This window comes from Scomber scombrus, chromosome 19, assembly GCF_963691925.1.
Source record: "Scomber scombrus chromosome 19, fScoSco1.1, whole genome shotgun sequence".
NCBI lineage: Eukaryota > Metazoa > Chordata > Actinopteri > Scombriformes > Scombridae > Scomber > Scomber scombrus.
In genome coordinates this window covers 27,988,584-28,132,762 of record NC_084988.1, presented here as the reverse complement: position 1 = coordinate 28,132,762, position 144,179 = coordinate 27,988,584, and the positions used below count along the sequence as shown (strand labels likewise).

Genomic DNA, 144,179 nt, shown 5'->3' with positions numbered 1-144,179 from the left:
AGACAATTTTAAAACGCGCGGATTTCATTTTTTAAACCTCAATCTGCTAAATGTTATAGCTTTTGTAAAATGCAGGAATAGTCTCTACCAATTCTATTCATGTGGAAATGTGTACATAAACAGCAACCAGCAGCTGGAATTTGGAATCTAGATATAGAGAGGAAGAGGGGTAAAGGAGGAATGTGAGGGTTATTGCATGCTGATGAAGAGCAGCCTGCTGGTGTGTGCTGTTCATCTCCGTTAACAGAAGGTCATGTCTAAAATTGTCATATTGTGTGATAGAATTACATTAAAATATGTACCTATATAATTATAAAAGACTATTGCTGTGGGCAGAGGGGTGTGTGCTGCATGTCGAGCTGTATGCTATTTCTTTGACAGTTTAACATGAACCTGCAGATGAGAACAATGCTTGGACACTGGACACCGGCGTTCACGTTATTTATAATTAATCATTCTAAAAACGAGAAGGAAATCCTGCAGGTCATGGTTTTGTCTTAATTCGTGTTTGATGCTGCTCATATTAGACACACAAGCATGGCTTAAATGTTCTATGACCATATTTGCAAAACATTATAAAAACCAAAATTGATCGCTCATACAGTAGCTAAACATCGCCTCGGGGAAACGGAGAAGACGTGTGTAGGTCTATACCCGCCTGGAATCTCGAGGCCAACATGGCAAAAAAAATCCCGTTTTAAATTCTCACAAACGTCGCTGTTCCTTCAGTGAGGCTTACCTACTCCGACTCTCCACATTCACGGCACAAACTGAAAAGGTGGCAAGTTCCGTGATACCTGTGCGTCAGGGGTGTAAACTCGAGACTTTTCTGTCTCCTTTTTTTCCTACAGAATCTGCTCCTTGATCTCTCCAATAAATTAAATGTGGGTCTTTCTTACGCCACATGAAAATGTTGGAGTAAAACCTAAGACAGTGCTACTGACCTTAGTTAAACAGACTACCAACAGTATCCACAGGGTAAATCCAGCTGTAAATTCCCCAGAGAGCCGTAGTTTTTAATATCCAGGTTTCCGCTAAAATCAGCTGTGTTTCTGCTGCTGTCGGTGCTGGTGCTGAGCGGCGGGGCGGGGGGCACTAGACGGTACCGGGATGGATTTGTCGTCCCTCACAGGTGCGGCGAATACGGTGCATCATATGCACAAAAGCCGCTGTCGGCTTGATACGACTTGCAGCGGCTGCAGGCAAGACACACACACACACACACACACACACACACACACACACACACACACACACACACACACACACACACACACACACACACACACACACACACACACACACACAGAGAGCACTCGGGTCCGCCCCCTACTCAGCACCAGCACACGCCATTTAAAGGCATACAGGCTCGTAAGTGGGGCCGACGCACGCAACCACGCACGCACACACACGCACACACACACACACACACACACACACACACACGCACACACACACACACACACACACACACACACACACACAATCATATATGTAAATATATAGTTCCCTTGATCCACTTGCTTAAGAGTCAGTATTCACTTTTACTATGATGTGGGAGCACTCAAGCTTCAAGCTCAGCTTCAGTCACTATGGCCCATTTGAATCTACAGATTCACAGTATGACAATATTTTCAGTCAATAGTGAACTCTGAAACAAAGATGAAATGAGGTATACAGAAATGACAGCATGCAGAATAAAATCACTCGATTTCAGAGTGCAGTATTGATGATCATTGTTGTTTCAAGTTACTCAAAGCTCAAAAAGATTAATACTTGTCCCAATTCCATCTTTTATACAAATGATATAGGCTAAAATAGATTAATTAATTGTGTTAATTAATTAATATTGAATTGACAGTTTGCAAAGAATTGTGTCTGTTTAATATTTGTCAGACATTGATTGTTCGTTGTTGGTTTTATTTTGAGTTATTAGTAATTTAGGGTTTCCTGAAAATTATTTGTTTCCTAAATATATTTTATGTAGGCTATTTGAGCATAGTTATTGTTGTTGGAATTAGAATCCAGGACAAGATTTCCAAGTCAGAATTTTCAAGCTGAAAACAATGTTTTGTTCTCCTGTAAATGTAACTATCAAAAAGCTGAGGTGAGAAGAATGTTTTTGATTTTACCAACTAACTACAAAGGCACTTTCCAGTTAACATTGCATGTATTTAACCTGGTACAGTATGAATGCAGCATGTGTAGCTGTCCGAGGTGTTGAAAATGTCTGGAGATTCCACATGTGGTCAAAATATAATTATTGTTTTGTTTTGTTTGTTTGTTTCTGGTGCACTGTGCATTTCCTAAAGTTAAATCAACACCTATCCTGGCTGTGTTGTGTGTTGTATGAGAATATACCATTTCCCTCACCTGTCTACTTTTACACCCACCCTTCTTCATAGGACCCTTCATTTCAATAGCACACATGTCACCATCTGGGATAGTGTTACTTGGATATCTAATTCTGTTCGGAGAACACATGCTGCTTGTATTGTGTTGAAACCAAAGCTATATTACACCAGACACAGTATTACACATAGTAATACACTGTATTCTGCATTTGACTAACTGTAAGCTACTATTATCAACTCACATAATTAAAGATAATTGTATCTGATCACAATAACAATCTAAAGTTCAGTCTCTAGGTCGTGCAGCTTTCAGATCTATGAAAAATATGCAAAATAAAAATACTGAAGGTTCCTTGTCAGCATCTTCAAATACAACTCACACAATCTGTCACCACTATGTTGTTAAGTTTAGGCAACTAAAACTTTGTGGTTGTAGTTAGGCAAAGATATTGGTTAAAAGGACAGAGACATCCTCCCCATCCTCTGACTAAGTCACATGCTTTATTGACCTATCCATGCACCCTGACCTACTCTATAAAATATTTTGCAACAGCAGAAAGTCACGCTTTAGTAATCATTTTTATAGCTACAATAGGTTGCTCCAGAACACATAACAGTATGTTTAGTGTGCTGTCGTTTTTATTTGAACACTTTCACTGACTTGAATTCTGCTTTATCTAGTTGAGTCCCTCCAACTCTCACAAAGCTAAACAAAAGTGACTAATTATGACATACAAACCTCTAATAAAGTCAAAGGAGTTATTTGGCCCCCCAGCAGTCTCAAATACCTTTAAAAAAAATAAATAAATAATTGACATCATGCATGTTTTTTCATACTGTATATATGTATGTTTTGTCTCTACTTATGTCACTCCTGCACTCCATATTCAATACAAACATGGATACTGCCCTGTAGGTGAAACAGGGAAGATACAATTAGCCCTGCTATGTTTTAAATCAGTATAAGGAAATGTTTATGTTAAACCTATGTGCAAAATGTGCTGTATCAATATTTTCATTTGTTTTCCTACAGTATACATTTCTGACAAGTAAAGCATGAGTATGCCAATCAATTTTCATGTTTGAAGTCAGTGTGGATTTCTTCAATATTTAAACAAAACTGCTATCATGTCTGAATCTCAAACGATTATTTAAGCAGCCTATATGTTAACAGCAGGTGGTATGCAGGATGTCACGTAAAAGTCCTGTATTTTGTATAGCCAACAACCCAACTTATGACTCATGTACCTTAAATATCATTCGTGACCCAACACTTCCTGGCCACCACCACTTCCAACTACTTCCCTCTGGCAGATGATACAGGACAATTCAGTCACACACGACAAGACTGAAAAACAGCTTCTTCCTCCAAGCTGTTAAACTAATGAACACGTCCTGATCCCCTCATCCCACTCACTCACCCACACACATTCACTGATTGTGGCCTACTGTTACAATGAGAATTGCTACTGTTTGCACCTTTTATATTGCATATTGCACTTTGTTGCTCTTATAGATTGTTAATGTTTTATTTTATGTCTTAAGTTGTTTTAATTGTCTTAAATGTTCTTATGGCTCAGGGAGTGCTATCTAAATGTTGTTATATTGTTGTCTGACCCTCAATATAATGACAATAAAGTTACTAAACTAAACTTTGCGGAGATACTTCCTCAAAAATGTATTCACAAATCAAATTAATTGTTTATAAGTGTATTTTTTAGGACATAGCAGGATTGACTTAACTGTTATGATTTACTGTTTTTGTGTGTGCTTTTTTACCTTTGCAGTTCAGATGTTAAAACATATGTAGCATAACATCCACTATTAATATAAATATTAAATTACATTGAAAAATATCTAATAAACAATTGGTTGGTTGATAGAATCCTTGCCTAATATCTGAATGGCTGGTTAGAGACGAAGGGTAAATTATTCTGTTCTTTGGGATGAACCCATTTATTCTCACCACCACACAAGAACAGGCAGTCTACATTAAGCTTAACTTTTGGGAATTTTCCATTGCTATCAGCAGTGACACAAAGAATAAAAGAGAATGTTTCCATCATATCAGACTTCTCCTGGAAGAACAACCCCTCCTTGGATTCCTTTGGAAGTATCTGGAAAAAAATGCAATTTGTTTCTCCTCTCTTATCTTCTGTTCAGAGACAGGTGACTGAGCCTTATGCCCATTCAGAGGCATCACAGAAGATGTGTACTTCCCTCTTGTGCTGGAGATCTGAAAGCTCTCTCTCCTATTCCTTCCAAGTGAACACCAGGCCTCTGGGAGTTGGGGGTCATACCAGTCAATCTCATTGTCCCACAAGTGCTTCATTATCAAACTTAGTTGTTTGGGGAACAAGGTACCTCAAAAGGTCCTACTGACTTGCCACTATATTGCACGTGCCACTCATACCACGTGCATGGGACAGACCTGCACGCAGTCAAAAAGCCTGATAACAAAGAAAGGCCCCAAGTCAAACAAAAGGACTCCAAATTGACTTCAACTACAATCATGCTCTGCTCACATCATCATTACTGCTGATGACCAAACTTACTCCTATTGAGTCCCAACAGTGACAGTGACATGTGACAACATCTAAGGCAGACTCTTGAGCATCGGCTTTCCCATCTACGATCTCCAAACTACACACTGTTAAATATAGCCTCAGCTGGGAGGTGACTGATAACTGAGGGAACATTGCTGGCCCATTGTCAACTCAAAGCCACCCTCAGCCAGTGAGGCTGGCTTCCTCTTCTGAACTCAGACTTTGCAAACAATTGTCATTTCAGTTCAGTTCAACATCAAGACCCAAAGGAAAAACTTGGTAAATCCAACTTGTAATTTTGGTAGGGCAAAAGCTTGGCAATAGTCTGTTATCCAAACAGCAGAGGGTGCTGCTCTGCAATCCCATATGGAGTACTACTGTGAGTATTATATTTATTAAGGCCATTTAAACAGCTAAGATCCATCCATTTCTTTGCCAAAAGTAATAGATGTACTTTTAACATAGTGTACTGCAGGAGTGGAGCTAGGGTGGCTTTTTTTTTTTTTTTTTTTTTTTTTTTTGGCTGAATGTTTTCTCAAATCTATTTAAAAAAAAAAAAAAAGAAATCTGGTGAAAGTCACTTTTTCTGAACAGTGACTTGAACCAGCTGCTGACTGAATCAAAGTGAGTTTATAACAATTGTAATAAAAGTGAAACTTCTGACAACATTTCAGTTGAGTGTTACTAAGTGAAATGTAATTCAAAATAAAAACAGTGTAATATTTTGTGTTTTTCTTTTGATTTGTGCATAATTGTTAATTGTATAATTTATTTCTCTGTGCGTTGTTTTTGGGAAATGAATGACAAAATAGTTAATAAGGACTACTACTATTAATGTTTGCAGTGGTCATACAATGCAGTAAAATTAGATTCTGCACATCTGAACCATCCAAAAAAATTGTCCCTGGCTCTGGGTGCTCTGGGCTTAACCCCGGATCTTGTCAACTCCTATATCTTCCACTGGTGTACTGGTGCCCTGCATGGGCCTAAAAGTCTGAATCTGACCTGTCACCAAGTTCTTGAATCAGTGCAACTCTAGACCATAGGCTGGTCTTTTTTGTTTTGGTTTGTCAAAATAAAACATTAAAAAATACATTTACTGACTCACAAGTTCTGTCAGGCTCAAATCAGGTTTGAGACTGCATGGTGCACATACTCCTGTCATCTCTAAAGCCAACCAGATTCACAGATGCTGATTGGACTTTTTTTACTTTAAATTTACAGCAACTTTTAACTAATGATGCAGATTGAGTACAGAATTTAAAATGAATACCTGGCAAAGCACAACACTGTTTTTTACAGGATACCTTTTACAGGTAATTGTGGAATATATTGCAGCATTATTGTGTAGTTTTTTTGTTTTTTACAGAATAATAACAATTCATTTTAACCTAGTTTACAACATTGTCTTGTAACCTATTGAAATTACAGAAGTTACTTGGCAACTAGTGTTTCCATTAATTAGCTGTAAACACTTCAAAATACAATATGTTGCTGTAGAATGTTTTCACAAAACCTGTCAAAGCTGCACCAAAACACAACTTTAACATTAACAGGAAAGATTACATCAACTAGAATATTTCAGGATAATTTTCACATCTGTTAGCCTCTTAATAGAGTTGAATCAGACTGGAAACAAAGTCAAACTGTATTCAAACTGACCATATGCTAGCCTTAAAGGCCCAATCTGAAATCAGGACCTGAGGGTCTGTGCATGAAGTATTATTCATCCACAGTTGGCCACATTGTATAATTTTAAAAAATCCCATTTTGGGGGGTATTTCCTCATTTCATTGTCCTAACCTGGAATTGACCTGGCAATTCAGTGTGACAGTGTCAACCTATTCTATGATCCAATATGTACAATGAAAATTGAAAGAAGACGTTGAGAGCAAGAAACAGAGACAGTTCACCTTCAAAGTAAACAAATAGCATAAATATTGAACATAATTAATAATTTCCTTTACACACTTTGGAGATGAAACTATGTAAAAGGAAACAGAGGCAGCAGAATTTTCCAAGTAAATGCACTGCTTGTGACAGAGAAGCACTGAGGCGAGTCCAACTTTTATGTGCTGTTGTGTTCATGACATTATAGAGTTGACCTCTCCATCCAAACACCATTTAAATTGTTTACTTGCTCAGCGTAGCTAACAATTAGCTTCAGAAGATTACCAATCCTAAAAATGCAAGCTGTAATAAAAAATAAATGTCATGTGTCCCTATTTGACAGGTGGACCCCTGCTGGTAGGCTGATGGATAACATTCATCCTATTACTGCACCAGGACAACCTAGAAAAAGCCAGAGAGAAACTAGCAGCTGGAGAGTAGAGTCCATCATTTAGACAGTGACACATTCAGGTTTTTATATGTGATTTGACATTTTTTTAAAAGACATGAAAGTGCTGACTTGTTTTTAAGGAGTTTTATTGTGTTGACATTTATACTGGGTGAACAGGATAGCAACTTTAGTCCCCCTTTTTAGGTAGTTGGCCAATTTTAGGGTGATGCAGGAGGAGGATGGTGCTAAATATACAGCAAATGCAATGTCTTATGGTAAAAAATGTTTGGGTCATAATACTGTTCCCTCGTTAAAACTTTGCTGTTACACAGCTTGGCATTAGATATGTGGTTCTACTGGAGTAGACAGTATGCTGGGACTTCTTTGAGAACAAAAGTCATAGCAGTGTCACCTGCTCCACTGTACAGCTGTCCATCTTACCAAGGAGGTATATAGGCAAGGTAGGTGGGTAAAGAGAGTATCATTGGTCGTTCATATGGTCTAGCACTGGACTCCATCTCCTAGAGAACTTCAGAGTGTTACCAGAAAGTTCGTATCTCAGTCTTTCCACATGTAGAATGCTTATGAGTTCCCTCAGCCAGGTCTCAAACTTGGGAGCTAAATCAGACTTCCACAGTTTCAGGATACATCTCTTAGCAATCATCATACCGTGAATCAAAGCAGTACGTATGCTACAATCCAAGTTTTTCAAAATATTGGAGTTTCCTAACAGAGCAGTTTCAGGGTCAGGTGTTACAATGATGTTAAAGACAGAAGAAAACCATTGGAAAATGAGAGACCAAAAGTTGTGTAATTTCAGGCAAGTCCAGAAGAGACAGTTACATCTATTGCATAGTGGAGAGAGATTAGGAAACATTTTGTTAATCTAGTTTTAGAATAATGTAATCTATAAACTACCTTGTACTGGATCAATTGGAGCCTAGCGTTAATCGAGCAAGACTTAATGTTAATTAATACTTCATCCCATGTTTCATCCTCGATCTCAATACCAAGCTCACCTTCCCAGGCTTGTTTTATTTTAATAGTAGACGAATCTAGAGTACTTAAGAGGTAACAAACCAGCTCTGAGATCAGGTGTTTTGCTTCGGGGGGGGGGGGACGACAATGCATTATTTTCAGGTGGTAATTGATATGACTTAGTAGCCTGTCGGACATAGTGTCTCAATTGTAAATATCTAAAAAACTGAGATTTTGAAAGAGAAAATTTGGACTGTAATTATACAAAGGAGCCTAAGTGTCCGTCAACATAAAGGTATTTTAAACTAACAATACCCATAAAGTTCCACTCTCTAAAGGCTGTGTCTGTAAGAGATCGTAAAAAGGCATGGTTCTGCCAGATTGGAGCGTGTACTGAGGTATTTGGGAGTACAAAATATTTTTTAATTTGATTCCAAATCCTCTGAGTATTTAACAGAACAAAATGATCCTTCCTATGGACTACGGGGGGCCTTGGGGACGAGAAGAGGAGAGCAGGGAGAGAAGTCTTGCGGGTTAGGCTTTTTTCAATGGCCAGGCAAGGAGGCGGGATGAACCCGTCCCCCCTCTCAAAGCCATACTGCCAGTACACCATAACTCTGACATTGGCAGCCCAGTAGTAATGCCAAAAAACACAGCAGACCCAGGCCCCCACAGTCTCTTGATTTTTGAAGGTGGCTTTTAGAAATCCTATGTGTTTTATACCACCAAATAAACGGCATGATAATGGAGTCGAGAAGCTTAAAAAAAGATTTAGGAATGAAAACAAGGGCGTTCTGAACTAAATACAAAAATCTCGGTAGCGAGACAATCTTGACAGCGTTTACATGTCCGATCAAGGATAAAGGCAGCGTTCTCCATCTTCTATGTTCTCCTTTAGTTTGTTAAATTTTTCCGTGAAATTCAGTTTGAAAAGGGCACTTGGTTTTTTTGATATTTTAATGCCCAGGTATTTCCCATAATCAGAGGTTATTTTAAAATGTGTAGACGACAGGAATAGTGGGTCCAGGTCATTAGCTATTGATATGAGCTCGCTCTTCTGGCAGTTAATAGTTTAACCGGAGACCTCTCCAAAAGAGTTGATAAGCTGGAATAAATGTGGTATTGATTGTTCAGGGTCGGATAAAAAAAGGGTCATGTCGTCCGTGTATAGAGAAATCTTATGATCAACTCTGCCTAGCATTATAGGTTTAATGAGGACATGCTCCCTCACGTTAATTGCCAGGGGTTCAATGGCCGATGCAAAGAGGAGCGGCGAGAGGGGGCACCCCTGCCGCGTCCCCCTCTGCAAAGGAAAGGAGGGTGACCTATCCAGGTTAGTGAGAACGGATGCCGTAGGTTGGGCATACATCATGCGCACCCAGGAAATAAGAGACGGGCCGAGACCAAACTTCTCCATAACCCCCAAGAGATACCGCCATTCCACCTGGACGAAAGCTTTCTCCGCATCTAGACACAGGATGGCTTGCTTAGAAGATTTGTCAAAATAATAATACATGATGTCCATAATACGTCTAACATTAAAGGAGAATCGATTTGGGATGAAACTCGTCTGATCAGTGTGAATGATGGATTGTATACACTGATTTAACCTTTTTGCAAGTATTTTAGTGAATATCTTAAAGTCTAGGTTAAGCATGGAAATTGGACGATATGATGAAGGCTCGGTTTCATCCCTGTCCTGGTTCAGCAAGAGCGAGATATTAGCATCATACAAGGCTGGAGAGAGTCTTTCAGATTCCATTGAGTGGGAAAACATCCTGTGTAGAATTGGAGTTATCTGATTTGCAAATTTCTTATAAAATTCAATGCCAAAACCATCCGGTCCCAGATTTTTCCCATTTTGCATTGAACTGATAGAGTCTAGTGTTTGTGTCGCGGATAGTTCCGCATTAAGTGCCTCGCGTAAGGTATCGTCTAGTCTCTGTATATTTAGGTTTTTTAACCAATTATCCACATCACCTGTGGCTTTAGAACTGTAAAGCTCCTCATAATATTCTCTGAAGCGAGAGTTTATCAGTTTAGGGTCTGTTAAGATTAGTCCAGAGCGAGATTTTATTTTGTGGATAGCCCTGCTGGCTTGTTGCCCCCTGAGCTGGCGAGCTAAAAAGTGTGTGAAGTTTGTCCCCAAGCTCGAAATATTGCCTCCTAAGTCGCAGGAGCTGGTCGCATACCTATCGTGATAAGATCGTATTATATTCATATTTAAGATTGACAATGTCCTGCAATGTTTGAAAGTTTCCTGTGCTTCTATATAATGATTCTAATTGTGAGCTCTCCGAGTCAATTTAATCCAAACGTGTCTTATTTGACTTCTTCAAAGCCGCCTCATATGCAATAATATGGCCTCTCATAACAGCTTTGAACGTTCCCACAAAGTGGAATCCGAAACGTCTGAGGTGTCATTATTCTCAAGGTATTCAGTAATTTTTATTAACATATGTTTAAAAACATTTTCATCTGTTAACAAAGATGGGCGGAAACGCCATGAGGAGCACTGTCCAGGTTTTAAAAAAAATTGAGAGTAATGGAGGTTGGGGCGCGGTTGGAGTGCGATTTGTGTTTATTAGAAAAAAAAAGAATATTCTCTATCTGTCGGATGTTGGAGCCGCCATATGTCGACTAAATTAGTGGAACTGATGAGATTATTCAGGACCGTGAAAGCATTAGAGGGGTTACATATTTTGCTAGCTGACCTGTCAAGATGGAAGTCAAGTATTACGTTGTGGTCCCCAGCGACTATTAAATGTGTGTTTGAATGGTCAGGTAGCTTCTCAAAGGTTTTTCTGAAAAATGCTGCGTCATCAATGTTTGGCTCGTAAATGTTCAACAGCGTTACAGGAATAGAGTAAAGATGGCCTGTTACAATGATGTATCGACCGTTCGGGTCACATAGTGTTGAAATGTGTTTAAAAGGTATGTTTCTCCGAATAATGATTGCAACACCGCAAGCTTTGCTTGAGAATGTGGATTGAAATATTTGGTCAGCCCAGCTGTCACGCAAACGCTTCTGTTCAGATGGTCTAATATGAGTCTCTTGAAGGAACAACACATCAGCAGCCAGATAGTTAAGGTGTGCAAAAACCATAGCATGCTTAATTGAATGACCTAGGCCGCGAACATTCCAGCTGACCAAGTTGATACCCTCATCCTTACCTCTAGGTGTCATGATGAAGTGAAAATGATGTTATATGGACAGTGACTCGATGAATTGCCCCAAATAAAAAAAAACGGTGTGGGGAAGTGAGCAGGACCCAGCAAATCACACAAAAAAATCGGCAAAAAGTCTACAGGGTTTTTAACCTTAAGCTCTTTCTGGCAGGCCCACCACTTTTATATTCTGGCGCCTGGAGCGAGCCTCGAGGTCGATGATCTTCTCTTGGAGCAATTTGTGACTCGCCTCTAACTGCAGCCATTGTTGCTTTAGCTGGGTTAGCCGAATGTCATGGTCACTGCTAGCCGCCTCCACAGTAGAAATCTGAGCGTCGTGTTCGGTCAAGGTGGCCTGAGTAGCTTGCAAGGGCGCCTCCCGGTTGTTGAAACAGTCCTCCATCCTTTTACTCATGTTGTTTATAGCCACAAGGATGACGGATGTCTCAGCATTTGCCTTAGCCGCCAGCAGAGTTAGCTCTGGAGCATCATCATTACCCACGATGCTAACGCTAGCATTAGCCTCTCGCGCTTGGTTTGCAGAGGGTGCTTTTTTGGCATTAGACTGCTCTTTCTACTCCCTTGTGGTAGCCATAAGTGCACAAACCAAAAATGAGCGTAATGCCCGACCTTCTAGCGGGTACAAGCAGCTGAGAAATGTTATATTGCTATATAACCTCAACCCCCACCTCTTCAGGTGGGGGTTGAGGTAGCTCTCTTTCAAGGTTTCTTCAGCGTTTTATGATGTCTTCTTCTTGTTTTGTTTCCTCCTGTCTCTGGTCCCAGAAAAAGTTGGAATTGTCAATTAAGTATAGTGGATAGATGGTACATGCAGTTGAAAGCCATGTGTTCAGTGCCAACAGTCTACTGAATCTCCCTCTTCTGACTGACGGTAGAGGGCCACTGATAAATACTGCAGCTTTCAGAAAACTGACTGTGTTCAGCAGACCAATAAAGTTTCATTTCAATACTTAGTTGTTTTACAACATCATAAGATAAAGATTGTTGGATTCTGAGCTATCTTTACTTGCTAATCTTACACTATGTGTCCGCGTGTTTGTTTAATGAAGAAATAGGAGAAGATATTCGGTCTCAACACACTATTTTATTTAGCAGTAAATGAATAAAGCATACAGAGCTCTGGGTCGAGATCTTCCTATCCCTGACGAACAACAGAGTGTGTGTCAGTTCACGAAGTCTGACTGACTATGCTTTCCCTGACCCACTCTTATATACAATACAGAATGTTAATGGAATGTGTGAGGCGTCGTCTCCTCCTGATTGGCTGTTGATCTGACTCCATCTTCTCACACTCCGGGATATATGACCTCCCTGTGAAATCCTTAAACAGGTGTAATAGTGGGTGACGTCCATGTGATACCCTTTCTCTGAAACTACACAATCACAAGACATCCTGTGGGGTTTTTTAAGGGTTAGTTCTGTCTAACAAAGGTTAAAAGTTAGCCATAAAGGACAGGTCATAAAGGACAGGCCAGAGGCTGTATCTCCAGACTGACCCTTTGTTACAAGCTAATCATAAATGAGGGGTCAGGGCTATGCTAATTCAGACCGAATGTTTGACCCCGATCTCCTGTTAATAATAAACCTTTAAATTACACTTCAGGGTAAACTGTCTTCAATACTTTTCTACTGTCCTTTAGGGTGCATTCATATTATAATGCTTTCAAACTGTCATATATTGTAACACATTATCATATGAAACAAACAATAAAGTAATTAATCCCATTATCTGATACTTTAGCATTTGCCAATTCATAGCATATATCTACAAGTCCCCCTTTTGGTCTCATGAAAACGAGACCAACTAAAAATATTCACACTTCATCCTCATCCTCGGACAGGTATCCTTCTCACCCTTATACCAGAATATTGTCCGCAGGCTGATGTAAAGCAAAATTTGTTAACAATTCTCCATTATGCTTCTCCTCGTCTTATCTGTTCTAAAGTCCTTCTTGGTGGGTCTGTGGCTGCACACTGGTTCCAATGATACCAGCTGTCTCTCTTTCCTTGCAGCCTGACCGCTTGAGATGTTCTTTCCACCACCTTGAATGGACCTGTCCACCTTGGCTCCGACCACTTCCGCTTGATGACTTTCAGCAGGACCCAGTCTGTGGTGGATGGGACCTGACTCTGGGGGTCCCCCTTTACAGCTCCAACCTGTTTCGAAAAAGCTGAAACCAGAGCTGTTAGTTGATCATAGTATGGCTTATACCTTACATGAGCCCTTTCTCTGTCTATCATCTGTATCCCTGCTCCCGGTCTCGGGAACTGTTGCCCTGTTCTTAGCTCATAAGGAGTGAACCCTGTGATTGAATTTACTGAGCTTCTGATGGACATTAAGGCTAGGGGCAGAGCATCCACCCAGCTTAATTTAGTTTGAGCACACACTTTTCCTATTTTACCTTTCCACCTTTCCCTGTGATTGCGGATGGTATACTGCTCCAAACGCATGTTTCAGAACTTATTTGCATCGCACGCCAGTAACAAGTCATAGACCGTTTTCTCGGTTTGTAACATCATGTGCTGGGCCGTATACCCTGCTGCTTTTTTTAGCTGCTAAGTCTGCTTCCTGATTTCCTTTTGCTACTGTGGTCTCTGCTTTATCATGACCTCTGCACTTAATGACTGCTATTTCTGCAGGTTTCATTAAGGCCTCTGCTAACCTTTTAATGTCGTTTTCATGTTTGATCTGTGTTTTGGCTGCAGTAAAAAATCCTGCATTGACTCAATTCTACCTGTACTGCTCCTACCACATATGCTGAATCTGTATAAATGTTCACTCTTTACCTTTCTGCCCATTCTAATGCTGCTACCATTGCTTATAGTTCTGCTAACTGAGCTGATTCTTTCCCTTCCACTGTGCCTGTCAATACTTCCTCAAACCCTTCTTCTTTTTTCCTTACTACTGCATAGGCTCTTCATGTGTAAATGTTATGTGTGATGCGTTTAGAATTTTTTTTTAATCTGGTCTGTCTTAATGATATCATTGTGAAGGCTGTTGAATTCACAAACGCCACTCTACTATGTGTTGTTAATACTGTGAGTGGATATCCCATGACTATGTGTGCTATTTTTTGGAGAATTTTTTGTACCCCTGCTGCGTGTCGTGTGCATGGCGGGTGTCTGTCTTCTGTTGGATTGAGAGTACACTTACATACATCAGTACCTGCCTTTTTCTGAAAAAGAACACCATTTACTGTGTGCGATTTTTCAGAAACATCCAGGAAGAATGGTTCTTTGTAGTCAGGAACGACCAGATCTATGCAGGAGGACCATTTATGGTCCGGGGTCAATACAGACATAGCGGTATATGGATTTGGAACTGAAACTGTCGGGGTGGAGACAATGATGTATCTAAGGTCATGTGCCATCCTATACTTGCCTGTGTTTTGTTTCTCTACTGTTAAGATTGTAGTGTTCCAGGCTGACTGGGAGGGTTCTAACACCCCCGCTGCTAACAATCCTTCGATTGTATCAGCAATACCGGTTTCAGCCTCTGGTTTGTGTGGATACTGTTTTTGCCAAATAGGAGTGTAATCAGTTATCTCAAATGTGATTGGTACCTATGCTTCAATAACACCTTATCAGTGGTATTGTGCACAATTTGATAAGCCTCTTCAGATGGTGAATATTGTAGACTGGGGAGTTGAGTCCACTCCCAGTCCGTTAGCGCCATCAGGCGTTTGATCATCGGGCCTAAGTCTTTGGCCTGATGTTTAGCATGCACAGCCAATGTAATATGAGGCACTGCTTCACTGTTCATCTCATACCATTCCATTTGTTCTTTTGTAAGTTCAACAACAACAACCATGCCTTCTTTCCCCACAAGAATACCGCTAGAGGAAATGCTCCAGTGTGTTCCTTCTAACTCTTGATAAAATGCATGTTGATAAAGCTCGTTACCTTCTCTATCATAATACAGGGTTGCGTGGAGGGGGTCTGCAGGGGGAGCGTAGGGGTGTAGCATCTGAACCCAGGGCTTCCATTAATTGAATAATGACTGTATGCCGGCTCCTTGTCTTCCCTCAGGTTCCAGGAGTCCCCAGTATATGTCTGCCCACTGTCCTTCTGCTGATGGAGATGTGTCTGCTGACAACATCATCTGTGTTCCAGACTGAATCATTCATGGAACAGTTCACAGAGTACCCATTTAAAATGTAGGGATCTGCCAACCCGACAGGGCCCGAGTCCTCGGGCCCTGTCAGTAGTCATACCCCTGTTCTCCCATCATAGTCTGGGGCTACTGACCCTGTGCGGGGGCTACTGCTGCATACGGGGCCTGGAAGGGTGGTCCTGCTCGCTGGTGTGGGGGTATGCCTGGTCGGGGATACCGGTTGCCTGCAGGCATTTGTCCCCCTTGGGGTCCCCACAGCAGGCACTGCCCGGGTTGGCAAAATACAAAACAGTTGTTGGATGGTGGCCCTCTGGGTCCTCTGCGACCCCTGCCTCTCCTGCGTATTCCTCCCGCTACCCCTGCAAATCTCCCCCCCTGGTATGGATAAGGTATCCAACCGGGCGTTGGATATAAATCTGGGGAACCGGCCTGTGGCTGGGGCTGTTTAACCATTTGGTTCTTTACCTTGTGTCTTTTCATTTGGTGTGTCAAGTGTTTTTCCCACTGTTCTGTAGAACAGCCTGAGATGTCAGGGTTGCCTTCCATGGCTTTTATAACGGCCTTTGGCATTCCTGTCATGCTACATCTGTGTTTGTGCTGTCGGATATGGGAAGGTGCTATGCAATTTAGGGTATAATGGAGCTTTACTGGGGCCGCTTGGTTTCTTTTGTGACATTTCTACGGCCGCGCAGGCTAATGTCATATTATGTATGTGGACTATTCCCTCCTATATGATCACATAAAGGCGTCATAATAACTTAATCTCATCAATAAAAGCCCTAAGTATCATCTGTGCAATTTTATCATGTGCATCATCTAGACACAAGGAAACACTTACTCATCCACTTTCTCTATCGTCTGCTTCTTTCTCCCTCAGCTTCAACCTTTCAAGTTGCTTTGACCACTTACTATTACCCTTCTTATAAACACGTACGTTAACTTTCTTAATGTTATCTTCCAACCTTTCTCTCATATTATATCTCACAGCTTGGAGTGAGACATAATCAATTTTCCCCCTTTGAATAACCTCAAATTGCATCGCTATGCTGCCATATTTCCATACATAACTTTTACTGTGACCTGAACTTTATTCTGACAACTATTATTAGCACCCATGGCAAACCTCTCACAGTCAACTATAATAATAATCCTGCAATGTCCCCAAAATAATTGTTCTTCAATGAAAGTCTTCTATTAAAAACTAAAAAGAATAACCGGAAACCAAAGTAAAATTAAAATGTATCAATCAGGATTAAATACACTACTACTAGTGATAGATTAAAATTAAACCAGAAAATCTTCAACATTTTTTTAATTTTTGTTTTACTCTGAATGATTTTAAGAAATCCTAAATCCATATAATTTGAACACAATGGCAAAAAGTATCTACTTAAAGTTAACTATTGGGCTTGCATTACCCTGAGCCTGCCAGATGGTAGTCTGGTGAACAGAGAGTGACCTGGGTGAGTGGGATCATTCTGTATCTTTTTGGTCCGTCGGAGGAGAAGTCTCGAGTAGATCTCATCTAGGCGTGGGAGTGGGGAGCCAACGATCCACTGAGCTGTCTTGCTGACTCTATTCAGCTGTCTCCTCTCTGCTGCAGTGCAGCTGGTGTACCACACTGTGCATCTGAAAGTAAGGACACTCTCTATTGTGCAGTGGTATGGCGACACAGTCGTGGGTGTACAGTGTGAACAGGACTGGACTCAGGACGCAGCCCTGAGGAACACCAGTGTTGAGGACGATGGTGGAGGATGTGGAGGTGCCCATACTGACGTGCTGGGGTCTGTTCGTCAGAAAGTCCTTGATCCACAGACAGAGGGGGGTTCCGAGTTGCAATATCTGCAGTTTGTTGATCAGTTGGCTGGGGCTGATGGAGTTTAATGCCGAGCTGAAGTCAACAAACAGCACCCTGATGTATGTGTTAGGGCTTTCCAGGTGGCTGAGGGCAGTGTGGGGACTGTGGCTTGCTGCAGCGAGGGGTTGAAGATGTTAGTGAATACTGCAGCAAGCTGATAAGCGCATGATTTCAGCACCCTCCCTGGTACTCCATCCGGTCCTGGTGCTTTGCTGATGTCGGTGGGGGGGCTGGTCATGCTCTGATGGTGTCAGCAGTGTGTCCTCTGCCTGTCTGCTGTTGTCTTCCTCAAAGCGTGACAAAAAAGGTGTTGAGCTGGTCCAGTAGAGAGGTGTCAGCAGGGGAGGGGGTCTTGTGGCGTTGCTTGTAGTCTGTGATGTTCTGGATGCTTTGCCACATGGAGTGGGGGTTGTTTTCTCTGAAGTTGACTTTGTTTTAGCAGCATTGATGCTTCTGTTCAGGTCTGCTCTAGCCTTCCTGTAGGCCTCCCTGTCTCCTGACCTCAGTGCTGAATCCCTGGCCTGGAGCAGTGCTCTGACAGTGGCGTTGAACCAGGGTTTTCGGTTGGGGAATGTTTTGACCTGTTTCCTTATTGTTACATTGTCCATGCAGAAGCTGATGTGCGACAGTACAGAGGAAGTGTGGAGCTCAATGTCTGGTTGTTCAAAGAGCTCCCACATGGTGTCCTCAAAACAGTCCTGTAAGGATAGTGTTTCCTCTTCAGTCCAGCACTGCACTGACTTGCGCTGTGGCTTAGATCTGCAGATGAGAGGCCTGTAAGCTGGTGTCAGGAACAGGGAAAGATGGTCTGAGTGTCTGAGGTGGGGAGAGGGATGGGCTTTGTAGGCTCCAGGAATGCTGGTGTAGACCTGGTCTAGTGTTCTGCCCTTCCTCGTTTTAATGTTCACGTTTTTATGAAATGTGGGGAGCACAGTCTTTAAATTGGTGTGGTTGAAATCACCAGCTGCGATGAGGAAGCCCTCTGGGTGTTTGTTCTGCTGTCTGCGGATGCTGTAATGCAGCCCTCTCATAGCTGTGTTCGCATTAGCTTGCTGGTGGATATACACAGCAGCTACAAAGTAACACAGCAGGGATTTCCCTGGGCAAGTAGAAGGGTCTACATTTTAACAATAAAATCTCCAGGTCTGGGCAAAAGTGTCTCTCAATAACGGCTGTGCACCAGCTGTTGTTAAAATAGACGCACCAGTGTTTCCCACAGACCAGGTAGCAATGTGTGGTGCAGGGTCGTATGGAGACCTTTTGAGGGGCAGGGGGCGTTGTCGTTGTAGCAGCGGTGCTGTCTGTCGTTGACCTAGCAACACTAGGGGGGTGAGTCAGTCGATTATTTTTTCGATTAATCGATGAATCGGATAAAAAAATATTTTTTAAATTTCCACCCCTTCATTCAAAAACAAAACATTATTTCAAATTGACAATGCAAAAAAGTGCTCAAACAACATGTTGCTGCTTGGACGTCCCTGAGCTGTTAAAGTAATATTAAATTATAAATAATAATTTAAACAAAACAACTAAATGTTAATGTCTGATAGCTTTAACAAAATAACACACACATGTATGCTACACAAAAAGAGGTATTTTCTGTTGTTCAATCAACCTGAGCTGTTGGAACAATAAATAAAAGATAAATAATAATAATGGTTTATTTCTGTAGTTACCAGTTTTACTTTTACCATCATTAGGCTTCCATACTTAGCTACTAGCTGCTGCTCTCCTCATCTCCTGCTGCTGACTGTGAGATCTGAGCAGGTAGAAGCTGTTAGTTCACTAACTATAATGAGGGAGCACACTGCAACAAGGTTAATGATCCACACGGTGACATTATATCATTGATATGATGCGCAAAAGCGATAGAAAACCGATCGTTTTTTGTGCATGCGCATACGTGCGCACGCACACTTCGTGCCGCCCTCGGCACGGTGGCAGCACACACTTTCGTTGCGTGTGTGTGTGTGTGTGTACGAGAATAACAGGGAGAAAGTGCTATGCAGAGATGAATAAATGGAACGATATTTATATTTCAAAAACGCGTTTAACCAAAAAAAACAAAAAAAAAAACAGAATCAATTCGTGGCGCTCAGTGTTGATTCTGTGGCGCCGCGCCACACATTGGTCTATGTATGGGAAACACTGAGCACACCCCCCCTCCTCTCGTCTAACCGGTGTCCGATGTGCGGTCTGACTGGAAGATTGTGCAGCCTGCTAGCTCAACGGCTAGGTCCGGCATGTTTTCGTGCAGCCAGGTCTCCGTTTTCACTGTGACACAGCTGTCCATCCGATTGTTAACTATCCATAGTTTAATCTCATCCATCTTGTTTACCAGGGAGCGGGCGTTGGCGAGAAAAACGCTGGGAATCGTTGGTTTGTGCGGAGTCGCGGTAAGCCTAGCTCTGATACCGTCTTGCTTGCCCCGCTTCTGCCGTCTTTCGCAATGCCGTTGCCGCTTCCTCTCGGTTTGTTCTTGCCGGCGTATCGTCTCCGGGAACGAATCGAGCCCTTCCAGGGTACCAGTCGGTCCAGTGTTGTTTCAGGCTGATAAGTTTGGTTTGGGTGTAAGTTATTCTCATTAAATAGCTGCTAACTGAAGAAGAGCACCAGGTTGCTGCGCCTTGACGCGCCGCCATAGCAACATTGGTCCCTATGTGCACTATGATGTGTTTCACAGTTATATGTGCAGCTACAATCTACAGGATTCTCTCAATCATATCAGAGACACCAAAAACCACATGTTTCTTGCATCTTTTACAGCATAATCTCACCCAAAATCAGATTTTGAGGTCTAATTGCTAGCTTTACCTGTAGCTTTTTATATTCTGATTTCCTCTCAGTCCTTAATCTCATGTGTGAAGACAAGAGTTTATTCAGGTCATCAGACAGAGATCCAGGGTCCTGCAACAGTGGGGAAAATCTATTCTCTAGTTTCACACTCTTTTGTTAGTGAGGCTTCTTGTTAGGTATATGAATGTGTGTGAATGTTAGCTCCTTCTGATGGTTGGCACCCTGTATAGCCCCTGTCATCAGTATGTGAATGGGTGAATGTGACATGTAGTGTAAAAGCGCTTTGAGTGGTCAAAGTGATTAGTAAAGTGTTATACAAGTACAGTCCATTTACCATTTACCATAGTACATTCACTGCCACATTTACTTCTAACTGGTGAATTTTCGTTTCCAACACTGAAATCTTTTGTAGAAGTTTGTGATAGTTTTCAGTGGAGAAGGGTGGCATCTTGCTGCTGATTAGCTTAAACTAATGGAGCATTTCAAGTCAATGCAGTAAAGTTCTATGTTGTTGGAAAGCCTCACTCACATAGTACTGTGTAGGTCATGACATGTTGAAATATAGCAATAGCTTAATATATCTACACAAAAAAATAGTGATTTATAAGTATCTAGGAGCCACTGCTCATAGTTTATCTGAGATCCTCAGGCAAGAGTCTTCTAATTGTTCTTTCTACCCGTCTTCTTACCAAGGGGGACCAAGCCCTCTCTGTCTGGGCTCCTCAGCTATGGAACTTGCTGAGTATCTGAGCCAAGCATAATCAATTTCATCTTTTAAATCACTTCTTAAAACGCACTTCTATGAAAAGGCCTTCTTACTGTTTTACTGACTGTATTCCTCATCATGTTATTAAAACGATATTTTTTTATCTCTATTTTATGGTTTTGACTATTGTTGGTTTTACTGTTATATGATTTGATGTTTTATAATCTTGATAGCCTGTTCTTTTAACAGGACTAACTATTTTGCTCTTTCCATGTTTTACTTGATTTTATGTAAAAGCACTTTGTGACATTGTTTTGAAACGTGCTACATAAATGAAGTAAAGCATATACACAGTAAGAGAGCAGAGGGCTGTTGCACAAAACCTAGATAGTGGATTAAGCCGGGATTTCCAGTTATCCTTGCTTAATTTAGCCGGGACTTGGTTGCACGAAAGCAGAGGAGCACAAGTTACCATGGAGATTTATTCTGTGCGGATAGCCTGCTCCAGACCAGGCTTACCAGGAGACAGCATACATACAGAATGACATCAGCTCATCTCAACGAGTAAAGAGCAAAGCTAAACTATTATACTTTCTAAGAATAATCTGTGATTGGTCAAACATATCAGTCTATATGATCTTACCCAATAGAAGATGACCACGGAGCAGAACATACATGCATATGTACATCCTACACTGGACATACAACCCCAAAACAAGAACAGAAAGTCGTAAATACTTTCTTGACACCTTGCAATGTATCCTCTGCACTTTCTACCTTATTTGGACATGAGCCAAGTTATCACTGATAACAAAACACATTCCATAAGACACACAGTTTATGAAGCAAAATAGGTGATCTTACATCCACATTTTATATTAAAATGATCAATCCAATTGTTAATTCTTCTTCACTTTTACAGAGGTTTTAACCAACTATAGGCCCATATCTAACCTCCCCTTTCTCTCCAAGATCCTTGAGAAAGCAGTTGCCAATCAGCTGTGTAACTTTCTACATAGTAATAGTTTATTTGAGGATTTTCAGTCTGGATTTAGAGCTCATCATAGTACAGAAACTGCACTGGTAAAAGTTACAAATGACCTCTTAACTTCATCAGACAATGGACTTCTCTCTGTCCTCGTCCTGTTAGATCTTAGTGCTGCCTTCGATACTATTGATCATCAAATCCTGTTAAAGAGACTTGAACATTTAATTGACATTAAAGGAACAGCATTAAACTGGTTTAAATCCTATTTATCTGATAGATTTCAGTTTGTACATGTCAATGATAAATCCTCCATGCAAACAAAAGTTAGACACAGTGTTCCTCAGGGTTCAGTGCTTGGACCAATACTATTCTCCTTATATATGCTTCCTTTAGGAAATATTATTCGGAAACACTCAATACATTTTCACTGTTATGCAGACGATACTCAATTATATCTATCAATAAAGCCTAATGAAATCAACCAGTTAACTAAACTACAAACATGCATTATGGACATAAAGACCTGGATGACCTGTAACTTCCTGCTGTTAAACTCAGAAAAAACTGAAGTTATTGTGCTTGGCCCCAAACACCTTAGAAACACATTATCCAATGATATAACTACTCTGGATGGCATTACTTTGGCCTCTAGCACCACTGTAAGGATGTGTCCTTCAATTCCCACATAAAACAAATTTCAAGGATTGCCTTTTTTCATCTGCTTAATATTACAAAAATCAGACACATTCTGTCTCAAAACGATGCTGAAAAACTATTCCACATATTTCTTACTTCTAGGCTGGATTATTGTAATTCATTATTATCAGGCTGCCCTAACAAGTCTCTAAAGACTCTCCAGCTGGTCCAGAATGCAGCTGCACATGTACTGATGAAAACTAGAAAGAGAGATCAAATTTTTCTATTTTACCTTCACTGCATTGGCTTCCTGTATATAGCCAACACAGCATCAGTACGGCTCAGAACATCTTCTGGCACCTTTGACCCTGAGATGAGTAAGTATTGGACCAGGTTTGATATAGAGACTGACATGGTCTCTCTCTTGGACAAACAAAGACCCATTAACATTCCATGGAGGAACCAAAAGTGACAAGAACTACATAAAAGTAACATAAGACAGATTTTGTTGTCTCCTTCGGACGTCTTAACTTATCGGAGAGACGCAGAGACTTCTTCTACCATCAGATTGGAGTCACACAGACCGCCATCATAAATTAAAAGGTACATTCCTAAGTTCCACCTCTCTCTCAACACAGAGCATGAAAGTGAGAATTTGTGTTAAAACTCATACAAAACTTCTTGGTCAATAGTATGGTTTAAACACAATACCAATTACTTATATCAGTATCTATTACCTAAAGAAAACCTCCATTGTAACATCTATTACAGCGATCACAGATAAATGAATATTTGAAGAACTGTCATTATACTTTCTCCTTTCATAAACACAAATGTTGGAATGACATATTAATGCCAGAATGATACATCTTGTGTTCTGTGTTACTATGTTATAGTATGCATTTTATAATCAGGATTAAATACTGAATGAATGATGATGATGAAAAGTTCTGCGGTAAAAAGCTGGAAATTAGATCCTCAAAATAGCTGTGATGAATCTGATTGGCTGATCCCTCCCCAGGAGAAAAACCAGCTGCACCCCTCCGAAACCGGCTTTGCTTTGCTTCAGGTTTTGCTCTGCTCATCTTCTTCTTTTCACCTCACACACTCTTCCTTTTGTCACTTATTCTTATTCTTTTAATCTTTAGTTATCTTAGTTTGCACGCCAATCTTCATTCTTAAGTTTTTGTAATTTTGTTCTTTTCGTCAGCAAACGTACAGAGAAATTACATTTATTTATAAATCATTTATTAGTAGTGTGTAGTTAATAAAATCCATAAAATTCACTCAATTGTGTGTGTCTATTCTTTGAAGTTTAACAGGGGATCTATTGATTTATTAAACTTAATTGATTAACCAATTAACTAAGTAAATAAATATTTCCTCCTAAACATGGAGGTGGTGCCCCTGATAACGAGAGCTTATAAATTTAAACATCCAAAATTGCTACATGTAATAGAATCCAGAATAGAATTTAAAATTCCTCTCCTCACTTTTAAAGCTCTTACTGGTCAGGCTCCATCATATCTTAAAGAGCTTATAGTACCTTATGTACCTACCAGAACACTGCGCTCCCAGAACGCAGGCCTACTTGTGGTTCCTAGTATCTCTAAAAGTAGAATGGGAGGCAGAGCCTTCAGTTATCAGGCTCCACTCCTGTGGAACTATGTCCCAGATTCGGTCCGGAGGGCAGACACCCTCTCTACATTTAAGAGTAGGCTTAAAACTTTCCTTTTTAATAAGGCTTATAGTTAGCCAGCTCCTAGTTTATGCTGCTATAGGCTTAGACTGCCCGGGGACTTCCCATTATGCACTGAGCTTCTCTCTCCTCCTCTCTCTCTCTCTCTCTCTCTCTCTCTCTCTCTCTCTCTCTCTCTCTCTCTCTCTCTCTCTCTCTCTCTCTCTCTATCAATCCATATATATCCATTAACATTCATGTACTATTAATGCATTCACTAACTCAAACTTCTTCCCCGGAGTTGTCTGTGCTTTCTCATCTCACAGGTAATCTGGGCCTGTAGACGACGGGATGACAGATTCCAGTCCCGGACCTTCTAGCGTCAATATTGATTTTCAATGTGCTTCTCTCGCCTATCCTTTCTCTCTTTCCTCTCTACACCCCCCCCCCCCCCCAAAAAAAAAAAAAAAATGTGGGTCTATTTTTTTACTTGATTGAACACTCATCATCTGATTTACATGGAATTTACACTGTGTGGTCTACAAATGATATACTCTCTGTCTTTCTCTCTTTCTGTGTGTGTATACGTGTCGGAGTCTGACTGTCTGTCTGTCTTTGTGTGTGTGTTACAGGAAGATCATCCATCTCTATCACACAGACCCACCCAGGCTTGCCATGGCTAATAAGAGTAGCTCTCTCTTTCTGCCCCTCTCTCCTTTTCTCAAAGAAAGAGGAAGAAACAACACTTTGATAAACCCTCCCCCTCTCCCTTCACCTTCATTCTGTCAGTGGAAGCGGTCGGATGAAATGAAAGGTCACCCACCCACATGTTAAAGTCAAAGTATAAGAAGAGTTTGGACAAACATTAGCACATTTTGTTACAGTTACAGTTCCCAAAGGTCAAGAATGAATATCTATGGGCAGACATTTGAGGCTGACTTTTGAGGAATTATTTTGTATTCACATTTACATTTTGTCATTTGGCAGGTGTTTTTATCCAAAGCAAGCTTTGAACGTGATGAAGTAGTCCAAAATGAACAAAACAAGTATTTTAAACACTGTAATAACATCACAGCAGCCCCTAATGCCCAATAACATGACTATTATTTCTAGCCATAGACAGGCACTTTGTAACCTATGCCTACAACAGATTATACATTATAAATACAATCACCTCAGTATAGCCTTACTAAAATCAATCAGAAAAGAATATTAAATCCACACTAGTGGATAAAAAGTAGCATAGAGACTATAGTGGGTGCAACAAGGAAATATTAAGCTTCATAGGTCACAGGGCCTTTCATTTGTTTTACAATCACTCCATGAATCCACCACAATCTGCCCTGCATATAACTTCTCCTTGCTCGTTCATTTTAAGTGCATAATCTGAGCAAAACAATCTCATAATAGCAGAAAACTGTAGAGGTCCATGCTGGAAAATCCACCATGAGCATTTTAGCATTTAGCTGCAATTGCAACATTATGTCTATGTTCAATTTGGGTGCTGTGGTCTTTGGGTGCTCAGTGAATAACTTTTTTTTTTTTTTTTTTTAACAATGTTATTATTTATTTTCATCACAGTGCAGAACATGGTACAGCTGCTAGTGTTCTTATACAATGTATGACACTATTATAAACAAACAAATCACATTCCTCACCAAACATACATTTATGCTCCCTCTTGAGTTTAAAGCATAAAGTTTTACTAATCATATGACAATGTTTATACAAAATACAAAGTGCAAATCAAGTTGATGGTACCTTAGCAAAAAATAAATAAAATAATAAAATAAAAATAAATACAAATAATTACAAATAATATAACATTGCATCCAGTTCTCAACCGCTTGTTAGTGGTAATTATGCCTCCATTCCTTTCTGGGGCCGTAACTATATCAATTAATCTGGGTTCTCCAACCGTAGAAGCTCTGCTATGTCTTCATTTTTAATGAAGTCATTGAATGGTTTCAATGGGATGTTTACAGACAAAATGGTCGAAATTTTATCCCTCACCTCCCCCCAAAATTCCTAATCTTGTCACATTCCCAAATACAGTGGATAAACGTTCCTTTAACCTCATTACATTTAAAACATGTATCTGGTATATCATTGTTGTATCTATGAAGCTTGGCGGGGGTTATGTAGGTCCGCATTAACAAATTGTATTATTATTATAATGGTATAATTTTAAATTAGTGTTGGCTGTTTGTGTCTGTGACTCTTTACAGGTTCTGATCCAGTCATCATTAGAAATGTCCAATTTGAATTCCGCCCTCCATGTATCAAGTTTATATGTTGATGTCTCGTTAGAACCAGATGCAACCCAGTTGTATATTAGTGAAATCCAACCTTTATTTTGTTTCTTGTTGATAATTTCCTCTAAAGGTGTAAGTGCAGGAATTACCAATGATTTATCTTGCATATAAGAGATAAAACTCTGCCGTTGCAAATATTTCAATAAATGTTTCTTTGGGATGTTATAGGTCAGATATTTTGCTTAGTAATATGAAGTAACTAGAGTGACAAGTATGTATGTATAAAGGTAAGGAACAAAAAAAATAAAAAATAAAAACCTGAGCAAAGTTTATATAAACCTGTTTCCTACCACCTATATCAAGAAATGTAAAATTGACCTTGTCATCTTCCTTAAAGTATCCATTAACTTTTAATGCCTGACGTTTGGTGTAAGGCATGAGTCCAATTCAAGTCTCTTCAATCAGCCAAGCATTGTGTAAGCAGCATAAACCTACCATAACTTAACTGTAATGTTGGATTGGTAGACTCTGGATCTGATTCTCCCAGCTCCCTGCTGTATTTATCCACGTCCGCCGGTCTGTCTCTCCATGGGTCAGCAGCATCCTGGCGGGAAAGATGATGCAGTGTTTGGTGATCCCCTTCCTGCAGCTTTTTCCTCACATGGTCGTATTGTCTCTGTTGTTTATTAACTGCAGACAGGTCCGGGAGAAATCTTATTTTGTTGTTTTTGTAGATCACCTGTTTCTTCACCCTCGCGGCTTCAAGGATGCCCTCTCTGTCCTTATAGTTTAAGCATTTCACAATGAATGCTCTCGTGTTACCTGTCTGTGCAGGTGCTGCAGTGCTGTCGTCTTCGGTGTTAGCTTCAGACACATTTTCTTCAATAACGAGCCCTCTGGTTGTTTTTGGGTTGTCTTTGTTCCTTTTCTTTTACATATTTACTCATACGAGCCTAGACTCCCAAGATGTTTTGATCTTTAAAGCGGTTAGGAATGTTTAAAGTGTATAAACTGCAGGATTAGCAACAAAGCAAGAGAGGCTACATCATCTTGCCGCCATTACCGGAAGTCCTGAATAACTTAAAAAATAAATCTATGATAAGACATAACCTTAACCATTAGCCAACATGGTGTCATCCTCAAATGTAATGGTTCACTGTGTCATTCGATTTTTTGAGTCAAAAAACAACTTTAACGCACTCTGGCTGTTCAGTCATACTCAGGTACGAGGTGGGTAAACCAGGTTGTTTCATGTGTGTTGGAGAAAGACGCCACTGGCCTGACTGCAGCGTGGGCGGTTGCAATGTCATTGTGCCTCTGTTCCAGTGTGTTAAAGGTAATAAATGAGGTGTCACAGTCGATTGTCCCACGCTGTTCACAGAACAGCACAGACCACATTCTGCCTCTCTCACCACTCAGGTAAGTACAAGGTAAGTGTTTCTTTTCTTCCCTCCAATCCTCTCTCTCCCCCTCTCCCTCTGGCTTTCTCCTTTTTATTCTCCTGACAGAGGGTTCATTCAATCAGACCTTTTGGTAATGTTTTGTTAGTTACAATGAAGCTGATATTTTGCTCTTATTAAAAATCGAATGGCGGTCACTGTGGTCAGCATACAACATGATGTGATGCAGTTTGCTTGATTTGGAATTCATAGTAGAATTTATCAATAAGATACCCGCGGCCCATTGAGAGAGCTGGCTAAATTGATCTAAAGACACATTTTAGCTCACTGATGTTGTTATAATCAAGAGCTTTTATCAATATTCATTACTGTTTGCCATGTGAACTGTATGTTTAATGTGTGAGTCTATACATCCAACTTTTTAGTTCACAGCAAAATTGCCATACATTTGAATAACATGTCTGTGTTAACCCTTTGGTTCATGATGTAATTCTTTGGTCATACAAGTATACAAACTTTCAGTATCTGTTTGAGTCATTGCCTACATGACCACAACTATACACATTAGCTAATAAACATTAGCTGTTTTTAGTTTTGTCATTTTGTAGTGAGTTATTGTTATAAACAATATAGATAGTTCCTTTGCACCTGCTGTAATGGCCTTTACGCTACCATTATTTTATCTCTCTATTATTTATTCTCTAAACATCACTTGTAGTATCGCATCTACCACAAACTTTTCTTCAAAATTATATATGAAATCAGTCCTCATGGTATGGTTGATTGATGATGATTATTTACAGGGCCAATAGATCTCTGTGAACATGGTTGATCAAAGATTTATGTTGCAACTGTAAACACCATTACTGCTTATTTCACCTCAGAATGTATTACCACAGAGAAAGTGTGTCATATATAAAGAAATGCTTTTCATGAGTAGGGTTTAGTGATCTTCTGACTTAAGTGAACCAATCAGGAACAAGTCAGAGCTTTTCTTAGTGTGTGTGCATGTGTGTGTGTGTGTGTGTATGTTTGTGTGTCCAGGGTGACACTGTTAGTATTCGACTTGCCGGAGTGAATTAAAATAGCTGCGTAATCACTCTGCATTATGGACCAGCTCAATAACTTGACACTGCGGGTCATTGACATGTAGAAATGCATCTGTCCATACACCCTCCCATCACCATACACACACATGCAGCTGATACTCATTGTTCTGTGAATCGTGTTAGACCACGACCACACACACACACACACACACACACACACACACACACACACACACACACACACACACACACACACACACACACACACACACACACACACACACACACACACACACACACACACACACACACACACACACACACACACCTCTCAATATTCCCTGTGGGCAGGCATGACTTATATACTCTGAAGTGGAGGAGATAACAGAGTAATGTGATCAATAGCACTTTGGTGGCTACCACTCCCTGTGCCCTTAGGATATATACTGTTGGAAGGCAGTAAAAGTCTTAATGGATTCACCTTCTCTCTTCCTCTGTCTTTATTTCACCATATCTTTATTGCCATCACTGTCCCTCAGTGCTCCATGCCCGGCAGTAAAATATCAGTTTTTTTCTAGGGGCAACTATTCTTTGCAAAGTAGATGTTTTCATCCTTCACAAAGATCCAATCCAAGCTGTGAGTTTATGTAACAGCTCAGTTTGTGACCCTGGATGTGTCAGCATGTATAACATGTGGTTAGATCATTGAAATTGTAGATAGGACCGAAAAGAGTGTGAAAATAATACAAATATATGTAAAGACATTTTCACTGCAGGGAGCATTCTTGTCAAATTCCTAAACCTCCACTAGCCAGGGCTCAGCCCTCGACCACTCAAACAATCTTACACTACATGTGACATTCACCCATTCATACACTGATGACAGACGCAGGGTGCCAACCAGCTCATCAGGAGGGAGACTAACATTAACACACATTTGTATACCGTTGGTGCAGCCATCAGGAGTCATTTGGGTTCAGTATCTTGACCAAGGACACATTGACATGTGGATTGGAGGAGCCAGGAATTGAACTGCTGATCTTCTGATTCGTGGACAACGCGCTCTATCTCCTGAGCCACGTCTGCCCCTTAACTGTGATTTCATATGATCGGTCAGCTGGGAAAGTACAAGACCCTGTCATGCTGCACCTCATGCTGCCCTTAGTGTTTTCCTTACTCTGCATTTTATCTGATGGGCCACTTCACACCTGTTTTCCACTGGTCATTAGTCCTCAGCTCTTTCTTAATTACAGTCCAGTGTCTCTAGAAAAGCTCTTATTTTGTCAATGTCAGCAGACAAAGGCTTGCTGTACAAGCCTTCATAATAGTTCCTAAAAATAGTTTTAATCTCTTTGGGTTCATAAACTATCTGAATGGTGAGTGTATCCCTTATGAACTGTCCTATCAGCCTATTGTTTCTGCAGTCTTTTTGCTAGTAATCTAAATGCAGAAAATGTAACTAAACTCCAAGCACCTACAACTTGCTGCTACTCAACTCAAGTTTCTGTGCTTGGCCCTAAACAGACACACATGTTGAAAGCAACACATTATCTAATGATATAACTACTCTGTATGGCATTACTCTGGCCTCTGTAAGGAATCTAGGACTCATGTTTGACTTCTTTTTTTTTTAAATTTCAAAATGTTTAAGAAATGCCTTTTTTCATCTAAGTAATATTGCAAAAAAGATCAGACACATCCTGTTTCAAAATGATGCAGAACAACTAGTCCATGCACTTGTTGCTTCTAGGCTGGATTATTGTAATTCATTATTATCAGGCTGTCTTACCAAGTCTCTAAAGACTCTCCAACAGCAGAGTGCAGTTGCACGTGTACCGACAAAAACTAGGAAAGAATGTTTTATTACTCCTATTTTGGCTTCACTGTACTGGCTTCCTGTGAAATCCAGAATAGAATTTAAAATCCTCGTCTCCTATTCAGCTCTTGCTGTGCCCTTCAAATTTTGCGATAATGGGTCCTGGTCCTTTGTCTGAGGCAGTGAACTCTGTGTACGGTGATGTTTCTGAGGGTGTCAGACAGAAGTTTCAGGTGAGCCATTACATTTTTTTCTGGTGATTTTTCAGGATGCCTGAGAAGATGAAGTTGTTAAATAATAATAATAATTAAAAAGAGGAGGGGCAGGTACACCAGCTCTGTTAGTTTGTCCGTCTGTGCCAACAAAGCTTTTCGTTTGCCCTTTAACATTTTTTTTGGAGAGAGTCAGAGCTGTGACTCTTTCAACCGGTCTATTATCACAACAAATAAACACAATAATCACAAAAAACTTCGCTTTAAAAGGTTCAGCAGAATTTATTTTATTTTATATTAGAAGAAGTTAACTTCTATTATTTGGCAAGAATGAATACAACTAACACTATCTAAGTTTAACCCAACATGATGACCGGATACAGGTGATTGTGTGTGTATGCTGTCAAATAACGTCTGGTCATGAGATGGCGAGGGACAGAGTGCTGCTGTGTCCCATGTTATCTGCCAACTAGATGTGCAAAAGGGTGTGTGTGTGTGTTTGTGTGTTACAGGGTTAGTAGCAGGAGAGAGGAAAGGAAAGAAGCATTGGCTCACAGCGGAGTCCCGCCACCGTGGGAAGCAGTAGTTGCTTTGTCAAAAGGGACTCAGAGGTCCATCAATTCACAACAATACCAATAAAGCTGGCAAACACACAATAAAAATGGTCTCTGCCCAGAAGGAAGTGATCAGACGTGTCTTACGTCATTCAGTGGGGTACAGCACGGGTTCATCTATGAGTGGGTACTGGCAGTGCCATCCTAGTTTCCTTGAGGGCTGGCGGCGGCTGGTTTCTCGATGGGCAGTGAGGAAACACAGCAGAATGGACTTATCCATGTCTCCATGAACAAATGTTTTTCCTTGTTTTTTGTTATAATGACGTTATTTTTTTATGTTTTGCATCACATGCAAAAGTGAGTGACAAGCCGGAGACGTGTTGCTCGTCCTCACTTCAAGTTGCTGTTATTAACTTTTAACCTGCAAAGACGGCAGTGCTGCAACACTGTAGGAATGTATGAAAGCTCTTGTGTGAATATTTCAATAGTTACACATTAAAACAATATTTATTTGCAATCACTCTATTGAACGACCCCGAAGCATGAGCAGACGGGCTGTGTGGGTTCGGATCAAAGAGATGCGTCCCATCACTGTCAGCACAGGGCTGTTTGTAAACGGGGCTTCTCTAACAGTCATGTATTTCCTCCAGAAACATCTCTTAATGCACAGTAGAGCGCCGTTTTTTTTTAGTTTTTTTTTTTTAAATCGCCTTGATAAACAGCAAATCGCCTGGCAACCCTCCAATCGCCAATATACGTTTTGATGGCGGATCGTCCCAGCCCTAGCTGGGGAGTCACCAGTTTCCCACTCAAAGGGAATAAATCCTCATCTCCTCTTAAGTTACCAAACAGCCACTGCAATAACTAAAAGGAGCATAACGCTATTCATCCTGACTAGCTTAACCATTATGTATTTTATATGCCTTCTTTGGGGTGAAATTGCTATCTGCTTACAACCTCAGCATTTAAACTGCATAATTCCTGGACCCTTGTTATTTGGGTCATTCCAGAATTGGAGGACATTTGCTGTCCCCCCCATGACATTTCAAATAATCCATGCACAAAATACTAAAACATGCACTTGTGATGTAAATTATAGTTGTCTTGAGACAAAATGTAAATATAGCTGAGGTAAAAGTTGTTTCAAAATATTATTTTACATACCAAATAGCTCTCGAGCACCCCCCTAAGATGGATTTTTTCTCTTGTCCCTCTTGATGACCAACTTACATATCAAATATAACATTTCAAACTAATTTTAAATCTACTTCTTGTGGTATGATTTAGTTGATGTATGTCTCTTGTAAATGTTCAAACTGTTTATTTAATCATAAACATCGCAACCTTGTTACTCATATTATCAGAATAAGACACATAGATTTCAAACATTTTCTCTTTTATTTATATAGCTAAGTTTGTCCTTGACCAGCTACCATAGCAGCTGGCACAGCTGCACCTACTCTTGAGAAAAAGATTGAACATTAGCATTAATTTGCAACCCTGTTACTGTAACTACAGTAACAGGGTTGCATCTCTTTCAGAAAAGACATCTTATCTATAAAAAAATTAAATTTGAATGTACAATGTAGCATAATCATGTTTTAAATGTACTAACATTTTGTCAGAATATATAAAGCCTTTTTTTTCTCTGTTATTTTAAGTATTTATTCATTTATTCACACAGCCACATTCATGTCATTATCTACAGTCAAAAGCAACGTGTCCCTTCAACCCTGTTACTCTATACTTCAACGCTGTTACCATGTAGGCCTAATTTTCATCTGCTCACAATGGTTAACTTATTGTCCTTTTAATAGTTTGAATAGTTATATGAATGATGTATTTGAGCAAATACATCAAAATAAATATTTTAATTAAAAAAAAAAGTTTGACAATTGATAAAAAAGGGGCAAGATAGATTTCCAAAGTTCCTTAAATTCATATCAGTCAAGTCTTACCTGAAATTAAATGAGTATTCAATCTGGATGTAACTTTCTTTATGTAATGGCAGTATAAGTATTTATTAAACAATATTTTAAAATATATGTTTTTCCGCCAAACACAGCAAACCAAATAAAACATCTAATAAAAAGTGCACCTTTGATGTCTGAGCTGGACGGATCAAATTATTTGATGGTTTACAATCAGTTTTTTTTTCATGACCCATTTCCCTTACACATTCACCACTTTCAAAAACTGGGATAAAGACGGTGTGGTTATTGCATGTAGGTAATAGATGGTAACAACCCTTACATTAAAATACAGAAAACAAGGAATTCAAGCTTTTCAACAGAAAACTGTAAAGGTCAGATTATGCTCTCTGATTGAGCGTAAGAAGAGACATATTGACATTACTGTGTCCCCCCCATTAGCCACCCCTCCAAAGCCCAGTTGGTTCTCATTGGTGACAGAATTTCGGGTATATCATGGAAAGTTGAAAGGTGTATTTCATACAAGGAAACCCAGGGAATTTCATAATGGGGTCACCCAAATACACCAGTGTGTCAAACGATCCCGTTGTATTAATAGAACGGCTTGGTGATATGGCCAAACATTTCAGCACAAAAATGTTCATATCAGTCAATATTGATAATTATCATGATGAATGTCAATTTTTATTTTTTCCAAATGATATACTGATTTTTGCTCCAGAGTAAAAGTTGAAGAAACCAGACGGTTAATTGTGGTTTTAAACAGTTCTTTATCAGAACATTACACTTTCCAAAGAGCAAATGATTTCACAAATATGAGGTATGACATTCAAGCAATTATAGTGATTAATTATTTTTTCAACATTAAAATATGCATGAGTAAAATTAAGTAAAATCCCCTCTCCGTCCTTTTTCTTGAACAAAATAAATATCTTAATAGAAACAATAAGTGCAGCACATGTAATATAATAAAGGTTTTTTTTTTTTTTTACATATCCAGTAATGCTGCATGTAGTTCCGGATGCCGAGGTGATTATTTAGATTTTTGTTTGTTATTTTTATTGTTGATTTTTTATGGTGCCCTGTTGAACATTCATTCAATAAATATGTGTACCCTATTCAAAGCCTGCATTTCCTTTTACCAGTTTTCATAGCCTACCCTGAACTCACAGGTCGGGAAAGCATGGCTGGTTAACATGTTCACCCTTCTCATTTAGTTTGAAGCCAAAAATATTTGAGTGTTGCAGTTGTCTTATTTTCCAAGGCATGCTTCATTTGGTTTAATAGCTGCTACTTAAACAGTATAGTAGGGGTTCACTGTTATACTAACCAAGTCTCTGCTATGAGACCTAAGTTTGGACTAGTTGACACCTTGTGGACATAGCTAAGAACTGCAGTAATTGTATTTGTGTCTTGTCATAATAGTTAATAGTACAATCATTTCCCATTATTTATTTTCTGTGCCAAACAAGTTTGTAAAGTTTGTGCCAAGGATTGAGCCAACTTGACATGTTTAAAACATATTGGGAAGCAGTGGCACACTGACAAAAGCCACAACTGTTTTATGTAATATGAGCTAAAAAGGAGTGAAACGGCTGAGTGAAGACAACAGATGTGCATAGGAGTAGGAAGAGCATTTGTTGTAATGGGTGAGAGCAAGTTCAGACATGAAAGAAATGTATTGGCACACAAGTTGCCCGTTGATTCAAATGTTTGCATTAGAGACTTGAATTAACCAGAAACACTTGTATGACAAGAAGTATGCAAAACTTCGTGAACAAGTCAATGACATCTGAAAAATATTTAAACTCTAACAATCGGGTTCTATAAATGAAAGTAGCCTAGGATGCTACATTTCCTTTTACCCATTCAAGTATAAATCATTATCTGACAGTGACTGTGTATGTTACAAACAATCTCCTTCTCACACTCTTGTTTTATCTCTGTCATTGCAGTACGCGAGAAGCCAGTTTGAGGTTACATGGCAGAGCAGGTCCTGGGCTTTTGGTATGTTGGAAGTGACAGGAAATGACAGTAGGCTAATTCTGAAGCTGGTGATAAGTAGTAGAAGAAGAAGAAGACAGGAGATGGTCCCACTTTTGTGCAATATTTAAATCCTGGAAGAACATCTTCATAGAGTATTAGAGTATGTCAAAGACATCAAGTAAACTTGGTTACTCTGTGCATCCACAGACCGGGTGTCATATACGTGACATAGAGAGCAACAGGGGGAACCGAACATCCACAGCTCCTAAAAAGAACCCAAGACTGAGTGAATGGAAACACTGTGATGGAGTGGTTAAACACATTTTTAAAGACATTAGATCCTTATTTAAGGTTTAAAAGTAACAACACAAATGCAGTTTCGTATCAGAAGGAATGAGCAATGGGCAATTAGTAACTTCAATCTTGTTTATGAAGTTGTATTTGTGGGTAGCAGTTCATGCTGGCAACAAAAAAAAGGACATTTTGGAAATGTACAAAGTTGGACTGATCTGCTGAAATTATTATTATTATACAGAGATTGGCAAGAATGTAGATGGTAGACAGAAGCTATTTGGAAATTAAGCTCCAACAGCTGGCTTCAATTTAGTGGCCTGCTCAGTAGAACTTACACAGAAACTAGTTGGAAATTAAGCTACCAGAAATTTGAGGTATTTGAGGACCCCTAAAATGAAGGGTTACCAAACTGAATAATAACACAAGTGGAACTCATTCATTCATGTGTGTGTCTGGACTATTCATAATGTTCATGTCTGCATGTGCACTGTAGGCAGTGTGCTATAAACCTCCATGAGCCAACAGTTGCAGCCTCTTGTTAATGTTATAGCCTGTCTCAGTGCAGAAATTCCAGCAGAGCAGTCAGCCAGTGTCCTAACACAGAGCCCCTCAGCCACAGAAACATTTCATACATGCTGAGTTTCCACAGGAAGAAAGACTCTGCCAGTGTGATCTGCAGACGCCTCCTCCTGGACTGAATCTTACTCCTCTTATGTCTGTCAGTTAGAGCAGAAGAAGAAGAAGAAGAAGAAGAAGAAGAAAAAGAAGAAGAAGGAGAAGAAGTATATGGGGGTTTAGTCAGACAATAATTGAAGGCATTATGTTCAATCATTAAAATTTCTTCCATTTAAATCTTTAAGTTTTCTAATAATTTTCTAATGACCCATATATCCAAAACAAACAGCAACAATATGACATTAATGAATGTACATCACAACTGTGGAATAGCTTAGAAGACTTGTATTTCACATTTATATTTCACATATGTAGTGTGAAATATAATGAATGAGTATGCTGTTTCATATCACATCCTACACATGGAAGTTCTTTGAAATCACTTAAAGATGTCACATCAAATGTATATTTAGTTTTCACCATAGAAAATGGAGGCAAATAATGAATCTTTTATAAACATTGACCAAATTGCTTCTATATTTAGCTTTATTTAAATAATTGTACTAGGATGTGGAAAGGTCACATAAGTAAGGGTATTTCAAAATAAATTAAATTAACTACATTTTGCTATTGTAACGGTAGAAAAATGGATAATGTGCCAGGGCGCATGGTCCAAAATTAATTAATTATAGGTGTGTAGTGCCACATTATGTAATAACGGTGCATAATGTAATAATGTAATACATTTTCATCTCATTATGTAATAACGGTGCATTTTGTAGTTATCTGCCACATTTTGTAATCAAATTGTTGAACGCAATATGTAATAAACTTTGCCGCATTTTGTAATAAGTTGTTACATATTGCATCAGTTATTACAAAATGCGGATGTAGCACTTTTTTTATGAAGAAAATGTAATAATTTGGTGCATTATGTAATAAACCACCAAAATGGATGTCTTAATTAGGGAAAAACATTATACCATCAGAACATTAACTTTAAGCATACCAGCATGAATCGTAAATAAGAATTCATTAAAAAAACTAGTAGAATTTTTCATTGGTCAAATCTAAAGCAAATATAACTGTATTCATTATAATAGAGAATGTTTTTGAAAGCTCATAGAGACAAAAACTGCAATAAATGAGTGTTACTGACATGAACATTACCGGTGCACTGAACTGTTGGAAGACATACACACATAAAATCTGGATTATGTTATGCAAATATTATACGTAGTGGAAGCAGACGAAAGGCAAAAACAAATATGGAACAGAAAAACAACTTTATTCCATCTATGACCAATTGCATACAAGTTTCTTTAAATTGGTTTTATTTCTGCACGCACACAAGCAAGCACACAAACCTAAACAAAGGGAAACGTGGGAATAGTACTGACAGGACAAATAACGGTGAGGATTTTCCTCATTCATCACCAGCCAAACTGGCCGATACATTTTCATTGCTACTTGCCAAAGTAAATTATAATTTTTTGCCGGGTTGGTGGGTGTTACTGTAATTTAGAGCCCTGGTAGAATGTATGCATGTACTACAGCCAGCCACCAGGGGGAGATCCAAATATTTTGGCTTCGGTTTTGGGGAACAGCTTTGTCCTCCATAGCCTACACTTCAGCTGGAAAATAATTGAAATGCAACATGATGAAAGGTATGAACAAAGAACAGATTTCAGATTAAGAAAATCTCTTTTAGAATTTTATGATGATTGATTTGCAACTAATATGAAATGCTAATAGATAAAAGACCAAACGTTTAAGCTAACAATGATCTGATTAGCAATGATAAGTTAAACTAGCAGATGCCAGATTGGTTTTAAAAAGTTTCTGATATGACAGCTTCAATGTTAAACGTCAAATCAATGTATTCATATAGGAACAGGTCAGAAATTTTACAGATTCCCATGTCTATTGACTCAATATTGAGCAAACTACATTGCTGCTATGGATTCAAGCTTTTTAGAGACTTAGAGTTGCTTCCAGGCCTGTTAGAAAGTTTGTCTTTGGATTGTATGCATGGGATATGGACAACAACAATCAATGACTGAGGATGTCTATAAAGTCGTAGTAAAGAAACTAAAGGGAGAGTTCAATGTCTCAATGGCTCAAACGACACCGCAGGCAGTTGGAACTGACGAAAGTTCATTTTATTCACCTTTTTAAACTTCTTAACAAATGTGGAAAGTCTGTTTTTATCTCTGGCCCATTCCCCACACTTGGTCGTGGTGCTGGTAGTTTTAGCAGGATTCTTTACCTCCACACCTGGCTCCAGTCCGCCTGCACAGCACACAACATTGGTTTTATTCACAACTTTGACTTGTTCTGGGAGCGACACTCCTTCTATGGACAAGACGGTCTTCACTTGAACATGCTGGGGTGCCACATGCTCGCCTCCAACTTCCAGCACGCTGTAAACTACGCACGTGTCCACACACTACCATCTCCCTCCCACTTCACGCCCTACAGTACCTTCTCAGAGTACCTCCTCCTGCCACAACTCCCCCTACAGGCCCCATCTGTCATTGGCACCTCTTGCTGCCGCTCTCCCCATCAGCCTATCATCCCTTCTCCAGAAACCGGTACACCCTACTGTCCGCCTCCAGAACCCACCTCCCCCCACCTTTGACCTCTAGTGCTGCCATTATTGAACCAAATCTGTCACCTTCACACATTCAGCTCCCTGGTACACCACTGAACTCCACCACATGAAATCCCGCAACCGTCAGCTTGAACGACTCTACAAGAGAACTGGTCTCACAGTCCACCACCAAGCCTACACAGATTACTTTCACCAATACAAAGATGCTCTCAACACCGCCCGGTCCACCTACTACTCAAACCTCATACACTCTGGCTCCTCCAATCCCAAGGCTCTCTTCTTCACAATAAACAAACTGCTCAAACCCAGCGACAATATCTCCAACTCCTTCACAGTCAACAAGTGTAATGCCTTTCTGTCATTCTTCCAAGTTAAAATAGACACCATCTATAACAACCTCACTACATCCTCTGCCCTCTCCTCCTCCCCACCTGTCCCCCCTTCCACCACTCAACCACCAGTGGAGCTGTCCAAACTCATGGCTGGCATGAGAAGCTCCACCCATTCCATCCAAACTGGTAAAGGACTGTCTCCCAGCTATCTCTCCACTCATTTTAGAAATCATCAACTCCTCCCTCACCTCTGGCTCTGTCCCCCAAACACTCAACCTGGCTGCTGTCACCCCCATCCTTACAAAACCTGGACTCGACCCTGACACCATGAGCAATTTTCGACCCATATCCAACCTCCCTTTTCTGTCTAAAATACTGGAACGTGCTGTCGCCACCCAACTCAAAACCTACCTCACCTCCAACGATCTGTTCGAACCATTTCAATCCGGTTTCCGCTCACAGCACAGCACAGAAACTGCCCTTCTCAAAGTAACCAATGACCTACTCCTCTCCTCAGACTCTGGCCACCTCAGTATCCTCATCTTCCTTGACCTCACTGCAGCCTTCGACACCATCAGCCACCCAATTCTTCTTTCCCGTCTGGAATCCTCCCTCAACATCACTGGCACTGCCCTCTCCTGGTTAAGGTCTTACCTCACAGACAGACAACAGTTCATCAACATCAATAACTGCATCTCTTCCTCCGCTCCTGTGCTCCAAGGTGTCCCCCAGGGTTCGGTCCTCTCCTCTTCATCCTCTATATGCTCCCCCTCGGCAACATCATCCGTCGCCACGGTCTCCATTTCCACTGCTACGCTGATGACGTCCAGCTCTATATCTCCACCAAATCCATCACCACCACAACACAGTCCACTCTCACCAACTCCCTCACTGAAATAAAATCATGGATGCAAGCCAATTTCCTCAAACTGAACTGTGATAAATCAGACATCATCATCATCGGTCCCAAATCCCTCATCAATACCACCCATAACTTCCACCTCACCATTGACACCTCTACTCTATCCCCCTCCTCACACATCCGCAACCTCGGAATTATTCTAGACAGTAACTTCTCCTTCAAAGACCACGTCAACCACATCACAAGGCCTTCTTCCACCTCAAAAACATTGCTCGCCTCCGTCCATCACTCTTCTTCTCCGCCGCTGAAACTCTCATCCACGCCTTCATCACATCCAGACTCGACTACTGCAACAGTATTCTTTATGGCTCACCATCCAAAATCATCAATAAACTCCAGTACATTCAGAACTCTGCTGCCCGCCTGCTCACCCACACCCGTTCCCGTGACCACATCACCCCCGTCCTTCGTACTCTCAACTGGCTCCCTGTACCACAACGCATCCACTTCAAAGTCCTTCTCATCACCCACAAAACTCTCCACAGCCAGGCCCCCTCTTACCTCACTGCCCTACTCTGCCTACTGCCACAAACCTTCCCGCAACCTCCGCTCTGCCGATGCCAACCTCCTGTCCCCTCCCCCCCGTACCAAGCACCGGACCTGGGGTGACAGAGCCTTCTCCATCGCCGCCCCCTCCCTCTGGAACTCGCTCCCCAATCACATCCGCGACTGTACCGACCTGCCCACATTCAAATCACTGCTCAAAACACACCTCTTTAGAATTGCTTTTAATTCATGATTAATGCCCGCGTGAAGCGTTTTACTGTGTTCTCATTTTACGTGTACTTTAATGTTTTTATATTTATTTTAACTCACTGTTCACTGTGTTTCTTTTGCTTGTTCTTTCGTTTTGCGACTTTGAGTGTTAAAAAAGCGCTATACAAATAAAATGTATTATTATTATTATTATTAATGTTCCTGTCAATGAACGTACAAGAGTGCAACAAACCGCTCTGGTGTGGAGGAATAGAAAATCTCTACTCTCTGAGTGAGGATGGAGAGACCTTACTGTGTGCCGGGAAGCCAAAAATTGGCGGCATTCTAAAAAAAGGTCTGGATGACAGAAGGGGTTCAGGTGCAAGGAAGCTGAACAAGTGATTAAATGAGCAATACTCTAGAATTAGTGAAAGAAAGGTTCAAAGAACCCTGGACGGCTCCAGACGCTACAAACTCCACAAGGCCAGATTTGGAAATATACCCATTCTGAGGCCCATCAGGGCCAAAGAAGTACAGGATCGGCATCAGATTGACCTCCTTGATATGGGAAAGTGTAAGATCAAACATGGTCGTTTCACCTATCAATATAGCCTCACTGTAATTGATGTCTTTAGTCGATACACATGGCTGAAACCATTCAAAAGTAAAGATAGCTCAGAGATTGCAAAACATCTTTGTGATATCTACACTGAACATGGCCCACCCCAAGTTTTGCAGCATGATCAAAGAAGAGAGTTTAGAGGAGCAGTGTGAAGGCTGATGGAATCGATGCAAGTGAGAATAAGTGAGAGTTCACTGTACCATCCCCAAAGTCAAGGAAAGGTGGAGAGGACCCAAGGAGTGCTAAGGAGAAAGATCATGTATGACCTTGTGAATTGTCAGAGGAAAGGGGTTAATTGGGTTAAACAATTTCCATCATATTCCCGAGTACTCAATGAAGACCCAAAGGAAGTTTTAAGCTGGATGTCTCCATTTGAAGTATACTATGGAAGAAAAAGTAACATAGTAATGCATCCCCTGGCAGGGTCTCCATCCAGTGTCATTGGTGAACAATCAACAAAGTAATTTACCCTCCCTGAAACAGCGGCTTAGATTGAAAGAAAAACGAAGAAGACAAAGACAAAAAAATGGTTCTTTGTGACTGATGTGACCAGTGCAACACGACAGCAAGAAAAAATGCGCTCTAAGTCTTCGAAGTCAGTGCAACATTTACATCCACTTTTGATGCCATACACACATGAAGACAGATTAAGGGACTATAACTCCATGCAACTGAGTGTGCGGTTTGACCCAGCATCTCATGGAGATTGCCAGTTTAGTGCTATGGCTGTCAGCTTGCTTCAACTCTAAGGGATGAAATAGTCCAAAATCTCAGGTCTAACCCATTTACCATAAATGGAACACCTTTGTCTCACTATGTTGATGGTAATGACTGGGATGCATACTTGGATAGCATGTCGCGATGTGGGACCTATGGCGATCACATAACACTACAAAGGGCAGCTGAGATTTTCAATGTCCAATTTCTTATTATCTCCACACTGGGAATTGATGCCTCTTCTATTATATCAGAGTCTAACACATTCTCAAGTTTGCCATTGCTGGTACTTTGCTGGTCGCATTGCAGAGGGGCATGGAGAACATTACTTCAGTCTGGATGGGCCAGTCTCTTCATTCATTGAGAATATTGTGGAAGCTGAGAGAGAAAGGTTATGGGTGTGAATCAAACCAAGAAGATGCTGAACCAGATGGTGCCCTGAATGAATGCGTTGATGCTACATTTGATGAAAACCATCACCATTTCATGGATGAACCCAATGACTGTGCTCTGGATGAACGCCATCACGATCCTCTAGATAAACCCCATGATGATGCACTTTTTGAAGCCTCTGATACCCTGAATGAGTGTCATGATGCTTCGTTCAATGTAAACCATCACCATTTGCTCGATAAACCCGATGACCGTACCCTGGATCAACACCATCATGATCCCCTGGATATACCCCATGATGATGCCCTTCCATATGATGATGGAAATTATGACATGCCCAACCTGCAGACAGAATTGCTGTCATATATTATTCAGTTGACACTAGATGCTGACATGTCAATGCTTGGCGTATTCAACAGGGTTTCTAAACTTTTTCAGGACCTTACATCACAATTTCTTCCGCAAATTTTCATCAGGGAGTCTTTAGCTGAAAGCCTTCAGCTGGAACATGACGATGACAATGTCATCAGTATTATGAGGCTATATAAATTAGCTGGACATGGGAGTGGTCTCTCACTGAGCTATTTGGAAAGAATAGCAAGTGGATGAGGCCCTAGGTCGTGTTGAGGCACATGGGCTGTGGACATTTCACAATCAAAGACTTTTTTGGAAGAAATAGTAAATCATCGTGTTGTACATAGTTCATTCATTTTCAGACTGATTATCTTTATTTTACATAAATACTGGTTGTTTAAGATACATTTATGTTGGAAGTTATGTTTTTCTACTGTTGCTACTAGAGAAGTTTTTCATCAAGGCTAAAGTAAATTTCTTGTATACCGGAAATATTTCAAATCTTTTTGTTAATAGGTAATTGTCTATAGCCTTCTTTTTTTAATTACATAAACATGATAAGAGATATTTCTTTTTGATGTGAAAGATTATTTACGCTGTTTTTAGTTGGTTTAGTTTTGATGGTCATTTATTTTTATCCACTGTAGGAAAGGACATCAATGTTGCATTAAAGAAATGGAGCTGGAATAAAGTTTTTTTTCTGTTCCATATTTGTTTTTTGCCTTTCGTCTGCTTCCACTACGTATAATATTTGCATAACATAATCCCGATTTTATGTGTGTATGTCTTCCAACAGTTCAGTGCACCGGTAATGTTCATGTCAGTAACACTCATTTATTTTGTTTTTGTCTCTATGAGCTTTCAAAAACATTCTCTATTATAATGAATACAGTTATATTTGATTTAGATTTGACCAATGAAAAATTCTACTAGTTTTTTAAATGAATTCTTATTTACGATTCATGCTGGTATGCTTAAAGTCAATGTTGTTCTGATGGTATAATGTTTTTCCCTAATTAAGAAAAAAAGGCAATATGTAATAAACTTTGCCGCATTTTGTTGTTTTATTACAAAATGCGGCAAAGTTTATTACATATTGCGTTCAAGAATTTGATTACAAAATGTGGCAGATTATTACAAAATGCACCGTTATTACATAATGAGATGAAAATGTATTACATTATTACATAATGCACCGTTATTACATAATGTGGCGCTACATACCTACTAGTGACACACTGTTTGTCCATGACTTGTAGCTACAGCAGTTTGGTATATTATCTCTGTTCTGTATGGTGCAACACCGACACCCAACTAAATACAATCACAGTGTTTTAGCCTCCTGTGTGTTCTGCTGCACCCTTTTTGAAACGTTTTTATTCAGCCATCAAACTAAACAGATACTTCTTAATGTAAGCATGCATTGATTTACACGCTGCCTTGGCTGAGAAAAGAGTACAATCTTTGGTACCTGGCCATAGCACGTATGCAGCAGCGGGACATGTTGATGAAGGAGGAGGAGGAGGCTCTGGTCTGTAAGGCAGTCTCAATGCCCCTCAGCAGGTCATTGGTCTTCAGCAACAGCAGCATCTGCCGAGGCACTCGGTTCAAAAGGTCACTGATCTGGGGCAGGTACAGAGCTGCATTGGTCCGTATTTCAACATCCTGCCAATGGACAGATATCATAATCACTACAATGATCATCACAGCACAAAAGACAATATATTTATAGGTTAAATCATTTAAAAATCAAAGGCCCAGTACACTCACACTGATGTTTTCACTGATTTTGATCTCTTTTTTGTAGATACACAGATCTTCCTTCATTCATTCTTCTAACATACATAGATTAAAGCAAAAGAAAAATTCTTCTGACTCAAATTTTTTTCCCGACCAAGTCATAAGCTGTTGACCATTTACCTTTTCATAGAAACCCTTTTACGGTCTCTTTCTAGGATTTAAAGTAAAACAAGGTTGAAACAGCTGAGAAAATGGCAAATTGTTCTTCTGCCGACTAACTAATGGAAAAACTTACAGGAAATAATAAGGCTGCAGTCTGTATAACCACAGTGGGGGTCAGAGGTATAAATGTTTGTATTTTATTTTAGCACATTATGGGCTTAAGAAAATAATTATTAACATTATAAAACTCAAACGGTCCATCAGACCGTAGCAGTGACACAGAGGATTTTTATTTTAATTTATATTTATTGCTCTCTTGCCTTGATGACAACATCCAGTCTCAGAAAATGAGAAAACGGGTCATTTTGTGTTTGTTTGCCAGTGATTTGATCTTTTATTATTCTAAATATGAAAAGAAAATCAAACCATTTTTAAATTTCTGCTCATCACTATTTCACAAGGAATAAGAAAAACAGCTTGTATTTCAATTTAATCTTTTGTATTTTAAAACAAAAATCAAATATCCATTCATTTTGTGGGGGGATTAAATTAAATGACTCTTCTTGTTTTTTTTTTACTCTGGTAGATTTTATTGCACTTACAGTAACATAAGGAGTGTAGTTATCACCTCCAGTTTTCACCTGGTTCACTGTCTCTGTGTGAGCAGCACACACTGATGTTCAGCTCCACCAGGTTAAACATACGGCTCTTTAATACAGAGATCATCATCATAGCCATAAAGAAGAGCTCTCATTAAAACTTTGCTTTCTTATATTGAACCAACCAAAACCAGCACAACGTTGCTGCCATATACTTTTAAACAGAACGCACGTGTTTCAGATTCAGAGGTTTGAGGCTACTCTGTCCTCCATTCAGTGTCTGGACCTTTTATATAGAACTGCGAGGCAGAATAAAGTGGTAGTATTCCTGTCGTGAACAGACTCTCCAAAGAGAGACAACCAACAGCAGCAGAGGCTAACGTTAGCTGCTCCTCTCCGCTGTCTCAACGGGGGAGGAGCTGAGTCCTTCATGCATCAGACACAGACAGAGGTGGAGAGTTGTGACAACTTAACTCAGTCATTTAGATGCAGTAATGGTCTGCTTGTTTCCAATCCGTGTATGGTTCATTCTTTCATTATTCCATTTAAAAAAAAAAATCAGAAAAACAAGCAAATGGGTCCGTTTTTCCGTTTTGAAACCAAAATGGAAATAAAAACCCGGGAAACGAAATATATATTATTATATTATTATACCTTTATAATTCTCATTGGATCTGCATTGATCTCATATATGGCCTTTCGGCAGTCCAACTGAGGGTAAACCATCATAGTGACGGAGAATTTTAATCCCTGAACGTAAAATACACATTTATGAATTTTATTAGTTTATAAGAAGACCTCAACTCAAGTTCTCAGCATAGCTCTGCCAAATTTCAGCCTGAGAATATTAAATAGTGTTCACTTGTATGATCAATGTGTAGAGAATTTGAAATGTGGGTTGATCTGGCAGCAGGCTATAATAATAGTGAGTGATGTACTGTAGTAACATGCTGTGCTATTAGTCTTTTTTGTTGTGTTATTGTTGTCTGTGTGGGCTAACATGGCCATGCCCATTTAATGTATTTGTGGGAATCTGAGGTTTAGAAACAACACACAAATTACCAATAAGGAAATGCCTTGAAAAAAAACGACTTTTTAGTGTCTATATCCACATTATAATCAGGAAATGATGGGTTTGTGTTTAATCAAGCAAAGAGTAATGAGCCAAAGTGAACAATGACAACATGGCGGGTAAATCAGGGTTCGGCTTTAAGGGTTTTTTCCATTGGTGGACTTTTCAGAGTTAGGAGTTTTTATTTGTAGGTCTAGTGCTCATGTCTGTGTGCATGCATGAAAGAGCAACAGAGAGAGACAGTGTATGTGTTTACATGCACATGCATATCTATTTTATGTCCTTAGTAATTTTGGATTTATCAGATCAATGTTCTTATATTTAGCCATATGGAGAATTATTGTCAGATATGTATGACAGCATGGCCTACAAGGTGACCTAATGTCACTAAATCCAGCATTTATCAAGTTATCATGAGGTTAATAATGAGGACTAAGAAATGAAGCAGAGATGAAAAGTGACGGGAAGGAAAGGAGAAAACAAGTAAAGTTCAGGTGTAGAATGAGAAGATTAACACAAGAATAGTACTGAGATTTTGCCACGGCATAAATGGCAACATACTGTCAGAGACACATCATGAAAAAAAGAAATGATGAGGGAAGAAAAGAGACAAATGGATGACGTTTGCCTCCATGACGACTGTTTGTTCTCTTTGATATTGTGGAGATGGCTGCATATGTCTCAATGAGAGTGTCAGTGTCCTGCTCTGCTCCACTTCAAAGGCCTCTCCCTGCTGCACATCAACAGGCCTAAATGACACTAGTAGTCATGGAACAAAGTGGACTGCAAGCTTACTGACATCATTTAGCAATCTTTGAACAGAAAGTCAAATCAGGAGGTGAACCATATGTACTTTGTTTTTTGCTTTTTTTTCATAAAGCTCAGAGCAGTTCAATCTATTTTATTAACCATTAATGGCTCATATAACATTTGTATTAAAATGTACAATTCTTATAACGATAATTATGTACAACTGAACACTGGGAGACATTCAATATAATCTGTAATCACCATGTCTTAAAAGGATCCCAAACTATTAACACTTGTAGGCCTTATTAGATAACATTGTCATCAACTATATAAATGTGATATAAAACACTCTTTGTGTGTCCTCCTTTCACTCGTAGGTCGCCATTGTTGTTTATGTCGCAGTGGTCTTCGGCCCGGGTCTGTTTACACTACAGTGAGATAAACGTGTTCTGTTCTACCTTTTCAATTTGAACCTGAGTGCAATGTTAGCGAGGAGGACAACACAGAAGACATTACTGCTATTATTAATCAAAATGAAGATGATGCTCATCTGTGCTAAATGGTAGGGAGACTGTGTAGTAAAGAGCTCCACTTTCTGTCAGCAGCTGTTCAGGCTAAGCGTTTAGCATCCAGCGTCTTCTGTCTTTGACGTTTCTTAGAGTGGATTACCCTTTCTATCCAAGGGTTTTAACATTAGACTCCTTGTGGGAAAAAATTGTAGGCACGCGATTTTAGTCTTCGCTTATAGGCAGCAGCATGTGTTAGCTCTTTTAACAGCTGTGGTCGACTAAATGCATCAAACGCATCAATTGATGACTGAAGTCGCAAGAACACTTCTTTCTCTTTTTATCACTAGGAAATCTTTGAAGACTTACATCACTTGCAATGTTTCATTTCGACTGGAAATTACAACCTAAAGATGTTATGGTAGTGTTTGGTTTAACGTATATTAAAACTAACAGATCCTTAACTTTGAATTCAATATGATCAAGTTTATACCCTTTACCCAAAAGGGTAACACTTTACTTGAACAACTTGACATTAATCAAAGTGACATGACCAGAAAATGTCTTTGTCGTGACATCTTGACATCAACAAAATATTCACCTATTTTTGTGTTTATGGCAAGTTGACATAATGATGATTATAATTAGATGCGCAAGTTGCAATGTCAAGTTGTCATAATAAAGGACATCCCAAACAAATGTAATGTCAAGATGTCACGACAAAGACATTTTCTGGTCATGTCACTTTGATTAATGTCAAGTTGTCATAATCAAGACAACCCAAACAATGTCAACTTGTCATTACAAAAACTGAATGACACTTAATGACAACAGTCTGAAACGTTTATGACATTGACATAATGTTTATGACACGTTCATGACTATGTCATGTAACAGTTATGACAGTGTCATGTCACTCTTATGACGATACCTTCAAGTGTTAACCAAGAAGGATTGGATTCAAAATACAAGGAAATTCAAAAATACATTTGAAATATTAATTACATTTGTATTGTTATACTATATGTTGTGTGTTTCAGTAGTGACAATTTTTGTGAAAGACAAAATATTCCAATGTGTACTAGAAATGTGTACCTTGGATATTATTTAATTTGCATACATACAAAGTTTGGGGGAAAATACTTTTTTTTCCAGGATTTTTTCAACCCTGGCTTTGCACCAATTCGGTAGAATGGTCCATATATGCATTTCTACTGCGTGTGTGTGTGTGTGTGTGTGTGACAACAGCATTGTCTGAGCTATCAGTCCAGATAAATATAAACTCTGGCTGTCTCATGCCCACAGAAACTGATGTAAGACACAAGACACACATATTCACACACATATTCATAAGATTATTTATTATATAGGACTGCAAATTAGTCAGCTGATATGGATGTGAAAAGCTGATACATGATACACTGTATATGTACTTCCTGACCTGATGCAGAAAATATATCCCCTGCAGGGAATTTCTGATGACTGTGTTGATTGGACTCCCATTTCAGATCCTGGTAGGTAGTTGATCCCTGAACCCTGAAGGTCTCCACAACCAACATAGTGCTGTTGAGTAAAATGAGGGGGGCAGTGTTGGGAGCCTTTAAAGGCGGGGGATTTGAGTTTTAAATGTTCTAGGGGGCGTCCTTGAGCCATCCTGCTACACCCAAGCCAGAGAACCATATCAGATATCAAGTTACTCTTTCTGGGGCATGTGTCAAGTTTTCAAACACCTCTATCAGCTCAAATATGCTAAAAGTCTTTTGGGGATGCTGTAGAGCCACTGTGTCAAGCCCAGGCCCAATTGTAATATTATCAAAATACAGTGTTATGAAAAAGTTTAGGCACCCCTCTGATGCTGCATAATAATTTCACAGAAAATGATCACAGTGGCATGCCATTCATTTTCTAATAAAAGCTGAGTACTGGGATATTTTCCAGACAAAGATTTTTAGTGTGGCAATATTAAGTTGTATGAAATTAAATCAGATGCGAAAAATAAGCTGTGCAAAAATGTGGGCACCCATGTCATTTTGTTGATTTGAATACCTGTAACTACTTAGCACAGATTAATTGGAACACACAATTGGTTTGGTGAGCTAATTAAGCCTTGAACTTCTTAGACAGGTGCATCCAATCGTGAGAAAAGGTATTTGAAGTGGCCAATTGTAAGTTGGTCTTCTCTTTGACTCTCCTCTGAAGAGATGCAACATGGGGGCCTCAAAACAACTCTCAAATGACCTGAAAACAAAGATTGTTCAACATTATGGTTTAGGGGAAGGCTACAAAAAGCTATCTGAGAGATTTAAGCTGTTAGTTTCCACTGTGAGGAGCATAGTGAGGAAATAGAAGACCACAGGCACAGTTCTTGTTAAGGCCTGAAGTGGCAGGCCAAGTAAAATATCGGAGAGGCAAAGGCGAAGGATGCTGAGCACGGTCAAAGACAACCCACAGACCACCTCCAAAGACCTACAACATCATCTTGCTGCAGATGGCGTCACTGGGCATCATTCAACAAGTCAGCGCACTTTGCACAAGGAGAAGCTGTACGGGAGAGTGATGCAGAAGAAGCCTTTTCTGCACACACGCCACAAACAGAGTCGCTTGAGGTATGCAAAAGCACATTTGGACACGCCAGTTTCATTTTGGAATAACATGCTATGGACTGATGAAACAAAGTTTGAGGTATTTGGTCATAACAAGGGGCGTTATGAATGGCGGCAAAAGAACACAGCGTTCCAAGAGAAACACTTGCTAACCACAGTAAGATTTGGTGGAGGTTCCATCATGCTGTGGGGCTGTGTGGCCAGTGCCAGTACTGGGAATCTTGTTAAAGTTGAGGGTTGCATGGATTCAACTCAATATCAGCAGATTCTTGAGAATAATGTTGAAAGATTGGTCTAATAAGCAGCAACACAGAGCTATAAGGACGCTTTGCTCTCACACGCGCTGCATTGATACTAACACAAACACACACGTGCGCTCGCTGACACTCTCTAGCGCATGCTCTTGCTCACTCGCTGCAGATTCCGGGAGATTGTATATAATTTGCGGGCTATCAATATGCAGGACACTCCGGGACAGTTGGGATGTCTGCACTAAAGCAATAACCAGCTCTATAGGGGTATTTGTAGCACCAGAGATGCTACTGTTAGGATACAGTTAGGAGAATGTTTGGACAGTTAACACACTTCATTGTTCAGGGATGTTTATGGACATTAGGCTGTTTTAATTTAGTTTTTGTATTATTGTGAACTTGAATATCATCTAATATGAAGAGTGCACACTGCAGTTACTAAAGGGTCACAAGATGATTCTTTTGTTTACAGTAAGTTTCTAATTGACTGCTGAAACAAGTAATTGTTACATTATATTCATTTTAATGAATGATTTAATTTTGACAGTAGGGTCTTAGTGTGGTACATTACAAACGACTGATGGAGATTATATCACTCATGATTAGTCTAAAAATGGCATCTGTGCTAAAAGGACCCAAAAAAAGGGATTGAGAATCGAATCGAATAGTGACCTTAAAATCAAAATCAAATCATATCGAGAATTTGCAGAATCGTGACACCCCTAATCGTGAATAATCACATTTTTTATCGCATGTTTAAAATTCTGACAGTTAAACAGTTTAAAAAAAGTCCAAATTAAGAGTGTAAAGCAATTCTTACCGCTCTAGCTCCTGAGCCACAGCCTCCCCAATCTGTGACAGTGGTTTTGAGTGAGTGAGTGAGCAGCACAACTAATGTGATTAAAAAAACCAACGTGTTATGCTCGGCCCTTAATCGTATGTCAATTAATGTGTTAACACTGACAGCCCAAGGAAATATCTGAGAAATCCATCATGTCCATTTTATGACCACAACATATCACACAATAAACTATAAAGGTTAATGACAACACATTTGTGATTGCAGTGAAATGATCAGTGACTCTCAGTGTGTGTTTGGGCAGATATCAACGAACACTGAAGGTACAAACTGTTGTAGGTTATAACTACAGATTAATGACCTAGAACTGAAGTGGTTTATGTGTTTGTAAGTGTCCCTTTACCCACAGGGGTTTCACATTGCCATCTGTGCGTGAGAGAGTGTTTATTTATACCTCTTATGCAACATTTGTAGCTGGCAAAAGTACTACAGAACAGTCTGCTACAGTGTGCCACCCCCTCACACATGATGGGCAACACAGGACACTATTTAGCAGGGACCAGTTCATGAACATGCCTTTTTCTGGTATTTCCTAAAATGAAATATTTTGGAGTGACATTTTGGAGCAAAATGAATGCAGAATTGACATTTTATCCAGAAAGACATACTAATAAAAATGATTGGTAAGATTAATATATTGAAGTATTAATATATAAATATATTGAATGTGTCAGAACAATAATTAAGTAAACTATATTTACAGCACATAGTATCTCAACTTAAAACATAAACATATAAATTCAAAACACCTATTTGCAAGACGACAAGCCTAAAATACCATATAGTGCCCCCTTCAGCTCGATGTGTTCAGTTCCCACTAAATAAAAGTGTTGTACAAAACAAACAACAGATTGATCATTTCCATATTCTTAGAGCTTTACCGCTACAGGGACTAAAAGTAGTTTTTCATATGGGGAAAGGACATTAAAGTTATGATCAGGAGGGTTCATCCTCAAATATGGTCTAGACCTGCTAGACCTGTCAATGTGAAAAGTGCCTTGAGATAAAGGTTTTAGTGATTTGGTGCTACATAAATAAACTGAATTGAATAGAATTGAAAACTGAATTATTGTACCATGAACCTTGTTTCAATTCAGACAGCAATGGATGGTGAGACTTCTATTTAACTATTATATCTTGAGCTATTAAGCTATCTAAGAGTTATTTTCTCCTTTTAAACCAGCATGAGTGATTAGAATTGTAATTTTATTTCATTTCTTTATTTCTTAACAGCTGGTATTCGTGTAACTATAACTTTCTAACTTATAAATGGGATCTTATTTACTTGTTTTTATTATTTGCCATTAGTCATTTGTTTTTACAGTATTGTACTTTGTAATTTTTTTTATTTATTTATTTTTTTAAATTAAATGGCACTTTGTAACTTTGTTGTTTTTGACTATAAAGCACTTTGTAATTTTGTTGAAAAGGGCTATACAAATACTTATTACATTATTATTTGATTGCCTGGTTGTACATTATTAAAGAAAGAAACGTAGCTTGTGTGTGTGTGTGTGTGTGTGTGTGTGTGTGTGTGTGTGTGTGTGTGTGTGTGTGTGTGTGTGTGTGTGTGCATTTTTATGCATGCATAAAAATAACAGTTGTATTCCAGTATGACATTTGTGTAAGTAATGTGTATTCTTCTCCCTCCCTCTATCTCCCACTTTAGCTGAGATAAAAGCACTCCCATCAATCTAGGCCATCTGTCTGTGTCATTTATATTCTCAGTTTTTTTTTTACACAAAAACACACACAGACCATTAGGCAGACTCTACTATAGTGCCCTCTACTTGAACACGCCTCATGATTGTGTCGGACTCTGGAGTTATAAAGACATTTCGAGACATTTCTGTGGTCACTCATCTGCTTTGCTTTGTCTTAGTTATCTCTACTGGCATCTCCTCTCTCCTGTCTGTTGTTGCTCCCTCACTTCTCTTTTTTCATCTCTAACCAATCTCTTATGCATGGATCATTTTTAAGTCCTACTTATCATAACTGATGCATTCCACTAGTGTTAATGCAATCACATGCAAGCAGGAATATGTCTCCTCAATCATTGAACACAAAATATGTTTTCTGATGTGCTCCTTTTAATTTACTGCTGATTATTGCACCTGCTATCTTGATACATTCTATATGATGTACAGTACATTTCCACAGCACTCATTTCATCAGTACAATAAAATCATGTCATACTCTTTTTTTCAAAAGAAATATTGTTATCACTTACTAATTCCAACTGCTTACTTTGTAGTGTTTTTGATTGGTGGTACATTATCATTATGAAATCCTACACAGGTGTTTCAAATTAAAAGCCTACCAGCAAATGAGGAGGTCATTTGTAACTTTCACCAGTGCTGTCTCTGTGCTATGATGCACTCTAAATCCTGACTAAAACTATAATGTAGAGACTCACACAATTGACTGGTGAGTGCTTTCTCATAGACATTAGAGGTACTGACCTGTACATAGCATGTTAGTAAACACAGATTGATCATATATAGTAAAAAAAGTGCTAACTTAGGGTAAGATTTCCTCAAGTTGCCTAGTTGGGATGGGGTCTAACAGACAGGTTGATGGTTTAAACGGAGTAATTGTTTAAGTTATTGTTCACTGCATTCCTGTAAAATTTAGAATAGAATTTAAAATCCTTCTCCTCACTTTTAAAGCTCTTAATGGTCAGGCTCCATCATACCTTAAAGAGCTCCTAGAACCTTATGTACCTACTAGAACACTGCGCTCCCAGAACGCAGGCCTACTTGTGGTTCCTAGTATCTCTAAAAGTAGAATGGGAGGCAGAGCCTTCAGTTATCAGGCTCCTCTCCTGTGGAACCATCTCCCAGATTCGGTCCGGAGGGCAGACACCCTCTCTACTTTTAAGAGTAGGCTTAAAACTTTCCTTTTTGATAAAGCTTATAGTTAGGGCCGGCCAGGCTTGTCCTGGACCAGCTCCTAGTTTATGCTGCTATAGGGTTAGACTGCCGGGGGTCTCCCATGATGCAGTGAGCTCCTCTCTCCTCCTCTCTCTCTCTCTATCCATCCATCTATATCCATTAACATTCATGTACTATTAATACATTCAATATCCTAAACTTCTTCCCCGGAGTTGTCTGTGCTTTCTCGTCTCACAGGTAATCTGGGCCTGTAGACGTTGGGATAATAGATTCCTGCCCCGGAGCTTCTAACTTCAATGTTTATTTTCTATGTGCTTCTCTCTCTCTCCTATTCTTGCTCTCTCTCCTCTCTACCCCAACCGGTCGAGGCAGATGTTCTCCCACTTTGAGCCTGGTTCTGGTTTTGAGGTTTCTTCCTGTTAAAAGGGAGTTTTTTTCTTGCCATTGTCGCTAAGTGCTGCTCATGTGGGAATGTTGGGTCTCTTTAAAATTAAACCTGAAGAGTACGGTTTAGACCTGCTCTATGTGTAAAGTGCCTTGAGATGACTCTGTTGTGATTTGGCGCAATAAAAATAAAGATTGATTGATTGATTATTGGAATGCCCAGATTTGATGTCTGGCTCCGTAGCATAATGTGAGATGATTTACAGTGAATGTAATTGGTCAGTGAGTCTCCTGCGCTGTTAAACCAGTGCTGTAAAGGCTAGAAAAGCTGCACCAGTTAAAATAGAAATGCGCCATCAAAATGTAATAGTTCTCTACAATTTATCAGTAATAGGTGCAGGTCCAGATAGGCCGGTGTCTGGGTCTGGACCTGGACCTGGACCATGGTTAAAACATGTCACATTAGTGGGTCAGTCTAGCTACTATGTAACAACAAACAAAGCTGCACTGCATATTGGAACTCGAATATGGTCATGCCATTTATGTAAATCTATAGAATTGGCAACATTATTGTTATTTTTTCTTTCATATCTTTACACCATAGTTGGCCTGTTGTCTGTCCTGTTATGTTAATTATTGTTGCCATGGCGCGGACGGAGTGGCTGCCAGTTACAGAAGCTCTGATCTCTCTTTTTGTTTATTGTGTTTTTTTTATAGTGATTCATGGTGTTTTGAAGTGATTATTTTATAGTGACTTTTTCCTTGTAATTTTAGCTATTTTTTAACTGTTTTTCTGGACTTTTAAACACTGCGTCGGCCAAATGCATTCAACCATGACAACCGGCCATGGTCCAGCTGTTGTTGTTTACACTCGAGAGCAGCTGATTGCGCTGGGCCAAGCTAGACTAGGCCAAGCTAGGCTACCCCTGAGGAGAGACCGGAGATCCCGGCCGAGGAGGAGGAGGAGGGGATGCAGAGCCGGAGTTAAGGGCCGTAAGGAGACGTCGGTACAAACCATGCCTTCCAGCTGTTATTACGGGGAATGTGAGGTCTCTCTCGAACAAGATGGATGAGCTAGTGGCGCTAATGAGGCTGCAGCAGGAGTACCAGGAGTGCAGTCTGATTCACTTCACAGAGACCTGGCTGAACGAGCTCACCCCAGACTCACTGGTGCAGCTGGACGGATTTCATCTTGTCAGAGCGGACAGGGACATGAGAGCGAGTGGTAAGAAGAAGGGCGGAGGAATTGCGATGTTTGTGAACAACAAGTGGTGTAACCCTGGCCACATCTATGTTAAGGAGCAACAGTGTACTAGGGACATTGAGCTGCTAGTGGTTAGCATCCGACCATACTACCTGCTGAGGGTAGGTTTTCACATGTCATTGCAATAACGGTGTACACATCCCTCCCTCGGCCAACGCAGATGCAGATCTTTCTCCTCATTACTGGAGATTTTAACCATGCTTCCCTGTCTGCCACTCTCCCTAACTTACGCGGTTATGCGATCGCATAATTCAACGCATAATCAGCCAAAGTCCGCATATTTATGCGGGGGCCGCATTTTTTCAAAGACACTGCACTTTCGCAGCATAAATCGCAGATATGCGGGGCTTGCATGATTTCATAATCCCCGTATTTTTGTTGCAAAAAAGTCACATATATCTTAGCAGAAAGTTGAAAAATGTTGCGTTTACTTCACACGAGAGCAGCCATTTTCCCATGTTGCCATGGGAACGTTATGAAGTGACGTAATTACGCGATGTGAACGTCATCGAAAAGCCACAAACCCCGTGATGAATCAGTCTCATTTGACAACAAAAATAAGCGCAAAAGACCGTGCAAAGCAGTTTCCAGGTGTATTACATCATGACAGTGGGGGCAAATTATTTTTGCACTCTGTGTTGGACCACAGGTTTTCATTTTCACAGTTGATGCAACTTTACAGTTGTAAGATTGCACTTTATTGTTACCAGTGGGTTCAATCATACTAGTTTCAAAAACCTTACAGTTGTAAGTATATTTGTAGTATGTACATTTATGTTACAGTAAGAGATTGCACTTTGTGCATTGGAAGCACTTATTTTAACAGAAGATGTCTGTTTTACCTACCCTTGTAGGGGTAGGTAAAACATACATCTTGTTTGACTCATCAATGTTTTGTAAGTTTGAGCCATGTGTTTATTAAGGTCTGAAATAAAACAAGATGAGAATTTAAATATTCCCAGCACTTTCTGTGATGTAGTATTCTTGCTTATCATAGAATGTAATTAGAAATGACTCTTTACATTAAGGTAGTAGCCTAGTGAGAACAGGGGAATCACTTTTTTTTCTCATTTTCATCAAACTGCAGTTCCCGCAATTTCATTGCATAAAATTGCATAAATATCCCGCATATTCCATCGCATTTTTTAAGAAAACGTGCCGCATAATCAAGGATTTTTGCCCGCAACAATCACAAAAAAACTCCGCATTTTTCTGGAAGGACTGGCTGAGCCCTAAGTGTGTGTGTGTAGTGCAGTAAAGGAGAGACAGCTGTGAAGAGTTGACTTAACTACACTTGTTACATTACTGTAAGTGCAATAAAAGCATTTTAAGTAAAAAGCCAAGACAAGTAATTAATTCATGTAATCCATGCATAAGGTGGACAGACTCCAAATGATGAAAAATATTGCCATAAAGAGTGAGATTTGCGACACCTCAAAAATAAACAAGACATTTTTCTCTCATCACACAATATACATATTATTATTTCACACCACCCTACTTGTACCAGTGAACATTCAGCTACCCTGGCACTTACATGATGTTATTCTAGCATTATATTATTTGGATATATGTATATATGTATATATGTAACCACAATTCGGTCTAGCTTTCCAATATCTAGACTAAAGTAACCAAGTTCACACCAATGTTTCTTAAAAGCATTTGGGTGTTTTGTCACTAATGTTAATGTCATTGCATCCTTCAGATTTGAGACTGACAGAGAAAGTGAATGACAGTGACTTGTACTAGCTGCTGTTCATAGGTTACACTGCTCAACATCAACCTCCTCTCTCATCCAAAACTTCCGTGGGAAGTTGGGAAAGTCATTTTCCTAATTACTGCATGAATTAATCTGGCCACATCACAAACCATTCGTATTGATAGTATTAACTATCGCCAAAAAGACTACAGTACTTAACTCCAAAGACATAACTAAGTTATCCATCTGGCTCAAACTATTAACAGATAATTCACATTTAGAAAAGTAATTTTTGACTGAACACCACATATTGACAACATTGAAAAAAAAAAAAAAACTAAAATTGAATGAAAACAGTTAAATGTATTTTTTGTGTACATATGATCTATGTGGAGGGTATCATGAGGCCTTATGCCAATCAGGTGAAATAAACGAGATTTTTCAAACATGATATTTGTAAATAGGTCAAACTTGACCAGAAAACAAGGAAGGAAAAAACTTTACTTATATTACAAACTTGAACTGAGTTACATAGTGCATGTGTTTAGTACAGTTCATCCAATAACTGGCTGTTCTCCAGTCTGCATGTTGAAGTGTTCTTGGGCAAGATACTGAATCACAAATTGCTCCCGATGGCTGCGCCAGTGGTGTGTGAGTGTGTGTGAATGTGTGTTAGATTAGATACTGATGAGCAGGTTGGCACCTTGCACAGCAGCCTCTGCCATCAGCGTATAATTGTGTGTGAATGTGTGAATATTGACATATATTGTAAAGCACTTTGAGTGGTAGGAAGACTAGAAAGGCACTGTATAAAATGCAGTCCATTTAGTCCACTTACTGCCCTGAGAACAGTTGCATTTTCTTTCTGTGCAGAGTAAAACTGGCACTGGTAATAAAGATAATAACAGATCTTACAGTAGATTCTGACCCTCTTCCGCCCCTCTGCCTCAGCCCATTTCCTAATGTCTGCTGTATGAAATCATCCCGCCGACTGTCTAATACACTAGGGAGAAAAAGATAAAGCACCAGCAGAGATTCCTCCTCCCCCCAACTGCATTCCCTTTGCTTTTTGCACGGCCTATTATCACAGCACTCGCCATACAATATGTCCTTATTGAAGCTTTCAGATGCAAATGAGGGCACTGTCGCCTTCTCTGTGTCCCGCTGACAGCCGTGAGGCTTGCTAACCAACCTCCTATAATTGTTACTAATTGTTATTCCCCAAGCAGGACTGAGCAGAACACTTCAGAACATCCAGCCCCCTATTATTTGGACACGGGAGGTTGGGGATTTATGGTTTATTATGTTGTTGGTTTATGTATTAAGCCTGGCAGCTCTGTTTAGATTTGTTTCAAGTAAATACAGAACAAATGGAGAGGTGGGAAGAAGCTTGTAAGGCTTTGCAAGTAATGAAGGAAAATGAGGTGGGAAGGATTAACATTACATCCTGATCTGCTACAAAAGATGTGCATGTTCAAGGGCAATGGACATGGTCAATACAGGAAGTATCGTCACATTTGTATTGAGCAGTTAATAGTCAAGGAGAGCTCCGGGTGAGCAAACTTTGCATCACCCTTTACAAACCAGAGGAACTGTTCTCCACTTTGTTTTTCTTTAACTACTCTTTTGTCCCATTGCTGCTGCAGGAGCAGCTCAGCTGTCTGTCCTCACGTGTGTCCTGCTCACAGCTGAAATACACAAGAGCCTGCTTAGGATTCAGTAACAAAGACGAGTTAGCATTGAGCTGCTAACTCTAACAACAAAGGGACAATCAGGGGCCTCCTCAGTGACCTGGGCCTTCTGACCTGCATGACTGGAGCACCGATAGACCAGCAAAGCCGTCATCACTCAGCCAGGGAGCCAAACTCTTCTCAACCTGACTCATTCTCAGAGTCACCAGCTAAGAAGCAGCACTCCACTTGGTAATGTACTGGGCAAAGCATAGAAGCATAGCACACAGTTAAAGATCTATATCTATATAATATATAAAGTACTGATGTAGTGAATGTTTTTCAACCAGCTGTATTGTTGTGATGTCTGTTCATAATCAGGTTATTAAATAGCCACACAACTAAGCTGATGCCTGCATGCTTCACTCATGTTACATCCAGTAACTAACCTGGCCCCTTATCCTACACCAACTGGCCTTAAGCTTAGACACACATCTACACACTCTTTGTTCTGACCTAACACATGTTCTACACACACAGATAGAACAAAGGAGATACACTCTCTTTTGCCTTTGTCATTCCTTATGCACAGAACACAGGAACATTAGGTTCCAACGCCATCTTTGATTTTGCCATCTTTATAGTTTCCTTTGTCTCAGCCAGCATATGGACTTACTGTACCACCATCTTGTTTCCACACACACACACACACACACACACACACACACACACACACACACACACACACACACACACACACACACACACACACACACACACACACACACACACACACACACACACACACACACACACACACACACACACACACACACACAGTATGTTCTTACTTTTTTTTTTTTTTAAATAAATGCTTTTGGATATACACACTGTCTGTTTAACGTTGCACAAGAACGAGTTTTGCCAACCAAATAACTCCAATATCCTTCAACCTGAACTATTTATCGATGTGGTAATTGGATTGTGCATATGTACTTGGACTTTCTACCTGGCTGACAGATTTGTTGGAAATGATGGTAATTTTAAAACAAAGATATTGTGTGATGGAGGTGTTTAAAAAAGTTGGGCCTTGGTTACAGGTTTGGCTATGAGCAATATTCAATAATAATGAAAGATAATTATTCATTATTAAAAGCAATATACATTATTAATAATAATTATTAATAGTGGGGCACCATCCTGGGATCAAAGAAAAAGATAGCCAATGATTCAGTCTCATAAAGTTTGATAAACTATTCATATGGAGTTTTGGCCAATAATTAACTATAAGCCCAACTTTTTTTAAACACCTCCATCACACAATATCTTTGTTTTAAAATTACCATCATTTCCAACAAATCTGTCAGCCAGGTAGAAAGTCCAAGTACATATGCACAATCCTGATTTCGTCCACAGCACTTCCCTGGGCATGGGCACAACAATGTGTTTCAAACCTCCATCATCTCTTCTACAATAATCAGTTTATACCTTTCAAATACCTCATGCAGAAGTAGTGAGTTGGAATATCTACAGTTCAAATCCATTATCAAAGCTAACACAACTTATATAACCTAATTTGAACCCTCTAAAATAATTAATGACATTATTTAATTTACGAATCTAAACTCAAGTCTAATTTAAAAAGAAAATGTCTTTTTAATGAGTTCTGAATACACTTCAAAATGTTGGTGCTCACTTATAGAGCCCTACAGGCCAAGTTCCCCAGTACACTGTGGACTTTTTGCACCCTCACACCACAGTCTGAGCCCTTTGGTCCTCTACTCAGGGTTTTGTAAGTGTACCTCTGATAGTTTTAAGACTCAGGGAGATCGTGCTTTCTGGTCAGCAGCCCCAAAGATTTAGATTTATTTTGAATGTGAAGCAATTGAAGCATGTGACTGTTAAAAGGTGCTATATAAATAATATAATGCTTTCTTTTTAAGAATAGATTCTTTTAATTTGGATCTATTTCTTCATCTACCAACTTCTACATAGGAATTTAAAAAAAAATCATCTTTACTAAAAGGAATACACACCTACAGCTGTGTTGTAAATTTTGCAATTTGACATTTTTTTTTAAACCAAAGCAATTAAAGGGGTCAACTTGTTTAAAGTAAACACATTATCAACTGGTTTTTTTTTTTTTTTTTAAGGGGGGAATCAAATTCTGCTTAGGACCGAAAAAGGCCTGCAGTGTGGTTATATAGAGAAGTTGTTATAGTTTGGTAACTACTCTTTAGTCAGTAAGCTAGCCCTCAGTCCAAGGTAGAGGGGCGGGTTTTCAGAGTGGGGTCCTCTGTGCACTCCTTATTTGAAAGGTCCTGGCTAAAAGTAGAAAAAATAGTAACAAACTTAGTAAGCTGTAAATGTGCAAACCACTGTGCTGGATGAGTTATAAACACACAAGCCCTCCAGATAAGAAATCTTTTACACCCATCCTGTTAAGCTTGGGTCTCACATTCATGTTTAATGTAACATGAAGGGTAAGACACTTCAGGTAACTGGTATCTGCTAGGCCAGCCTTAGTAGTGGCTGGTATTGTAATGCAGTCTGTAGGTGGAACACTGTGGCCTCTAAGCTTCAGATGTTTCTTGTACAACATGTGTAACAGCTTGCATGTTATTCAAAGTATACATGCAGACACACAACCATTTTTAGGCTTCAAGTCAATTTTTTGACTTGAAGTTAGTAACTACAAGTCAATGATTGTGCTTCCAAAATACGGGCGACTTACACTCAGCACTGTACCTGAATGTTTCCATTGTAGATACATATAAAAGGCACTAGCTATTGCTGTTGCTCTGCTAAATATCCGCTTTCGGTCCAGAGAAGGTGTTAGTCTTTATGTTTTTATGCTGCCTTTTATTTAGTTTCTGTGTGTTTTTTGTACTGATTTGCCTTTGTAACACAGTTAAGCATTTGAATTAATACTATGTGCATGTCTGTGTGAGATCATACCTCAGAGTGTGTGACAGGCACAGAACTGATGCCAGCATTGACAGCGGTCCAGGAGCGAGCAGTGAGCACACAGGCGAAAAGTGGGTAGAGATCTCCAGCTCCCAGACTGCGGCTGTAACGCTCCACCCCGGACATGTCACCCTTAATCAGAGCCTGCCACAACCGACAGTAGTCCAACCTGAAGTCTGGTTGTAGGACCTAGAAGGAGAGGAGAGAGGAAAATTGAAAATTAGGTGTCTTGCGTTGACATGACAGATTATATTTGCATTTATATAATAGACAACTGTATTGGTTCATTGTCTATTGCACTCTACATTTATTTTGAATTAAAGCTCATGTAAACTATCACCTATGCTTGTGGTTATGTGAATAAACACAACTAATTAAACATTGGAGAAAAATAGCAGTGATTGCTGGTGGGAAGCATTTTATCCATGTCACTGTACAAACAACTATTTCTGGTTGGCCAAAGCACCACAGTGGGGGTGGAACTAGGGGGCCAGCATGTATTTTTGTATGTCACACCCTCCTTGTAAAAGATCATCACTGGTAAATGAATAAAAGAGGAGTGCAACACCATAGGCCATGTAGCAGCACTGAGACTACCAGTATAGTTTTACTCAAACTCCACAGTAGTACAGGCTCCTTGTGAACAAACACAAGTTATGTGGAAATTCAGTGTACTCCCAAATAAGTATTGCTACTCTTACTCGTATTGTTACTGTTACTCAGTTATCTTTGAAGTCTGAAAAATGTGGTGAATGCACTTCCTTTCTCCTTTGTTGGCGCATTGCTGTTTGTTGGTGTGTTAGAACCTCCAACTGTTCAGTGGAAGAACTATTGCTATTGTTGGTATATATTTAAAGAGGTTATATGCAAAATACAGCTTTATTAGCTTTCAGGAATTTTATTTTTGCTATGTTAACAACTAATGGTGTATTGAGTAGAGAGTCATGTGACACGCCCTCTGTGTGTGTTGTTCTGGAGCCTCTGTTTTGGAAGCCGGGCCGGCAGCGCGTTCATGTTAGTGCATGTGAAACACCTCCTCCTCTCCTCCACCGGAACCGTTAGTCCACTCCCCCTATATAACCGTTAGTCCACTCCCCTATATAACCATTAATCCACTCCCCCTTTATAACCGCCGCAACGAGGGAGGAGCAGCCTGCACCTTTTGAAAACTACTGGAAACAGAGACCCGGGTCAGCCTCTGTCTTTCATTTCTAAGGCGGAGAGCCCTGTGAGAGGCAAAAGGACTGCAATTTGACTCGGAGCTAGAGCTTCTTCTCTTGGACCAGTAAGTAACTTTATGTGTATATACAGTCACATATCTGTTTAGTTAGTGTTAGACTAACGTTAGATATAATGTCACATATCATGTTCATTTAATTGACAGTCTTAAGACGGGCTAACGGTCAGGCTCGAGCTGTTGCCTCTCTAACATTAGTTATATTTGAGGCTCAGCGGTGACAGAGCAGCAGACAGCTGCCTGTGCTGCAGCTCGGCTTCATGATGGCCATGGAGCTAGCATTCAAACACAAAGTAATATAAAGCGTGTGTGTGTGTTATGCTGGCGGTAGCCGCAGTCACAGTGAATGAGATGGTTATACGTTTATTTTTCCTCTATAAGAGAGACAAAGTAGAAGAATAGGACTGTGTGTAACTCCTGTAGTGTTGGATATACAGTGGGGCAAAAAAGTATTTAGTCAGCCACCAATTGTGCAAGTTCTCCCACTTAAAAAGATGAGAGAGGCCTGTAATTTTCATCATAGGTAAACCTCAACTATGAGAGACAAAATGAGAAAAAAAATCCAGAAAATCACATTGTCTGATTTTTTAAAGAATTTATTTGCAAATTATGGATGAAAATAAGTATTTGGTCAATAACAAAAGTTCATCTCAATACTTTGTTATATACCCTTTGTTGGCAATGACAGAGGTCAAACGTTTTCTGTAAGTCTTCACAAGGTTTTCACACAGAGTTGCTGGTATTTTGGCCCATTCCTCCATGCAGATCTCCTGTAGAGCAGTGATGTTTTGGGGCTGTCGCTGGGCAACACAGACTTTCAACTCCCTCCAAATATTTTTTATGGGGTTGAGATCTGGAGACTGGCTAGGCCACTCCAGGACCTTGAAATTCCTTCATTGCCCGGGCGGTGTGTTTGGGATCATTGTCATGCTGAAAGACCCAGCCACATTTCATCTTCAATGCCTTTGCAGATGGAAGGAGGTTTTCACTCAAAATCTCACGATACATGGCCCCATTCATTCTTTCCTTTACACGGATCAGTCGTCCTGGTCCTCTTGCAGAAAAACAGCCCCAAAGCATGATGTTTCCACCCCATGCTTCACAGTAGGTATGGTGTTCTTTGGATGCAACGCGGCATTCTTTCTCCTCCAAACACGACAAGTTGAGTTTTTACCAAAAAGTTCTATTTTGGTTTCATCTGACCATATGACATTCTCCCAATCCTCTTCTGGATCATCCAAATGCTCTCTAGCAAACTTCAGACAGGCCTGGACATGTACTGGCTTAAGCAGGGGGACACGTCTGGCACTGCAGGATTTGAGTCCCTGGTGGCGTAGTGTGTTACTGATGGTAGCCTTTGTTACTTTGGTCCCAGCTCTCTGCAGGTCATTGACTAGGTCCCCCCGTGTGGTTCTGGGATTTTTGTTCACCGTTCTTGTGATCATTTTGACCCCACGGGGTGAGATCTTGCGTGGAGCCCCAGATCGAGGGAGATTATCAGTGGTCTTGTATGTTTTCCATTTTCTAATAATTGCTCCCACAGTTGATTTCACACCAAGCTGCTTACCTATTGCAGATTCAGTCTTCCCAGCCTGGTGCAGGTCTACAATTTAGTTTCTGGTGTCCTTTGACAGCTCTTTGGTCTTGGCCATAGTGGAGTTTGGAGTGTGACTTTTTGAGGTTGTGGACAGGTGACTATTATACTGATAACAAGTTCCAACAGGTGCCATTAATACAGGTAACGAGTGGAGGACAGAGGAGCCTCTTAAAGAAGATGTTACAGGTCTGTGAGAGCCAGAAATCTTGCTTGTTTGTAGGTGACCAAATACTTATTTTACACAGGAAATTACCAATTAATTCATTAAAAATCCTACAATATGATTTCCTGGATTCTTTCCCCCCAGTCTGTCTCTCAAAGTTGAAGTTTACCTATAATGAAAATTACAGGCATCTCTCATCTTTTAAGTGAGAGAACTTGCACAATTGGTGGCTGACTAAATACTTTTTTGCCCCACTGTAAAGTAGTTCTCCTACTCAGACGTAGCCTGGCTAACACCAGACCATGTCTCCATCTCATGTGAGATTGAGGTAGGGTCTGGCGAGGAGCCGTTCATTTTCTCATATTTGAGGCGGGATCAACGGATATCGATCAAATGCTTCTGTACGCTACTGGACAAACTTACAGCCAATCATATCAACGATACACGATGACATATTCAGAGCTTGTAGGGAGCAACACTTCCTTTTTATGAAGGAAATCATGTAGCGCAAGTTTTTGTTTTATTTTCAGAGTGAACTTGCCTTCCAATTTATTTAGCACACAATCTACTGCTGCTTCGAACGGTTGCTGCACCTCCGTGGCCGCCATGCTGGATGTAAACAGAGTCGCTCTACGGTCGTCATCGTCTTGAGCCCACCTCCCCGTTCTCTGATTGGTTCCCTATCTCAGGCGGAGATATTGTCTTGGTGGCCATGTTAACTTTCAGAGCGAAGTAGAATCTCGCTCGAATGAGAGCATGGGTATACCCAGGCTAACTCAGACGTGGTCCCGGTTTTGTTTTGCTGTAACCACTAACGAGCTAAAGCTAAGCTAAGCGAGCTAGCTTCATACCTCTGAGCTGAGCACATATTCTATAGCACAAAGGGAGAGAAGTGAGTAAGAAAATATGTATGGCTTGCCTGTGTAATGTTAGTTAGCCAAACAAACAGTAATGCTGTCAGGACAGTACACATAATAGTAACAATAGTGCTACTGCTAACCATGCTTTACTGGACTATTGCTTGGGTTAGGGTTACTTTTGACTAAATGTAAAGTATGATATTTTAGTCAAAAGTTAGTTAAACAAGCTATTGTACTGGTGATGAAATACTGTGACTATTACTTTGATAAAGATGATAGACATCTTGGTCTTACAACTACTTGTGTTTTCTATAACTAAAGAAGCTTATTGTAATTGACAGCTTAGCAATTGTGAATCTTTAATGTGTGAATTGTTGGTCATGTTAGGTTTGTTTAGATTAAAGCTCTGAAATATCTTTTACACAGGTTACATGTTTTGTCTTGCATTCCTCAGGTCATAATGCCCAATACTGCAGTTACTCCACCATGGCAGACTCCACAAAAAAAAATCTGCGCTGGATTACAACTTTCACCTTGACCGAAGGCATGTGCAGTCTAAAGACGGTAAGAAGAGGTTTCATTTTCACACAATGGTGTTACAATTCGTTTCACAAGATATTTGGATTGCTATTCGTTTTTATGTGTGTACTTACTGTTAGGTGTGATAAAATAAAACAGCAATCATGTGGTGCTCTTCAAATATAGCAGCAGTGCAGTTGATGGTTTGTATTTCTGGAGTTGTTGTCATATTGTGTAATGTGACAGCACAGACAACTTTGATTGAAGTGAATTGTACTGAATAATCACTTTTTGTTGCCTGATTATACAGATGCTGTGTAATGGAAGGAATGACACCAGGAGCTACTCTTCAGACTCTTTGTCCTGTCCTCAATGAACTGAAGCTACAGGTTGCCACAAACAACATTGTGAAGAAGAGCTGCATTCTGCTCTTCACAGAGACCTGGCTTCATTCATCCATTCCAGATGCATTTATTGAATTAACTGCTTCACAGTACACCGTCATGACAGGACTAGAGACTCTGGTAAGAGCAGAGGAGGGGGGTAATGCATGTATGTGAACTAGGGATGCACCGAAAATTCGGCCACCGAAAATATTCGGCCGAAAATGGCCCAAAATCGCATTTTCGGTTTTCGGCCGAAATACTTTTATCATCGAAACAACACGGCCGAAACAGCTAACTAAAGAGATCAGCTCCTCTGATGCATCTGTAGCAGACGTTATTCCTTTAATTGCAGCACTAAAGTGTAGTTCACTCTTAGTCTGTCAGCACACGTTTCACTGAGATCTATTTGGATCCTCTGCACTTCATTGCGACTGTACTTGATCCACGTTATAAAGATCATTACCTGGATCAGGTGGGATTAAAGCAGCGCGCACCAGAAATGATCCGGGCCGCGATGGATGCGGAGAACCCGCTTGGAGACGGAGAAGCGCACAGCACAGGAGAAGGAGAGCAGAGAGCAGAAACAGGCTAGAGAGTGTCTGCGCGTGCGCGCGTGTGTTTGTGTGACTGTAAATGCAGTACGTGTGAGAGCAAAGCGTCCTTATAGCTCTGTGTTGCTGCTTATTAGACCGACACCAATCGCACCCCTCCCCCAGGCCGACACCGGGGGAGCTACACGCGGTTTCTCTTGGTGGACTTCAGCTCGGCGTTTAACACCATCATCCCCAACAGACTGGTGAACAAGCTGTCAGACCTGGGAATATCTCACTCTATCTGCCTCTGGATCAAGACTTCCTGTCTAACCGCTCCCAGAGGGTGAGAGTAGGCCCCCACATCTACTCAGCGCTCAGCCTAAATACTGGATCACCTCAGGGCTGTGTGCTGAGCCCCCTACTCTGCACCCTCTACACCCACAACTGCACCCGCGTCCACTCCAGCAACAGCATCATCAAGTTCGCTGATGATACCACTGTGGTGGGGCTCATCTCTGGGGGGGATGAGTCTGCATATCGGGACGAGGTGGAGCAGTTGTCAGTGTGGTGCACAGAAAACCACATGGCACTGAACACTACCAAGACAAAGGAGCTGGTCATAGACTACAGGTGAAATAAAACGGACACTCCGCCCCTGTTCATCGGTGGGGACTGTGTGGAGAGGGTCACAGACTTCTGGTTTCTGGGCGTTCACATAGAGGAAGACCTGACCTGGAGCATCAACACCACTGCTATTATTAAGAAAGCACAGCAGAGATTGTACTTCCTGAGAGTACTCAGGAATAACCAACTCTCACAAAAACTGCTATTATTATTTTTGTATTATTGTTGCTCCATTGAGAGCATTTTGACCTACTACATGTGTGTGTGGTTCTCCAGCTGCACAGCTGCAGAGAGGATAGCGCTCCAGAGGGTCATCACCACAGCCCAGAAGATTATCGGCAGCCCTCTCCCCTCCCTGAAAGATCTGTACAGTTCCTGCTGTTTCAGGAAAGCTCGCCATATTCTCAGGGACCCATCTCACCCAGGACACTCGCTGTTTGAGCTGCTGCCCTCAGGCAAACGCTACAGGACATTGAGAGTACGCACAAATAGATTACACAACAGCTTTTACGCTAAAGCCATAAATGCACTAAACTGCATTAAATAATGGCAATTATTTATGTATTTTTGTTTCTGCACTTTAAAGACAGCATCTCAATTTCGTTGTGCTTTGTACAATGACAATAAAAACTTTCTATTCTATTCTATTCATCAGTGGCTTCGAGTACAGCGGGCCACAAAAGCAGACAAACCACACTGCACTGCACTTTAGTCAGAGGGAGTCACTCTGCACAGACTCTATCCTAGAGCAACAATTTTCCCATAGACAGAACTGCACACCAAACAACACTTGGAAAATATATTGTTTTATTTTGATTAACGGCTTCCCAGACACAAAACAATGAACCATCTCAACAATGAATTACACTTTGCATGCTGCTACTCTGTCACTACTGATCATAAACCTTACATGGTGTCATTATTGTCATTGTTTCTGAATTTGATTTGATTTTGATCTATTGTCTTATGTGTTTGTTCTAAACTGAAGGGGCAGTAAACCACATTTGAGATGTTAAAACAGAACTAATACATCAATGTGTACAACAGTTGAGTTTTGTTTTCATTTCAACTGCCAAGTGTAGATTGTACAGATTTACAATTGATCTTTTTTGTCCAGATGGTTCCAGCAAGAAGAGAAAGGTGATGTATAACTATGTATGTATAAAAATGTAGTATTTGATTGTTTTCTGGAATTGACTGTGCAATACTGCTCACCAATAAACATGATTTGAGATTATATTCATGCTTCATCCTTTTCAACCTTCAATCCTTTGTAACACTGTAGATAAAGTATTAGTTAGGGCTCCGCTGGCTTAGTCCACTACTGCTTAGAGAGTGTAATTCAATCACTGACAATACACAAGTGAAATGTAAGTTGATGTACTGTTTACCACAAAGCAGAAAACTTACAGCGTTTCACAATTAGGTTATTAGTGAATGAAGCAGATCCACACATCATTTTTTGAAGAATATTTGTTTACTCATTAATGAACAATAGGCAAAACAATAACTTCTGAACATAAATTATTATAAATGATTAATTTAACATGTTTGAAGTCTACTGAACAGGACTGAATTGCCTTTGATCTCTAAATGATGCATGTGCCTGTAAATTTGGGGTGCATATTGCTGCAGATCATCAGAGCATCATAAACCAGCCCTGGCTGCAGGTCAAAAAGCCTCCTTCCAGGGTCAACTCTTGAAGCAGCCTCTGTAAAAGATGAACAACACATACACCGATAACTAAATCATGATTTTGACACTAGAAAAACTGGCGTTTCACACTATGTTGATATTTTTTTACAATTTACTTCAAATGGATAGAAGCACAGATGATACAAACCTCTGTTTCTTCTCTCCTGCTCCTCATCTGACCACCTCACACCGGCTTCTCTGACCCCGGATTTCAACCGGGTCCGTCAGCGGCACGAAAGAGCTGCGCCACGGTTTTACTCCGTCCTCTGCTGGGCGTCAACTCAGTTGCACTGTTAATACAGTAATTGCGGCAGCACAATCAAATCCGAACGAGTGCCTTTAGGCTACCATAATTACTGTAGTAGCAGCACAACTAAACGGCCTGATTTTGCTAACTTGCTCAATTTTAGTTGATTTGGTAATTTTCTTAGATTTTGGTGCTTATACCATGTGTCAGTACGCTACATAGCTAGATGGTGTCTTTATCCGTCTGTTTTATTCGTGTTTGTTGCTGAAATACGATTGAGAGGCTGCACAGGTTGTTTTATTTTGAAAGACGGAAGTTTTATTAGCTTGTTGCGATTTAGAAACCGAAAAATAGAAATGCTGCGGATTGATAGTGTCGCGGAGAGCCGCTGCTGGAACGCTGCTGAGACGGGACGCGGCGCGCCCGGTGGAAACACTCTCATTGATTATAGTGGCAGTGATCAGCTTTGGTGACAGCGGTGCAGCCGTTCCGCGCCGCTGACGGATACGCAGGAAATTGGGCTTTATTTTGAAAGACGGAAGTTGAATTAAGACTTCCTGTCTGGTGCAATCTGCTCTGTTGAGCTTGTCGCGAGCTAGAAACGGCTCCGTCAAAAATAGAAATGCTGCGGATTGATAGCGCTGCGGCGCAGAGACCCGCTGCTGGGACGTTACTGAGACGCTCCTGGTGGAAATACTCTCATTGATTATAGTGGCACCTATCAGCTCCGGTGACCGCGGTGCAGCCGTAACGTGCCGCTGACGGACCCAGTGGAAATGGGGCTTGAGGAAGCAGCCACTCTGCAGCCTGCCTCAGAAGACATCATGCCGGTCACTGCTGCTGCATTTAACAAAACCAAAATCAAACTATCAGTTAAGAAGAGAGCAGCAACAATTATAACGTTATAATTTTCTAAGGAACAAACGTAGCATTAGCTACCTCAGAGACAGTTGATGAACCAGTCTCTGGCTACATTACACTACATTACCTGTTTTAGTGCTTTATGGTTTGTTTTTAGTTATTGTTTTATTGTTTTTAATTTGTTTTAAAAACAATGAACAATTATTTTAGTATTTATTTCTTGTTTTATGTTCCTGTGTTGGTTTATCTATTTATGTACAGCACTTTGTTTCAGCTGTGGTTGTTTTAAAGTGCTATATAAATAAAGTTGAGTTGAGTTTAGTAGCAACACACGTCTTGGTCAATAATTTTACAATTGCACAAATATGTCACAGCTGTTTGCCAGCAGTGCTCATACAATCCAACAGAAATGATCAATGTGAAGTTGTTAGCTTGGCTACTATGTTCAGCTTGTTAATTTTCAACTACTAGCAGTTAGTTAACGTTAGCATCGGAAAGCTAGAAAGCTAATAACAACTGTTACATTACATTACAAATACGTTACTGATGTTACATTATGTACTTACTTCGTTACTTGACATCACAACGGTCCTGTTGTTTCCTCAGTCAGCTGTTTTGTCAGTGGATGGAAAGTGCTTCACTGAAAACAGGCAGGTAGAGGAGGAGGAGCGGACGGAGAGCGAGGGGAAGGCCAGCAGAAGGGGACGGGGGCGGGGGGACGGGGGCGGGGGGGGAAAGGGTGTACCCCTGAGCCAGTTTTGTTTTGGTTACATGCAGTCCAGAGCTGCGACTTCTAGCGGTGAAATTGAAATCGCATTTAGCCCCTTTAAATATTTAAATTTTTCATTTTTGTATTATTATTATTATTTATGTGTATCATAATACACATAAATAAAATGTGTTCTTATGAATCATTTAATATACTAATATATATATTTCAATGACATTTAAATCTTGCTCAACAGTTTCTCATTTCTCACGTCTTTCTTAAAACACATTCAATCCCCCAGCTAAGAAACATCCGCCATTCTACAGTTCAACTACAGCACTTCAGAAACACTAGTAAAGAGACTGGAGATGACTGAGTGTGTGTATGTATATGTGAGGAGTGGATTAATATTCGACTCCAAAATGACAGCTAAAATCAGAAATCATTAGGAATAAATTGGCGCCATTATGGTCTGAAGGAAGTGTGTGTGTGCGTGTGCGTGTGGATTCTGAGTGCATGTGCCTGTATGATTAAGGCTGTGGTGCACTATTCCAAATACAGCACACTGCACTCTGCTAAGAACACATCAAATGAGTTGTTTATCAAAAAGCTTTTAGCCCGCTGGAGCTCTGATAAAATTGTCTGTCTGCTTGTGAAGTGTGTTCTGACATCCATGTTTTTTATGTGCATCTTGACTGTGTGTTTGTTGCTCTACCTATTGACTCAAGGCCTCAGCCAGCAGCATGAAAAATGGACTGCAATATTAGAACAAATGGTATTTTATTTATGTTTAGGAAGCTTGGAGATTTTCCAACCTGATAGAGGCCGTGATCGAGCAGGACGATCTCTGTCTTCTTGCTTTGGGGACACTTTCGAACCAACACGTTGCCAGGGTGGGGGTCACAGTGTACAAAGCCGTGGACGAAGATCATTTCACTGTACATCTTGCCAAGGTTCTCTGAAATCTACTGGGGACACAATGCATGAGAATACAGTTAAATCCAAATAGATTTTATACAAATGTTTAAAAAATATAAATAGATCACTACAGTTCAACTGGCTGATCTCACTGCTATGGTCTGATCTTCAGTAGGTGTAACAGTATTAGTTTATTAGTAAACATAACATTATTTTTATTAATATTGTACATAGTGCTGAATCTGGCCACCATAAGAAAAACTGGACAATTTGAAAAATGAAGTAAACAAAAAAAACCTATCCACAGCCCATATCATACAACAAATATACTTTAAGAAAAACATTTAAAAAAAACAACTAATTCTTCAATCCACACGGGGCATTATTTTAATAGTGCAACTGCAGAGATAAGCGCAAAGTGGTAGGTGTGGGGAACACAGACAGTGTGGACGTTTCATTCACGTGCAGCAGCACAAAGTTCAAAAGGGCTAGGTGAATGTGGATATAGATGAGAGGGTGTGGTGATTAATCAATACACTCTAAACCAGTAACAGCACTGGCCTCAGCTCAAACAGCTGAGCCAATCACAGTGACGCAGGACATAATCATATCAACACATGGAAAGACACTTCTTCAAAAATCATGTTGTTGCCTGCAAGGTGCAGAGCTTCACAATTTAAACACACATTAACACAAACGTGCATCCAAAGGCAGATGGTGTGGCTTTTGCAGGAAATTAGTACACTGATGGAAATAATTAATTAAAAAAAATAGTTTGGCCATTACGATAACATCTGCAGATAACGAAGGTTATGTATGCAACTATGGTTCTATGAATTCCTGGACAACCGCCAGAGGCGGTGCTTTACACACTGAATGTCTCTGTCTCATGTTTGCACCGCTCCTCACCCCTGATCACCTCAGCTATTCTATATCTACCAGTGTCAGAGTATCTGTTCCAGCAGAATCTTCTCACAGAACCACCAGGACTGTGAGCGACAGAACACACTTACAACTTTGTTATATTTCATCCTTCCTGACTGCCAGAGGTGGTGCTTTAAGCACTGGATGACCCATACCAAAAAAGTCTCAAGGAATTCCCAAATATTCGTCAAATTGGCAGATGTGCTGACAAACTGCTGATGTGCTGCAGTAAGCGTATTGTCTCATTTCCAATTACCAGCTGTGTAACCAATAGCATTTTTGCTGCGATAATGTGTATATATATATCTATATATATAGATATATAGATATATAGATATATATCTATATATAGATATATCTATCTATATATCTATATATATATATATATATATAATCGCAGTAAAAATGTTATTGGTTACACAGCTGGTAATTGGAAATTAATGTCTATATAGTTTGTATTTGTATTGCCTTATGTATTTCTTTCCAGTGATTCTGTATATTCTGGCATCCCCAGAATACATGATAATGGGACTGCGAATTACCTTTATCATAGTGTGCCTTCAAAGATGGGGTAATAAAGAATCGTATTATATTTTTCCAACATAATTCTTTCCATGCATAAGATTTTGTACTCTTCCATTGAAACCTGCAGATATCCTCCATTCTTCATCTATTACTGTCAAATTTCCTTCCTTCTCCCATTTGTCCTTTATATGTTTTGTTGAATGTGCGTTAAAGTTATATAGATTCCTATACAATTGAGAGATAATCCCTCTTTTTATGTCTGATTTATAAGCATTTATGAAAAGTTGGACAAGGGGTTTACTGGTCTCTCTGATGTTTTTCTTTTTAATTGTTTGGTTGTAATCATTTCTTAACTGGAGATATCTATAGAAATCTTGTTTTTCTAGTGAAAAGTTCTCTCTTAAAGTTTGAAAACACATAATTTCCTTTTCCTGTATAATGCCACATAATGCTCCATACCCGTATGACCGATTTCACCCACGGATTTTCTATTCTATCTATGTATCTCTGTAAATTTCTATCTGATAGCACAGCCTGTATATGAACGTCAGATAGCATATTACATTCTATGTCTTTCCATTGTGCCTCATAGGAGGGGTTACACCAGCATAATAATGCTCTGATCTGTGCTGAAACATAATCATTTTTCCCTGCCATATGAATCTGCCATATGAATCTTGATATCATTTTATCCCATTCTGTGAAATGGTCCTGAGTAATTATAATTGGGAGGGTTTGAAAGACATAGCCTGAAAGAGGGCTTATATATTTCAGGAAATGTATTACCTCCGGTAGAGAAGCCTCAGGATTTTTCAAGTACAAAAGTATGTCGTCTGCGTAACACGCCATATTATGTTCTGCTGCATAAATGTCCAATTTTGTTATTCTGCCTAATATGTTGGACTATTAGTTCTAGAAATAAAAAGCGAAGAGGAGTGGAAACCAGGCACAGCCGTGTCTAGGAAGCAACCTCTCCATCCTCTTAACCATTATAGATGTATATATGCGGAAGTCAACATTGAGGATCGAGGTCAGCCTATATGATCCACATTCAGTTTTATCCTTCCCCTCTTCAAGTATAAGAGATATAATAGCTTCTTTCTAGGTAGGAGGGATCTCTGCTTTTTTCAGTGCCCAGTTGCATGTGACCAGTACAATAGGCATAAGTTCAGTTCTAAATGCTTTGTACCATTCAGTTGTAAAGCCATCGCTCCCTGGTGATTCGTTAGCTTTCAGTCTCTTTAATTGCCACATTTAGTTCTTTCTCAGTTATTTCTGCGTTTAGGTCTTTATTGTCATCTTCAGTCATAATCGATAAATTCAAAGTCTCCAGAAAAGAGTCAATCTGGTCTTTTTCCTCATCAGGTGTTTTAGAATATAAGCGTTTATAAAAATTATTCAAAGACAGCTTGGATCTTATCTTGTTGACTTTCCATAGTATTTTTTTGGAAATCTCATATTTCTGCTTGTTGTTTTTTTTGTGAATTTAGAGCCATTTTCGTAATATTTTTGTCTGGTGAATATCATCTTTTTTTCAGCTTCTCGTGTATATATTATGTTAATTTCAGCCCCTAATTTTCTGCATTTATTGTAATATCTTTGGGTATTGATCTTGTGCATGACAACCCTCTAGCAGCTTCAATTGGTTTTCTAAATCATGTAATTTCCTTTGATGTAGCTTTTTCTTGAGTGATGCTACCGCAATGATTTTGCCCCTTAAGACAGCCTTTGCTGCATCCCATATCATAGGCGGTGAAGTCTCTCCATTATTGTTTACTTTTATGTACATTTGAATTTCATTACTCATTTCCTTTTTAAATGAGGGCTCATTAAGGAGGCTCGAGTTAAATCTCCATGTTGTATTTCTTCGATTGTTCTCTAGGTAAATAGTAATATATATTGGGGCATGGTCACTCAAATCTATTGTACCAATATCTGCGTCCCTGGTCCTTGATCTATCTCTACCAAAAGTAATGAAATAATCGATTGTAGTATATACTGAGTGAGGGTTAGAGTAGTGTGTATATTGACTTGCGTTAGATATATGGAGAGAAATGTTCCCTATCAGGCCTATGTCTTTTATTAGTGCATTACATTTTTTTACTTGTTGCTTTGGAGGTATGTGAATGTTTTGATACATCAAATTTAGGTTGGAGATGTATTTTAGGATTTCAGATATCAGTTTGACTTATTATAATGTCAAAAATGGTCGTGAAAAAGGAGAAGGCGCTCCCTGGAGGTGCAGAGATGTTGAGTAAAGTCAATTCAGCCCCATTTAATCTACCCCTGACCAGGATGAATCTGCCCTCCTGTTCATATATTGGTTCAAAAGTAACTTTATTAGATATCAGGATAGCAACTCCCCTCTTATGGTGAGATTTGTACGATGAAAAAAATATTTTTTTAAAGCCCATCCTTCCTAATCAACCCACGACCTAAATTTAATTGTAACTAATTTGAAAGCCATGTACTTCTATTTATTATTTTGTATGATACTCCTGGCCCTTACTACTACTACTACTACTACTACTACTAATAACCTCTGAGAATTTATATCAAAGTTAGTCTGATAAAGACTAAGTGATGATTGGACAATGGCACACCTGCACTGTTGGTTGGGCTCTGTTGCTTGCTGTATCATTTGCTAAGTTCATTAATTTCCTATTCTTCTCTAAAACCCCCTTTCCCAACCTTTTAACTACAAATTAGCAAAGGACCAGGCATAAAATTAATGTGTTTGATGGACAGGAACAACGTCAAGAATGCTTGCATGCATCAAATAATCAACACCTGCACTTGGAACTACTTCTCAACTGCCTTGCAAAAAAAAAAAAATCCTTTACAAATTTAATAACTGGAGCCGATAAGATAATAATATACTAATATCACTTTATTTTAGTTTTGTGTATTGGATATAAAGTGTCACACTTCCATGACACTTAGTCTTACTATTATGTCTTTCAAGTAGCTGCATAACCCTTGTATTATGTTCAGGTCAAATAGAGCTGTTTTTAAGTTCTAGTAGGAGAACAATAATACAAGCATAACGTTTTTCAACTAATTACTTAGATTATTGACAAAACGTTATTACGTTATTGGTTCAGGTATTTTATTACATTATTGACAAGTTATTATGTTATTGGCTTATTACATTAAAAATGGGCAAAATGATTACAGTGTCGGCAGTTATTACGTCATCAGCTGCTACAATATCTAATAGTTTTTCCACAATATCCTATTTTATCAGACAATTACTTAATAACTTTTGAATTGTTATTGGTGGACTACACGCCATTAGACAAAAATGTCTTCACAAGATGACTCTCTGATAGTACTGTAAATCTAAGGAAGAAATTCCATCAGCACTGAATTTAATACCATATCGTAATACAACAGAGGACTCTTATTCTGATTTTAGTCCTTCCCAAATTGATCAGCTTGTTGACAGTGCCGCAGGCTAACTGCAAATGACTATAAACTCCATAATAAAAGATAATAAAACAAAAGAGGTTAGCTTTGTGGTATAACTCTCAAACCCACAAATGATCCCACACACACTGCGGAAATGTATAAGAACATGGCATTCCACCAAACTGTAAGAATCTCGATTAGTCTGTCAAGACCGTCTTAAAACTTATAGCAATTCCAGAGCCACCTATTATGCATCATTAATACTAATTAAAATGCGTACCTTCTACTCAACATGTGTACATCTTGGCAGGTCAGCATTCCTGGTCATTTCAATACATTTTTTACAACCATTATCATTAGTCTAGTTTCTACCATATGGCTCTGAGAGATTCGGCTGCCATTTCCAAACATTTTTTTACCAAAGTAAAAATGTTATTCCTGACACCTTTGACAGGGGTCCTGTCTCAGTAGAAAAAGTAATGAAAATGTTATCCTCACTACATACAAATGAAAGAAACTGGCCTGGATCTCATTCCAGCCAGATTCTTGAGGGATAGCACTTGTTAGATCATTGTTGATATTTATAATCTGTCCTTATAGTAGAGCAAAGTTAAAGATCAGATACTATAAACTGGTTCAAGTTGTACCTCACAGAGAGAACTTAGGTCTGCAGTGTTGAAGGAACCCTGTTGGAACCAAGGGATGTAACATGCAGTGTGCTGAAAGGCCCAATATTGTGTCCTCTTTTATTCCTCATTTATGTAAATAAAATGCTGACTGCAGTAAAATACAAGCTTTTATTGTATGCTGACAACTATTCTTTACTAGTGGCTGGGAAAGATATTCACCAAATTGAGGTCACTCTTAGCAGAAAGTTAGAAAATGTAAGGGAGTGGCTCATGGACAACAAGCTTTCATTGCACCTGAGAAGAACTGAGTCAATTCCATTTGGTAGTTAGCAAAGGCTGCAGAGGGCAAACATAGTGGAAGTGGAACAGCTGGTATATGGAACACCTCAATGGCCTGTTGATTTAAATTTTCAGACAAAAATCACAAAAAGGACTGAGATTTTGCTGCAGCTAATATCATCAAGATACCATTGGACATATGTCAATATTACTTTAAATAATGTGTTAAAATTTCTTTATGAAAAGTGTTATGCTCCATCCAGGGCATGCAGTCATATCTAACAGCTTACAAATATTAGTAAGAAGACAAAAAAGTGGAGGAAAGAATTGGTCCATTCTGGTCACATTATGAAGTTCAGAGGAAAGTCTATTTAGGCCCTCATCCATCTTATGATTACACACACACACACACACACACACACACACACACACACACACAGACACAGACACAGACACAGACACAGACACAGACACAGACACAGACACAGACACAGACACAGACACAGACACAGACACACACACACACACACACACACACACACACACACACACACACACACACACACACACACACACACACACACACACACACAGGGTCCAGTGCCACTGCCATTTAATAATTTTATCTATCCTGTCACTCTGTGTGTGTGTGCCTTTGCAAGTGTGTGTGTTCCTGTGTGTGTGTTTTATGCCGTCCTCTATCCGTCTCATCAGCTGTCATATAAAACTCATCATTACCTCTTTAATGTTCAGTTAGTGTGTCTCTGGATATGTGTGTGTGGGAATGCTTCTGTTCTACAAGTAATTTATTATATGTTGTGTTATTGTATTTGTCATTGTCTTGTCGATCTGTTCTGTGTGTGTTTATGCATATGTGTGTGTTATTGTCTTGTGCACTGTATGTATTGTGTTATTGTGTGTTATTAGCCAACCACACTGTAGAGTAACATTCAAATACTGTGTTCCTATTGTGTGTACTGCTGAAAACCGTAATATAAAATCTAGTTAAGTAATTAGAAAACCTATAATTATGAAATGATAATAATAACTTAATTATAGTGATATTGTAATTGATTCACTGTCAGTTGTGTCTGTATTTTAATGTAGGTGATGTTATAATACTTATACCTAATATTGATGTTATCTTACTATGTTAGTACGATGGTGTTGAGAAAAAAATATCTTACTGCTAGAGACAAGTGATGAAATTATTTATCCAGTAACTGTCAGTCTATGCATCCTGACCACAGTCACTCTCTCAGCCATGTCACGCAACACCACGCCACATCAGTTTTTATGTATATGGCCTGATATCACAAATTGCAAATTTGCCTCATAAGACTTTACAAGGTGTACAGCAATACATCCTATATCATTAGACACTTGATTCAAATAAGCAAAAAGTAGCACAATTTCATGTATTTATAAACTTTTATTTCTTGCCCAACCTAATCCATTTATACCCATCCAACAGGCATGGGAGAAAGATCTTGGTACATCATTCACTTCAGAACAATGGAGTAAGATCTGGGGGAAAAGTATCACTTCATCTAAGTGTATTCGATATAGAATTATCCAGTTTAAGATACTATGTAGGGCCTATATGACTCCTTCTCGTTTATCTAAAATGAAAGGCGAACGGACAGACCAATGCTGGCACAACTGTGGAGGGTATGGATCATCTTCTATGGGACTGTCCTGCAATTAGAACATTCTGGTCAGGAGTAGTGAAGATATGCTAACAGATATGCTAGAGGTCCAAATATCTGTTTGTCCAAATACATTCATCCTAGGACAAAGACCAGAGCATATAAAATCTAACTCTGTACATTATTTAATGAACCTGGGCATCCTCTCTGCAAAAATAAAAAATCCTTATGAACTGGAAGGTACACAAGCCCTCCTGCTTTGCACTTTGTGGATGGCTCAGAGACTATGTGGACTTACTATCTATGGAGGACGCAAGTAACCTACCTTTGGACATGCAAGGGCATTGGGACATAGCACGAGCATTCATGGAGTCTAAAAAACACTACTATAACATGCTCCTGTAGACCACACCTGAATACTGTTAGTGGAGTCACTGGAGACCAAGATATATACAAAACTATGAATTGAATATGAATTGTAATTGTAAAAATGGAATGGAAGAAACCTTAGGAAGAGTAATATAGGATGGGCAGACTTCCAGTTATGGCGCGGCGCTGACAGGTCGCATTAAACTTGGCTCCTCACTAACTTTCTGAAAAACTCCTGTTTAAAAAGGCCAAAGGCTCGAATACTTGAAGAGGTTTTGTGGGAGTTGATGCCATCCAGAAAATCTAAACGGAGACAAAAAGTGCCGAAAACGACGGTAGAAATAAGCATGATGACCACTCGTGCTAAGGGAGTAGCAGGTGATGCTAGCGCTGCTACCAATGCTAATGAGGACGAAGCCAGAGCTGGTTTGCCTACAAACAGCGACATCCTGGGGGCCATCTGTGCACTTAAAGAAGATATCAACACGCAATCTGCCAACATGTTGGAAGCGATAAATGACATTAAAAATGATATATTGTCACACTCCAAACGAATGGGGGAGGCCGAGGAAAGGATTGTGCAAACTGAGGAGGATGTGACAGCCCTGCAGCAAAAAGTTGGACGGCTGGAAGACACTATGGAAATGCTGAAAAACAAAATCCAAGACCAAGACGATCGAGCAAGATGCTCTAATCTGAGACTGGTTGGCCTTCCTGAAAAAACGGAACGTCCGAATATGTGCAGCTTTCTGGAAAATTGGCCTCCTAAAGTGCTGGGGGACTCTCATATTATACTCAATGGCACCATAGTATCCACTCAAATCAATTTAATAAATATATACGCCCATAATGCAGATGAGGATCTCTTTCTCTCCCTACCATCATACCCTGGTCAGTGCATAATCGGTGGTGATTTTAATTGTGTGCTAGACCCAATACAAGATTGCTCGACAGGTACTGATACTTCTCATCAACAGACCAGAAAAACAATTAAGAAATATATGTGTGATTTAAACTTAAAAGATATTTGGAGGCACCATAACCCTGATAGGAAAGAATACTCTTGCTTCTCTAGCACATACAAAACCTACTCTCGGATTGATTATGTTTTGATTTCTCACTGCCTATTACCTAGGGTTGAAAAATGTTGGTATGACAGTATATTACTCTCTGATCATGCTCCAATCTCCTTTATACTGCAGGTATCCAATATAGTCACCTCAGTCTAGATGGCTTCAAAACCCTGATTTTGTGAAGTTTCTTGAGGAGAAAATAGACAACTTCTTTACTTTCAACACAAATCAAACAAGTGCATCAATTAAATGGGAAGCATTCAAAGCCTATATAATAAACATAAAATCTAAATCATATTATATGCAATTGAATATTTTGGGAAAAAAAGTTAAGGAATTATAAACCACTGTATCGTAATGTTGATCAAGAAAAGGAGAGGGAACTACTACAATTAAAATGTCAGTACAATGAACCAAATTCTAGTAAAATCGCCTCTAGCTTGATGTGGTTAAATCAGACATATTACGATCAAGGGGAGAAAGCGGGAAAGCTCCTGGCATGGAGGAGATGATGCAGACAGACAGGGCTATCAATTTGATCAAAACTGAAGATGGAAAGAACCTAATCGACCCAGTCGAAATAAATACTGCATTTACAAATGACTATAAAGAACTATATAAATCTAAGTACCCTGATAATCCAGAAAAGCAAAATGATTTTCTTGACCGGCTTAGATTTCCAACCCTGACTGAGGAAGCTAAAATTAATCTTGAAAAAAAATTATGCATCAAAGAATTAATGGAGGCTCTGAAGGGCATGAATAGTGGAAGGGCACCTGGACCTGATGGCTTGCCCACAGAAATATATAAGAAGTTTTCAGGAAAACTGTTGCCACATCTCTTAATGTGTTTAATGAATCCTATGAAACAGGGATGTTACCTCCATCCTTAAGATCTGCAGTGATCTCTCTTCTGCTAAAGCCATGGAAATCTCCTTTAGACAGAAAGCATATCGTCCAATATCTTTAATGTTGTGTGACACTAAAATCTTATGTTAGGCCATAACTAAAAGGATAGAAATGATTATTCCACATCTGATCAACAATGACCAAAATGGATTTGTAGTAGGTAGACAAGCATTTCACAACACACGTAGACTACTGAATGTATTATTTCTCAAACAAGACACTAAAGGATATGCAATACTGTCATTAGACGCCGAAAAGGCATTTGACAGGATCGAATGGGGATACCTCTTTGAGGTCTTGAAGAGATTTGGATTATGGGAAGGATATCTTAAATAGATCAAATTATTGTACACTGAACCAACGGCTGAAATCACAACAAACAACCAAAGTTCAAAATCTTTTCAACTCTGTAGATCCACCCATCAGGGTTGCCATATGTCACCTCTTTTATTTGCCATCGAACCCCTAGCCATGGCCATTCGTCAGTCATCTGAAATCACAGGTATCATGATAGGAGAGACTGAGCATCGTTTAGCCCTTTTCGCGGATGATATTGACAAACCTTAATACTTCAATTAAATCAGTACATCACCTTCTAAATACATTTGGACAATTTTCTGGCTATAAAACCAATAACAATAAAAGTACTCTGTTACTACTAAACAAAGAAGAGAGAGAGTATCCGACGATTCATACACAGTTTGCTTTAGCTCCAGATGGGTTCACTTATTTAGGAACTAAAATAACTCCTGATGTTGAAAATATTATTTCAGTCAATTTTGACACGTTGGTGAAAGAAGTTATGGAAATGTTAGACAGATGGAGCTCTTTGCCTATTTCTATGGTAGGACGCATCAATATTATCAAAATGTCGATTTTAACTACATTTTTCTATTTGTTTCAATCAATCCCACTTCCTCTAACAGCGTCCTTTTTCTCTACACTAAGAAAAAGCTTTTCTCACTTTATTTGGAACAATAAACGCCCTATACTTTGTCTTAGTTTACTATACTTGCCGTACAATCGGGGGGGGGGGGGGGGCTTAAACTGCCTAATATGAAACTTTATTACTTGGCAGCTCAGCTTCGGGCAGTCATGTTTTATTTTATCCCTGAGGAGGTTCCAGCCTGGGTTGAAATAGAGAAACATGGAATAAAACTTCCAATACATTTGTATCTCTACTCATCATGGGTAAAGGAACTTAAGAAAAACGCAGATAACCCTTTACTTAAACATACAATTACAATCTGGTATGAGGCTCATGCCCTGATGAATCAGACCATTACGTTTTCATATTTTACTCCTATTTGGGGCAATGCTGATTTTAAACCAGGGAGACAGGATATGGGTTTCAAACACTGGATGGATCTTGGGCTCAAAAAAATAGGAGACTTATTCAGTGAAGGTACTCTGATGTCATTCCAACAACTAGTGCAAAAATATAACCTCCTCAGAAAACATTTTTTTTAATTCCTGCAAATTAGGAGCTTCATATATTCGCACATAAAAACTACTGTGCAACTTTCTGACATTGAACAGTATGTAGTAAACCACTTACATGGCTGGGGCCAATTATCCATGTTTTATAACATGCTCAATGAATTTAAAAGAAAACTCAAACTCGTATTTTTCTGCCTGGAAGAATGACCTTCAGTTAGATATCACTGCTGAACAGTGGGAGAAGGCATGCCTCTTGGCTCAAACTGAATCCATAAATACTAGATGCAGATTGTTACAATATAAGTGGTTGTTTAGGACATCACACCTGTCAAACTGCACCATTTCAATCCTAATATTCCTGACGGTTGTACTAAATGTAATAATGGAACTGGCACCTTGTTCCACTGTATGTGGGAGGGTCAAAAGCTCCAAATATACTGGAGAGAAGTCCTTGACCAGATTTCTGAATTGTCAGGCGTTGCTGTTCCTGTAAAGGCTGAACTGTGTCTACTACATATATACCCTGAAGATTGCCTCATAAATGCAAAGAAACGGAAACTCCATTTTTGTCTTTTACAAGCCAAGCGAGTAATAGCTTTAAGATGGAAGGATTGTGAGAGACCAAACTCTAAACAATGGATTAAAGAAATGTCCTGTACTCTGGCATTGGAAAAACTAACATACATGTAAAGGGCAAAGCTGAAGAGTTCTATGAGATGTGGACACCTTTTTTACAGTTTATGAATAACTTGACTGTAAATGTGTGAGTTAACAAGACAATGACACCTATGACTAATATATAATTATATATTCCTCCTCTTTACTTGATTTTTACAGCTAGGGTAAGCTTCTGTAATTGGAACTAGGTAATAGAAAGACCCACATATTTATTAAAAAAAATCATTATTATTATTATTATTTTTTGTATAATTATTTATTTAATTAATAAGTTTATGTATTTATTTATTTTTAATTTTATTTATTTATTCATTTTTGTATTCCCACTGTATTTGTTTTAGTTTTAATTGGTAATTATTACTTTATTAGCACAATGATAAATATTAATTTCTGTTAATACTACTATTACTAACTGGTAGGGTATAAGTATGTAGGTATAAGTGCACATTTGTGTATTTCTTGGTTATATGTTAATACTTATACGGTTTACGGTATGCACATGTGTGTATATGTATGTATGTGTATATGTAGGTATATGTATGTGTGGGTATGTACATATTATTATCATTGTTTATTCATTTTCCTTATTGCTGAGATTGTTGGGGGATGTTTTTATGTTATGTTTGTTTTCATCTTGGAAAAATTAATAAACAGAGCAGAAAAAAAAAATAGAGGATGGGCAGACGTGATGTGTGTAGAGAATAGATCAGGTAGTAAAATTACAGAACTGCAGCATGGACAAACAGGATGACAACATTCTAGATCATTTTGCTTCTTAATGTTTTCTTTGTGACGGTGAGTTTCAACTACCAGCTGTTACTGAATCTCTCTGAATGACATTCTGTGAGTCTTTTGCACCTCAAAGTCTGATTGAATCTGAAACTCATTTATTCCCAATGCATAATACAAGCAGTCCACTCAACTGCTCTTGTTCCACTGCACTCCTCTAAAACTATGAGCATGTACTGTTGTCATGCAACATGTTTGATTTGGGTGCTTGCTGGGTGATGCAGTGATTTAGGTCATCTTTTTCTTTAATTTTTTTCTATGGCAAGTTACAATGCTAACATTAACCATCACCCATAATGACATCTTTGTTTCTACGACAAAGACATTGATTGCACGCACTGTGGTCACTCTAACTTTTTTGTTTTTACTATTTATTGTTATTCTGTATTGTACTTTTGTGGATTGTTTATTTCGTATCTGTAATTGCTATTGTCATTTCTATTGTTTCGCTGCTGGCTGCACCACAAATTGCCCCTCAGGGACAATAAAGATATCTTGAACTTGAACTCTAATGTTAAACAGCTAGGCCTAGGAGCAACCGCACCCCTCAGCACCTGACACTCCAACAGTGAACATGTATCTACTACAGACATGAAGCCCTGCCCTCCTGCAGACACACCAGCAGGTACTTTAAAATACATTACTTGACATAAAAAATACAGATTTAAAAGAATACAAAAAAGGACAGCTACAGTGATGAAAGTGGTAAATGTAATTTGTTATTTTCACCCTTGTGTGTGTGTGTGTGTGTTGTGTGCGTATGTGTATATGTGAGTGCGTGTGTAAATTGTTAGCTTATGTAGCCTAGCCTCAGTCTCACAGAGAGAAGGCAGAGCAGCAGGCAGTACCTTGTTGACATCAATGCCATGTTTCTTCATGTACTCCCCATCATTGACCTGACCCCCCTCAGCAAACTCCATGGTCAGGATCCTCTTAGTGGACAAGTCCCAGTGGATCATGGGAACCTGAAGACAGAGAAGAACAGTGTTGCTTATTTCCTCTACATTTTTTGTTCATTCTTTACAACATTTTGGCAGATACGCTTCCATTTTATTAAACCAAATCGGAGAAAGTCTCATGAAGATGCCCCGGGTTTTTTTAAGAGTCTGTTTAAATCACACACATATCCCAGTGTATATGTGACAGTGTGTGTGTGTGAGAAGATCAGAAGTTACTCTACATATGAGTTTAAATATGAAACTGAAATAATAATTTAAAAAAAAACAATTAAAACAAACAATGCAAATTCACTATTCTGTTTACCATATCCTACTACTATAACTGGAGAGCGGGATGTTTGTCCGTCCGTCTGTGCGTTCACCTTTCGCCAACCCCCTCCAAGGTTCAGGGAGCCAGCCATTGCATATGGCATTTTTTTCGACTTTCATTTCATTTCAATGTTAAATAAATAGTCTGCAGTTATACTTTTTATTTGGGACTCCGGAGCTACTGGGACTATTGTTTCAGCCTGTGATGTATATGCTTAGAGACGCCGTACGTAGGGGCGTGAACGACGGGAGGAAAAGACCACAACAACATTTATCCACAGTCACGGACATTTTCAACATGCTTAACAAGAGCAAATCACTGTTGGAAAATACTCACGATGCCGCCAAACACCGCATGACATTAACGCAAGGTGGCTAAACTCCAGAGAAGTCATGTAAGAAACATCAAAACACAATCTACACAGTAGCTAATGCTAATGCTACAGTTTGTTAGCAACTCACCCATACAGCCTTCCAACCATGTAATTATCCTTCCACTACATGAATTCATGCATTATGTTCCTCTTGGTCTCAGGGTTAAGATCCTTTTTGTTCCAGAGTTAGATAATAACTCGCCTAAAAAAAACTTTGGTTTATGAATGAGGGTCATGTAGTTAACACACACACTTCTGGCGGTAGTATTTTTTTGGTAGTTGAATAATGCTGGAAGTACAATTATTGTTGATCTTCATTTTTTACTAGAGGCTGTATTCATGTTGGTTACCACTAAACAACCAAGCTACAAAGTAAACAATCACTATATCTATAAAGTATATTTATCCACAATCAACACATTTCCTTTTCAACTGTCTATTAGATTAGGGAGGGACGTGAGGTCTCCACTGAGGTTAAGGTGAACTTTAGGTTTATAAACAACTTCTTCAGCAGAGAGGCAGCAACACAGGTCACCATTTCTGACGGTCACAGATTTTGGTGTAACACCGGTAAAAACAAGGGAAAATATATTTTTTCAGACAATACTTGCATAAACTATTACATTTTTCTGAGGTAATGAGTATTCACATTTCCTCTATCATTACCCATTCTTACCAAGATTTAGAAATTATTAGTTAGATTTTAGTTTTTAACATATGACTGTATTCATTAGTAACTACATCATACTTCACAATGTGATTATGCATGTAAAGCCTAACCTTTTCATGCACTGGGTCCACTATATTACAATTTAGCCTGTGTGTCATAGCCTATATAAACATTTTTCAGAAATCCTATTATCAATATGTCTTGACTGCATTAATATATGATGACACACTACTGGTTATCTCATTTCAAACTGTCTAGACTTTTCAGCAGTGCGCTGTGAGGACAATTGCCACAGAATGAGACAGCAGAGGTCATCAAAGCCACCTGAGGCTACAGGTACTCATACCTTCTGATTAACCCTTTCATGCCTATATATGCATATATTTCAATTGATGTACAAATAAACATAAACATATTGCTGCTTCCCTTTCTTACCTACCTGCTAGCATTACCATGCTAATAAAATACCTACCTATCTAACTAATTCATCCCACAGCAACTCAATAACAATTCTCATTTACTTACACCATCTCATTCACACATGGCCTAACATGTCCTTGGTTATGTGGATTTAATTTGAAAGAACAACTATCTGACGTAACTACACTCATGGTTTATAATTTACTCAACTGCATAAAAAACGCATTTGAAATATTTACTTTTCAGCTGAGCGCAGTGAGGACAGCCAGCAGCAAATGAGACTGAAGAGATCATTGGAGACACCTGCAGCTACAGGTATTCATACTTTCCAATTAACCCTTTCAGACATTTGCCCTCAACCAACATGTGGCTCCTGGTTATGTATATTTCATTTCAGACAATTGTGCTTGGGACATACTTACTGTGACCTTCATATACAAATATACATTCTTTTCACTGCTTTAATCTATGAGTGTGTGTCTTTTGGTAAGTAAACATGCTGCATTGTTGTAGTTATTATAATGGCTAGGAAACAGCTGCCTCTGTGTCTCTCTGCGGTTCTCTATTTAATATCATGTTGTGTTGCAGCTGACAGTGTAACATCACCTTCTGTAGGCTATAATATTCTCCTTTAATATCTCTGTGACTGTCACATTCCTTGACTGCCTCCCATTACGGGACTTTGCTTTAGAGAGACGTTTTTAACTTCACCTTAAATCCTTCCATCTTTATTTCCGTCACAGTGCAGAGCTGCTTTGATGACATGTTAGCTTGTATCCTATTTTCTAATTGTTTCGGATCTCCTACTCTCACTCCTACATTTTTGTTGTGTGGTTGTCTGCTGCTGTCCGAAAGCTGGTTTTGAAGCTGTGCCGTTTTTTTTAACTCTTTAATGTGGCATTCAACAGGCTGAAATGAGTCATTTAGGACAAGTTTGTTGACTCTCACGTAATATTTTGTTATTTTTCTCTTTCTGCTTTGTGCAAGAACAGATAAAAGAGATGAATAGCGAAACATTTATACATGAGGCCCAATGTTTAGACTTCCTCTTCTGTCAAGTTCATTGCTCAAAGAGTATACGGTTTCCTGTAATAAAACCAAAACTATTTATACAGTACTGGTGTAACAAAGTCACTTAAGTGGAAGTGAATTAAATAGGATGTGAAAGTACAGTAAAATATCACAAGTACAAAATCATGAGAACATGTAAGGTCATAAAATGCTAAAAAATTGTAAAAGTCATTTGACTTTTTAATGATTAACTTTAGACTCCATACAGGTCAACTTGAGTCATACTGAATGTGTTGGAAGTGATTTGCACTAAACTATCTTTCATTCTGCCTTGTTTTATGTGTATTACATACCAACTTATACAAAAGAAAAGAAGACAACACTGAGGTTTTAACTCCCTGGGTGTAAAAATGGAACAATGGAGGATAACTGGAAATAGAAGTTCAATTGACTACACAGCTAATAAAAGTTCTGAAACAGGCATATTAAGAAAAAGGACACCAGGAAATTAAATGATAACGGACATGAAGTCCAACTCTCTCTCTAGAAATGGAAATATTATTCTAGAGTTCTATGAACTCTGTTCCATTTATGAAGAGCAGACAGGCTGCACAGAGGAAACTATCACCACATGGTGGAGAAGTCTGACCCCTATTAACTGTGTGGAGCACAATTTGAAATACTAAAAAAAACATTATTAGTAGCTGTTTACTAGTATGTGTGAACTCATCAGACCAACAAGGTAAAAAATAAATCCAATTCCCAATTCTATAGCCCTGCTATTATAAAAGAAAGCCTTGTAGAAAAAGTCAAATGTTAAGGTGTGTACTTATGTGTGTACCTTGAGAAAGGGGAAGTGAGCCAGCATGCTGGACACCTTTTCTGCATTGTGTCCTTCATTAAGGAAGTCCAGCTCCAGCGGCATGTTCTTCTTGGCCTCCTCCACCAACCACATGAAAGCAAAGTCTGGGAACAGCCAATGGACTGCCCTCAGCAACACCTTCAAAGTGCAAATTAGAGCCAGTGTCACAGTAATGTACAATGAAATGTAGTAAGAAAGTAATCCTGTCTATGTTTCTATGGCTAACATATTTTACAAGTGTTTTATCATTTCTGGAAGAGGCATCCCACCAATTTTGTCATTCTACACATCGACATCTGTTGGTCATGGTTAGTACTACTCAGCCTAGAAGGTTTTTAATGGCAGTTACCATATAAGAAATGTTTCTTTTATTGTACCTTTTTTGCAAGTTGTTTGTTAGGTAGAGAGATTAAAGATTTCAGCTGTTAACTAAATATGACTGTACTGTGATGAAATGCATAAATGCTGGTGTTAATATGGACATAGATACCAAATGTATAAAAATCGGCATGTTATTGTCATATGCCCTGGTCCTGTCCAAGTCCCTTGCTCATTTTGAAATATATACTTCAGGAGTTGGTGACAGCAAACCCCCGGGAACACGTCACAACAAAATGTCATATCATTTGTTTATTATAATAGTGTGCAATAATATATATGAGAACTTTTTTTTTATCCCATTTTAACTGCATACGCTGTCTGTTTGCTGTGTAGATGAGAGTATATGAGTGATGGATGGATACATTTATTTATTTTCAACTATTTCTATTTATTTATTTTTTATATACAAGTCTGGTCTTGAACGCACCTGAATTTTGTTGTATGTTCTTTACAATGACAATAAAATCATATTTAATCTTTAATCTTTAAGCTACAGTGATGCTGGGCTGGTGGAGAGGGTCTCTACATCTGTGACTGTCCATGGCAGCCACAATAACAACAGGAACCCTTCTCGCATCTCGCCCTACATCTCTTCAACTATCCAGCCGTCTGTTACTGCATTTGTCAGCTGGTCAAATCCTGCTTAAAAATGTCAAATCTTTCAAAACTGTCTGTCAGCTGAGGCTGTCTGCTGCAAAGCAGAGCTGTGGTCAGACAGGTTCAGTAACAGCTACACTGCAACCAGCTGAAAACTACAAGAACAAACAGCCAGAGATATATACCTACAGGATGAAATGCAAAATGACTTCTGGTTTGTCTTCCTGTGATGATATATGTCGCAACTGAGCAACTTCTACCCTCCTGCCTCACACAGTTGACCTGCCATCTCCCCCATCCCCTCAGCATTTTTAAAAACGATGCAGTGGGTGGACTTGGGGTGCAGTTACACTTCAATTAGTATGCCCATATTTGAGGCCACTAATGGTTGCACAAACTGATTAACTAGTTCACCTTGCTACCCTGAATTGATGTTTGACCTTTGCTTTGTCCTTCCAAGATGACGCTGTACTATGGCGATGTGGTGTTGCTCATGCTGTGTGTGTGTGTTTGTTCTTTTTGTGTTTGAGTGTGGACATTGAGCATTATTAAATGCAAATACAGAGGTCTATGTCAGGCTTTAAACTGAGGCTATTCGAGTGACTTCGTCATTGTTGAGAGTTTTTAAGCCACGAACGCTGGGAGAAGAGCTTCTTGGAGCCTATTGGTGCAGCAAAGACAGCAGGGATACCATCCATCGCTACTTTCTATAATACTTTCCAACGTATGCTTCTTGGCCGATAAACTCTGCAAGCTTGCCATCTTAATTGATTTGAGAAGGGACTATGCTGACTGCTCCATCACGTGCTTTTTCAAGATCTGGCTGGATGCCAAGATTCCCAACTCAGTGTTGCAATAGAAGGGCTTCACCCTACAACGGGCAGATTGCATTGAGCAGTCACTGAAACAATGAGGAAGAGGTGTCTGCTTCTATATTAACCAAAGGTGGAGTACCACCATTGGGTTCCCCTGTTTCAACTGAGATTTGGACTGATCCTTTGCACAACAGAAAGTTCCACTATGCTTTAAAGAGCAGGTTGCAGGTTAGAGACCTCGGTGAATCAATGTATAGGACATTGATGTAGAACTACATTTTCATAATAATGTACTTATGTACAAACAGTACAGTATGTCAATGTATACAGAAGTAACTGTATATACATACAGTACCTGTGCCTAAGAAAGCCAATCCAGGCAGTTTGAATGACTCCAGACATGTAACTTTGACATCTGTGATTATGAAAATCTTGGTGTGTAATTATCTCTCCAATGTTGTACTAAAGCCTTATCAGTTTGCTTAAAGAGCAAACCGATCAGTGGATCATGCAGTTTCATTATTATTATTCACTTGACTTCAGAAAATCAGGAGCTGTACAACCTCTAGAGGCCACTATGTACAGAACATTCAGTTCTGTGCCTCAGACCTCCCTTCATGTCAATAGCTTCTTCATTTATGTCAGAGTAGTTTTACAGAGACAGACTCACCTCCATCACTACTATGTCCTCGGAGCTTTGTCTCTGGACTTTGGGGTGTTGGACTTTGACAGCCACTGTCCTCCCATCATGCATAACTGCCTTGTGGACCTGGGCTAAGGATGCGGCACCCTGAGGCTTCTCCTCAAAGGAGACAAATAACTCTGTCAGCTGCAGGAGAGAGAGAGAGAGATGCACAGAGGGAAAGAGTAGGACAAAGCAGAAGATAAACCAGGGGTAGAGAATGATAAGGGAGATGGAAGGGAAAGGAGTGTGATGAGTCGAGCTATAGAGGCCAGCTATATTACAGACAGAGAGATGTACAATTGTTATGTCATGATAAATATGTAGGAAGTGTTGAGTATGTATTAACAGCAAAATTACATTTATAACAGCAGATAATAAACAGGGATGCTTCATTCTAAATACATTAAAGTATACTTATTTAATTCTCTCTTTACTTGAGGGGGCCTTTCTAGTCTTCAGACATCAATCACCCATTCATACACTGATGGCAGAGGTTCCTGTGCAATAATCATTAACGTACACAAACGAGCAATTTGTGGTTTAGTATCTTTTCCCAGGACACTTTGATGTGTGGACTGGTGGAACTGGGAATCTAACCGTACGTCTTCCAATTGTGTACTATGTCTCTTGACACCCTGCTACCCCCCAACACCTCATAGACACTTTCAGAGTAATTTCAGTTTAACAAACTCCTACAGAATTATCCTGAGCCACTTCAAATTTTGGTAAGTACATTCGACCATCTACATTATGACAGAGCTCTAGTATATTGGGGTTTACCTCCTTGCCGAGGTCCTCTCTGATGACCTTCTGGATCTCTTCCATGCTGCTCTGGGGAGCTTGGCTGTGGAGCACTTTCAGTGTGGATGTGTACTCCTCTGGTAGGAGATAGTCCAGAGCACCGAGGTGCTGGCCCACCTTGATGAAGGTACCCCGGTTGGCACAGCATAAATCTCGAAGACGCTCAGCTGAACGCTGATGCACCTAAAGGTGATGGAACATAGGAAAACATATGAATCAGACACAGGATTAACAGTCTCAAGCCCTGGTAGAAAACGGTGAGGGTCAATAAATATCAAAATGGTTTGTTCCCTTGAAAGCATCAGTGCATTAAGCAAACGTCATGGTAGATAGATAGATAGATAGATAGATTTTACTTTATTAATCCCTGAGGGGAAATTTAAAATGTCCAAGCAGCAATACAGCAATACACGGCACAAAGACAACAAACACAGAAATCACACAAAATACCTAAGAATATAAAAACACAAAAACACACCCTCCCACCCTCAGCATTGCTAGAACCCAGTATAAAAGCGCAATGAGTATATAGATAAAAGTGCATGTAAAGGCACAATAAATACATAGGTAAAAGTGCATGTAAAGGCACAAATGTAAAATAGTTAGGTTCAGGGTGCATTTATGTAAGTGAGGCATTGTACAGTTGTATTGCAGCGGGTAGGAAGGATGTTTTGTAACGTTCTCTTGAGCAGCGGGGGAGTCTGAATCTGTTGCTGAATGAGCTCCTGAGATTTTCTAGTGTTTTATGGAAGGGATGGGTGGTATTGTCCTGGATCTTGAGGAATTTTGTGTTAATTCTGTCCTCAGTCACCTACTCAAGAGTGCTTAGTTTCAGACCAACCACAGACTGGGCCTTTTTTATCAGTTTATTCAGCCTATTGGCATCTTTTTTCTTAATACCCGCCCCCCAGCACACCACAGCAAAGAAGAGAGTGCTAGCCACAACAGTCTGATAAAACATGTTGAGCATCTTGCTGCAAACATTGAAGGACCTAAGCCTCCTCGGGAAATACAGCCGTCTTAAGCCCTTCTTGATGACCACTACAGATTTTTGTTCAGTAGAACGCCCAGGTACTTGTACTGTTCCACAATTTCTACAGCACTCCCACTGATGCAGACAGGAAAAGGTGGGGACTTGTTCCTCCTGTAGTCCACCATAATCTCCTTGGTTTGTTCCACATTCAGCTGCAGACAGTTTTCCTTACTCCACTGCACAAACCTGTCGATCAGACCCCTGTATTCCTCCTCCTGACCACCCTCAACACATGCAACAATAGCTATGTCATCTGAGAATTTCTGGACTTGACATGACTCTGTATTGTATTTAAAATCAGATGTGTATGTGGTTAAAAAGGAAAGGGGAGAGCACTGTTCCCTGGGGGGCCCCGATGCTACAGATCTGCCGTTCAGACACGCAGTTCTGCAGCCTAACAAACTGCGGTCTGCCTGTCAAGTAGTCTCCAATCCATGTGACCAGAGGAGCCTCCACCTGCATGTTCTTCAATGTGGCTTTTAACAGACTGGGCTGGATTGTATTAAAGTCGCTGTAGTGTTGGGTGTGTCCAGGGAGGAGTATGCCCTCTGCAGCATATATATGATTGCGTCCTCCACACCTACATGGGGCTGATACACAAATTGCAGGGGGTCATCTGATATGTGCACCTGTGGTCTAAGGTACGCTAGTATCAGTCTCTCCATCACCTTCATAATCTGGGAGGTCAATGCAATGGGTCTATAGACCTTCACAGCGACAGGATGCACCTTCTTGGGCACTGGGACCAGGCATGATGTTTTCCAGAGTAAAGGGACTCTCTGCAGGTGAAGGCTCATATTAAAACGGTGTTGAAATACATCACACAGCTGACTGGCACATGCCTTCAGGACACGTGGGCTGATGCCATCTGGTCCGACAGCCTTCTCCTGGTTGAGTTTTAAAAGTTCTCTCCTCACCTGGTTGACTGTGATGTATAATCAGTGGGGGGTGAGGCAGAGCCTGTGGTGGGTGTCAGCATGGGAGTCAGGGATGAGAGGGACAGAGGGGGCAGGGGAGAATCAGAGTAGGATGGGCTACAGGGACTGAAGGGGGGTCGGGGGGGAGATGTTAGTGGCCCGGGTTCAAGGCTCGGTGAAACAGCAGTGGGATGAGCTGGTGGAAGAGCCAGAGTCTAACCTGTTGAAGAAGTTATTCAATTTATTAGCCCGCTGAACGTTCCCCTATTCCTATATGAGATATCTTATGTGCAATGTTGACTTTCTGGCCTGAAGGAACCACATATTTTCTACACAAGGGTTCCATGAATACACTTAGGACATTTCATGGCAATATGCCAACTGAGAGCCCTCTCACCAGAGAAATGACAGCATACACACACAGTTCGCATTACAAACATCAGGGCGCTGTGCTCGGCCTTAAAGTCATTCTCTGATTTGCAAGAGAAATTATGGATTTATTACCTGATAAACAACCCTCCTGTTGGTTGCTAGTCTCACTGGCGCTAATTTACCCCCCCCCTCTTTCCCCCTCAACTCCAACTGGCCGAGGCAGATGGTCGCTCACTTAGAGTCTGGTTCTGCTTGAGGTTTCTTCCTGTTAAAAGGGAGTTTTTCCTTGCTGCTGTCACCAAGTGCTGCTCATGTGGGAATGTTGGGTCTCTTTACATTAAATTAAAGAGTACAGTCTAGACTTACTCTATGTGTAAAGTGCCTTGAGATGACTTTTGTTGTGATTTGGTGTTATATAAATACAGATTGATCGATTGATTGAATTAGCGGCGTGTTAGCCTGCATTTACTTCCACATACAGGCACCTATACCATTAGGCAAGGCAGGCAGATGCTTCTCCACTTTGAGAATAGAGGGGGGCAAATAGTAGTTTTGCCCCTACTGGAACGTTAGGCAAACTTCATCTTGAGCTATTTAGCAAAGCAGACATTTTGGAGTTTCAGCCATAGACAAAGTTATAAACATGGAGAAAAAGTTCATCATTGAGGTGTATGACTACAGTGACACCTCTCCTGTGTTTTTAGAAAATATTGAGGATGAATGACAGGATGATCCAGAGAGGAGAACCACAGAGAACAGCCAAAGAAAGCAGCATGTTACAGAGAGGGGGGAAGGCAGTGAGATCAGAACCATAACCATAACATGGAAAGTTAAAGAGATGTGCATTTAACATTTTTGATGATATATGGTCAATCTATCATTTTGTTGCCTCACAACTTCCTAGTTAACTGCTGTCCTCTACAGTACCATTGCTCTGTTTTCAGGCAGAGTTTTACACCATCAATATCGCTTTGAAAACTCTGCAAATGTCTTAAATAAAAGTTTACAAATACCAGAGCTTCAATTTTATTAGGCTTAACTAAATTCACACCGTCTTAACTTCAATATTAATATTTTATCAGTTGTTTTATCCATAGGAATAGCATACTTACTATATCTAAACACAATGACTCCCAGGTTTTGTAAATTTTCATGAGCCACAGAAGCTAGAGCAACGTCATAGACCAAACTATTATAGTCAAGAAAATTAATACATTAAATTTAAAAAATCAATTCTGTGATATAAATAGATTTTGGTTTGAAATTTTGTGGTGATAAATCCATGTGGTGTGGTTGTGGCTCAGGGGGCACAGCAGGGCACCTGACTCCTCCTGTCCATATGTCAGTGTTTGGGCAAGATACTGTGCCTGCACCTTGCATTGTAGTCTGCCACCTTCAGTATGTGAGTGTGAATGGATGAATAAGCAGCAGAAACACTGTAGCCATTTGTGTCTCTTATTTTCTGTGACTTCTGTGACATATTGCATATGGAACAAATACTACATCAAGTTTCCTGTAACTTTAAAGTGATTTCTTGATGTGTTGTCACTTGTGTTTCAACAATAAGGAAGATGAATCTAATTGACATTGTATTGTCCAGTAGAACACAAGCACTGATGAGGTCAACTGATTTTGATGAGGCCTGGCCTACAGTTGTCATGTTGCCATATAATCAGAAGCTCACTATTGTCTAAAATATAATTGTGCTGGAACAAAGGGGCCTGAAGCAGGGAAAACATTCAAAGTTAAAAAATAACCTTGAACATTTCGGCAAGAGATAAAACAAGAAATTACAAATAGATAAACCAAAATATTCATGTTTTATAGGTCAAAATTATTCAAAATGTAACAAACAATAACCACAGTAGTGTGTGTGTGTGTGTGTGTGTGTGTGTGTGTGTGTGTGTGTGTGTGTGTGTGTGTGTGTGTGTGTGATGGTCCCATCCTGTCTGTCCCATTTGAACCAGCTGGAAGTGATAATGCTTATAGGAGCTACTCTCCTGAGACCAGTGCAAATAAATAGCCGTGAAATTAGCTCCCTTTAACCTCCATAACCCCATCAATAGACACCATGAATACACCCCCACCACACACACAAACACAAGGCATGCTCCCATAGGGCCATTTGACATGAGTGCCGTCTGGGCAATAGGGACAAAGAAATGACAGAAACAAGTCGCCAGAGATTACCAGATGAGTCTTCCTGTTTAAAGATGCACAAGAATCTCTTTTATAAAAAAACCCATCACAACACCATCATAGCCACCTACTCATGTCGGCATGGAGGGAAGTAGGAAAGCTAAAAGCTTTTACTAACACATAACTGGTTTAATCATTAATGGGGTATATCACACAAAAAGTGCACAGGCACAAATTAGATTTCTGGGTTAGATCTTGAATCCCAAGCCCACTTTCATGGTAAAACCTACTTTATATAGCTCTTATTTAATAAAAATAATGCATTTATTTCCACTGGTGACACATGAAAAAAAAAAAAACTCTGAGAACTGTGATATAAGCATAACTTAATTTATTAAATCTCGCAATGCTTGGAATAAAAAATAAAAGTTGTGAGAATTATAAGACAACAGAGACAATTATGACTTAAATCTCACAATTATGACCCTGGATTATGAATTGAAGTAAATTCATCAAGTAGTCTTATCCTCTTTTCTTCCATTTTAACAGATGCATTCTAAATCCAAACCATCAAGCTGTCTCTTAGATTCGATTCCAACTAGGCTGTTTAAGGAAGTATTTCCCTCAGTTAGCACTTCCTTATTAGATAAGATCAATCTGTCTTTAGTGACAGGATATGTACCACAGTCCTTTAAGGTAGCTGTAATTAAACCACTTCTTAAGAAGCCTACTCTTGATTCAGAGGTTCTAGCCAACTATAGACCCATATCTAACCTCCCCTTTCTCTCTAAGATCCTTGAGAAAGCAGTCGCCAATCAGCTGTGTAACTTTCTAAATAATAACAGCTTATTTGAGGATTTTCAGTCTGGATTTAGAGCTCATCATAGTACAGAAACTGCACTGGTAAAAGTTACAAATGACCTCTTAACTTCATCAGACAATGGACTTCTCTCTGTCCTCGTCCTGTTAGATCTTAGTGCTGCCTTCGATACTATTGATCATCAAATCCTGTTACAGAGACTTGAACATTTAACTGGCATCAAAGGAACAGCATTAAATTGGTTTAAATCCTATCTGTCAGATAGATTTCAGTTTGTAAATGTTAATAATAAATCCTCCATGCAAACAAAAGTTAGACTCTGTGTTCCTCAGGGTTCAGTGCTTGGACCAATACTATTCTCCTTATATATGCTTCCTTTAGGAAACATTATTCGGAAACACTCAATAAATTGTTCATTGTTATGCAGACGACACTCAATTATATCTATCAATAAAGCCTAATGAAATCAACCAGTTAACTAAACTACAAACATGTATTAAGGACATAAAGGCCTGGATGACCTGTAACTTCCTGTTATTAAACCCAGACAAAACTGAAGTTATTGTGCTTGGCCCTAAACACCTCAGAAACACATTATCCAATGATATAACTACTCTGGATGGCATTACTCTGGCCTCCAGCACCACTGTAAGGATTTCAGGGTTTCCCACAGCACTTTACAGCTTAGGCGGCTGCCTAAGCAACACACGCCTGCCGCCTTAGCTAATGTCGTCCCCAAAAAAAAAAATATATATATATATATATATATCGCAGGGCCTGCGCACAATTTAATTGATTCCCGCAAATCCAACACTTAATTTCCCGCTCACATTTACAGTGATGCATATTAATGTTCAACCAACGTCTGCAGCGTGTACTTACTGCAGGAACAACTAGCCCGGAAATCGTTGTGTCCGACTGTCTGACTTTGACCCTGAACACACCTGTAGCTCTCTGCACCTCCCGCTAGCATAACACAGAGACGCTTACAGTGATATTAAGTTTAAGGAAACAAACACAGACCGCTGGTTAAAACATAAATCTACATCATCTGAGGCAGAACCTGCTCAGAAAAAAACAGCGGAGCCCGAAAAACTAGTGAAAACAGTGCCATGTGATGTCAACATTACACAGCGCTCCAAATTATTATGCAAATTGGATTTAAGTGTCATAAACATTTAATGTTTTAGTTTTTCAATTAAACTCATGGATGGTTTTGTGTGTCAGAGCTGTTTGGATCACTGAAATCAATCTCAGACACCTGTGATTATTAGTTTGCCAGGTGAGCCCAATTAAAGGAAAACTACTTAAGAAGGACATTCCGCATTATTAAACAAACCACATGTTTCAAGCAATATGGGAAAGAAAAAGGATCTCTCTGCTGCTGAAAAGCGTCAAATAGTGCAATGCCTTGGACAAGGTATGAAAACATTAAGATATTTCACGAAAACCTAAGCGTGATCATCGTACTGTGAAGAGGTTTGTGGCTGATTCAGAGCACAGACGGGTTTGTGCAGGTAAAGGCATAATGACGAAGACTTCTGCCAGACAAATTCATCGGATCAAAGAGCAGCTGCTAAAGTGCCATTACAAAGCAGCAAACAGGTATTTGAAGCTGCTGGTGCCTCTGGAGTCCCGCGAACCTCAAGGTGTAGGATCCTCCAGATGCTTGCAGTTGTGCATAAACCTACTATTCGGCGTCCCTTAACTAATGCTTACAAACAAACGGTTGCAGTGGGCCCAAAAATACATGAAGACTAATTTTCAAACAGTCTTGTTTACTGATGAGTGCTGTGGAACCCTGGATGGTCCAGATGGATGGAGTAGTGGATGGTTGGTGAATGGCCACCATGTCCCAAAAAGGCTGAGACGACAACAAGGAGATGGGGGAGTCATGTTTTGGGCCGGAATCATGGGGGGAGTGCTGGTAGGCCCCGAAGGTGTGAAAATGACCTCAGCAAAGTATATAGAGTTTCTGACTGACCACTTTCTTCCATGGTACAAAAAGAAGAACCTTACCTTCCGTAGCAAAATCATCTGCATGCATAACAATGCACCATCTCATGCTGCAAAGAATACCTCTGTGTCATTGGCTGCTATGGGCATAAAAGGAGAGAATCTCATGGTCTGGCCCCCCATCTTCCCCAGAAATCAACCCTATTGAGAACCTTTGGAGCATCCTCAAGCAAAAGATCTATGAGGGTGGGAGGCAGTTCACATCAAAACAGCAGCTCTGGGAGGCTATTCTGACATCCTGCAAAGACATTCAAGCAGAAACTGTCCAGAAACTCACAAGTTCAATGGATGCAAGAATTGTGAAGGTGATATCACAGAAGGGGTCCTATGCTAACATGTAACTTGGCCTGTTAAGATGTTTTTGATTGAAATAGATTTTGATTTCAGTAAATATGACCTCCTAATGCTGCAAATTCAACAAATGACCATTTTCAGTTCTTTACAACCTATTAAATGTTTTGAAACTATGTTGTGCATAATAATTTGAAACAGCATTTTGAGTTATTTATTTTTGAAATAAATACCGTTATCATTGGGACGTTTGTTCAATAAAATTCTAATTCTACTCGGTTGATGACTTGAAAATTATACTGACTGTCATTTGCATTGACTATTTAGGAGAATCAGAGAAAAATATCCTTTGCATAATAATTTGGAACGTGGTGTAACAACATTAATCCTCAGACAGGTAACTGTGACGTTATTATAGTAACAAGTTTCAGGCTAACCGGCTCAGAGTATATGAACGGCTCCAACTAAACAGGTGATATTAACGGTGCAATGTGTAAAATGCTGCGGTGCTGCACGTTTTATCAGCTGATGTTACAAAACGCCAATATTAAATTACTCAGATGTTTCTCATTCAACAGACCTGAGGAGAGAGAGTGAGGCAGATTCAACAGAAACGTGATGCTACTGAAGCTGAATATCACTACTTAACTGTATAATACTATATAACTTGTAATTACTATAAAATATAGTTCAGAGAATAAGTTAACTATATAAGATAGACTCACTGGCTTAACCTGTGTAATCTAATTTAATCCAATACAGCAGCTCTGCTATAAATTCTACATTTATGAAGTTTATACATTTTTTGACAAGAAGGTGAAAATTCTGCTTTATGTTCATTATTGAGTGATTGTGGTGTATTAGGATGCATTATATTGAAAGGTGTTCCTAATATTTTGTCCACTCCATTAACATAGGTGAGGAGGGCAAAATATAAGAACACCATTCAATGTAATGCACTCAAGTACACCACCACCACTTAGTACAACCTCATTAATAAACAAAGTAGAATTATCACTTTTTTGACAATGTCAACAAAAAAATTTATAAACTTTAAAAAAAAGCAGAATTTATAGCAGAGCTGTTGTATTGGATTGAATTATATTGCACATGTGTTCCTTATGAAGTTGTAGGTGACCGTAGTTCAGAGAATAAAACTACTAAAGTGTATACTAAATAACTAATTACTATATAATATAGTTCAGGGAATATCTTAAATTGAAGGAAAGTGACAAAATACAATCTTTGGTAAGAATAGGACAAGGTACGGACTACAGCCCCCCCCAAGTAAAATCCCCCCTATACGGAGCATTTAAGGAGGGAATTCCCCCCTAATAAAAACATAATTTCAGGCCTAAATTCTATAAATACTAGACTAACCTGTCAACTGTTGGCTCGTATTTGACTATCTGAAATTATTATGATAGGCGTAATGTTTTATTGTCAAGGCTAGTTGCGTTTACCATTTACACGTGGCTGTCTTATAGCCTACCTACACCCCCCCCCCCCCCTCCTTTTTTTTTTTTTTTTGTTAAACGCAATTTTGAAATATAAATATCGTTCCGTTCATTCATCTCCGCATAGCATCTTTCTCCCTGTTATTCTCGTACAAACACTTATTAGACCAATCGCACCAAAATCTTCTAAAGTGTAGGAGCATCCTGCCGAGGGCGGCACGAAGCGCGCGTCCGCACGTATGCACGCGCACAAAAAACGATCGGTTTTCTATCGCTTTTGCGTCATATCAATGATATAATGTCACTGTGTGGATCATTAACCTTGTTGCAGTGTGCTCCTTGGTTCTAGTTAGTGAACTATCAGCTACTATCGAAAAAATAATCGACTGATTAATAGATTATCAAAATAATCGTAAGTTGCAGCCCTATTATTTTTCAACATTTTCTTCCGGACCCCCCTAGTGTTGCTAGGTTACCGACACAAAGAATCGCTGCTACAACGGCAATGCCACCTCCCCCTGGTCAGAGCCCCTGCCCCTCAAAAGGTCTCCGTACGACCCTGCACCACACATTGCTACCTGGTCTGTGGGAAACACTGAATTCACACATAAAACAAATTTCAAGGACTGCTTTTTTTTATCTGCGTAATATTACAAATATAAGGCACATTCTGTCTCAAAATGATGCTGAAAACCTCCACGCATTTGTTACTTCTAGGCTGGATTATTGTAATTCAATATTATCAGGCTGTCCTAACAAGTCTCTAAAGACTCTCCAACTGGTCCAGAATGCAGCTGCTACAAAAACTAGAAAGAGAGATCATATTACTCCTATTCAAGCTGTAAAATCTAGAATAGAATTTAAAATCCTTCTCCTCACTTTCAAAGCTCTTAATGATCAGGCTCCATCATATCTTAAAGAGCTTATAGTACCTTATGTACCTACTAGAACACTGCGCTCCCAGCATGCAGGCCTACTTGTGGTTCCTAGTATCTCTAAAAGTAGAATGGGAGGCAGAGCCTTCAGTTATCAGGCTCCTCTCCTGTGGAACCATCTCCCAGATTCTGTCCGGAGGGCAGACACCCTCTCTACTTTCCTTTTTGATAAAGCTAGTTAGGGCCACCAAGTGCTGCTCATGTGGGAATGTTGGGTCTCTTTACATTAAATTAAAGAGTACAGTCTAGACTTACTCTATGTGTAAAGTGCCTTGAGATGACTTTTGTTGTGATTTGGCGCTATATAAATAAAGATTTATTGATTGATTGATTAAATGAATAAAAACTGTTACATGAATTAATATAACATTAATTCAGCACTGGTGGTAATTTTATCTTTATTATTCTCTTTTTTCATTGTTAAAATAAAGATAGTCAAACCAAAGCAGTCTAAAAAAAGAGGCAAAATAATCTATATGAAAATATGCTTAGATTAAAACTGAAAATCTTTATAGAAAATGATGCAAGGAGATGTGGACTGATATTGTGTAGCTGTAACAATACTCTCTTATGTGATTTTGTGTATGTTTGTCATATACTTGCCAGGAGATTCAAGTGAAAAAAACAGCATCTTGGAACTATTGAAGTATAGCACCTAGTGCCAATAGGTTCCTCAGATGTGATAGGTAATAGAAAAGAATGGTGAATCTGCTAGGAAACAGGAAGCATCCTTCAAATTTCTTGGTAAAATACAACTACGTGCCAATATTGAGTCATGGTCAGAGTGCCATCTACTGACCACATTTAGTCTTATGTGACAAACATCATCCAATTAACTTGAAATTTACATAGTGTGGTGCACATGATATACAGCAACAAGAAGTACAATTAGTGGATGTTCACTAGTGCCACAGAGTGGACACAGTAAGAAATAAATATCTTTTACAAACAATGTCTAATATTTATGAATTCTTTCTTGGAGTTACGTCAACAGACTTCCAGTATCAGCTGCTGCTCCCTCCAATATGTGAGAGATGCAAGGGCCCATTCATCAGTGCTTGCAGCTTCAATTATTATTCTTATCATTTTGTTTCTTTTATTACTATGTGACACAGTGTTGTGAGGACATTCAGGGACTGACATTGCTCCTGAAAATGTACGATTACACAATTTTATTCTTCGTTATCTGTTTCAATGGTAGATGTAACCTCCTCTGGCAAAAACTAAGATATTTGGTTTTGACATGGCAGCCATTTTCAATCCAGTGATTTTGTTTTTAACAGAAAGAGAAATTTGTTTTGAGGGCATTTCTTTGTAGTCTCAGTCTCAAAGCTTTTTCAATCCTGTCACGCAAATAAAATAACTGAGTACTGATTTGTTAAATACATGTTAAAAAAAACTGAAATCCACAAAAAAGCATATCCTATCATTAAGTATGTCCTTAATGTTTCAAATGGTTTATGATGATCTCAGTCTAATTAACAAATCAGTGATTTCAATTCTGAACTATAACCTCTGCCTTCACATTCCCAGACCATCTTAAGTCATGTCAGTACTAGTTCTGTCAGAATGTGTTTGAAAGCTATTTGGGGGGCTGATCATAATGAAAATCTGCCATCAGTTTGTCTATGTCTCATAGCCTAATCATCAGATTCATCATCACTCCTCTCTCTCCTCTCTTCCAGTAATCAGTATGCTTTGTCCGACAGAGGCAGGCTCACAGCTTGAGGATGACATCACCATGGCAATGGTGCTCACTGACAGCCTGAGAAAAAATCTGCTCTGGGATAGGCTGATGCTGGCCGCCACCCACCGTCTCCACACATGCGCCATCCAATCAAATATACTGTTAGCGAATTAGACACATGGGTTAATTTGTGGTACAACACAGAGACACAGGAGCTCAGTGCAGAATGCCTCTGGGTATCTCTACACTCATCCTCTTCACACAGTTGGCAAGGACAATAAATAAAAGGCTGTAGGTGTGTGTAGGGGTGTGTGTGTGTGTGTGTGTGTGTGTGTGTGTGTGTGTGTGTGTGTGTGTGTGTGTGTGTGTGCGTGTGTATGCGTGTGTGCGCTTGTGTGTGATGGTCTCAACCCGTATGTTTCGGAGGGTGGTGTGTAATGGATGAGAGAAGGTGAAGGAACCAGGGAGTGAAAGATAGTAAGACAAAGGACACAGATGGATAGAGCAATCGAGGTGTGGGGAAATGAAAGGAAAATGGATGGTAAGGAGAGAGGGAACTAAGAAAAGATGGGAAGGAAATAAAGAAAACTATGAGTTGGTCCAAGGGCAGGATGCCAAGTTAGTAATATGTATTAATAGGATATGAATGAGTACAGATGGAAAGGGAGAGGAGGAGGAAGGAGCTCAGTGCATCAGTGGAAATCCCCCGGCAGTGTAGACCTAAGGGGCGGCTGTGGCTCAGGAGGTAGAGTAGTTGTCCACCAATCGGAAGGATGGCGGTTTGATTGCCAGCTCCTCCGGTCCACATGTTCATGCGTCCTTGGGCAAAATTGCTCCACATGTTTGCACCAACAGTGTGTGAATGGTTAGTTTCCCTCCTGATGAGCAGGTTGGCACCCTGCGTGGTAGCCTCTGTCATCAGTTTATGAATGTGTGGGAATGGGTAAATGTGATATGTAGTGTAAAAATGCTTTGAGTGGTCAAAAAGACTAGAAAAGCGCTATATGTTGTTTGTTTGTTTTATCAGTCTGTGGTAGTAAGATGTTCCGATACCATTTTTCCCCTCCCGATTCCGATAATTGTGCTGTGGGTATCGGCCGATACCGAGTACTGATACCGATACCAGTGTGTTTTAAAAAAAAATATATATATATTTTTTTTTTTAATAAAAAAAATCATACTACGCCTGCATGACTGTGATATGACTATCATTGTGGTAAGGCCTGGTTCAGGTTAAACCCTTTGTAAAACATGAATGAATACAGCAAATGGAAGCAGTATAAAACAGTAGTGCAACAGCAACTTAACTAAATAAATAATTATTCGCCGTCTTACTGGTGGGAACATCCACTGTGGAGTACTGCCAAACCGCCGACATGATGCGCTAACATTAGCTCCTTGTAACAGGTGTCAGGTGATCAATTCTTCTTCGCCCCTCTAAAACAGCAGCTGCCGATGGCAGCACAGCGCAGGCATTTCCGCTTCTGGTATCGGAATTGGAACAACTCTAGTGGCAAGTGTGTTGTTTTATGCTGCAGTCTGCTGGGGAGGCAGCATCAGACACAGAGATGCAAGGCGGTTGGACAAACTAGTCAAAAGAGCTCTGTGATTTGAGCCGGGTTGGACACACTGGAGGAGGTGGTGGAGAGATGCACTGTCAAGATGTTCAAGGCCATCTTGAAATACCCGGATCATCTGCTACACAACACCTTTATGGACCAAAAAAACAGCAGTGGAGGGCTCCTCTCTCTCCGTTGCAGGACGGAGAGATTTAAAAGATCCTTCGCTCCTACAGTCATCAGGCTGTCTAATTCTTCAATAATTTACAGAAGAGCTAACAGACTAATTGAATTTCCCCTCGGGGATAAATAAAGTAATTTTGAATTTGAATTGAATATAAGTACAGTCTATTTACCATTTAGCAGAATAAATAGAGGCTGGTCCAAGGCGATCCTGGGTTGGGCCTAACTATATCAAAAAGGAAAGCTTTAAACCTACTCTTAAAACTAGAGAGGTTAACAGTCGTCCCTGACCCAAACTGCAAGATGGTTCCACAGAAAAGGAGCCTGATTGTTGAAGGCTTTGCCACCCTTTCTACTTTTGGAAACTGTAGCAACCACAGGAAAGGAGTGCAGTGTTCTAGTAGGTTCATAAGGTACTATGACCTCTTTAAAACACGATGGTGATGGACCATTAAGAGCTTTAAAAGTGAAGAACAGGTTTTTAAATATTTTGGACTTTATAGGGGTCCTGTGCAGAGAATCTAAAATGGAAGAAATACGATCTCTTTTTGTAGTTTTTGTCAGTACGCGCGCAGCAGCATAGTGGATCAACTGGGAGTGTTTAGAGGTCTTACGTCCTTACGGCATGTTTGCAGTATAGTTAACTGATTTGTTTCATCTGCCTTTATTGATAAATATAATTTGGTATCATCTGCATAACACAAAAATTGTGTTTCCTATTAATATTAGCAAGAGGAAGGACACACTGTGAATACTATTGATCCAAGCACAGAACCTTGTTGAACTCTGTGTCTAACTTTTGCATGCATGGTGTCATAAATGGCCGAGCAGGTGGACAAAAATGCAGAGACCAAAGGCTGGACTTTAGAAAAAGGCATTATTCTTGGAATTGCAGGCAATAACACCAAGAAACACAGAATATACCAACTAATAAAAGGCAACCAAAGTAACAATTCAGTCCTTCCAAGAAATCCAACTCAAAACAAGCCATTTGCTACACAGTCCAGTCTTCCAAGTAAAAGTCTGAGGAGATCTAGTGGACATTAGCAACTCAGGAAAATAAAGACACATGGAGGATTCATTGTTAACATGAAAAAACTGGAATCTGTAGGACTTAAACCAGCTTAATGCAGTTCATTTAATGCTAATTAAACGGTGCGGTCTCTGTAACAGCATGTGATGGTCAATAGTGTCAAATCCAGCACTAAGATCTGACAGGACGAGTACAGAGAGAGGTATATTGTCAGAGGGCAATTATGAAGTCATTTGTAACTTTCAACAGTGTGGTCTCTAGCTATGGGGCACTCTAAATCCTGCATGTGAATCCACAAATAAAGTATTGTTATGTAGAAAAGTCATACAAATGATTGCTGAATGTTTTCTGAAGGATCTTAGGGAGACAGGGGAGGTTAGATATGTCTGTAATTGACTAAAACACCTGGATCAAGAATAGGCTTTTAAAAAAGAGGTTTACCTACAGCTACTTCAGAGGGGCTGTGAGGCGTAGCCTGTGAATAAAGACAGACTGATCTCTAGTAAAAAACTAATTGCTCGCTAATTGTAGTTGGGATAGGGTCTAAGATTCAGGTTGATGGCTTAAATGAAAAAGTCATTGAAGTTAGTTCAGGAAGGTTGATCAGAAAGAATTGGTCTGAATCAGGTTTTACAGTTGTTTCTGTTTGAAGGTAAACCAAGTGCCTTTTGAATTAAATTAACTGAGTTGAGAACTCTGTAACACAGCTAGCAACCGCGAATGAGACCATACACTTACAGCACATCAGCACCTTGATGTTGTGTTGTCTTTGAACCATTTGCCTGTCGTACAGGTGGCATCTTATCACATCATTAAAAATTGGGCTGGATATGGCCACAAAATATCCAGAGGCTATTTCGCAACATAGCATCAAGGCTAGATCAATTATTGCACAGCTGGTTACGCTCCATTCCAGGTAGTGTTCCATTACTGCAGGGATGTCCAAACTACGGCCCGCGGGCCAATTTTATAAATAGAATAGAATATGGCCCGCACTTGAAACTTTTGGATATATTGTGTATTGCTCTTCTTAGTTTGAACACCAGGGGGAGCTACTGTTGAACAAGGCAGTTGCTCCACCAAAAAAGGACAACCGAAAAAATTTACTACAGGTTACCAAGCATGGCAGAACCAAAGAAACGCAAGATAGACAGTGAGTGTTCCACTAAATTAGAAGAATCTCACTTAGCCTGGCAAGACAGTCTTAAAACATATAAGAAGGCCCTCCGTAACACCAGAGCCGCCTATTACTCATCACTAATAGAGGAGAATAAAAATAGTCCGAGGTTTCTTTTCAGCACTTTGGCTAAACTGACAAAGAGTCATAACACTACTGATCCATGTATTCCTTTAACTCTCAGAAATGATGACTTCATTAGTTTCTTTAATGATAAAATCTTTATTAGGGACAAAATTAATCACCTCCTGCCCTCAATAAGTACTGATTCATCCTCTAACATAGGAAACTCAGAAACTGCTGTTAAACCTGATATTTATTTAGACTGTTTCTCTCCAGTCGACCTTATAGAACTAACCTCAATGATTACTTCCTCTAAACCATCAACCTGTCTCTTAGACCCGATTCCAACTAGGCTGCTTAAGGAAGTCTTTCCCTCAGTTAGCACTTCCTTATTAGATAAGATCAATCTGTCTTTAGTATCAGGATATGTACCACAGTCCTTTAAGGTAGCTGTAATTAAACCACTTCTTAAGAAGCCTACTCTTGATTCAGAGGTTCTAGCCAACTATAGGCCCATATCTAACCTCCCCTTTCTCTCTAAGATCCTTGAGAAAGCAGTTGCTAATCAGCTGTGCAACTTTCTAAATAATAACAGCTTATTTGAGGATTTTCAGTCTGGATTTAGAGCTCATCATAGTACAGAAACTGCACTGGTAAAAGTTACAAATGACCTCTTAACTTCATCAGATAATGGACTTCTCTCTGTCCTCGTCCTGTTAGATCTTAGTGCTGCCTTCGATACTATTGATCATCAAATCCTGTTACAGAGACTTGAACATTTAATTGACATTAAAGGAACAGCATTAAACTGGTTTAAATCATATTTATCTGAAAGATTTCAGTTTGTAAATGTTAATGATAAATCCTCCATGCAAACAAAAGTTAGACACAGTGTTCCTCAGGGTTCAGTGCTTGGACCAATACTATTCTCCTTATATATGCTTCCTTTAGGAAATATTATTCGGAAACACTCGATAAATGTTCATTGTTATGCAGACAACACTCAATTATATCTATCAATAAAGCCTAATGAAATCAACCAGTTAACTAAACTACAAACATGTATTAAGGACATAAAGACCTGGATGACCTGTAACTTCCTGCTATTAAACTCAGACAAAACTGAAGTTATTGTGCTTGGCTCTAAACACCTCAGAAACACATTATCTAATGATATAACTACTCTGGATGACATTACTTTGGCCTCCAGCACTACTGTAAGGAACTTAGGAGTTATATTTGACCAGGATCTGTCATTTAATTCCCATATAAAACATATCCTGTCTCAAATTGATGCTGAAAAACTAATCCATGCATTTGTTACTTCTAGGCTGGATAATTGTAATTCATTATTATCTGGCTGTCCTGACAAATCTCTAAAGACTCTCCAACTTGTCCAGAATGCAGCTGCACGCGTTCTGACAAAAACTAGAAAGAGAGATCATATTACTCCTATTTTAGCTTCACTGCATTGGCTTCCTGTAAAATCTAGAATAGAATTTAAAATCCTTCTCCTCACTTTTAAAGCTCTTAATGGTCAGGCTCCATCATATCTTAAAGAGCTTATAGTACCTTATGTACCTACTAGAACACTGTGCTCCCAGAACGCAGGCCTACTTGTGGTACCTAGTATCTCTAAAAGTAGAATGGGAGGCAGAGCCTTCAGTTATCAGGCTCCTCTCCTGTGGAACCATCTCCCAGATTCGGTCCGGAGGGCAGACACCCTCTTTATGTTTCAGAGTAGGCTTAAAACTTTCCTTTTTGATAAAGTTTATAGTTAGGGCCGGCCAGGCTTGTCCTGGACCAGCTCCTAGTTTATGCTGCTATAGGCTTAGACTGCCGGGGGACTCCCATGATGCAGTGAGCTCCTCTCTCCTCTTCTCTCTCTCTATCCATCCATCTATATCCATTAACATTCATGTACTATTAATGCATTCAATAACCTAAACTTCTTCCCCGGAGTTGTCTGTGCTTTCTCGTCTCACAGGTAATCTGGGCCTGTAGACGTCCGGATGACAGATTCCAGTCCCAGACCTACTAGCTTCAATGTTTTTTTCAGTGTCACAATAACCCTGTTGTTGTCTACATTGTATACACTACAAACAGCTGAATCATTTGAATGGAACCAATTTGAAAAATGTTGAAAAAATATAGGTCACACAAAAAAACTCAAGTTGTAGCTCACAGATAACTCCATCCATGAATCCATGGCAAAGTTATATTTCCTGTTTATATCCTCCACAGCATTACGAGAATTGCACTTCCAAAACTGAAAACATGATTATCACCCAAAGTGAGACAAGAATCAAAGAATAATAATAAGAGATAATACATTTTCATGCTTTTAATATTGTCATGACATTGCTAATGCTCAAATTCTTATATTGATGGAAGACCGACACTGTCTTATATACATATATCTACCCTTTGTTGAAAGCAGTGGACAAACACACGAAAAACTAAGTTGTCACAGTTTTAAATTGGCCTGGGGAGTGATGGTAGATTGGAGTGTTGGGGGGTTGCAGTCATCTCAGTTTTCTCTGAAGGGGGGCAGGGCTTTGAAAACCCCTGCCGTAGACAAAACAACAAAACATTTTATTAGGTAATATCTGTGCCATAGCATTTAGATAATTTGTATTCCAAATACTTTGCAATATGCAACAAAAAATAGATTAGTATATCTTATTGTATAGCAGAGAGTTGTGTGCAGCTGGACACCAGAATGCACAGGGTCCTATACTGGGAGCCCAGCTGCAGTAATTGATTTCTACTGCCATACCAAGGCAAAACGACTGGGATTAGTGGACTATGAACTGAAGGCATATTTATTATTGGGATGCTCATGATTAGCTCGTTACTCAGCTCACTGGGGCTCATCTAGCCACCTGTCACAGGGGAGAGGGGGACTGTGAGTGGATGCCAGTGTCTGATTAAAGCCTGTGTAGTCAATAGGGCTCACCCACAAGTATTATAGTAACAAAGCCTGAGAAGTTAGCAAAGCCATTCACAAGAAATCCTCCAACATTTAATACAATGATAAATACTATATGGTATCTAAATAGACTGAGGCTCAGTTTGGGCCTATCTGCTGCTCCGTGTATTAAAAATGTAATTTATTTCAACACAGCCCAACAGCAATACAACAAGGTGGGGGGAAAAAATACTCTTACAGGCCAGTGTAGACATAAACCAGTGTACACTGTGCTTCTGTGATGGTGCTGTTTTCACTCACTGTGTGATATGAAATAAAAAGCAGAAGTATGGGGCTTAATGTCAAATGTGGGGAAAACATTAAGAAGGGACGAGAGAAAGAGAGGTGGTGGGGATTTTTCACTGGAAGCCATAGTTAATTTCATGCTCTGCATTTTATTGTCATGCTTCAGTAATTGTGCCTCAGTGCAAGATGAATGACAGCAATACTCTGCCACAAGCCAGTGAATACTCAAAATCAGTCAGGATCAGTAGACTTGCTGTTCACAGACCTAAACAGCACACACGCACATAAATTACAATTTACACTCACTTTCACTTAAAAGGTGCTTTTATCCAAAGCGATATACATCTGAGAATAAACACACACTTTACACCATGGACACTACTGAGCAATCTACACTTCCTGGCAACTACTGTAAAATCCGGTGTATAAGACGCACCTACAGTAGAACACAATATTTTTTCATTTAAAAGTGGGGTGTGTCTTATACACCGGTGTGTTCTATTCACCAGTAAAATACAGAGAGAGGTTAGATCTGGGTATGATCATAGGTATGTAAAAGGCTGACCACACTAAGAATGATAAATATAACAATAACTATATTGATAATGATTTGAGCGTCCACACTTATGAACTATAACGTCCTATAAACAGCGATGTCAAGCATGCTCTGCACGCTCCAGCTGTTTCTGCATCTAATGAAAACAGATAGACTATAACAAGGTTGCAGACCAATTCTAGCACTTGGTCATAGATGTTTGACAGTGGTAGCATTTTGATTTGCGCATATAACCCAAATCAAAATGCTACCACTTTACTTGAGGTCAAAGAATATCTTCATTACACTGTCATAATGGTGTCATGACAGTCAGTTTTGGGTATCCTGTCCGTATCCTGTCAAACATCTATGACCAAGTGCTAGAATTGGTCTGTAACCTTGCACATCTAATTATAATCATCATTATGTCAACTTGCCATAAACACAAAAATAGGTGCATATTTTTTTAATGTCAAGATGTCACGACAAAGACAACTTCTGGTCATGTCACTTTGATTAATGTCAAGTTGTCATAATCAAGACAACCCAAACAATGTCAACTTGTCATTACAAGAACTGAATGACACTTCATGACAACAGTCATAAACGTTTATGACATTGACATAATGTTTATGACACGTTCATGACTGTGTCATGTAACAGTTATGACAGTGTCATGTCACTCTTATGACGATACATTCAAGTAAAGTGTTACCCAAACACTACTATACTCATACACAAACACTACTATACTCATACCCAAACACTACTATACTCATACACAAACACTACTGTACTCATACACAAACAATACTATACTCATACACAAACACTACTATACTCATACACAAACACTACTGTACTCATACACAAACACTACAATACTCATACACAAACACTACTGTACTCATACACAAACACTACTATACTCATACACAAACAATACTAATGCGCTGCATTGATAGTCACACAAACACACACACACGCACAGTGCTTCTCTTGCGCGCGCTCTTGGTGGCTCGCTCCAGATTCCAGGAGATTGGATCTCATTTGCGGGTGTCAGGGAGCCGCTATCAATATGCGGGACACTCCCGGAGTACAGTAGTGTTTGTGTATGAGTATAGTAGTGTTTGTGTATGAGTATAGTAGTGTTTGTGTATTAGTGTAGTAGTGTTTGTGTATTAGTGTAGTAGTGTTTGTGTATGAGTATAGTAGTGTTTGTGTATTAGTGTAGTAGTGTGTATGTGAGATAATGATGCTGTGTGTGAGAACAAGTATTAATTATTTTTAGGGGTGGAACGGTTCACAAAATCAACGGTTTGGTTCGGTTTATGTAGTTCTTTTCTGGGGGGGGGGGGGGGGGGGGGGTGTTACACTTAATTTCTCATATTTTTAGACTGGATGACGTCATCAAGGCAAGAGCGCAATACAGATTAATAAAAAAAACCTTAGTAGTTTAACACTAACAAACAGTCATGTATCAAGGAAACTTATAAATTAGTGCCTCAGATGAATTAACATTATTTTACACACACTGACTCGGTGTGAATACTGGATACCCCCTGGAGAAACATGCCATCTATATTCCTGGTGAATATTTTGTACATTTAATTGTATTCTTTTCAATTTAAATTTTAAACACGTAACAGCACTTCTCTTTTGGAATATATTTTACATATTTTATTGTAAATTACTTTTTCTTTTTTTACATTATTTAGGATTACTTAATTTTGTGTAAATTGTGACTGTTATGCACCACAACACTAACGGAAATTCCTTGTATGTGCAAACGTACTATATCTGATTTATTTCTGAATTAAATTGCTGGCAGTAGTCGAGGAAGTACAGATCTGTTACTTTAAAAAAAAATTAGTAAATTCAACAATGTACACCAGTATCAGCCCTATATTCAAAATGCAACTTAAACACCAATTTTTTTTTTTTTAATTTTATCCTTGACTGAACTTTTAAAAAGTTGGGTGATCCTGAAGAATTCTCAGGCCAGATGAGTTACAGTGTATAATCCCTTCAGGATGTTATGTGTGATGGATATGTTGCAAAATGCAAGAGTTTGTAGAGTAGGAGCCAGAACTTGAACTAGAATACAATGTAACTTATGATGTAACTTGCAGAACAAAGATATGAACTTGTATGCTTACATTTTTGCTTAAATATTCACGAATGTGTTGATTGATATTTACATAAATACAACGATAGCCGCAGTATTGTAAAATCACTATATGGCTCTCAGGCTATATGCTGTTTATTTACATAAACCCAGTCTTCCTCGTGAATTGGAATCTACCAAATGTACATTTAGAGGGAAAAATCTACGAGAGTCACCTAGAACAGTGGGATCTGTGCATGGTCATGACTGGATGTAATCCTTGAATGCAGGCGTGACAATAGGTGAGACAAGCAGCCCCCGCCAGCCAAAATTTCCTGGGTTCAAGGTAGTAGTGAAAATGTGGAATGGAGTTCCTCTGATCTGTGCATTCTCTCAATAACCAAGTGGAATAGATGTAAGAATGAAGCACTGACACAGCACTCTGATAATAACACTGTGTTGACAGACTGATGTACTTCGACATGGTAAAAAAAAAAGTGTGTGTTTGCGTGTGTCTGTGTGTGTGTGTGTGTGTGTGGGGGGGGGGGGGGGGGGGGGGGGGGGGGTTGAATTGAATAATTTCAATTCCACAGAGTGGCAAAATATGCTCACATCTCCCCTCTATGGCCTGTCCTCATGGGTAATGTCACATTTATATACTCAATTCTGACAGTCTGGATTTTTCCTGCTTTTGATTTTTTACTCCTATAGTAGATAAGTTGGCTTGATTTTAATTATGAAAAGCCTACTAAGCCCACTAAACAAATGGTGATGTCACTAACCTTTGAAATTGAAAAAGCCACCCAGAAACCTGTTTTGTCACACATTTGGAATAATGATCTGCAAACCTTTTTAATACACAAAACAAATACCAGGCAGAGACTATCTCCCCTCTTGAAATAGCCTTTCTTTCCTGTCTGAAAGAATTCATTCTTTCATACATAGACTATTCATTGATTAAAACTAAAGTAGTTAAAATATCTTGAGTCCATTCTGCTCTGCTCTGCAGCGGTCAGCTGAGCAATGATGTGTTCAGTGTACTCATGGGAATTGGTGTGTTACCAACAGTGGAGTCACAGTGCTTTCTGGTGGACAAACTACGCAATAATGATGATGGTAATACAACAGGCCCTTATCTTTGGCTTTCCATTATTTTTATTGTCTTATACAGATTTATCTGCATTTAAGTCAGGGGATAAAATAAAGCTCACAAATGTATTGGTCGGCCTCTGGTACGCTTCAGACTTTGCAAGTTTGAGTTTCAGAACTGAGGACAAAATGATACCCAATGCAGAATCTACCACTGGGGGACAGAGGATGAGCTACACTGCTGAAGAGGACAGCATCACACTCAGAATCAGATTTAGTGGCCAAGTATGTTAACACACACAGCATATTTGTCTCCAGCAGTGGTTGTCTTAAAGACAATACAGACAGTATACAGACAGTGTTCATATACACAATATACAGATTATATGTAAAGACAAACAATATACACGAAGCAAAAGTGTGTTTCCATCAATATTGTATATCACATATGGGAATTAAATTGCCATATGAGTATTAGTATAAAACAGTATTTGTAGATGTGAAGCAGGGTGTAATAACTACATGAATAAACAAGAGCAGCTATGGCAGAGCTGACAATACTTGTGAGGGTGATGGCATTAGGAAAGAAACTTTTCTTTATAGTTTTCATATATAGGGTTCTGCAATGGCCATCAGAGGGGAGGAGTGGACAAGAGTTGTATCCAAGCTGTGAGGAATCTGTAATGATTTTCCTCGTTTCCTGATTCTGCAGGGCAGGAGAGCACCAACGTTTGTTTTTGGGTTTTTTTTCTCTGCTGTCCTAACTGTTTGCGGGAGTCTGTTCTGATTCAATGACTTCTTGATATATTAGGTGAGGAGAGGGAGAGGAGGACAATGAAGACATAAACTTGCAGATCCACTGTACAACTCAATTGTAATTAATTTGTGTGATAGTTTAGTTTATATTTCCTTTTTTCTTTTTTAAACATTATCGTTCATTTTACATCAAATGTGTTAAGTGTTCATGGTGAAGACTTAAACATGATCACGAAAATCATTTTTTAAATAAAAGTTTTTGGTTTCTCAGAGCCAAGATCTGTACATATTGAGATCATATCTGGCTCTTTTATGACTAACATTTGAAAATCTAGTACACAATTTCATTTAAATGATTATGCCTCAAGCCAACATTTTAATAGCAAAAATATATTTTAAATTGACAATTATAATATTATAAGTTACACTAACTGCATGTCTCCTGCTTTTTGTGGCAGTGTTTGCCACAAGCCATGCAAAAACATGCTGAATAAGCTAAACGAGGGTGATAATGCGCAGAGGCTGAAACATAAAAGCCGCCCTGTTTTTTTATTTTATTATTACGCATCATGTTGGAGTGGCTCCTTAAAAAACATGTAACATTTAAGTGTAAGGCTAGGAGGCACTGTGCCAGCTGCTGCTTGTCGCCTTTGCCTTGGGTGGCACAGACAGAACAGCAGTGACAGAGAAACTGAGTATTTGTGCTACTGCTGCAGATCAGCTTGTCAGTGATGATTTAAGTACAGCAGGCAGCTGGGAAGCAAATGTTAAATGTTCCCTCCTCTCCATATCCCTAAAGGATTTTCCCGCCTCAGACTTGTGTGGCTGATAAACTGCTTCCCCCATCTCGTCAAGGTCAGCAGTTATCTAGCCCCACCCCACTTTTTACATTGTGTGTCCCTCAGAAGAGCTGGAGCTTGCAGAGTGGCGGTGGCCACTTATCTGAGCTGTGCACCCTCCCTTTTCTCCTGTAGGAGAACAGTACTACTGATATACTAAGGATGCAGTCATTGCTGACATCTGCTGGTGGAGCAGTGAAGTGCAACTTTGTCCACGATTAGATTCCAGAGAGTGGTGGAGTTTGTATGGTGGAGAGTGTATCAATTTTCACTCATTACATTCCAGATTATTGGCTACAAGAGGTACATAGTAAGTACTAATAATACTACTACAATTATCCTTAAATACAGTTTTCATATACTGGTAGATAAGTATTTCCATTTCACAGACTTCATACGTTGCTCTTTTATATTTCAGAGGACAACATAGTACTTTTTAGTGATTTATTTTTAAATATCTGACAGCAGTAATTATTACCTCATCTGGTGCATACTGGACAGCATTGCAGAAAGTCTGAGATTTGAAGTTTAAAAATGGTCAAACGGTGTTCATGGGGTACATGCAACTCCGACACAAGGTATCCTGAGAGGCTGGGCGATGGGGTGTATTTTTTACCCTTTCCTAAGCCACATCTCAACTTAGAAAAGTTTCTTTTTTGGATAAAGTTGTGCGGTTGACCACAACATCAACTCAACATGAATACAATTAACAAGGATGTCTACATCTGTTCTAAGGTAAGTCAACATCGTATTTGAAGCAACATATTGTCACTTTGCTGGAAAGAAATATAAAGTTATCTTTAACATCTCTAAAGTTAGCCTAACGCTAGCTCCTAGCTGCGTTGTTCATCATGTCACTTTGTTTGCTGGGAGTTCATTGGCCTATTTTGTTCTAGTTTTTGTACTTTGGTGATCATACATCATTGTTAGCTGTTGTCCAAAGGGCTCTAGTTAAACTAACGTTAACTTCTGGAGCTTAGCTTCGTTAACGTATCTGTAATAGCCGAGATAACAAAAGGTTGGCAAACGTTACGCTGAATGATTCAATGTAAATACTGTAGCACCACACTAACGGAGAGACACGCTAAAGCAGCGTGTGTACAGCGTCATTGACACTCCTCCAGGCTATGATTGGTTGTTTTACTTGGGAGCAATGGATTCTTGCAAATCATTTTACGACTACTGGGTGGACCCAGAGACAGTGGATTTTGTCACAGCTTATCTGTATCGTATTCTATTGTCAGATCATAATGACAATTTTAGCAAATATAACACAATAGTTACAGACTGCAGCTTTAAAGTCAGCCATTTCTAGGTTATAGAATGAATGCAGCAGTCTCATCTGCACTCAAACCTCATCTATCTCTTATTAAGGGTATGTTTTGTAAAATGTTTGCCTGAATTTAACATCAACTTTGTGTCATCACAGTGGATGAGTGGTTTACATTGATATCATGTAACCTTGGTTCAAATACAGCCGGGGACCTTTGTTGCATGTCAGTAAGTGTAATGCAACACTTATATTATTGTCATCTTCAGCATGAGTCTTTGTCCTGGGGCAAGCATACACTCTGGGTGCCAATACAGAACAAAGGACAATAACATTTTCCCTCCAAGCTTTTATTTCTACTAACACAAAGAATATGTCAATGCAAATGATAGTGAAGTCAACTGTTTCATGTCTACAACTATTAGATGACATTGATACAGTGAACCCAATCCAAATGAAGTGGGCCCCAACAGACCCAAACAGAGAAAGAGCAACAACAATAGCAGAAGCATGATGGCTCGACTAATTAACCAGCAAGTCCTATCCTGATGCACTCTGGTATTAGGCCAACATGATGAAACCATATTGAAACACGGGCCCATAGCAACAGAACAGGACATTTCCTAAACCCAAGTAGACTAAATCAAATTTGTACCCATCGTGGCTGGTGCTATCTCAGATCTCAGTTGAACTGAATTTCGTAGCAATATATATATAGCAGCCGCAACCTCCGAGAAGCTTGGCAGGGCATCAAGTCTATGGCCTCTATTAACCAAAATAAAGTTAGTACTGGGAAACATGTCAATTTGGAAGGGGTTAAGGATCAGGATCCGCCCAATATTTTAAACTCTTTTTATTCTTGTTTTGAACAGCATGATTTTTCAGACAAGATAAGTCAACTCAAACACTCACTTTCTCCTGTCAATGAGATAATTATTTCAGAAGACGAGGTGGCAAAACTACTGAAAGGCACTGATATGAGAAAAGCTCCGGGTCCTGACGGCATATGTGGCCGTATATTGCATCACTGCGCCGTACAGCTTGGTGGTGTTTTCAAACATATTTTTCAAATGGTAGTCGACTCTTATCAATATCCAAATATTTGGAAAATGTCTCATATTGTGCCATTGCCGAAGAATAGTAAGCCTAGTCAGCTTAATGACTTTAGGCCAATTGCCCTCACTTCATTGTTAATGAAAATCCTGGAGAAAATTATTAAAAATGAGATTCTCACTACTATCGAGGGTAAACTTGACCCGCAATTTGCCTACCAGGCCGGAAAGGTTGTCGAGGATACTAAGATTTTCATTCTTAACACCTTGTACAAAAAATTTGAAGAAACCTAATGCCCATGCTAGACTGTTGTTTGCAGATTTCGCCTCTGCTTTTAACCACATGCAACCTTGCCTTTTAAGTGACACTGATCTCTGATTTTAAACTTTCACATCAACTTGGTTCTATTGACAGCAGAGGGTCATTGTGAATGGTCATTTGTCTGACATTGTTGTCACTAACACAGGCTCACCACAAGGGTGTGTATTATCACCTCTCCTCTATATTTTATATACTGACAGCTGTAGATCAACTTGTGACAGTAGCTTCCTGGTTAAGTTTTCGGATGACACTGTGTTGCTGTCCCTCCTACAGGGTACCCAACAGAACCATGGTGCAGTTCTCCCTGCATTTGTAGACTGGTGCAAAGACAACTTTTTAGAGTTAAATGCATCCAAAAATAAAGAAATGCTGATTGATTTTAGAAGAAGGCCTTCACTGAAAGTGTCATAGATGGAGAGAAGATTGAAACTGTCAGTTCCTACAAATATCTTGGCACTGTTTTTGACAACCAGCTTAAATGGGATGCAAATACTGAAGTGTTGGTCAAACGTGGACAGCAGAGGATTCATCTCCTTCGGATGTTGAACTCCTTTTCTGTCAGTCCAGTGATTCTCTGTCATTTATTGAAAGCCTTTTAACTTACTCTTTTATCTGTTAGTTCAATAATCTGTCACTAAAGGACAGAAACAGTCTCAACAGTATCGTGAGAACCTGCTCCAAGATCATTGGACTTAAGCAGAGAGACCTAAGTTCCTTATGGGAACTACAGGTCATGAGGAAGTCACACAACATTTTGAGTACTTCCGGGCATATTTTAAGAAGTGAATTTTCATTATTGCCTTCAACCCGCATGTAAGGGTAATGGACTTTCCAAGTCCTTTATCCCCTCTGCTGTCCGACTGCTTAACAAATCTTTATGAGGTCCAGTTGTATCTGTTTGTTATTGCAGTGTGCAGCTGTATACTGTGGTGCATTTTTTTATTTTTATATCATTTGACGCTACCTCTCAATGAACTATTCATTGGACTAGGGCCTGCTGACGTTACACACTGATTTTTGCACTTTTGCACACAGCTGCCAACTCTTCTTCTTTCTTCTGTGTTTTTTATCTTGTTATTTATGTGAACGAGTATGTTGCGGTGCAAGCTGTCAAATGAATTGCCCTCCAAGGGATTAATAAAGCTGTCTTGAATCTTGAATCAATATAGGAAAAAAACTCATGGAAATGAATGGGCTCAGGTTTGTACCCAACTGCCACTGAAAAAGACACAGAACCCTCTAACCTGTTCACAAACTGTGGGTATGCGAGTCAGCTAAATGATGGATATGTAAAATGAAAACAGAGAAGAATTCATTGTCACAGTGGCTGATGCCATGAAGATTTTTCCTCTGGAGAGAAGTCACACTAATCACAATCAGCACAGCCTTTGATTTCTTTCCCCACGGTGCCTTCATATTACTGTGACAACCTCAGACACATTCACTGTAATAGGGGTAAAAGAAAACTCTTTATCTCTAACCTTGGGGTGGTATTGAAAGAAAATTTGCATGATACTGTGCAGATATACCAAGTGAATCAGTGTTTTGTACTCCCTTTCATCTCAGCTGTGAACAGACACTTTCAAAATGGCCACTTCCCCAAATCTCTACGCTTCTGCTTTTTTTCTCATGCAGCTGAGGAAGCATGGGGATCATTAGACATCAGTATCTGTTTGTGCTAGCTGTCACCAGTTCATCATCTCCCCCTCCCTTTTATGCCTTAACTTTCACCCCATTACCTGAAATGACTGACTTGTACTCAATCTATCTCTTTGTATATGTCATCACAGCCTTTGCCAAAAATACTAAGGTTATGCTGAGGTTAGTAATGCTATAATTTAAGGTAAATACATAATGTCTAATGATCCAACCAACCTCAGGAAAGTTTATTCCTACAGAGAGAGACTCAGATTCATCATGTTATGAGTAAAGTTAATTTATTAAATTAAGTGTTTGTTTAAGTTTGTACTGTGATTAGCTTGTACACCCATGATAAAACAAGGTGTTTTAACCTGGCTGTTCAGTTCATAATACTCAAAAATGGGATTTTACAACGTTGAAAAGGTATCACTGGGGAAACTATTTAATCTGTCACAATGATCATGAGATAAGGAGAAAAACATTGTTCATGTTACAAAAGTAATCCACCCAGAATGTGCAGTTGCATGTCTACACTGTGTGCACAATTATTAGGCAAGTGAGTATTTTGACCATATCATCATTTTGATGCATATTTTCCAACTCCAAGCTATATAAACTTGAATGCTAATTGGATTTTAGCATTATCAGGTGGTGTGTATTTGTGTAATGAGGGAGGGTATGGCCTAAAGTGATCCACACCCTATATCAAAGTGTGCATAATTATTAGGCAGCTTCCTTACCTCAGACAAAATGGGCCAAAAAAGAGATTTAACAGATTCTGAAAAGTCAAAATGCCTTTCAGAGGGATGCAGCACTCTTGAAGTAGCTAAGCTATTGAGGCGTGATCATCGAAAAATCTAATGTTTTTTGCAAATAGTCAACAGGGTCGCAAGAAACGTGTGGAGAAAAAAAAGACGCAAATTAAATGCTAAAGACTTGAGAAGAATTAAACGTGAAGCTCCCAAGAACCCATTAAACTGGAGTGTCCAGAATTACAAGGTGTTCAGTGGTCAGAGACATGGCCCAGGTAAGGAAGGATGAAACACAGCCATCACTGAACAAGACTGAAGTTGAAACATCAAGACTGGGCAAAGAAATTTCTGAACACATTTTTTTTCAAAGGTTTTAAGGACAGATGAAATGAAAGTGACTCTTAATGGACCAGATGGATTGGCTCGTGGCTGGATCCCTAATGGACACAGAGCTCCACTTCAAGTCAGACCCCAGCAAGGTGGAGGTGGGGTACTGGTATGGGCTGCTATTGTTAAGGATGAGCTAGTTGGACATTTTCGTGATGAAGATGGACTTAAAATCAACTCCCAAACCTACTGCCAGTTTTTATAAAGATACTTTCTTCAAGCAGTGCTACAGGAAAAGTCTACATCATTGAAGAAGGCCATGATTTTAGGACAATGCTCCATCACATGCATCCAAGTACTCCACTGCATGGCTAGCCAGCAAAGGCCTTCAAAATGACAGAATAATGACATGGCCCCCTTCCTCACCTGACCTTAACCCTATTGAGAACTTGTGGGCCCTTCTTAAATGTGAGATTTACAGTGATGGAAGACAATACACCTCTTTGAACAGCATTAGGAAGGCTGTGGTTGCTGCTGCACGAAGGGTTGATCATCAACAGATCAAGAAACTAACAGACTCCATGGATGGAAGGCTCATGGCAGTTATTAAAAAGAAGCGTGGCTATATTGGTCACTGAATATTTATTTGTAAATTATGAGTTGTTTATTTGTTATTCTTTCTCTAATAAATGAAAATAAACAAGTGAGATGGGAACTTTTTTTTTTTTTAATTAGATGCATAATAATTGTGCACACTAATAGTTGCCTAATAATTGTGCACACATAGATATTCTCCTGAGAAAGCCAAACCTCACTTTTCCTTTGTTAAATATTCAGGTTTGAGGTTTATTAACATTTTGGATTGACTGGGAGCACTGTATTTGTTCAACAATAAAATTAATCCTCAGGAAAAAAACTTGCCTAATAATTGTGCACGCAGTGTAGGATTGGCCAATACATAATTTTACCAGACGATGTCACGTTGTGGCAAAAAAGTTTAACTGGGCTCCAGTTTTGCTACAATGCAACCCAACTCCGAGGCACACTTGACAGTCAGCCACTAAACCATCATTGAGCATCTCTGAATGATCGTCTCCTTTAGTATTTGCATAGTGTGTCTGTCACTGTTAAATTGGCCAAAAACACTGCATGATAACAACTAAACTAGCTATTAAAGCCTCAGTGTATTTCAAATACTGAGGTCTTAAATCCACTTCACACACTGACTGGTCAGGTGTGTGACAGTAGGCAGGATTTGAACTTCTTTATCACATTCTTTATTTTCATTCTTCAGAAAACAATGTTTCAACTACATTCATTTTGTAGCAGCAGGCCAGTGCTAATGAATTCTAACAGCTGCTACATTTAGAATTTTATGAAATGTGATGAGAACAATGACAGACTTTGCGATGGACTTTTATTTTTTTTTCGAATTTTCGTTCATTTTTTAACATTTTAAAACTGAAATATTACAACGTTCCCATATATATTATGTATAGAGAAATGTTAAATATGTTATAAAGTTTGTTTTGTAAGAAAGTGCACTTTATTTCTCATTTTTTAAATTGCATATTGTTATTTACTCCTACCGCTGGCCCATAAAGGCCTCAGTATAGTAAGTGTTATTTAGTGAAAAAGTAAGCACGGTTTGAACTTCTCACACAAGCTCACTTTTTTATTTGTTATACAGCTTCTGCTGTTTACATCCTAGTAGGGGTGCAACGATTAGTTGACGTTGTCGACAAATATCGATGACAAAATTAGTCACAGATGAATTTAATAGTCGATAATTGAAATACACACACTGCAGCATTAAACAACTTAACCCAACTCTGAGGTGAAGAAAATAACTCTGTGCTCAGTCTGTCTCACCTCAGCAACGCTGCGTCCTCTGTATGTTGGACAGTGATGACTTTCCCGGAGCTAACTGGAGGCTGCTCTCCCTGCTGGAGACTGTGCACACCGCACACCACATGTTCTCCAGATATTGTCACCTTTGTCTCAAAAATCCTTGGGAAACTGAGATATAATACTGTGGTGCTGTAGTAATTCATCCGATTCAGTGGCAGTATGGGCAGCCAGCATCTTACCGGGGGCAGCACGGAGCTCACACACAAAAAAAAACAATCGTTTTTGTATCGCTCATTTACGTCAATGATATAATGTGACCGTGTGGATCAGTTTACCTTGTTACACTGCGAGCACTACTTCTACTTTATGAAAATGTGTTGTTCTATTTGTGTGTGATAGAGGATTTGTGCAGTTTACTTTTATTAGCAATATGTTATAATTCCTAATAATTAAAATAACTTACTTCTATGTATATACAAGAATTGTTTCTATTCCTTGTATTTCATTTTTTGTATTCATGATTGTATATCATTTTGGTATTTATGGTTATTTCTATCTATCGGTCTATATATATGGATGGCGCTGAAGGGGAGTTCACCCGGGGCGCCTTACAAGCTAGAACCACCACTGATCCGATTAGTCGATTAATCGTTTCAATAATCGATGACTAGTCGACTATCAAAATAGTCGTTAGTTGCAGCCCTACATCCTAGTGCAACACTATGGATGCCTTCCAGGATAGGCAGTCTAAAAGTGTCCACCATTATCCCCATATTTAAACAATTATTGGGTCTCTCTCCTCTTTGTGACAGCCATATTTTCACCCCACCTTCAAGTGTGGCTGTTCAGAACAGTGATGATCGCTTTTGACCCCTTGACGTGGTGGACACTGATGTTAATAGCAAGCACTGGACAGTGGTAGTAGAGACTTGAGCTGGTTCTCAGATAAAGAGTTATTGCATAACACTGAAAGAACAGGTGGACATTAAAGGTCTTGCATAACCCAATACACTCCATCATTACAATGTCTATCCTAAAAATATCAGCAGACATGGACATGGACCAGGATGCAGGCTAGCTAAGTTAATTTCCAAATAGAGCTGACATACAGGAAAAGGTGGATAGCTTGCTTTTTATTCAGGAACAACATAAGAGTTTAATGTGGAGCTACTGTGTGTCTGAGGCAGATTGTATGTTCTTTAAATTCAGAGAAATGACAGCAGAGCTCAGCTAGCTGCAGAGGACAAAAGACAGTCCGTCTGATCTGTCATTGCAGGGCACGTTCCTCTACTCATTTGGCAGACTCGAGACTGCTTGCATGCTTGTTCTGTGATACACTCTAATTGGCTGTGAATGGCCCCTTTGTTCACTAGGGGCAACCTTTGATGAGCCTGGAAGACTGGCTGCTTAAGTGGCCTTTGAGTGAAGTTCAAAAGAATCACAAAGAGTGACTCGCTTACAGGATGAGGAGGAAGAAGAAATGCAGAGACAAGAGTTCAATAACTCTGTGTACGAGAGGTTTGTACACAGGCAGAAGTTGAACCAGGTTGTGGTCTGATCTTCCCAGGGGAGGGAGGGGTGATGAATTGCATGCCTCCTTAGTGTTGGCATAGAATAAGTTTATTGTCTCTGGTGTGGCATGTCCCATACTGGGTGAATGTGGGCAGTGTGGAGGAAGGAGAGGCATGATTAAAGTCTCCAAAGATAAGGAGCAGGGCCTGTGGGTGCTGTGTCTGCATCCTGCTAGTAACAGAGTGAAGCACATCACAGGTTGCATCAGCGTTAGCAGAGGGGGGAATATACACAGATATGACAATGACATGTGTGAATTCCCTCAGCAGATAGCGAGGCCTCATACTAACTGCTACAGCAGTGTTGCTCTTTAATGGTGAGGTGCCCAGAGTTACACAATCTCTCATTAATAAACACTGCCAGCCGTCCTCCCTTCCTCTTACGGTTCTCCAACGTCCTGTCTGCCCGTATCAGCTGGAAACCATCCAGTCCGGGGTCCCCGTGGTCAGCCATGTCTCCGTGAACACAATAATGCTGCTCTCCCGGTATTCACGCTGGTGCCGGGTAAGAGCCGCTAACTCGTCCATCTTATTGGGGAGAGATCTTACGTTTCCCATAATGATGGACGGGAGGACGGGTCTATGTCGTCTCCTCCAGGCACGGCGCTCTGCTCCGGCACGACTGCCTCGTCTTCTTCTCCTCCTCCGGACTTATCCAGACTTTAGGAGGCAAACCTGTTTGGGCACGGTACGATTGCCTAGTGTGAGTGCTCCCTAAGGTAGTGGTCAGGTGCCACAAGAAGAGTTATCTCCAGGCAGTCCTACCACCTACCCTCGCTTCATGATTCTACAGAACCAAGTTCAGATACATCTTGCAGATCTTTCTGTGGATGCAGCTGCCAACTTGCGCTTTGTTGCTGGTCTGGAAAAGCTGCCTCTGCCGCTGCTTATGTCCGCTCAGTCCAACGCCAGCTCTACTATAGCAGCATACTCACACGCTGCTACCAATGATCCTCCTGTGTTCACATCGACTGGTTCCCCTGTCACATCATGGCCTGGGATTTGTCAGTTTCACCTCTCCGGGCAAAATAATTGAAGCATTGAGGTGCATCCCCAGTCAAATCTACAACCACCACCACCACCACAACCTGCTTCTCTGCCTCGCCGCTCAACACTAATTATCAGAAGCTCCATAGTAAGGAACATCAGAGCCAAAGGCATCCACATGTAATGATTTCCTGGAGACTGCAATCAGGATATCTGTGATAAACTACCTTCTCTCCTAGAACATCATCCGCACTGCTCCAACCTGGTTATTCACGCCGGATCAAATGACAATAGCCAACAACAGTCAGAAATCCTCGATGAGGACTTCTTACTGCTCATCTCTGCCCTAAAGGACACTGAAAACAAATCCTCATATCTGGACCGACCCTGTCCGTTGGGTGACGCTGTAGAAATGTTTCCCATTTGCTCTCACTGCACACCAGCCTGACAGGGAAATCCAATGTAGCACAAAGAAACCTGGACTTTAATGATGTCTTCGACCTGTTCTGGAAGTGCAGCCAACTGCACAGACCAAGCTGACTCCATCTAACAATACATGGGTCAAGGCTGCTCTCTGCAAACATTGACTATGCACTGGTTAACCTGAAAATGCCTGTCAGACTGTCTGAGACAGCCCATGACACTATGAGGCAATCCACACACACAGTCAAAATAATGTTCATTGCCATCATAGATCTACTGGTAGGGTCTCTGTAACAAGTGAAATTTCTACATCTGGCCAAATTCATCACCTACCACTAATGGAGCATGGACTGTCCAACTCTCATTCAGCTTATCTACTTGTAAATCACATGTGGTGGTACATAAGAGCTTATCCATCATCTCTGTGAACACTGCAGTTCTAAAATTGTTTTAAGCCCATCACTGTAAGAGAACTTCGTTATTATCTCTTCTACAAAGAAGTCCACCTGCTCTTTTGATATTATTGCAACTAAACACTTCAAAGAAATGATTGACACCATTGGTCCCAACATCCAATTATCAATAGTCCACTGTAGGGCTGTGGGATATGACAACATATATTGTGTGACATGAGAAAAATGTTGACCATTTCATATTTTGCTTTATCGTTTGTGTCATTGTGGTGTAAATTACACCCTTTATGGCAGTATTTTTCATCATTTGGAGTCTGTCCATCCTTTGTGTAGATTACATTGTTAAATTACTCTTCTTCGTTATGAGTTTAGTTACAAACTAAATCCTCAACTTTCCACCACTGTCTGTCCTTCTGCTGCACACACGGAGGGCTCAGCCACGGACCAATTCAATTAATTAAAATGTGCTATATATGGATAGATATCGATATGAGGATATGATATTTGGTCATATCGCCCAGCCCTATATCCTCCCTCACTGTTGAAATTACCATCTTAAAACATAGTTCTAGTCCTTATCTTTAAACTGATTAATCCAGTTTAGATATGGAGGTCTCTGCAGGTCAGGCCAGGGTCTGTGTGACCATGTGCTGCTGCCACCTTCTTTTTCTTCCTCTCCTTTTTCTTTTTCTTCTTATCATTATCATTATCATTATTATTGTGCAGTCCACCACTGCATAGACAGAATATTACACTGCAGTAAAAGTTAGCAGCACAAAGACAATAAATGGTGTAGCTACTATACTGTCAGCTCACCTCTATGACTTCATAATAATTAGGGGGAGAGGTTACATCTACATCATGCATTGATTGTAATCAGCATGTGTAGCCAGGCTTGGCCAGCAGGGCCCAAGGCGCTGTATTGAATGTGTGTGTGTCTGTATGTCACATACACAAAGCCACCCACACTGAACCACGCTCTTCAAGGTTCACTGCAACTCTCTACCTGCAGTGGAGCAGGTTGTCTCTGACCTTTGAAGCAGCAGTCTCCTGAGTCAATGTAACTGAACTGTGGCCTTTTAACAAACACCACAAATCATGCATAGGGGTCATGTCATGGGCATGGCATGGATTAAAATATGAAACTAAAATGAGTGTCTTATGGTCATTTAATTTCAGATTACACCTGCAAAGAAACCAAAGACAGCCTTGGAGGAGCTGTTTGCAGTAGAGGACCACCAGCTGCAGCAGATGGTCCAACAGTTACAGACTAGCCAGGTCCGTAACTGAGGTCCAGTTGTACAGAGGCCTACCTCCAATCTCTGTATCGGCTAAACCTGCTCACTGGTGGTGGCAGAAAAGGGACATGCTGCCCCTACTCAACTCCATCTGAGAGGGTGTTTTCTACAGCTGGAAACACAATCAGCCCCGAAAGATCCAGGATCCTCCCAGAAAAAGCAGATATGCGCATCTTTCTGCAAAAGAACTGCTGATTTTGTACAGGAGGAAGATTTAAGATTGATTTCTATATGTCCAGAGATCTAGGATCCAGAGACCAGTTTTATTATCTTTTTAAGCAGTAGCTTTGTATTCTAATTTAATACTGTAAGAGATCTAGGATCCAGATTATTATGTATTATTATTATTTTTATATCCAGATTTATATTTGTTTTAACATTTACACTTTCATTTATTTGAGCACATTGTCAGTCTCTTCTCAAACAGTTATCTATCTTGTTCAGTGCTCAGAGACTCATAATAACTCAATAAAATGTGTGTTGTTGACACTGAAAACCTGTAAGGCCTACTCTTTCCACACTCTTTGAACTGACAGCTGGGGAAAAGAACTACAGAGAGTATCATAATTAATGTCACTAAATACATTGAATTGATCAGGACCATTATATGTCTGCACATATTTCATACAAACTGGACAACTGGAAATAATATTTTGCCACTTCTCATGTCTCAGTCTAACACTAGTGTGGGAGAATCTGACAAAAATTAAAAAGTTCTAACAGTAAATGTTGATTGAGCAAACTTCCACCTAAGCAACTTAAGAGAGCAATGAACAGATTTAGAACATTGCTGGGCTCAGGATAGACAATGTTTTAAACAAACTATATTGTCACTTTTATGCCACACATTATTTCTCCTGGTCACCACCAATGCAACTTGTCTCCATTAACTCATCTGTAAAGATTTGGATGTTTTAAGTGGCTCTTTTCTCCGCTTAAAGATAGCTGCTAATGTACCCTGAAGGGCTAGCTTTAAGTGGAGAAAAGAGCCGGCTACAAAGGGCTGGTAATCTCACTTATTTGCTAAATACTGATTCTGAAAGACGTTTTCACATATGCGGTATAGTCCCCAATACAACATCAAAATACAGATTTTGATGTCTATGATGATTTTGAGTCATCCTTAATGCTATCCCCAGTTGGCTGGGGGTTAATTAACAACCATGACCTATGCTATTTTATGAATGGAAGATAATGTTACTTAATCTGTGACATCACTGTTCTAATTTAAGCTACTTTAATATTTTTACATAAACAATCAATCAGATGGTAATGTTTATGAAAGGGGTCAGTCGTAGTGATGAAGCCACAGAGAATTATCACCAATTTTGCACAAGATAATAATCTGTTGTGTTTACATCTTGATTCTACTACCCCTACAGCCAAAGAACTCAGTTATTGCAGCTCAGTGATTTCTTCAGTTTGGAAAAAGTTGTCAAAAAGCAAAGTACTGGTGAGTCTCAGTGATCAGACTAAAACCCCAGCAGGACAACACAAAAGCACTTTAAGCCACAAAAACACTTTCAGAGCTTTTCAAAACACAGGATAGGATGCTTGGACTGAGTTGTGCTGCTCCAAACCATGATCATATGCAGCCTGTGACAGTTTCCTTCCTAAAAGCAGGAATATTTCTGGACCTCAAAAACTGATATTTAATGTAACAAAGTAGAATTTTTCACTCAGAGCATCTGAGTGAGTGGGTGAAATGTGGAGCAGAACATGACAAGATGTATGCAAGCCATGGATCTACTAAGTTAAGTTATTTTTTCACATTTCAGCACTGACATTGGTCAATAATTAAAAAAGATTGCGGAGAGTGCCACAATTTTCATGTCTGTAGTTAGTGTAAACACAGAACTCTTCAAAATCACAAATCAACTTTTTGCCTCTTTTACCTCTGTAGTATTTAACATCTATAACGTAACCTATTGAAACATCTGCCAGAAATTCTGTAACAGGTTAGATTAATGTCTGAATCTTTGGATGTAATCTGGGATCTTGCAGAAATATAAATACAGCTGTTCTGTTTGTTGCCCACAGCTGGCTGTGTGTAGAATTCTTTCATTTGACTTTTAATACCTATTGCATCACACAGCAGCATGAGTGCGGTGAAGAGAGGCACAGCAGTGATAACTTCATTAATAATATAAATCTCTCCATACACCAGCAGGATTGATCCAGCATGTCCCACAGGTCAGACGTTAAGTGATTCCTGGTTAATTAAGTGAAACTTGTATAAAACAGCCCTCGTAAGTATGAATACTGAGCTCCATCAAAGCTGTCTGGACATTTTTATTTTTAGTGAATAAATCTTAGAATAAAAACTAAATGAAGTAAATAATTGAATAAATTATATTTTGTTGTCCTATTGCCACATTGGACAGATATTTTCCTGTTTGCTGTAAACTCCTGAACGATATCTAGGCTGGATCACAGCTGTGTTAATTTACTTTTCATGTAAACTAAACAAGTCCTGCTGCTGCTGATTCATTTAAAAATGTCCACCTGTGAACTACCTGGGGGCTCTTATTGTGAAGCAGCTATAGGAAATGAATGTGTTGGTCACAATGTTAACAGAAATTGGTCTAAACCGCACTATATGGACATATACTACACTGTTTTATAGACAGGGAGTAATGAAACATCCATAGTGAGCTGTGAACTGCACACTAAACTACAGGTTGTTCAATCCAGTAAAATGTCAACTCATCATTAAGGTAAACTTTCACCTTGCTGTATTGTGGACAGCATGCCCTTAATGGTTATAGTTCAAGTATGCCCACATATATGGAAAAACTCTTTGAGTATATATCTACCTTGGACTTCAGGAGCCAGTATTCCTCTGTGTCATATTCCACATGTTTGAAAGCAGTCAGATAGTCGTAGCTGATGGCCGCTGTCTGCAGAAAAACACAAAGAATGACATGTAAAGCACTGACACTTCTCTCTAAAATACAGCACAAACATTTCAGCAAGTTGAATGTTAGCTTCTTAATCTAAATTGTTCTAACAGTAGCTTAAGTATGCACTGCTCGTTGTAACACCTGCATTCTTTATTTGGAAGTTCCTGGAACCAAATGGAAAAGATGGTGCCAACCATAAACTGAAAATCTGGGCTCTAAAACTCACTATGTCTATTATTATATACTATGTCTATCCATGCACCTGACAAAACATATTCCAAAAACATTATTGTATTGTATAATTGTATTTACTGAGGCTTCTTATTCAGTGTTCAAAGCTATACACTGTTAAAAATGATCGTACATTTTACGGTGAAAAACTGTCAAACTACGACAGTAAATATCTGTAAACTATAAAACAGTTTGATACTGTTTATATAACACTGAATCACCGTAAATAAGTTCAATCAGGAAAAAATAATTTTTACATTTTTTCTCTTAAGAAAATACATTTCCCTACTCTTGCAGTTTTTTTTAATCAAAAAATACCGTAATATGTACAACAGTCAATACTGTGATTTTTGCATTTATTTATTGAAAAGAATAGTTTTTCAAAGTTAAATATACGTACTGTTGTGCTGATAACAGAAACATGCTGTACTACAAGTAAAATGGTGGTTTTTGCGTTTATTTCACGTAAAAAATACAGTTTGTACCTCTCAAATTGATTTACTTTTGTGTTAACAGACATATGCTGTAATATTTATTACCACAATTTTGCATATGTCATGCTAAAAATATATTAAATGTTAAATACACTAACTGTTGGAAAAATGCTGTAATATTTATAATAGGTCACACTGCATTTTTACATTCATTTCTCATAAAGAATGAAGTTTGTAACTGTCAAATATCACAAAATATCACACAAAGGTGCTGATAACAGAACTATGCCATAATAAACTTACCAAAAATAGTCTGAAAAATCTCTGTTTGGCAAATTATTTCTTTGTTGTTACAATGTTAATTGTCAGTGTTTTTCATATGGTTCATCTACCTTTACAATGAATCACTTTCATTTTAATATTTGCCCATCATTAAAGTAAATAAACAGGCTTTCCAAGCATATAAGATATACAATGGCAATTATCATTGTAGCCTAACAAAAGAGAAATAATTAATTGATCACATGTTTCTAAACTTTTTTGTTAGGTTTATTTATTACAGCCAAAAATAAGCTTTAAGTAAAGCAAGAGCTCCATATACACCCTTTAGGCTATTGTAATACTAGGCCTACATCATGAAATGAAATGCTGGGTGTTGTGTTGTGTACCATGAGTGTCCCTCCCCTCATGCTGCTGACAGTATTGTGAACAATGAAGTCAAAATGCGCTCTGCTGGACAAACTACATAATGACACCATGTCTAAATCACCCTGATGAACCAGACTCAACTTTTGTGGTGGCCAATCACAAGCGCACATTCCTGGCTGATTACTTTGTAATATGAACACCATATTCAACTCTTGGAGTTGTAAAAATAGTAGCCGTGTTTTGGATTTGTATATGTCCTTTTCTTATAACAGTTGTTGTGAAAATCTAAATTTAGTCTCAGATTTTTTTTTAATACTGAAAAAAATTCAACATACAAGTCTAATACAAGTTATATCAGTACATACTCAGTAAAGTCATGTTTTTACATAGCCAGGCTTTTGGTGTATATGTGTGCACATAGGTGTGCATATGAACAAGCAAGTGCCATACCTAACCCTAACCCATGGTTTGCTTTGTCACTACCAAATAAAACCATCTATACCTTCTAATCAATGCCCAGTCTCCAGTAGGGTAATGGCACCGGTGCTGACGTAAACAGTAGTAACCAGACCGGAAAGCAACGCAGATTTCGGTGCTTCATTTCAGTGCCACTGAATCTTTAATTATCGCCCCCTTAGCGCTATTGCCGTGCCGGTGCTACACGTGACGTCAGTTTTTCACTTGCATGGATGGAAGTCAGACATCCCAACTCTCCCAAATATTGATAGCGGCTCCCTGACGCCTGCAAATGAGATACAATCTCCCAGAATCTGCAGCGAGCATACAAGAGTGCACTAGAGAGTGTCTGCGCCTGTTTGTATGACTATCAATGTAGCGCGTGTGAGAGCAAAGCATCCTGGTAGCTGTGTTGCTTATTAGACCAATCACATTTTTTTGCATGTTCTCTGTGTTCAGTATGTTCTGTATTCTGTATTGCTGCTGGTTTTGATACACTGCTGTTTTTATTATGATGATTATCACAGTTTGTTGTGAATTTGATTTTATATTGGTTAATTTATTTCTTAGTATTAGTTGTATTTATATTATGTAGGGATTTAAATTAATATTCTGTTCAACTTGCACTTCACAAAATGCCTTAAAAATAAAAAGGCACCGTTTTTGGACACAGTTTGTATGTTTTCCATTCTTTAAGCACCGGTATCGGATAAAACCTAAACGATACCCAACCCTAGTCTCCAAATGATGAGTCAAAGCAAATGTGTGTAACTCACAGTGACTGCAGCTCGTCCAAAGCGGATGATACTCAGGTCATTGAGGTCAAGTTGTTTGTTGTAGAGGTAAAACCCAGAGGAGGCAAACACTGCTGTTGCCAAAGAGGAGACTTTGAGGAGCCGGCCAGCCATCAGAGACACTGTGAGAGGAAGAATGAACATGAAGAATGAGACTTCACAGGCTCTGAGACAGGGACCAAGAAAGTGTATCGAAAACATGTCAAAGCAACATCAAATGTTTCAGCATTGGATAGAGATAACTCAGTATGTTACTGATATGCAGTGAGTCTTTACTCTGACAGGAGGAAAATACCTGCCACACTAACACCCCCTCACTGTGGGGGCCTGTACCCTTCTTACCCACTTGTTGAGAATATGGTAAAACATAAATCACCTGACCTGATAAATTCTTTCAAATCTTTATAGACCACTGAACTCTCAAATGTCATGAGTATTCATCTTCATCATGTAATGAGGTTTACACACTGCAACCCTAAAGTCCTGTATATGCTGTATGACTGTAGAGGTCAGCTGGGCTTGCTGAGAATTGTTATACATCACAGAGCATGATAGACTGTTAACTGTTGAACTGCATTATGTAACACACTTATGTGGAAGCATCTGCATTAGTTATATTCCTCTTCATGTTTTCCCTTTATTTGTCATCCATCTGTAAATCAGTCTGCTTTTTTCCTGAGAGGATAAACATATCTACAGAATTAGAAAGAAACTTTAATAACTCCTGTTTCCATGAAATGTGACAACGGTTAGTATTATACCATAACTGCTGACTGTGGGTCTGGTTTTAAAATGCTGAAAGATATGTCAGTAGAATTCTGTTTGATCTTTTATTGAAATACACACAATTCTCTTTCTCACACACACACACACACACACACAGAGAGAGAGAACCAGAGAGAGTGAGAGCTTACAGTGGTGGTTGTTGGTGCACACTGCTTATCTGTTGCACTACAAACTATTTTTAAAGACATATTGTATTGATGATGGTGCATACAGTGTATCACTAATGCATTGTGCATATGGTTGTAGTATATTCTTGCATTGTTGATACATATTTGTAATTAGCCTTTATGATAAATATCCTGAGTAACATTAACTTCCACTGCTCACTTTTAAGGTAAAGTGTAAATTGTTCATCGTGACAGCATTCAGTCGGTCTGGTATTGTCTGCCATACTTTTTCTCTCAGCTGAATCACACCGGATGTATTTCTCTTTGAACATATATGTTTCACCTCCTCATCAATTTTCATTAGAAGCTGTGTCTCACCTGGTGAGAAGTGTGCAGCATGCGTTTTTGTTCCATGTGTGCATCAGTAAATCTTTGATCGATCAAGTGGTCTGTGTGTGAAAGCTGTGAACACGTATTTATCTCAATGACTCAGACCTGTCTTGACATAGCTGCATACCTTCATCATCCTGGCCCGGCTAACGTGTAACAGATTAAACCAGGATGATGTGATGAGACTTCTCCTGGATTTCTCAGTTGTGCAACTCATCAATTCAATTCAGCATTCAAAAGTGGATGACAGTTCAAATACAATTCAACCCTCGAAAGCACATTCATCTGTCACTCTTCTTGTTGTTGCTGTGAAAGTGACTGGGATGCTGAATGAATAATCTCGTGTATGTCCTGGTTGTTACCTCTAGATGTACAGTGTGTTATGCAATGGCATGCTGTGTTTCGTAACACACGTAATGAATAAGACAAACTCCAGAATCCCCAGAGACAGTCACACATATCCTCAGATAAACTCCCGCTGACAGAAAGCAAGCTTTCCATCGACATGTATGTACCTTATCAACGTCTCCACGCCTGTAGTCTCTCTTTCACTTGCCGGTTTTGTTTTGACCTCTTCGAGTTTTCGACATTCAAGTGAAGGATTGTGGTTAATGTAGTTCCACTACAGATGATGATGATGTATTGGACTTAGTTAACAGATTTACACGATACTTTGACAAAGAAAGATATCACCTTTATGTTGTTTATCAATAAGCTCCGCGCGTATCTGTTACTACATGAGTGTTTCTACCTGGTTCACGGCTGTTTATCATATAATACAACTACGATGACGTCAATAACATGCGTCACACGCATGCTCGACTGTTAAAGGGGACGCAACCCCCCCCCCCCCCCCCCCCCACACTGTTTTTTAAGCATTTAACAACAATTAAACAATGACCAATCTGTAAAATAGTAGGTTATAAATTAAGATAAGAACAATTAATTTAAAAAAAAAAAAAAAAAAAAGATTTTGCTTATTTATACTGCAGACTCTTTGACCTCTAAGGAAAACATGATGAGGTCAAGAAAAAGGTGTCAAAAAGATGAAATCAGCTCAAAAGTATCCAAAATAATCCAGTGAAACCACACTGTTACTGTTTATGTGTGGGTGGGTCCTGGACCAATCAGAATCAGGTTTATTAGCTAACACTGAGGACACCAAGGTCATATTCTCTGTATTTTTTCTGGGTCTTTTTACATTTCTTAATGTATATATTTCTTAACATGTCAATGTCAATGTCATCTTTATTTATATAGCACATTTAAAACAGCCAATGGCCTACCAAAGTGCTTTACAGTAAAATAAGCAGAAACAATAAAAACAAACAAACAAACAATAAAAACAATAAAAAACTAAATAATACAGAGAAATAAAACAGATAAAAGACCCAATAAAATACGGCTATACTCCACCAAAGGCCAAAGTGAACAAGTGGGTTTTAAGCAGTGTATTAAAAGTGGAGAGGCAGTCCGCACAGTAAAAGGTAATGTGTTCCACAGAGTGGGAGACGCAACTGCAAAGGCTCGATCTCCCCTAGTTCTTAAGAAGGATCGAGGAACGTCCAAGACCACCTGGTTAGACCTAAGGGCTCTGGTGGGCTGATGGAGTTTAATAAGGTCAGACAGGTATTCTGGGGCCAGCCCATTCAGAGACTTAAAAACAAATAAAAGAATCTTAAAATCAATCCTGAACCTAACCGGAAGCCAGTGAAGAGAAGAGAGCACCGGAGTTATGTGCTCTCGTTTCTTTGTCCCAGTGAAGAGACAAGCTGCTGCATTCTGAACCAGCTGCAGGCGGTTAAGCTCTGACTGGTCAATGCTGACATACAGGGAGTTGCAATAGTCTAAGCGAGATGTAATAAAAGCATGGATGACTTTTTCAAGGTCTTTCTGGCTTAGATATGATTTAACTTTGGCTAGACGCCTCAGCTGAAAAAAGCTAGACTTGACCACTGAGCTGACCTGTTCATCTAGTTTAAAAGCACCATCAATAATAACGCCAAGATTCCTGGCGTGGGATCCTATGTAAGGTGCTAGTGGGCCAAGGGAGCTGGCAAGGATCTGAACCAGGTCAGGGCAACCGAACAGGACAACCTCTGTTTTGTTTTCATTTAATTTTAAGAAGTTTAAGTCCATCCATGTTTTAATGTCACTCATGCAGTTATGCACAGCCTGAAGAGAATCTTTGGTAGGGACCTTTAACGGCAGATACACCTGCACATCATCAGCAAAACAGTGAAAAGGAATACCATACTTCCTAAAAATCCCTAGGGGTAGCATATAAAGTAAGAACAGTAGAGGGCCCAGAACTGACCCCTGGGGGACCCCGCAGGTCAGAGGGGCCACTGTGACATGTTAAAGTGACAAACTGCTGAAACTAGAGAGCTCTGAGCTCTGTGTATGCAACTCATTACATTATGGGCCTGATTTACTAAAGGTTTGCGTGTGTAGAAACGTGCAAACTTGACATCACCCGCAAAAAATGTGCAAGCTGATCTACTAACGCAGCGCACTGAGGTTTGCGTCTTTCAACTGTGCAAGATAATACACGCTGTCCATTTAGTAGTTTACCATAATGAATGTAATATTAGTAGATTACCATAATGAATTTAATATTAGTAGTTTACCATAATGAATGTAATATGAGACGTTTTAACCCCAGTGTGCAAAATACAGGGAGGAGAAAATGTAAATATGTTATTTAACACACACATTGTGATTTACCAAACCTGAAGGTATTATTTCTGACGCTAACTGTGTCTATAAATAATACCTTTGAAGGACAGGTATTAACCGGCTGTTACTATGGAGACGAGGAGACGGAGACACAATGACAGAATACACACAGGACAGAGTTTTTCCATCTGTGTTAATATTTTTGGAGTGTATTATTTGTGGTTTTACTAACAGCATTGACTTCGTCACTAATACTCTCCCATATGTGGGTTTCTCTGGTAATATTAGTTTTTGTTATAACTCAATATATTAGTTAACCTCTTCCACTAGAACCTGATCACATTTCATTTTGTTCTTGCAGCTTTCTGCTCGTCCAAACTCTCCATAAAGACACAAAACCCTCATTTAAATACTGCTGTCTGCACCCTTTTGCACCTGTTTTCATTTACACAGTTATTCTTAGTAGATCACCTGCAAAACGCATGCAGACGGCACACGTAATCTATTGCACCATGCACGCATTTAGTACCCACTATTTGGGATCTTAGTAAATCAGGCCCTATGTGACATACAAGATGTGCATGGACAGTATGGTCCAGTCATTCTATTCTCTCAGAATGTGACATTTTCAGTGGTCAAAATATTCACTGTGGGAAATCAATATATTATAATAAAGTTACACTGCATGGCAGCAGCTGTGAATACATAATTAGTCTACCTTGCTGCTGACATTATCTCCAACGGTGGCCTTTGCTGGGCCTTGTGCAGGGTTTGTGATTATGAGGGATCACATCAGTGCATATAGCCTATGTCCAAAATGAATATGTTTGCATGAATGTAAGAGGAGTCAGTCTCTTTTGTATGAAATATCATTAAAAAAAGATTATTATTATTCATAACTGTAGTTTTGTAAACTTGTACATTGATATTTGTCATGTCTTTCTGTAAACTTAGTTTTGTAGACATTTTGTTTTCTGCCTGCAAACTCTGTTTTCCAAGTCTGTGTGTTCAGACACAGGCTGGCAAGCCCACCTGTAAAAGCTGTGTGACAAAAAAACTTGTACTTACACATACTGTGTGTATACAGCACACACAGATATACTGCACGGTAATGTTTTGTACACAGGGTTTCATAAAGGAAACATACTAGTCCCAAGAGGGAGAAGGCAGGACCTCCAGCTTCTGACCAATCAGTGTCTTTGGAATCACTACACACAACACAGTTGGCTAATCCACACTGTCAGTCGACCCTGACTGTATCGCTTTGATGTGCAGTTATGAGATAACATTACAGCCATAGTAATGCTGGCTAATAGCTTGAGACAAAGCATTGCTTTTGCAAAATGCTGAAGTCAGCTGAAGTCAGCTGAAGTCAGCTGAAGTCAGCTGAAGTCAGTAAGATTGAGGGGAAACTTAAAAATATAAATGATGATATTTTGCAGCTGATTCTCTGTGTTTTCACCACACACCATCGTTTGGAAAAAGTGTTAAGATAACACAGCAAAAGCCTCAGCACTGTTTAAAACCACGTAAAGATTAATGAAACCTCTTTTTTTCATATAAAAACAGAGGTGAAAAAATATCCACCCATACCACATTAGACCAGATCTAGATTAGTAATCACTGTATTTAGACCTGTCAAATCTGGATTAGATTACCAAGGAGACTCCAGAGACTCATTAAAAAAACAGTGTCAGATTTGTGAAACCTTTATTCTTTTTGTGAAGACTGGAAAGAGTGATTTTACTGATATTTCTCCATCCAGACCACATACGACCAGATCCAGATCAAAAACCACTATACTTAGACTTTTCAAATCTGGACCATTGTCATTGAGCTGGATTTAATGAGAAATGCTATTTTTCTACACTTTTTTTTGCTGCAGAAACACTCAAAAAAAGGACAGTTATGGAGAAGACATACCAGAAGAAGGTCAGTGACTGAAACATATTTATAAAGTGTTTTTATTGAGCAATTAAAGTCAGTGTGCGGGTGTTCCCTTTTTTAAACCTGAATTCTAAAAAGCAACACATAAGATCTACTAGACACCACTTTATAAAATGTTTTATTCATCCCTTCCCTCCGTCCCCACAAAAATACTGAAAAAGTGCTCAACTGAACTATTGGCCTAAATGTATAATGAGATTTAGTAAATAGTTTGCATTCAACAGTCGTGTAAATGCATTTACTGTCCTAATACACATGTTCACCTGTTGAGTAAATATAACACATAAAACATACAATACAAAGAAAAGAAATGTGTAAGCTTACTGTACATGTTATCGTACATTAGGCAATACTTTAATGTCTGACATTAATAACACATCACTGCTGACTGTAGTTAATGCAGATCAATTTGAAACTAGAAGTTCAGACTCATTTAGCTAACATTGAATGCACCTCATTGGCTGCTTGTTAGAGAAGGAAGGACAGTGTCCTGAATTTCGACATATTTCTTCATTGTATCATATTGTCATTATCTTGTAGCTTGTAGGGGTTAGAGATTCATACCTTTTTCACAACTTTATAACTGATTTAGACAACTTGGAGAAGCGTGTTGCATCCTTACCCTCCTTGCATGGGATTTGCTGTGACAACAGTCTCTCCAAACGTTAGTTCCATGCTACTGAGCTCTTGTCAGCTAAACACAGAAACAAGATGAGGTACCGAATGTATGGTTGTGTCATATCAGGAATAGCAGGAATCTATAAAAACAAGTCTAAGAGGCCAGACGTGCAGATGTTTAAGCCCCCTTTGAGGTCTATCTATGTACTGTATGTCCCTATCTCTCTGATCACACTCCATATCCCAGTGTGTCACAGGTGTGACCGGTTGTCTTGGCAGAATATACTAAGCTTAAGCTGTAGCTGAAATTAGGTGAAAGGTTGATGTTGTAACTAGGGATATCTCTCATGTAACTATTAGATGAGGACTCCCTTCTGTTGCAATTGTAGATAAGAAAACAGGTGACACACTCTGTGTCGGGGATGTTTTAATCTGTGTTTTGAGTTGAAAGATTGATATGTTCATTGTCTTGATATGTGACAGATGTGTGATATTAGTCTATATAACTAGAAGCCAACTGAGAGAACTGTCAGCCTAAGACTCCTTGAAGTGTGTGGCTGATTGCCCACTTGCAAGTGTATTAAAGATCCAGAAAGACATTCTCTTGTTTGTGAGTGTATCTTTACAGAAATGTCCCACCCCCTGGAATGGCCCATAAACTCATGTTGGCCTATGAGTGGTGGCTCATACACAAACCTGAGATTCTACCTAGCAGTGGTGGATAAAGTATTCAGAAAAAGTATCTTATACTTAAGTTAAAAACACTTAGTCCTTTTTATGAGCACATTAAGAAGTTTTGTAAAGATGTATTCAGAGTTTGTATCTAACACTGTAATGCAGCAACATTTGGAAAAAATGAAAACAATTGTTTTCTCCTCAACTTAGTCCTCACATATCAAATCACTGTTAGTGTACAAGTCATTCAAAAGAGTGCAGAGCTACCAGCATGGCTCTGTCAGTGATGACTGCATTACTTGATTTTGCACACTAGGTGATGTTCAATCACCACAAACAATAATCTAGACAGAGAACATCTAAGAGAAAATATCCTCATTACAATGGGAAGCAGATTACATCTGAGATTTAAATGATAAGGGTGTTGAATGAATAGAATAAGCAAAGTGTTTTTGTGCCTGGCATAAAGTCATGACCAGTCCAACTATGACTGAGCAAACAAAATATCTTCTGTCATTGGTTCTGTTGATGTAACAGGGTTGTTATAGATTGAAGTTTGACTAAATTCATTTCTGTATTCATTCAATACTTATTTTCCTGACATTTTTGGTGCACTTTTGACCTCCAGTGATTAAATACAGTTTTTTCCATCACACATATTTTTATTTAAAATCAAAAATTCCTTTTAAATGTATTTGTCAGTTAGACTTATTACAAGCCAACCAAAACTCTCAGTACAATGATGTCAATAAAGTTAATGTAGTGAACAGTAGAGCATCATTCCCATGTGCACTTTAGTCCATAATTGTCAGGAATTCTTCAACTCTGACTATCAGCGTGACTATAATGCAGACAAGAAATTCAAGGTTCATGTGTAATGTAAAAATGTATATAAGTATTATAAATCAGACAAATTCAGGTTAGAGATAATAGAAATCTGGGGATGGTCAGTGTTTCATTTTCTTGGCTAATTTTTTCACTACCTTTTCCTTAATTGTTTTCCTCAATAACAGAAATCAAAACCAGGAACATTTTACGTCATGAACGGATTATTATGTGAGCTACAGTATAGTGTACTCCAGTTTGTCTGTCTGAATGCCTGACTACAGGAAAGTGTACCGTTTATGATGGTGGCCTCCGTTAGGGAATTTTCCATATTTGGGGTCAAGCATGCTGAGGTTAACCATTGAAGAAAATTCTCCATAACAAACTGGCATCACGAGCAGGATCTTGCATCATTATCTCAAGTCCTAAAGAGTCCTCTGAATGCCTCTAGTAGAACTATGTTGGCTGAACATAAGGAGTTACAGGAAGTCAAAACTGTCGTTCTGCAGAACAGAATGGCTCTTGACCTCCTGCTTGCATCACAAGGTGGCACCTGTAAAATGATTGAAACTGAATGTTGTTCTTACATTTCTGATGCGACCGCTGAAGTGATGGATATGGCACATGAAACTGCATTAGGCATAAAGGAATAACATGTTAACCATGGGTTTAATTTTGGAGATTTTTCAGGTATCTTCGGGCCATGGGGGTCCGGCCTGATCAAGCTTTTGACTACACTGCTGGTCATGGTTCTCCTCCTCATCCTCCTCTGTGCCTGTATGAGTTGGCTGATTAAGCTGATGGTGAAGAAAACCACTAAATCCGTCATTCAAGCCCCCCAGGTGTGTACAACTGTTGATGCAAATGTTAACAATAATGTGACAATGAGATATTATGATTTTCGAGGCTTTGAGGAGTGGATACAGCGTCTTGGGCTGGATGACCTCTCCCTGGAGGATGATGACGAGGAAGAGGAGACCTCAGGTCTGTAAGCAAAAGTATTCAGGTGAATGAATCAGATAGTGGGGGGTGTGATTTGTCTGAGTGTTAAACTGGGGCAGATGCGTATCACCTGCTGTCTGCAGATGAAACGCAGAGGCTTCTGTGTGTTCATTGTTTTAATGATTCCAGATTTTATTGTGTTCTAAATTTCAAAATGACACTAATAATCACTTTAATCATTTTGTTTAATAAAGTACAGACATTTTCTAGTTTGAGTAACCAGAATCATTACTTTTACTTTATAGAGAATGTTGTATGTGATTTTGATTTCATCATATAAATAAAAATAAAAACTGCAACTGATGAAGAGGATTTACGAGGATGAAACTGATGAAG

At 39.4% G+C, this 144,179-nt stretch overlaps 1 protein-coding gene across 1 annotated transcript; it reads right to left on the bottom strand.

Moving 5' to 3' along the window:
• Nucleotides 1–36,177: 36,177 nt before the first annotated feature.
• On the bottom strand, nt 36,178–136,835 carry adck1 (aarF domain containing kinase 1). The gene is made up of 11 exons (XM_062440377.1): nt 136,613–136,835; nt 134,797–134,936; nt 132,165–132,248; nt 93,196–93,399; nt 92,401–92,559; nt 89,917–90,075; nt 86,181–86,297; nt 72,556–72,705; nt 62,301–62,498; nt 44,358–44,551; nt 36,178–36,337 (listed from the first exon to the last, which is right to left on the bottom strand). Exons 2-11 carry the CDS (start codon nt 134,926–134,928, stop codon nt 36,178–36,180), a joined length of 1,557 nt encoding a protein of 518 aa, XP_062296361.1. The 5' UTR covers nt 134,929–134,936; nt 136,613–136,835.
• Nucleotides 136,836–144,179: the final 7,344 nt, after the last annotated feature.

Bases quoted from the DNA above. Each gene is read 5' to 3' on its own strand.
- adck1 (XM_062440377.1), bottom strand. From the start codon at position 134,928: ATGGCTGGCCGGCTCCTCAAAGTCTCCTCTTTGGCAACAGCAGTGTTT. The intron at 92,560-93,195 runs GTAAACCCCAAT...TCTCTCCTGCAG, and splicing joins GAGAGGACCTCGGCAAGGAG to CTGACAGAGTTATTTGTCTC. The intron at 72,706-86,180 runs GTACTGCCTGCT...TGTCCCCAGTAG, and splicing joins ATGGCATTGATGTCAACAAG to ATTTCAGAGAACCTTGGCAA.